The 144,179-nt window shown below is 42.8% G+C and overlaps 3 protein-coding genes across 3 annotated transcripts in view; all 3 read left to right on the top strand.

Annotated features, from left to right (window-relative positions):
* Nucleotides 1–12,524, top strand: part of ndp (norrin cystine knot growth factor NDP) — a 27,004-nt gene extending 14,480 nt beyond the window's left edge. Inside the window, exon 3 of the mRNA XM_055870327.1 lies at nucleotides 9,964–12,524. Coding sequence (XP_055726302.1) covers nucleotides 9,964–10,188 — 225 coding nt within the window. The 3' untranslated portion in view covers nucleotides 10,189–12,524. The remainder of the gene's footprint in view (nucleotides 1–9,963) is intronic.
* Nucleotides 12,525–23,677: 11,153 nt separating this feature from the next.
* mao (monoamine oxidase) lies at nucleotides 23,678–98,942 on the top strand. Its single transcript, XM_055870325.1, has 15 exons — nucleotides 23,678–23,905; nucleotides 56,019–56,113; nucleotides 56,469–56,606; nucleotides 73,519–73,623; nucleotides 73,774–73,865; nucleotides 74,037–74,178; nucleotides 80,202–80,351; nucleotides 81,125–81,284; nucleotides 82,663–82,759; nucleotides 82,848–82,901; nucleotides 83,065–83,122; nucleotides 90,142–90,239; nucleotides 90,465–90,576; nucleotides 97,991–98,053; nucleotides 98,186–98,942. Exons 1-15 carry the CDS (start codon nucleotides 23,854–23,856, stop codon nucleotides 98,339–98,341), a joined length of 1,572 nt encoding a protein of 523 aa, XP_055726300.1. The 5' UTR covers nucleotides 23,678–23,853; the 3' UTR covers nucleotides 98,342–98,942.
* A 25,050-nt stretch (nucleotides 98,943–123,992) lies between these two features.
* LOC129816976 (gamma-crystallin M2-like) lies at nucleotides 123,993–125,256 on the top strand. The gene is made up of 3 exons (XM_055871979.1): nucleotides 123,993–124,041; nucleotides 124,355–124,600; nucleotides 124,915–125,256. Exons 1-3 carry the CDS (start codon nucleotides 124,030–124,032, stop codon nucleotides 125,203–125,205), a joined length of 549 nt encoding a protein of 182 aa, XP_055727954.1. The 5' UTR covers nucleotides 123,993–124,029; the 3' UTR covers nucleotides 125,206–125,256.
* Nucleotides 125,257–144,179: the final 18,923 nt, after the last annotated feature.

Raw genomic sequence — 144,179 nt, 5'->3', positions numbered from 1 at the left:
AGCAGGAAAGGGTGGGCCCAGCAGGAAAGGGTGGCCCCAGCAGGAAAGGGTGGCCCCAGCAGGAAAGGGGGGCCACAGCAGGAAAGGGGGGCCACAGCAGGAAAGGGGGGCCACAGCAGGAAAGGGGGGCCACAGCAGGAAAGGGTGGGCCCAGCAGGAAAGGGGGGCCACAGCAGGAAAGGGTGGCCCCAGCAGGAAGGGTGGGCCCAGCAGGAAAGGGGGGCCACAGCAGGAAAGGGTGGCCCCAGCAGGAAGGGTGGGCCCAGCAGGAAAGGGTGGGCCCAGCAGGAAAGGGTGGGCCTAGCAGGAAAGGGGGGCCACAGCAGGAAAGGGTGGCCCCAGCAGGAAAGGGTGGCCCCAGCAGGAAAGGGTGGCCCCAGCAGGAAAGGGTGGCCCCAGCAGGAAAGGGTGGCCCCAGCAGGAAAGGGTGGCCACAGCAGGAAAGGGAGAGATTGAAAACGTTTATTCCACTTTCCCCAATGCTCTCTCCACACTGCTACCATGAAAAAATAAATGCTCAAAACCAACCTCAAAACCAAATGCTTACCTGGCCCATCACTCCACCCTGGACCTGAACAGCCTTTAAGACCAGGTCCACCTCTACAAAGCAGCAGTCCCTACTTTTGCCAGGACCCTGAAAGACATGGCCCTCAACCGCAGTCCCAGCACCTCACACAGAAGTAACAGACCTACATCCAGACCACAGCAGTGCCAGGCACATGCCAGAATTGGACAAGAACCAGACACAGGGGGACAAGCACCTACCTGGAGGTGACAGCATTCCCTCCCAAATATGCCCCTCTAGACACAACTATGACGAAACAGCCCCCCAAAATTGGTCACAACTCCTACAGCTCTGTTGCACGCTGGGTCTGTACATAGTCAATGGTAGGCTTCGAGGGAACTCCTATGGGACTTCTACAACTCATCCCTTCCCAGTGGTACTGTAGATTACTTTATCACCGACCTCAACCCAGTCTCTCAGAGTGTTCATAATCAGCCTACTGATACCTTTATAAGATCATAGCAAAATCACAGTCTACTTGAAAAGAGCAACACTCAACCAAGAGGCATCAAAGCCCAACAAACTGCAGACTTTTAAGAAATGCTATAGATGAAAGGAAAGTAGTGTAGAAACCTACCAAAAAACATTTTGCCAACAAAATATCCAATCCCTTTTGGCAGTAGAAAGCCTAAACAGTAAATTTGACCTTTCAGCTTCCCTATCAAACCCCCACATTTCCAGCAAACAACCTAAGAAAATTAACAACAATTACAAATGGTTTGATGAATGCAAAACTCTAACAAAGAAATTAAGAAACATTTCCAACCAAAAACCCTTGTAAGAGCTGTCGCTCTCCTCATCCTCAGATGAGGTGAGGAGAGAAGGATCTTCTGACCAAAATGCGGAGTCTGGGAAATATGCCATCTTTATTATAAATTACAATGATGCAGATGGCAACACGAAAACTAAACAAAACACTTTCAAACTACAAAATAACAAAACGACGTAGAACGAAAACCTGAACATAAACTTACATAACTGGAACGTAAACTCACGAACAGGCAACAGACGACATCGAAACAAAACGAACAGCCAAACAGCTCCATATGTGAAAAAACATCGATAACGACACGAAGACATCACAAGAGACAATCACCCACAAACACACAGTGATAATGCCCTACCTAAATATGACTCTTGATTAGAGGAAAATGCAAACCACCTGCCTCTAATCAAGAGCCATACCAGGCACACCGAAACCAACATAGAAACAGATAACATAGACTGCCCACCCAAAACACATGCCCTGACCATAAACACATAAAAAACAACATAAAACAGGTCAGGACTGTTACAGTACCCCCCCCTCAAGATGCGCACGCCGGGCGCACAAGCACAAAGTCCAGGGGAGGGTCCGGGTGGGCAGTTGACCACGGTGGTGGTTCCGGCTCAGGACGCTGTCCCCATACCACCATAGTCACTCCCCTCTTCTTTCTACCCCTTCTAATGCCCACCCTAACACTACCTTCCCCTAAATAAACAGCTAGCACCAGGACAAGGGGCAGCACCGGGACAAGGGGTAGCACCGGGACAAGGGGCAGCACCAGAACAAGGGGCAGCACCAGGATAAGGACCATCACTGGGACAAGGGGCAGCACCGGGACAAGGGGCAGCACCGGGACAAGGGGCAGCACCGGGACAAGGGGCAGCACCGGGACAAGGGGCAGCACCGGGACAAGGGGCAGCACCGGGACAAGGGGCAGCACCGGGACAAGGGGCAACACCGGGACAAGGGGCAGATCCCGGCTGAAGGACTCTGGCAGGTCCTGTTTGGACGGCTCTGGCAGGTCCATGCTGGCTGACGGCTCTCTACGCTCATGGCAGGCTGACGGCTCTTGACGCTCATGGCAGGCTGACGGCTCTCGACGCTCATGGCAGGCTGACGGCTCTCGACGCTCATGGCAGGCTGACGGCTCTCGACGCTCATGGCGCTCTGACGGCTCTGGCTGCTCATGGCTCTCTGACGGCTCTGGCTGCTCATGGCTCACTGACGGCTCTGGCTGCTCATGGCTCTTTGACGGCTCTGGCTGCTCATGGCTCTCTGACGGCTCTGGCTGCTCATGGCTCTCTGACGGCTCTGGCTGCTCATGGCTCGCTGGCGGCTCTGGCAGATCCTGTCTGGTTGGCGGCTCTGGCAGATCCTGTCTGGTTGGCGGCTCTGGCAGATCCTGTCTGGTTGGCGGCTCTGGCAGATCCTGTCTGGTTGGCGGCTCTGGCAGATCCTGTCTGGTTGGCGGCTCTGGCAGATCCTGTCTGGCTGACGGCTCTAGCGGCTCCTGTCTGGCTGACGGCTCTAGCGGCTCCTGTCTGGCGGATGGCTCTGTAGGCTCATGGCAGACGGGCGGCTTTGCAGGCTCATGGCAGACGGGCGGCTTTGCAGGCTCATGGCAGACGGATGGCTCAGACGGCGCTGGGGAGACGGATGGCTCAGATGGCGCTGGAGAGACGGATGGCTCAGATGGCGCTGGGGAGACGGATGGCTCAGATGGCGCTGGGGAGACGGATGGCTCAGATGGCGCTGGGGAGACGGATGGCTCCGATGGCGCTGGGGAGACGGATAGCTCTGTAGGGAGGAGAAGGAGAGACAGCCTGGTGCGTGGTCTAGGCACCGGCTGCGCTGGAGAGGAGGAAACAGCAGGAGAGAGAACCCGGAGAGACAGCCTGGTACGGGGGGCTGCCACCGGAGGACTGGTACATGGAGGTGGCACCGGATATACCGGACCGTGAAGGAGGACACGTGCTCTTGAGCACCGAGCCTCCCCAACCCTACCAGGTTGAATGAACCCCGTAGCCCTGCCAGTGCGGCGAGGTGGAATAGCCCGCACTGGGCTATGCAGGCGAACCGGGGACACCACCTGTAAGGCTGGTGCCATGTACACCGGCCCGAGGAGACGTACTGGAGACCAGCTACGTTGGGCCGGCTTCATGGCACCCGGCTCGATGCCCAACCTAGCCCTCCCAGTGCGGCAAGGTGGAATAGCCCGCACTGGGCTAAGCACGCGTACTGGGGACACCGTGCGCTTTACCGCATAACACGGTGTCTTACCAGTACGACGCCTTCTATCTCCACGGTAAGCACGGGGAGTTGGCTCGGGTATCCTACCCGGCTTTACCACACTCCTCGTGTGCCCCCCCCCAAGAAATTTTTGGGTCTTACTCACGGGCTCCCAACCGCGTCGACGCGCTGCCTCCTCATACCAGCGCTCCTGGGCTGTGGCTGCCCTCTTCTCCTCCTTAGGACGGCGATATTCCCCTGGTTGAGCCCAAGGTCCTCTACCGTCCAATATCTCCTCCCAAGTCCAGAAATCCTTATTGCTCCGTCGAGCATTCCCATACCGCTTGGTCTCTGTATTTTGGTGGGTGATTCTGTAAGAGCTGTCGCTCTCCTCATCCTCAGATGAGGTGAGGAGAGAAGGATCTTCTGACCAAAATGCGGAGTCTGGGAAATATGCCATCTTTATTATAAATTACAATGATGCAGATGGCAACACGAAAACTAAACAAAACACTTTCAAACTACAAAATAACAAAACGACGTAGAACGAAAACCTGAACATAAACTTACATAACTGGAACGTAAACTCACGAACAGGCAACAGACGACATCGAAACAAAACGAACAGCCAAACAGCTCCATATGTGAAAAAACATCGATAACGACACGAAGACATCACAAGAGACAATCACCCACAAACACACAGTGATAATGCCCTACCTAAATATGACTCTTGATTAGAGGAAAATGCAAACCACCTGCCTCTAATCAAGAGCCATACCAGGCACACCGAAACCAACATAGAAACAGATAACATAGACTGCCCACCCAAAACACATGCCCTGACCATAAACACATAAAAAACAACATAAAACAGGTCAGGACTGTTACAACCCTGAGAACCAGAAAACCTGAGCCTACGCCTTCACTGTGGTACAACACTAAAACAACACAGAAATACACCAAGAAAAAAGAAGGAACAGCACGTCAGAAACCAGCTCAATGTAATCGAAGAATCCATAGAATTGAACCACTTCTGGAAAAATTGGAACACACTTCACAAACAACAACACGAAGAGCTAATCAAATCTAATTTTATTTGTCACATGCGCCCAATACAACAGGTGTAGACCTTACAGTGAAATGCTAACTTACAAGCCCTTAACCAACAACGCAGTTAAGAAAATACGTAAAAAAAGTAAGAGATAACAATAACAAATAATTAAAGAGAAGCATTAAGTAACAATATTGTTGATATATTCAGGGGTTACCGGTACAGAGTCAATGTGCAGGGGGCACCGGTGTCGAGGTAATTGAGGTAATATGTACATGTAGGTAGAGTTATTAAAGTGACTATGCATAGATAATAACAGAGAGTAGCAGCAGCGTAGAAGTGGTTTCATGAAATGTGTTTCCATTGCCGAGCAGCCACACACAAGCCTAAGAACACCATGCACAATGCCAAGCATCAGCTGGAGTGGTGTAAAGGTTGCCACCATTGGACTCTGGAGCAGTGAAAACACATTCTATGGAGTGATGAATCATGCTTCACCATCTGGCAGTTGGACGAATCTGGGTTTGGCGGATGCCCGAATGCATTGTGCCAACTGTAAAGTTGGGCGAAGGAGGAATAATGGTCTGCGGCTGTTTTTCATGGTCCGGGCTAGGCCCCTTAGTTCCAGTGAAGGGAAATCTTAATGCTACAGCATACAATGACACTCTAGATGATTCTGTGCCTCCAACTTTGTGGCAACAGTTTGGGGAAGGCCCTTTCCTGTTTCAGAATGACAATTCCCCCGTTCACAAAGCGAGGTCCATACAGAAATGGTTTGTCGAGATCAGTGTGGAAGAACTTGACCACAACCCCAACACCTTTGGGATGAATTAGAACGCCTACTGCCTGCCAGGCCTAATCGCCCAACATCAGTGCCCGACCTCAGTAATGCTCTTGTGGCTGAATGGAAGTAAGTTCCCGCAGCAATGTTCCCGCAGCACCACAGGTAACTTCCCCAAAGCTGTGAACGATCTGAGAGACAGGGCAAGAAGGGCTTTCTACGCCATCAAAAGGAACATAACATTCAACATCCCAAATAGAATCTGGCTAGAAATATTTGAATTGGTTATAGAATCCATTGCCCTCTATAACTGTGAGGTCTGGGGTCCACTCGCCAACCAAGAAGTCACAAAATGGGACAATAACCTAATGCCCTCTATAACTGTGAGGTCTGGGGCCGACATCCAAGCTGAGCTATCACACAGAGATGCGTGTCGACATCTGGGTGTCCGAAGGGGGAATGAGAAAAGTAAGTTGAGTGTCATCTGCATAGCAATGATAAGAGAGACCTTATGAGGATATGACGGAGCCGAGTGACTTGGTGTAAAGAGAAAAGAGGAGAGGGCCTAGAACCGAGCCCTGGGTGACACCAGTGTGAGAGTAACTGGTATGAGTGATAGAAATTGGCTTTAGCAGCGGATACAAAGGAAGAGAAGGTAGAGAGGAGGGAGTGGAAGGATGATAGGTCCTCCGGAAGTTTAGTTTTCCTCCATTTTTGCTTAAACACTCAACCACGGAGCAGAATGGGAGGGCCGAACTTGCCGGGAAGAAATGAGACAGTGCAAGGCATAGGATGTGGAAAGGGAGGAGAGTTGGGTTGAAGAGAGAATCAGGAGACAGGAGGGAGAAGAATTTAGCAGAAGAGAGAGATGATAGGATAGAAGCGGAGAGAGTAGTGTAGGAGAGAGAGAGCAAATATTGCTACGGCACCTGATCATCTGGGTAGAGGCTGAGTGGTTTGGGTTGGAGGAAATGGAGACATAGAAGGAAACTAAGTAGTGATCAGAGACCTGGAGGGGGGTTACAGTGAGATTAGTAGGCGAACAGCCTCTAGTAAAGATGAGGTCAAGAGTATTGCCTGCCTTGTGGGTGGTAGGGGACCGGGAAAGGGTGAAGTCAAAAGGGGCAAGGAGGGGAAAGAGAGAGTTGGTTAGAAATTAACTGAAGGCAGAAGTCGGGAGGTTGAAGTTGCCAAGTACGAAGAGCGGCGAGCCATCATCAGGAAATTAGTTTTTCAAGGTGTCAAGGTCATTGACAAGCTCATAACATTTGAAATGTCTCTATTCTTTTGAAACATTTTTGTGTAATGTTTACTTTCTGATTGGTTATTTAACATTTGTTTATTGTCTATTTCACTTGCTTTGGCAATGTAAACATATGTTTCCCACGCCAGTAAATCCCTTTGAATTGAATTGAAATTGAGAGGGTGATGGGGGAAGGCAGAGATAAAGAGAGAGGGGGAGAGATAGAGACAGAGAGAAGGGAGACAGAGACAGAAAGAGAGAGAGGGAGACAGAGACAAAGTGAGAGGTGAGAGAGAGGTCTAATAGAAACAAAGAATAGAAAGATAGAAAGAAAAGGGGTGGAGAGGGAAAGAGAAAAATTTGTGTGGCAAACAGGCGCTGAGTAACATATGATGGAGTTTTCTGCTCCCTTTCTGAGGTATAAGGCATGTGGACTATGCAACACGCAGTCCATGGTTTGACACTGAGGATCTGTAGTGAGGAGTGAGTGATAGTGACAGTTCCTGCTGTAAAGGAGTGTTAATGAGTGTAAGTGATCCCTTGTTGGGCTTAGGGCCGGGCCCAGAGTGACACAGGGGTTCCTAGGGGACTGTTTGTGGAGGAGGACCTCTCTCTGTCCCACATATACAGTGCATTCAGAAAGTATTCAGACCCCTTGACTTTTTCCACATGTTACGTTACAGCCTTATTCTAAAATTGATTAAAATGTTTTTTTCAATCAATGTACACACAATACACCATAATGACAAAGCAAAAGCCCTGTCCGGCTCAGCCGACCACTGCAGCCGCACCGGTCCCCCCTTCAGCAGTGTGCTTACTTTGTTGAAGAACTTTGGCAGTGATTACAGCCTCGAGTCTTCTTGGGTATGACGCTACAAGCTTGGCACACCTATATTTGGGGAGTTTCTCCCATTCTTCTCTGCAGATCCTCTCAAGTTTTGTCAGGTTGGATGGGGAGCGTCGCTGCACAGCTATTTTCAGTTCTCTTCATAGATGTTCGATCGGGTTCAAGTCCGGGCTCTGGCTGGGCCACTCAGCCACTTGTTCTGAAGCCTCTTCTGTGTTGTCTTGGCTGTGAGGTAATGGGAGCTGCTACCTGACCAAAACCCCGGATAAACCTCCGGTAGTAAGGATCTCTCTGTACTTTGCTCCGTTCATCTTTCCCTCGATCCTGACTAGACTCCCATCTCCACAGAGGAACTCTGGAGCTCTCTCAGAGTGACCATCGGGTTCTTAGTCACCTCCCTGACCAAGGCCATTCTCCCCCGATTGCTCATTTTGGCCGGGCGGATAGTTTCAGGAAGAGTCTTGTGGTTCCAAACTTCTTCCATTCAAGAATGATGAAGGCCACTGTGTTCTTGGGGACCTTCAATGCTGCAGAAATGTTTGGGTACCCTTCCCCAGATCTGTGCAGCAACATAATCCTCTCTCGGAAGTCTACGGACAATTCCTTCGACCTCATGACTTGGTTTTTGCTCTAACATGCACTGTCAACTGTGGGACCTTATATAGACAGGTGTGTGCCTTTCCAAATCATGTCCTATCAATTGAATTTACCACAGGTGGACTCCAATCAAGTTGTAGAAACATCTCACGGATGATCAATGGAAACAGGATGCTCCTGAGCTCAATTTCGAGTCTCATAGCGAAGGGTCTGAATACTTATGTAAATAAGGTATTTCTGTTTTTTATTTTTTATACATTTGCAAACATTTCTAAAAACCTGTTTTTGCTTTGTCATTATTGGGTATTGTGTGTAGATTGATGAGGACAAAAATGAAGTGAATCCATTTTAGAAAAAGGCTGTAACGTAACAAAATGTGGAAAATAGGAAGGGGTCTGAATACTTTCCCAATGCACAGTATGCAACAGTGCCTAAGTAGGTGCATGTGTATCTGTAAGTTTGACTGGGAAGGCGGAAAGTTTTTGCAAGGGGAAGGAGCCTTGATCTGCTGCCCAGCTGTCAACTTGCCATGGTCTTCTGAATCTCAATCCTCCTCTGCCCATTCTCCCCTCTTCTCCCCCCTCCACACACACACAAAGCCTTCCAACCTCTCTCTGTGAAAATACCTAAAACTCTTCCTAGCTGATAGCTCACTGTCTAGTCCTCAGCTATTGTAATGAGGACACGTTCCTAAAGTGGCTGCTAACTCCCTTGCAGTCGTCGCCGGCAAGTGTGTGTGTGTCATATCCCCTATCCCCAGACAGGCTATATCCAGAGGGAGAGAAAGACCGAGAGAGAGAACGAGAGACAGAAAGATATCCAAAACCCTGGCCCCAGATGAGCTATTGTAAGAGAGGGTGACATCGGTGGCGACACGAGGCAGCTGACAGGGAACATGACACAGGAGTCCACTTGCGGACACGACAGCAATGTGTGTGTGTGTGTGTATGTGTGTTTGTGTGTGTACTGGTAAGTGTGTTTGAGTGATGATTCACTGTTGAGGCATCAGAGGGTGTGCATGTGTGTTTGTGTCTGTCTGTGTGTGTGTGTGTGTGTGTGTGTGTGTGTGTGTGTGTGTGTGTGTGTGTGTGTGTGTGTGTGTGTGTGTGTGTGTGCGTGCGTGCGTGCGTGCGTGCGTGCGTGCGTGCGTGCGTGCGTGCGTGCGTGTGTGCGTGCGTGCGTGTGTGCAATAGAAAGTGGTCACATCACAGGCAGGCCATCACGTCTAGATGAGGATCAGTAGAACACAAAGAAAAGGGTCAGCCATGTTCTGCAGCGTGGTGTTCTTCTGACAGACAAACACACAGAAAGGATGGTAATTGTTAGTAATTAACAAGATCACTCATTAGAGCTATGATACTGTGTGTTTGTGTCACTGCTGTTAGTCTGCTGAGAGATCAGGGAGCTAACGCAAGTCTCAGGCGAGGTTACTCATGTGATTTACGTGTGTGTGGTGTGTGTGTGTGTGTGTGTGTGTGTGTGTGTGTGTGTGTGTGTGTGTGTGTGTGTGTGTGTGTGTGTGTGTGTGTGTGTGTGTGTGTGTGTGTGTGTGTGTGTGTGTGTGTGTGTGTGTTTTTGTGTGTGCGTGTGCGTGTGTGTGAGTGTGCGTGTGACTAACCCTGAGCTTTCCAGCCTGACTCCTATCACAGCAGGCGCAAGGCCACAGACTGGGAGTTATACTACAGGCTGTAGATTACAGTAGAGAATACAAAGCCTGACTGTGACATGACCTATAGTATATAGACATCAGCTCCTTGAACAGGATAACATAACTTTATTGTTTTCTAAACTCCCTTTAAGTGTATGTTTTCTCCCCTCTCCCCTCACTCCTCCTATCTTCCCCTTTCCCCTCATCCTCCCCTCTCCTCTCCTCCTCTCCAGATGGTGTTGCTGGCTCGGTGTGAGGGCCACTGCAGCCACACGTCCCGCTCCGACCCTCTCATCTCCTTCAGTTCGGTGTTGAAGCAGCCCTTTAAGAACACCTGTTTCTGCTGCAGGCCCCACACCTCCAAGCTGAAGGCTGTGAGGCTCCGCTGTGCCGGAGGAACACGCATCACCGCCACCTACCGCTACATCCTTGCCTGCAACTGTGAGGAGTGCAGCTGAGCAGAGAAAATAACATTTTAGAACACTTTAGAACTCTAGAAACGCTAGAACCGGCTCTTTGAGAGTTTCTACCCCTGTGAGTCTGCAGCTATAAGGAGTGGAATCCTAGAACTCGAGAATTTGAAGAACCCACACCTTTGTAGAACCCGTGAGTCTAGACCTGACCAATGGAACAAGACAGTGTTTTTGTCCCTGTATGATGATTCAAGTGCCCTAACTTCTCCGCTGGCCTTCATCTGCAAGTAGTGGAACCCTTAGCACCCTATCGAACTCTAAAACCTGTGAGTCTAGGCCCAACCCATGGACGCATATAGAACCATCATGCTTGTTGGCGACAATGACTCCAGTGCCCCAACTGCTATCTGACCATAACTGTAAAAGCCCTGGACTTTTGGAACAGGGATATTGGGGAGGGGGAGTTAAGAATCATTGAGGAACCCCATGTACAATTTCATGGTTCTACTTGTGTTTCTAGGCCTGACTGAGAAGTCAGTCATGAGAACCTTAATTCTCGTTCGTGACTCTTTGTCAAACTGCTTTTTTACAATCCTAAATTCAATACCTATCAATCTGGATCGAACTGCAAGACTCTGAGACCTGAGTTCCTATTCCTCTTCCAGTGGCTCAGTCCCCAACCGATGACCAATTAGGAACCCTGATCCCCAATTCTGTGTGTCTAGAACAAGCAGAACAATCAGTTCCTCAAGGTTCCCTGAAAGAGTAATTTCTGCTAATCCATCCAGGGTAGATGCGATTCCCCCGCATCCCATACAACCCTCCATTCCCTCCCATGAATTTAGACCCTAAACAACGAACTGCTTTTAGGGTTTCAGCCAACCTCTCACCAGTCATTACAGGCAAAAAACAACCCACATCCACACACACATCCCCTCTCTTACTACACACACTCTCTCACCAGTCACCCATCATTACAGGCATCAATAAAGATATGGTGCCAACGTCATAAAAACCCACCAGTGCCCAACAACACAACAACAAATGCTTTAAAGGCCCAAATCAGCCATTTTTATATCAATATCAAATAATTTTTGGGTTAACAATTAAGTACCTTACTGTAACAGATTTACATTAAAATTATCAAAAATAGCTTTTTAGCAAAAAAAAATATTTCTCAAGCAAGAATTTTGCCTGGACTGTCTGGGGGTGGTCTGAGTGGGGAGAGGGAAATTTATTGGCAGAGAGGTTTGGAACTTTCTTTGATGTTGGTCTATTAACCAATTTACCGCAGGGTGATGTCACCATGGAAAGCCCAAACTCCTATCCATGCAAAAATGCTGTTAAGGTTCCGTGTAGATTGTATTTTCAACCAGCAACTATCAGGAAATAACAGTGATTTAAAAAAAAAAAAATCACACTTCTACAGTGTTAGTTTCAACAGCTGTTGTACAATATGATATGAAACACAGGGGAAACTACATTTTGACTGCACTGGGCCTTTAAAAGCAGCATGGGACAGAACAGGCCATGTATCCTACAATATATGCTGTATGTGTATTAACTGTTTTTAACTGCACCGGAGCCCCGTCTCCTAGCCAGACCATAAACATTTAGCACACTCAAACCCAGCCTTTCATCTATCTGTGTAAAACATGACTCTCAGAGGATAGACTCTTACAAAATGACTAGCAGCAGAGAGGCAGCAGAGTGGAGTATCCGGAGGGGCATTCTGTTGATGGGAAGCCATTTTATGGAGTTGCATATACTCTCTAAAGGGAAAGGGTCTGTCAATGCTTATGTTAAATACTCTGTGCAACTGACAATATGGTTGTTGTTGATGTTGAAACTATTAATATTATTTTCATGCCAGAGTTTATGATTACTGACATGTTTTGTTATCAGTAAGTGTTACTACTTTACTAATGATGTAATTTCAATACAAGGGGTTAGATACTTTGAGAAAGGAAACGTGTACGGCTTGTGCTGCTCACCAGTCACAATTCAAAAACATCATTTTGACTTACTCTGGATATGTGCATGTTCTTCTTTAGTGCATTTAAGACAGTCCCAAACCATTGAATGTATCAGGAGTCAACTATTGTATTTAGCAGGTTACATTTGGGGGAGGGTTACATTTTGGAATAGAGTGGAATGGACACAAACACACAGGCGCACACACACACACACACACACTCACTCACTCCTCTGAAATGCCTTTGTTCTTTGCTATGGCCTCAAACTGTACCCTCCCCTATGAAATCATACAATTTACTGGTCTGAGGACTTTTTAATGCAGCTCTCTGCTGACAGCACAACTGGCTGCTTCACACATGAACATAATAAAACACTCTTCCTTTGTTTCTAGAGATTGATCTGTCCCTCACTGGTTGTCTCCTCTCTGTGTGTCTCCTTCATCAGCACACGCACACAGTTCCATGCCGTGAACCTGTGGGTATAATTATGTGGGGATTGAATTGACAGCAAGACAGAGGAGCAACATAATGCTTGTCACACTGACGCTAACAATGTTCTTATGGCTGCCCTAAAAGTGGCATATGAATGAGCTGTTTGGCAATGCAAGCAGCCATGATCACACACACACATACACACACACATTCACACACAGTGCTGCAGTTCTAATAACAGAAACAACACGCTCACATGTCATCATCAAATATAGAATTCATTTTAGCCCCTCCAGGAATTCTTGGGTTGGAATGTTTCCAGGTGGAGACAATAAGGCACATATGGTATTTTCATAACCCTTCAAATCATTGATTTATATTACAATCTTTGACTTTTTCCTCACAACGGTGATAATCATAACCATTCAACGTTCAATAAAAATCATACAAAGGAAATTATCATTCATAGCCATATGTTTCTAATTGGATGATGACTTCACATCACTCTGCTCACTGTGATGCTTTTTAGATGGTCCAAGACACAACAGGATCCATTTGGCCTGTCGCTGCAGGGTTTGGTTGTTGGATCCAATATTTTAGTTTGAATCATATAGCACATTTGGACACAACCAAAGGTCTTTATATTAGACATGAAGATCAAAGGTACTATAGTGGTGAACTATGCCAGGTAAAAAGTGGATGTGGTAAAATGAGTGGATGTGTTGGGTGCTCCCTGCATTCGGAAAGTATTCAGACCCCTTCCCCTTTTCCAAATTTTGTTACGTTACAGCCTTTTTCTAAAATTGATTAACAAAAAATCCTCATCAATCTATACACAATGCCCCATAATGACAAAGCAAAAATTGGTTTTTAGAAAAAAAAATGCAAATGTTTTACTTTTTACTTATTACTTATTTACATGAGTATTCAGACCCTTTGCTATGAGACTCGAAATAGAGCTCAGGTACATCCTATTTCCATTGGGAGAGGGCCCTAGGGGAGAAGGCCCTTAGTCAGGGAGATGCGCTGACACTCAAAACACGGGCACCTCAGGGGTGTGTGCTTTGTCCCCTTCTGTACTCCCTGTTCACAACACAACTGCATTGCCGTGCAAGACTCCAACACTATCATTAAGTTTGCTGACCACACAACAGTGCTAGGCCGGATAACCAACGACAAAAGAGACAGCCTATATGGAGGAGGTCAGAGACCTGACAGTGTGGTGCCAGGACAACAACCTCTCACTCAACGTCAGCAAGACAAAGGAGCTGATCGTGGACTACAGGAAATGGAGGGCCGAGCACGCCATCCACATCGACAGGGATGTAGTGGAGAGGGTCAAGAGCTTCAAGTTCCTCTATGTCCACTTCAGTAAAGATCTAGAATGGTCCACAATACACACACCAAAACAGTAAAGAAGAGGACATGAAAATGCCTCTTCCCCCTCAGGAAGCTGAAAAGATTTGGCATGGGCCCTCTGATCCTCAAAAAGTTCTAAAGCTGCGCCACAGAGAACATATTGACTGGCTGCATCACCACTTGGTATGGCAACTACTTGGCATCCGACTGCAAGGCGCTACAGAGGATACTGCGTACGGTCTAGTACATCACTAGGGTCGAGTTCCCTGCAATCCAGGACCTCTATACCAGGCGATGTCAGAAGGCCCTATACATTTTCAAAGACTCCAGCCATCCAAATCCTAGACTGTTCTTTCTACTATCGCACGCCAAGTGGTACCGATGCAAGCCTGGAACCGACTGGACCCTGAACAGCTTCTACTCCCCAGGTCATAAGACTGATACATTGTTTGTTAAATAGTTAACCAAATAGCTTCCCTCATTATCTGCATTGACCCTTTTTGCACTAACTTTTTTTACTCATCACATATGCTGTTGCTACTGTTTATTATGTATCCTGCTGCCAAGTCACTTCCTTCATAGTTATATGTACCTCAATTACCTTGTACCCCTGCACATCGACTCATTACTGGCACCCTGTGTATATAGCCAAGTTATCATTACTCATTGTGTGTTTATCATTACTTGTATTGTTACGTGTTATTTTATCTCTCTCTGCATTGTGGAGAACGGCCCATAGGTAAGCATTTCACTGTTAGTCTACACCTGTTGTTTATGACGCATGTGACGAATAACATTTGATTTGATATACAGTGGATCAATAGGAAGATAACAGGTGGAATGCTGAACGTGAGAGAGAACATGGATTGAGTGTGTTAATGTTATTAAACTTGAGCAAAATAACCTGCATTTATATTATTTCTCATTTGTATTTCTCGAAGTTACAGAAGATATGGTACAATTCTCTTCATTACAGCATCAACCCATCCATCACCGTCATCTGTCGTTACTGAAAATATACAATCATCTTAAATTGTATTTCCAGTATATAGTCAACAAGAAAAACAAGTTACAACCCACCCTCTATAGCCCAGTCCAGAAACAACCCTTTGCCTCTTTATCTTATGTTGTTGTAGCCCTGAAGGAGATATTAGAGGTGTAAGCGATATGACAAAGCTCTCCTAAATTCATCGGAAGGCTTAGAGTAGCCATCCTCAAACATTTTGCTTACACCTATCTGGTCTTTTCAGAGCTGGTAACACCAAAGCTGTATAGGGATATGGATTATTTTTGGACTGGGTACTTGAATTGAATCCTGTTGTCCAGAGTAAAAGGTATTGTGGGACATCATCGCCCTCTGTTGAACCATTGGAATACACACAACTGTTGAATAAACTCCACTCTTAAACATTGCCTGCAGTTTTGGGCAACTCTGTCCATTAACTAAATCTAAATCTTCATACAATATTTCTGGATCATTTTCTAACCTTACTATGGTCTCACTGGAATTGATCCCCAACTCTGACAGCTACATTCTATCTCCTCTGTCTTTGCATGTCACAATGGTTTGGTATACTCCTATTGTATTTTTACATCAACCCAAACTAAAGACTTCTACTCAACTATCTAACTACAGCCAACCCAGCCGTCCACGGCATAAACTATTAGCACCTCTACACATTCTCAGTAAACAGTGATAGCTCACCTGAAAGGCAATGGTATTGCTCTTTTTACATAATAAATGTCTAATACGTGATGCATTTATCAAAGCAAATTCATAATTTGCATTCTAATAAACAATGATAACACCTCGCAAACGGGAGAAACCAAATGATTTCCATGCATTCACCTAGATATATAGTATCTTCATTTGATTATATTCTCACAGCAGGAAAATAATTCTGCAGCAACAGGACATGTGAATTATTGTGTGGATTATAATAAATGGACATTTTTGTAGGGGTTGATACATTATTTGTTTGGGCAAATCAAGTCTGACATTTTAAAGTGGAAATTATTCATTTTAAAAGCCTTTTTTAACCTTGAATACACTACAAGTTTGAATTTCCTGCTGTCAAGGGTGATCAAAATTACGATCCTACAACTATGCTATTATTTTATCACTAGGCCTAACCCAGAATGAAACAGAATTCTCGGGGGGGGGGGGGGGGGGGGGGGGGGGGTTATATATATAGCTATATGTGTAGTGCTTGACTTGGACTGAAATACTCATGGACGGAAGTATTCATTTTCAGTTCCGGTACTGTTTGTACTGTTTTTAGGTGCAGGAACTCCACAATACCTTTGAGCCAATATTTGATAAGGGGTGCAGGAACTCCACATTACCTTTGAGACAATATTTTATAAGGGGTGCAGGAACTCAAGCAGTAGAACATTTTAGGTGCTGGACATAAAAAGGCAGAAGATGCCCTGTTCAGACTTAGAACCAGTTTTTATGAGGGAGGTGAGAAGACAGGCAGGCTACTAGCAAGACAACTACAAATGCAGATCACTTCTAAAGTAATTCCAGCAATTAAGAAGGGCAATAAGATGGTGACCTCATCCAAAGAGAAAAACAGTGTGTTTCAATGTTTTTATGGAGATTTATATGCATTCTCCTGTTCAGCGAGCCCCATAGATATGGATACTTTTGGTATAGAATTACTTGTATTATCAGATAGCCAGGTAGAGGACCTGGACTGAACTATTTCCATAAGAGGAGGTTAGAAATGCCACTTTATCTATGAAAGCAGGGAAATCACCTGGTCTGGACGGCCTTCCTGTAGAATATTATAGAAAGTATATATTGACATTCCTGAGTTTATAAGGAAGTGCATTGGAGATGTTGTACCCACTATGGCTATTAAAACCTACCCTAACCAGAAACCGTGGATAGATAGCGACATTCGCGCAAAACTGAAAGCGCGAAACACTGCATTCAACCATGGAAAGATGACTGGGAATATGGCCAAAAATAAACAGTTTAGTTATTCCCTCTGCAAGGCAATCAAACAAGCAAAATGTCAGTATAAAGACAAAGTGGAGTCGCAATTCAACGGCTCAGACACGAGACGTATGTGGCAGGGTCTACAGACAATTACGGACTACATAAAGAAAACCAGCCACGTCGTCCGTGACGTCTCGCTACCAGACAAACTAAACCCCTTCTTTGCACGCTTTTAGGATAATACAGTGCCACCAACGCGGCCCGCTACCAAGGACTTCGTCCCCCCTTCTTCTCCATGGCCGACGTGAGTAAGACATTTAAGTGTTAACCCTCGCAAGGCTGCCGGCCCAGAAGGCATCCCTAGCCGCGTCCTCAGAGCATGCGCAGATCAGCCGGCTGGTGTGTTTACGGACATATTCAATCTCTCCCTATCCCAGTCTGCTGTCCCCACATGCTTCAAGATAACCACCATTGTTCCTGTACCCAAGAAGGCAAAGATAACTGAACTAAATGACTATCGCCCCATAGCACTCACTTCTGTCATCATTTGAGAGAATAATCAAGTATAATTTCACCTCCACCTTACCTGCCACCCTGAACCCACTTCAATTTGCATACCGCCCCAATAGGTCCACAGACGATGCAATCGCCATCATACTGCATACTGCCCTATCCCATTTGGACAAGAGGAATATGTAAGAATGCTGTTCAATCGACTACAGCTCAGCTTCAACACCATTGTCACGCCCTGACCATAGAGAGCCTTTTTATTCTCTATTTCGGTTAGGTCGGGGTGTGACTAGGGTGGGTAATCTAGGTTGTTTATTTCTATGTTGGCCTGGTATGGTTCCCAATCAGAGGCGGCTGTTTATCGTTGTCTCTGATTGGGGATCATATTTAGGCAGCCATTTCCCCACTGTGTTTTGTTGGATCTTGTTTATGTGTAGTTGCCTGTGAGCACTTCATTGACATCACATTTCGTTTTGTGCGTTTCACTTCAATAAATATGTGGAACCCATATCACGCTGCGCTTTGGTCCGAATGTTCTTACGACGATCGTGACAACCATAGTACCCTCCAAGCTCATCATTAAGCCCTGGGTCTCAACTCCGCCCTGTGCGATTGGGTCCTGGACTTTCTGAAGTGCCGCCCCCAGATGGTGAAGGTAGGAAACAACATTTCCATTTCGCTGATCCTCAACACTGGGGCCCCACAAGGGTGCGTGCTCAGCCCTCTCCTGTTCTCCCTGTTCACCCATGATTGTGTGGCCATGCACGCCTCCAACTCAATTATCAAGTTTGCAGATGATTGAGTAGTGGGCTTGATTACCAACAACGATGAGACAGCCTACAGGGAGGAGGTGAGGGCACTCGGATTGTGCTGTCAGGAAAGCAACCTCTCACTCAACGTCAACAAAACAAAGGAGATGATCGTGGAATTCAGGAAACCACAGAGGGAGCACCCCACTATACACATCAACGGGACAGCAGTGGAGAAGGTGGAAAGTTGTAAGTTCCTCTGTGTACACATCACGGACAAACTGAAATGGTCCACCCACACAGACAGTGTGGTGAAGAAGGCGCAACAGCGCAACAGCGCAACAGCGCCTCTTCAACCTCAGGAGGCTGAAGAAATGTGTCTTGTCACCTAAAACCCTCACAAACTTTTACAGATGCAGAATTAAGAGCATCCTCTCGGGCTGTATCACCGCCTGGTACGGCAGCTGCACCACGACAAACGCAGGGCTCTCCAGAGGGTGGTACAGTCGGCCCAACGCATTACTAGGGGCACACTGCCTGCCCTCCAGGACACCTACAGCACCCGATGTCACAGGAAGGCCAAAAAGATCATCAAGGACAACAACCACCCGAACCACTGCCTGTTCACCCTGCTACCATCCAGAAGGTGAGGTCAGTACAGGTGCATCAAAGCTGGGACCGAGAGACTGAAAAACAGCTTCTATCTCAAGGCCATCAGACTGTTAAACAGCCATCACTGACACAGAGAGGCTGCTGCCTACATACAGACTCAAAATCATTGGCCACTTTAATAAATGGATCACTAGTCACTTTAATAATGACACTTTAATAATGTTTACATATCTTGCATTACTCATCTCATATGTATATACTGTATTCTATTGCATCTGCCTATGCCAGATATCGCTCATCCATATATTTATATGTACATATTCTTATTCCACCCGTTTACTTAGATGTGTGTGTATTAGGTAGTTGTGGAATTGTTAAATTACTTGTTAGATATTACTGCAATGTCGGAACTAGATTTAGCATCTAGAATTAACATCTTCTAACCATGTGTATGTGACCAATAACATTTTATTTTATTTGACAGTGGTTTACCAGGAGGCATTTAAAAATGGATCCCTTTAATGAGGCTTTGATATCGCTGATTCCTAAAAAGGATTGAAATACTACAGAACCTGGGAATTTTAACTATCAGCCTCCTTAATGTGGATTGTAAGATCCTTACGCTTAGAGAAGGAACTACCTAATATTATACATAGTGACCAAGTAGGATTTATTAAGAACAGGACCTCAACTGATATTATGAGGAGGCTCTTACATCTCATGTGGTTAAACCGCTACCGCTGCTGTCTCCTTAGATGCTGAGAAGGCATTTAATAGGGTAGAGTGGGCTTTTTTCCTTAGAACCCTAGAAAAATGTGGTTTTGGGCCTGACTTTTGTATATGGATAGGGGTCCTCTATTCCAATCCTAAAGCAGCAGTACTTACGATGTCTTCTCTTTTTTTTGTCTTTCTAGAGGCAGAAGGCAGGGTGGCTTGCTCTCCTCTCTCCTGTTTACCATAGTTTAGAGCCTCTTGCAACAATGATAAGAACAGATACAGAAATTAGGGGTGTAAATGGAGGAGGAAAAAAACAGAAGCTGCTTATGTATGCAGATGACATTCTACTGCTGGTCTCTGATTCTCTTCAGTCTGTACCATGATTACTTACTTGTATTGAATCATATTCTAGTATGTCAGGTTACAAAATGCAATGGGATGAGTCGGAAGCAATGCCAAATAATGCTATATGTACTCTGGAAATGTTACCCCATTTATTGTCAAATGGGTTCCCACTGGGATGAAATATTTGGATATTAAGTTGAGCTCAAATTTAGAGGAAGTGATGGGACAACATTTTTAGCCACTACTAGTCAAGATTAAGACCAATTTAGAAAAATGGGAAAATATCAAACTTTCTTTATGGGGAAAGATCAACATGATTAAAATGGTTGTGGTCCCATAATTTAAACATATCTCTGCAATGTTACCTATGAATATTCCTGACAGTTATTTTAAACAATATGACAAATTAACTAAAAACGTTTTGTGGGATAGGGAAAAAACAGGATTAATATGAAGAAGATGTGCTTACCAAGGGATGTAGGAGGCTTGGCTTTACCATATGTTAAATTGTAAAATGTATCATTTGAAATGGCTAAATTGGTGATGCGTTGGGGTAAAGGGTATGCTGGCTTGGATTGGATAACAATAGAACGAGAACCAAGTTATCCTTTCACGCCTGTTGATACTCTGTCACAGTCTTACTGGGGAGAGGTCTGTTGATACTCTGTCACAGTCTTACAGGGGAGAGGTCTGTTGATACTCTGTCACAGTCTTACTGGGGAGAGGTCTGTTGATACTCTGTCACAGTCTTACTGGGGAGAGGTCTGTTGATACTCTGTCACAGTCTTACAGGGGAGAGGTCTGTTGATACTCTGTCACAGTCTTACAGGGGAGAGGTCTGTTGATACTCTGTCACAGTCTTACAGGGGAGAGGTCTGTTGATACTCTGTCACAGTCTTACAGGGGAGAGGTCTGTTGATACTCTGTCACAGTCTTACAGGGGAGAGGTCTGTTGATACTCTGTCACAGTCTTACAGGGGAGAGGTCTGTTGATACTCTGTCACAGTCTTACAGGGGATAGGTCTGTTGATACTCCCAACCCAATTTTGTTACACTCAAAAGAGGTGTGGAGAACAGTACACAAGATATGTGGAATTTCACATCTATAACAAGAATACTCATAATTGTGGCACAATCCTAGGCTAAGGACATGAAAGAAGTCTGTGTACTGGAAACAGTGGCTAATGAAAGGAATTCATACTATAGGTGATCTGTAAAATGAAGATGTTTTAATGCCATACTCAGATTTGGTACAAAAATATGATGTGGGAGAAAAGGAGCATTTCTGGAAATATTTACAATTGAGAGAATGTTCGTTAACAGGCCTTCAACAAAATCCAGGAAAGGACCCAATAGCTGTGTATTTGGAATTACCCAAACATAAAGCAGACATTTTTTACTCAATATTTAGTCATCTGCAGAGTAAAGACTGTAAAAACCAAACTGACCTTCAGTGTGAACTTGAGGATGATACCTGTTTGAAGATCTTATCCAGCTCAGGGAGGAACATAAGGGAAGCCAGGGGGAATCTTACTGAATACAAGATACTACATAGGTTTTATTGGACCCCAACAAGGCTTCATAAGTTATCTGTGTTGGAAATGCCAAAAAGACACTTGGACATTTTTACACGCAATATGGGAATGTACATTACTGCTACCTTTCTAGAAGGATGTTTTCAAATATCTGGAGGAATGGTTTGAGTTAACAATTCCATTTTCACTGAGAATATATGTCTCTTGGGTGATAGAACAGAGTTACCTAATGTAACAAATGAGAAATTTGCACTGATCACTGTTGGTATGGTTATAGCAGCGAGAGTAATCGTTAGAATTTGGTAGGGTCATGCCACTCCTACTCTGAAACAGTGGATAGAATCAATGTTGGTGGTAGCATAGTATGAACACATGCTTGCTAGGATCACTGGTAGAAATTACAATTCTAGAAGCTGGACACGTCTCTAAGACTGGGAGGTGATGACTTATGCTTGTGAACCCATTTATTATGTACTGTAGCTTGTTAGATACTATTTGACTGTGTATGTATGCTATGTTGGAGGATATGTCTTGATGTCATGCTCAATGTTTTTATGCTGTACAATGTTTTATTTTACATTTTTATTAGCTTGTTTGTGAATAAAAATACTAACTATAGTAAAAAATAAAAAATAAGAAAAAGGTATTGAATCAATAAGTATTCAACCCCTTTTTTATGGCAACCCTAAATAAGTTCAGGAGTAAAAATGTGCTTAACAAGTCACATAAGTTTCATGGACTCACTCTGTGTGTAATAATAGTGTTTAACATGATTTTTTTAATGACTAACTCATCTCTGTACCCCGCCATACTGTAAGGCAAGGTCCCTCAGTCGAGCAGTGAATTTCAAAGACAGATGCAGCCACAAAGAGCAGGGAGGTTTTCCAATGCCTCGCAAAGAAAGGCACCTATTGGTAGATGGGTAAAAATACAAAAAAGTGGACATTGAATACCCTTTGAGCATGGTGAAGTTATTAATTACACTTTCGATGGTGTATCAATAGCCCAGTCACTACAAAGATACAGGTGTCCTTCCTAACTCAGATGCCGGAGAGGAAGGAAACTGCTCAGGGATTTAACCATGAGGCCAATGGTGACTTTAAAATAGTTACAGAGTTTAATGGCTGTAAAAGAGAAAAATGAGGATGGATCAACAACATTTTAGTTACTCCACAATACTAACCAAAATTGCAGAGTGTAAAGAAGGAAGCCTGTACATAATAAAAAATAATCCAAAACATGCATCCTGTTTGCAATAAGGCACTAAAGTAATATTGCAAAAAATGTGGTAAAGCAATTAACGTATTATCCTGAATACAAAGTGTTAACACTGGTTCCAGTGTGTATATGGTCCCACTCTTTCAACGTTGATTCTAACACTGGAGAATTTACTGTGCAGCATGGCACTTTACTAGCTTAAACCATATGGGATCTAACTCAGATTATATGATTAACCACAATATACCCATTATGGATCATATAATACACTGTACTGGACACTCGCTAAGACACAGATCTCTGCCTACGCACTCTCTATATTCTACACTACACTGCTCTATACTGCACAACATGCTCATTGTTATCCCCTATGAAAGGCTAGTATAGCGGTAGGTCAAGGTCCACAGACACCTCAACTAGTTACCCCAAAGATCTACTGTCACTGAGGGGCCAGGGCTGGGCCAGGGCTAGAGAAAGGGGCTCAGTTAGCTGGAAGTTGTTTTGGACCCCATGGCAGTGTAAAAGGTTCATAATCAGAGAGTAAAAAGGCAATTTATTCAGTGTTTTGATGACCAAATATTTCCACAAGGGGGCAACATAAATGACTAAATCCAAATTGTAAATACATTTATATGGACAGCTGTAGGCCTATAGAGCCTATGATTTACAGTATGAATAACAACTTATAAATGTATCACACATAACTTAATGGTGTCACTTAGCTCATGCTTTGCTATCTAATTGCTATCATGTCCAGTCATGAAGACTAATGTTCAGTCATTACTTGTCCATGCATAATAACTCATCTATAATGTTAGCCTTTCTATAGTGACCATTGACCAATGACTTTAAACTGACCCTCCATAACCTAGCATACTTGATACTGCAACACATCAACACCTGATACTGTATCATGGATACTGTAACTGTAATCTTGTTTTACAGGATTAGTGGCTACATGTGCAGGATTGCAAAACAACACATTGCTACTAAGCATGCAAGCACACTACCCTATCTCAGTATATAATGTCCAAATTCTATACTACAGTAGGCCTAGCCTATTGGAGCAGGTGTCGTTCTAGGACAAAGAGCATGTATGGTCCCTCTCTCACCCCTGACATCAGAATAAAATCATGCAGAGTAGGCTAGGCTGCAACCCGTAGGCGGAGTCGGCTCAAGTGGGCCTGTCTCTCCGCTTTTAATACAGATGCGATCCTCTGTCCGCCTGGCGTCCAGCACCGAGCGAGGCGAGCGAACAGCAGGCAGCGGACGTACAGAGAGAGAAAGAGAGAGACCGGCAAAACAACACCATGACAGCACCGAACACATACGACGTAATAGTGATCGGAGGAGGAATATCAGGTACGTGCAATTTAAAGGGAAGCTTCCAAACAATTTACTGCAGTTAGTAAATAGACTACTGGGAATATTACAATGGACTGCGAGGAAGGGAATCGATAGGAACTCGGGGTGATATGATATTGTACGAATAGCAGCCACATTGCTTTATGTAAGTGGCCAACTGTTGCAGCACAAATGTGCAACACTGTAGCCCACAAGTCAGACAATAAATGTGCGCTGTTATTGTAGAGGCATATAGCCTACATTGGCCATGATTCAATACGCGTTATTCTTAATCAATATGGACTTACTGTGCAGTTTCAGTTCATCTGCGTTTGCTTTGCTTGTAGATAGTCTCTTCCGTGAAGCTACATCGACTGATAACATGTCGCTTTGTAGTAGGAGTGTCCAAATGCACATGTTGCACCATATTTCTTTAACATTGTAACAACAGTGGTTACAATTTAACAACTGGAGCATCTTTGTTCGTGCTATTCTTTGCTGTCATGCACTTGATATGATGAACATGCAGTATAGGCTATATGACATTTGACTTCCGACTAGGGTTGCTGTAGCCTAATTCTCCACATCACAGTCACAAACTTTAAAAGCCTTATTTTACCTTATACAGGGTTGGTAAGTTACTTTCCAAATGTAATCTATTACAGTTACGTGTTACCTGTCCATAATTGTAATCAGTAACATCACTTTTGGATTACCCCCAAACTCTGTAACGTAATCAGTTTACTTTCAATGCGTTTTGGATTACTTTCCCTTTAAGAGACATAGAATAACACGAAAAGGATTCATCTAACGCATTTATTGTGTTATAGTGGTCTCTGACCTGTGTTTACACTGGCTCAGATGGAGCACATTTTAACTTGACCCTTTTTTCAATGCTGAATTGAATGACATTGAGAAAACTGAAAGGTGGTTTAAAATTACTAAAAGTTAGTAATTTCCATTTTAAAATGTCAGACTTGATTTGCACTAACAAAAAATGCATCAACCCCTATACACATTTCCATTAATTATAATCCATACAATAATGCACATTTCCTTTTGCTGCAGGATACATTTCCTGCTGTGAGAAACTGGTCAAATTAAGATCCTACACCTGTATGCAACAGTTATCTTATTTGTCATGTCAGCATTTCACACAACTAGCAGTCACAGTTTGCCTGATATGTCATTTGAGTTGCTGATCGTGATTTCATCTCATCTCACACATAAAGCTGTGTCCTGATTTGAAAGTCTGACTGTGTGATGACTCTAACCCCACATAATGCATACGGCTAGCTGGTGGTGTTTTGCATTTGCTGTGTGTAAATAGCTGTATGGGTGTAGCCTCATAGAGGGCTGTACAGTCCCAATAAAAATCAAGTCTGCCTTATAAGCATCAATGCTATGAGTAAGCATCCACTTAAATAGGGATTGCATATAGAATACTATAACAGCAATATTAGCAATATTATATATAGCGGACGAGAGTCAGGCTCACGGTTTCATGATGCAGTACCTGCGACTTTATAATCACTGTCACCTTCGGCCCAACAGGGAATTTTCTCTTGGTAAAATGGTTAAGAAGTTGTTTTCTCCTGTGGGAAACCAGGGTTCAGGTACTGCCCGTAACATGAAAATAATATATATTTTTATTGTCACCTAGGTGCAATGAAATGTGTTGTATTACAGGGTCAGCCATAGTATTACGTTGCCCCTGAAGCAAATTATGGTTAAGTGCCTTGCTCAAAGGCACATCGACCGATTTTTCACATTCTCTTTGCACCTGGAGAGAGTATATCACCTCCCACATGGAATATGTTGGATTAGAGCATTCAAATATTGTTGCCAATGAAATTGTGGAAAATAATGCTTACTGTATGCTATGGCTGAATCAATGTCTGTAATCATGTGCCCTCCAGTGGAGGCTCCTCAGAGGAGGAAGGGGATGACCATCCTCCTCAGTGAATTTGATCATTTTTTTATTGTAAAACATTAAAAAAGATATCCTTTTAAGATAAAACTACACTAAATATAACTACACGTCGCCAAATAATTCATTAAAACACGCTGTTTTGCAATGAAGGTCTACAGTAGGCTCAACAGCACTCTGTAGGGTAGCACCATGGTGTAGCCAGAGGACAGCTATCTTCTGTCATCCTCTGAGTACATTGACTTCAATACAAAACGTAGGAGGCTCATGGTTCTCACCCCCTTCCGTAGACTTACACAGTAATTATGACAACTTCCGGAGGATGTCCTCCAACCTATCAGAGCTCTTGCAGCTTGAACTGACATGTTGTCCACCCAATCAAAGGATCAGAGAATGAATCTAGTACTGAAAGCATGTTACCGCTAGCTAGCACTGCAGTGCATGAAATGTGGTGAGTAGTTGACTCAAAGAGAGAGAGAAAGTTGAACAGTTTTGAACAAATGAATTTATTCCAAAATGATGTAGAAGCAAGAGAAGGCTAGATAGGGGCTCACGAGATGCGTAGCGGTCTAAGGCACTGCATCTAAGTGTTAGAGGCGTCACTATAGACCACAGGTGTCAAACTCATTCCACGGAGGGCCGAGTGTCTGCGGGTTTTCGTTCCTCCCTTGTACTTGATTGATGAATTAACATCACTAATTAGTTAGGAACTCCCCACACCTGGTTGTCTAGGGCTTTATTGAAAGGAAAAACCAAAAACCTGCAGACACAAGGCCCTCCGTGGAATGAGTTTGACACCCCTGCTATAGACCCTTACTGACTGAACACTGTAAGGTTACTGCATGATTGTAGCAGGTGACAACAATGTAGGCTGTGTGTAGCGGTTATGATATGGTTTGGCTTAGAAAGTTTTTTTTGCCTGGTCACATACAGCTGATGTGTTGTGCATTGAAGTCTACAAGCGAAGGGAAAAGGTGAGAGGAGGAGAGTGCATAGATGCGAGAAGGAATACAATTTGGCAGCTATGAATGTGAATTGTTTTTACGCGTGATCAGTGATGTATTCATTGAAAAACGTTTCTTAAACAGAAGCAAACGGAACCAAACGGGCATAAACATACCTGAATTTGTCCAATAGAAACTCTCGTTTGCAACTATTGGACTAAGGATTACACACTATATGCAGGCAAGAGTGTGAAAGGCGGTATTGAATGTATCACTGTCTGTCCATGTGTCCCTGTCTGTCACCTCAAATGTTTCTCTCGACCTGTGTGCACCTATGTTGTAAACTTTCATTCATAGGCCAGGTTGTAGCAACCTCATGATGGGTACAGGGAAAATGAGAGTATCATGTAGTAGCCTAAACCAATTGTGTGTTACATTTAACTGGGTGAATGGAATATGAATGACAGTCATCCAAAATGTGGTAATAGAAATAAGGCCATGTTCATGAAAAAAATGTTACGTCCTTCCTCAACTTAAACGGCACTAACCGCCGCTGGTGCCTTCTAAGTCTGAACTCCAGACTTGGCTAGGTTGAACCCATTTTATTTCTACAGTTGTAGAAGCTGAGTGGTGAGTAATAAATAGTAAGTAAACTCTTTCTTTCCTGGAGACAGAACAAGAGCTGTCAAATGTCTTGGTTGAGGAAGTGTCACACAGGGCTATTACAGCTTTCAACAAGTGGAACCTGTGTTGAACCGAGTTTGGAAACATTGATTTAGGTCAGTCAGTGCTGGCAGACAGTCAATAAGAGCTCAACTCCTAATAGGACAGACCATGTTAAATATCTGGATTAAAACCAGTTTATCAGCTGCTACACCAGTGTTCCTGTTAGTGAATCACATACTGTCGTTTCAAATCCAGTATAATCATATTTCCGTACTACAGCCTAATGTATCAGTTACGCTGTTAAATGTTGTTTCGGAGAGGTATTTTGGCCTGTCTGTGAATGACTATGATTAATAAAGGAGAGTTCCGTAGAGAGGGTTCCGTAGAGAGGGTTCTGTAGAGAGGGCTCCATAGAGAGGGTTCCATAGAGAGGGCTCCATAGAGAGGGTTGTCTCAGGGTTGAATTGAAGTGGAATAGAGTTTTCATCACTTTATGTTGAATTTATTTTTTGTATTTAACCTTTGTTTAACTTAGCAAGTCAGCAAAGAACAAATAATTTTTTACAATGACGGCCTGCCCCGGCCAAACCTAATCCGGACGATGCTGGGCCAATTGGGCGCCGCCCTATGGGTCTCCCAATCACGGCCGGTTGTGATACAGCCTGGAAACATAGATAGCATTAAGATATTGCCTGCAAACCCGAACCTTATAGGTAAACTCAGCATCGTCTTAAGCATATCCACCACCTCTGCAATAAATATTCAACAATAGACAGAATAATAGAGAAAAATTATTCTGCAATAGCGAAATACATATTTCTTAATTACTCCTTTGTATTTATAAAAGCATGTCTCTGCAGGTTTACATATGAATCATAGTGTGTCACACTTTGCTCTCTCTCTTTCTTTCTCTTGTTCTATCTCTCTCTCTTTCTCCTACAGTTACACTAGGACAAGGTTTAAATATCTCTGTTTGTCTGTGCTGTTGCCCTTTAGAAGGTGGAAATGAGGCACACTTATTTCAATCACTGTCTCTAATCAAAGGAGAGAGGGATGAAGGAAGGAAAGAAAGAGAGAGAGATGTAGGGAGGGTGAGAGAGGGGGGGGGTAATACCCCCCCCCCCCCCTCCCCCTCTCTCTGCTTCTCCTTATGTACCGAGCAGTGGAGAGCTGTGTTCTCTTCTTGCTGCAAATTGTCCTCTGCAATTCATCATGCAGCCACCAGCCCCTTGGCCCCCAGGGGCGCTAGCAGCAGCACTGGATAGGTGAGGTGAAATGTGTTGTTTTACAGGGTCATGGCACCCCTGGAGCAAATTAGGGCTAAGTGCCTTGTTCAAGGGCACATCATTATATTTGCACCTTGCACCTCAGGTATTTGAACAAGCAACATTTCGGTTTCTGGCCCAATACTCTAACCAGTAGTCTACATGTCACCTGGAAGAACCTTTTGGGTTGCCACATAGGCGGAACCTTTCCAGTTCAAAAGGGCTCATCAAGGAACCCCTCTGAAAATGGTCTCAGAAGAACCCCTGTGATGGGAGGGATTCACATTTTTACCTTTTTGATCATATATTGTAGAGGGGGCAGCCCATCAGACTGGAGGCATGGCTTTCAGATAGTTATTTTTGGCCACCCTTTAGCGTAAATGTAATTCCTGTTCATCATGTTAAGTTCATACACTGCAAATTATTTTATTATTCTAATAATTACAGAGCAGCAAGAGGAATAAAGTAGTAACTATTCCAACTTTGGGATATGCATAGGCTCTTGAAGAGCTCAGACACCTCTGTTAGCCTCATTGTAGCTACAAAACTGTCAGTGTTCAACCTCAATGTTGCTACATTGAACCATTAAAGGTTCCTCCAAGAACCCCTCAACTAAACCGAATGTGCAAATATGAACCATTGACTAGCAATGGTTCCCTGAGGAACTACAGGGGTTCCTTGAGGATCTCCAGGGTTCCTTGAGTCATCACTAATTCCGAGAGTGTAGAGAACATTTAACACAGACTGTTACCAAACCAGAGAGAAAGAGACATTTATAGTGTTGATGCTGGTGTTAAATTAACTCTATAAGTGTTAAATTAACACTCATTGGTGTAAAATAACCCCGGTGTTGGTGTTAGTAACCAGTGTTAAACCAAAACTAGAACCCATCATTATCATATTTCCCAGCATGCTTTATTGCAGGTTGATTTTTAGAATTGTTTCTCATTTATAAGTCAATATTTTAATATGCAATTAATAACATTATTATTTAAATATGATAACAAAGTGGTAACTATTCAAACATTGGGATACACATAGGCACTTGAGGAATTCAACTTGTATACACCTCATTAAGCTACAAAAGTGTCAGTGCTCAACCGTAACATTTGTTGACAATACAACAAAACAGATTAACCGGGGTGACGTTTACTCTCATGGGTGGCCCAAAAAAACTATTTGAAAGCCAAGCCCCTACTAAACCATGCCTCCAGGCCAATAACCTAACTAAGAAATAACCTGTATGTTCTGTCCACTATTTACTAGTGATGGAGAAACAGAGCTTTCTGAAGCATTCGGACTTTCCAGCCAATTGTGTCGAAAATAGGTTCATTACTCAAGGATTTGATCAACACAGTGTACACTAGTGGCACCTGCTGGTGAAAATAATTTAGACCAGCCAAATAATTATAGACGATGTCCCACACGCCGTATCCTTTTTTGTTTTCTACTGAAACCAATACCAAATCAAAAAGGTGGTTGTTTGACAAAATTAAGCTTCGGATGTCATTGATCACATGCTTCTGATAAAGTAATACAGGTATCGGCACACTGCTTTGACATACACTGCTTAGCGATTTGGACGCAGGCTTGGTTTGACTGGGCTGTTGACTGAGGGCCAGATATTTATAGAAAGCAGCTGGATTCCCCTTCTCCTGAACCTTTCCCCTGGAACGTTGGTGTAAAAGTTAAGTGGCTGTGTAATTGCATCACACTCAATAGAAATTCTGGGTCAAGACTCAGTAGATGTTTCCAAAGGCCTTCAGCCAGCCAACTCCAGCTTGCCTTTTGTATTAGTGTTAGCAGAGGCAGAGAGCCCTGCAGTCAATGTGTTGTGGAACACAATATAAAACAGGTGTGGGTTAGGATTATCTACAGTATTGTAGCTACAGTACTGTTTATACAAAGGATTTGCAGAACATCTTCAGGGGCTTCAGGGCGTAAAGAAGGGATCATCAACTAGACAATTTTTTTCTTGAGTGGCTGGTCGGGGGGCCGGAACATAATTACAAATGATTTGTAGACTGCAAATTGACCGCAAGAAGCCCAAACATATTTGACTAAAACATAATTTCAATAATTTGCTTACATTTCTATAAAATCACGTGTCTCTCTATTATGTGTGGGAATAGTTGGGAACAGATTTCCTGAATTAAAATCACTTGGAGCTGATTTCCTGGTGTTACAGTCTTTCATAAAAATGAAAACTTAAATATGTAAAGACACATTCTTTAGTAGTAGGTCAAAGCAAATAAAATAAAATTGTATTTGTCACATGGGCCGAATACAACATCCACGATTCAGTGAAGCATAAAATCTTACAGTTTTGATGTCCCGTTGGTAGGATGTACGTGCTTTCAGTTCGTCACATTTATTTTCTAGCAATTGAACGTTAGCTAGCAGAACGGAGGGCAAGTGCAGAATAGCCACTCGACGCCTGGTCCTCACAAGGCAACCTGATCTTTTGCCTCGGAATCGCCGTTTCCTTCTCCAGTGAATCACAGGGATCGGGGCCTGGTCGGGTGTCAACAGTATATCCCTCGCGTCCGACTCATTGAAGAATACAGCTTATCATAAAATTCTCCAATCCCAGTTCTGATGTTTAGAAGTTCTTTTCGGTCATAGGAGGCAGTAGCAGCAACATTATGTACAAAACAAGTTACGAACAACGCCAAAAAACAAACAAAATAGCATGATTGGTTGAGGGCCAATAAGACGGCAGCCCTACCCACCGGCGCCATCATGAACTTAGTGCTTGTCTTATGTCTATAAATATGGGCGTGGTACACTTCCTGGAGATTATAAGCGCAGGCTCTATGTATTTTATACCTACCTACTAAAGAATGTGTGTTAGATCTCACTTGACTACCTCTCTAAAGAGGGCACAGTGTTCTGTGTGCCAATATACAGTCATTTCAGGTGTTCTCATCACTCTGACAAACATGAGAGAGAGAGAGCGAGAGAGCTATTCAAATCCATAGCTGCCATTGTTTCCAGGGTGAGAGAGACACAGCTGAAGCCTCGAAGAAACATCTCAAACATTAATTTATAGCAGGTAAATAAAGTAGAGCACATACACTACCGATATATCTAATGGTAAAAGTTAATTGATAGCTTTTCTTGTTTGCACAGCTGGAAAGACAGAGGGAATATTATAGATAGGGTGGTTGATGAGTCCACACTGACATATGAGCTCTTTATTGTTAGATAACGGGATGTTAGATAATGGGATGTTAGATAATGGCAGTCAAGCTGTGGGAGAGGTTCAAGTGTACTGCAGGGACTCTAATACAAAGATGATTCATTGTGAATAATTGATAGATAGATTGATCTGATCGATGATCAGGGGCAGGGGAGAAAGTGCACCAATACATCAAGGACCAAACACAGTAAGGTTGAATCCTTTTTCCTGGTTTGGTTTAGTTTAGTTTATTGGGATCCCCATTAGTTACCACACATGCTGCAGCTATTCTTCCTCTTGTCCACATAAAACATACAAATACATGATAAACAAAAAGTACAAAACAGTTATAGACAAGAACAACACATGATATTACATTCAATTCTAAATTAAACATTAAATAAGAGTTATATATTGGAAAGACCAAGAGACAACAAAAATACAATTTACACTCTATTCATACAGCATATATTGTACATATTCATGAACGGTTCTACTAAGAACACTTTTATCTTTGAAGGGTTCTTCCTAGAACTCTCTATGAACAGTTCAGTCAGCCTTATTATCCTTTAAAATTAAACTGTATATTACTTAACAAAGGCAAAACGCAGTAACTACAGTAGCAGTAACGCATCTTTTTGCTAATCAGCCAAATATGTTGTAGGTAGATAAGTGATAATGCACTGATGTATCATCTTATTATGAAGTATTTTTTGTGCATATCAACCATGACCACTGATTTGACCTATGACCCGTAAAATACAGATTCTGTACTCTGCCTTTGTATGACCTTAAACAACTATATGGGTAATGCAAAGGCACAGTGCAGTATCTTCAATCTAAATGTGTTTATCCAACTTTCTTATTGGTTTTCTGTTTGATGTGTGAGTTCTAACTACATTTCAACTGTATTTAATGGTTTTATGTAGTTATATTTTCATGTTTTTAATGTTGTATTGTAGTAACCCTCAAGCATTTTTTTCAACCATAAGGTAAGGACTATTTCATCAAGCAGAATGTTTATACTTACAACTTTGTGCAGTATCTACAATGTAAATGTCTTTCTCCAACTTTCTTGTGTTTTTTTCTGTTTGACTTTGAGTGGTTATTGTTTTTACTTAGGGGGTCACAGGTCAAATCAGTGGTCATGGTTGATATGCATAGACAATAACTTAATAGTAAGATAATACATTATCACGTGTCTACAACATATTTGGATGGACAGCAAATATACTTTAAATCCATTTTTCTCCGTTTCACTGTTTGCGTGGTTACGGCTCTTTGCCTTTGTATGGCAAAGCGGGTAACTGCAGTCACAACAAGGTGGAACAAAGCCAAAGTGCAGTAACTTCAGTTATTGCTGTTTGCCTCAGTTCTTACTTGGATTTTGTAGTTACTGCAAATTTCACACTCCCTTTTCTCTGGAACGGAACATAATTGAACCAGTACACTTTGTCATAAGATAAAACAGATACTACAAAGCCAGATTTCAGTTTTAACTTAATTTTTACCAAAAAGTGTAGTTACTGCGTTTTGCCTTTGTAGGACAGTAAACATTGCATATATCATAAGGCCATTCTTTGACGGGCTAGTTATACCCTAACACAGTGGTGTTAGGAAATACCTGGCCACATCAAGCCTGCAAGTCATATTATGCTTGCAAAGTGATGTGTATTTCCTATTGGGATCCAGCCAGAGTATGGATATCTAACAATTGGAACTCTTAATCACCCACGACCGTTTTCATTCAGAATGACTGCCAGGGTGGGGAAGACTGATTACTTAGACTGCATAAATCATCTAAACTGGAACAACCGTCTCAGTAACGGGGCATACTGTAAGTCCAACTAACAGATTGTATTAGTTTAAAAAAAATGTAGCTATGTTATTTATCTTTGTGTAGAGTGAGAAATGCTGGGGATGGGGGGTTTACTTCTGAATCAATACTTCTTGCCTTCCAACAAATCATTATTTCCTTCCAAAGGATGATTTAAGAACCCTTTCTTCCAAAAATGGTTCTTAGGATGTTAAAGGTTCTAAGTAGAATCCTTTGCCTTTTGAAGAACCTTTGTTCAGATGAATATGGTTCTTGGTAGAACCTTATCCCTCTGCATAGGACCCTTTTGGAACCCTTTTTTCTCAGAATGTAGGGAAAAGAGGCTCATCTGTCTCTCTCTCTCTCTCTCTCTCTCTCTCTCTCTCTCTCTCTCTCTCTCTCTCTCTCGCTGTCTCTCCATCGGTCTCTCTCTGACTCTCCCTATTCTCTCCCTCCCTCTTTCTCTCACACATTCCCTCCCCTTCTTGTCTCTTCCCATCTTCCTCGTTTCTTCCCATCTTCCTCTCTCTCTCTCTCTCTCTCTCTCTCTCTCTCTCTCTCTCTCTCTCTCTCTCTCTCTCTCTCTCTCTGTCTGTCTCCCTCCCACTTTCTCTCTCTCAATCTCTCTCTCACCACCCTGCGGACATGACCTGTTATACATGCAATTTCACACAACTCTCCTCCTTATAATTGCTTTTCGATACAGCTGCTTTGTTTGATAGATCTGAAAAGGCAATCACTGTCTGAGCCCTTACGTCTTGTAAATGTCTCCCCTTTGCCGGATCAATACACAGCATTTTAGGGCCTAAGGACAGTGGCAGAATGTCCTCTTGTTGTGTTCTTGGTATTGGATTTTTGTTTTGTGTCGCTGTTCTGTCTTGGCAGAGCCCAGGGAAAGAACGTTCCACATTATCTGGGAGATAGAATAGTCTCATCTCACTCTTTTGACATGTTTTGAGGTTCACACACACACACACACACACACACACACACACACACACACACACACACACACACACACACACACACACACACACACACACACACACACACACACACACACACACACACACACAGCTGGCTGTCTTTAGTAATCCTGCCAGGTTAAAAGAAAACAAGTGTCAAACTGTAAGCAGTTCCAAGTATACCAGTGTGCAGAAGCTTGTGCATTTGCATGAGTGGCCCTTGTAAGACAATGCCGTAGAAACTCCTATGGTCTTATGTCTTGCCCTGTCTTGGATCTGTTTAGCCAACTCCTCCCTTATTGAAAAACCTTATGAATTTCACATGTGAACACGTGATCGTGTGTGACCTCATGAAATCACATTTGATTTAATGGGAAGTTAATGTGATAACATGTGATAGCATGTGAAGCAACATATGATAACATAACACTACACGTGACGCTATGGAGTGCTCACAGGAAACTACACATAAATAAGATCCCACAAAACAGAGTGGGGAAATGGCTGCCTAAATATGATCCCCAATCAGAGACAACGATAAACAGCTGCCTCTGATTGGGAACCATACCAGGCCAACATAGAAATAAAACAACCTAGATTACCCACCCTAGTCACACCCCGACCTAACCGAAATAGAGAATAAAAAGGCTCTCTATGGTCAGGGCGTGACACATGGTTCCCTGCAGGTTTTGTCTAGTTCCCGGTTTGTTTCAGGGACATCCCCAAGGACATTTTTAGAACGTTCTGTCATGGTCCCCTGGAGGTTTTTGTCTAGTTACGGTGAAAATATGATATATAGAACTAGTTACTGTATAGTTACAGCTAATAACAGGTGTTAGTAGACAGTATGCTGATACTTGGGAATCAACCTCGCTTGGGATTTGATCTCACAACCACCTGGTTGCTAACTACCTGAAGTTCCTACTGCACCACCAGGTCTGCTGGTGTAATGGAAATTGGCAAAAATACATTTCTGCACTTTGCCTAACGTTGTAGTAAAATAAAGTAAATATATACTACTTGTTGTTATTTCTATAAAATGACAGTATGTTGTTGTATTCTGATTTCAATTAGTGTAAATAACCTGTAATTTTGTACTGTAACAACACTTGGGATTTGAAATAAAAACCTCTTGGTCACTAACAACCTGAAACATCCTGCTACAGTGCAGCTATAACACCAGATCTTCGAGCATGAAAAAGATTTGGCCACGGACTTAAAACTTCTTCTGGCTGCAAGCCCGAGGCCGGCCACAATATGACAACAGCCACTTCAAGTGCAGGGCGCGAAATTCAAAATATATTTTTTAGAAATATTTAACTTTCACACATTAACAAGTCCAATACAGCAAATGAAAGGTACACATCTTGTGAATCCAGCCAACATGTCCGACTTTTAAAATGTTTTACAGCGAAAACAGCACGTATATTTATGTTAGCTCACCACCAAATACAAAAAAGGACAGACATTTTTCACAGCACAGGTAGCATGCACAAAGCCAACCTAACTAACCAAGAACCAACCAAACTAACCAACAAATAACTTCATCAGATGACAGTCTTATAACATGTTATTCAATAAATCTATGTTTTGTTCGAAAAATGTGCATATTTCTGGTATAAATCATAGTTTACATTGCAGCTACAATCAGAAATTGCACCGAAAGCAGACAGAATAATTACAGACACCAACGTCAAATACCTAAATACTCATCATAAAACATTTCTGAAAAATACATAGTGTACAGCAAATGAAAGACAGGCATCTTGTGATTCCAGCCAATATTTCCAATTTCTTAAGTGTTTTACAGCGAAAACACAATATAGCGTTATATTAGCTTACTGTCACGCCCTGGCCTTAGTATTCTTTGTTTTCTTTATTATTTTAGTTAGGTCAGGGTGTGACATGGGGAATGTTTGTGTTTTGTTGGTTTTGGGTGTTTTTATGGTAAAGGGGTTGTTGGGTATAGTATATGGGTTTGTGTGGAGTACATGTGTCTAGTGTTGTCTATGTATGTTTAGTTGTCTAGGAGAGTCTATGGTTACCTGAATGAGTTCCCAATTAGAGACAGCTGATTTCGGTTGTCTCTGATTGGGAGCCTTATTTAGGGTAGCCATAGGCTCTCATTGGTGGTGAGTAGTTGTCTATGTAGAACGTTTGTAGCCTGTTGTATGTGCACGACGTTTATTAGCTTCACGATCGTTTGTTGTTTTGTTAGTTTGTATTAAGTGTTTCGTGTTTATTTTTCGTCATCTTTAAAAAATAAAAGAAGATGGCTTATTTTCCTAAAGCTGCGTTTTGGTCCATCAATCATCCACACGATCGTGACACTTACCACAATAGCCAGAAACACAAGCCATTCCCCAGTAGCAAAAGTTAGCGATCGTAACAAACCAGCAAAAGATATATAATTTTTGACTAACCTTGATAAGCTTCATCAGATGACAGTCCTATAACATCAGGTTATACATACACTTATGTTTTGTTCGAAAATGTGCATATTTAGAGCTGAAATCAGTGGTTATACATTGTGCTAACGTAGTATCTTTTTCCCACAACGTCCGGATATTTTTCTGACACTTTTTCTGACACACATATTCTGACCAAATAGCTATTCATAAACATAACTAAAAAATACATGTTGTATAGGAAATGATAGATACACTAGTTCTTAATGCAATCGCCGTGTTAGAATTCTATAAATAACTTCATTACGACATCCAGCTTAGGTATAGCGAGAGAGTACCCAAAAGCTGGGCGCAAACGACTAGCACAACATGTTCGACAGATATATGAAATAGCATCATAAAATGGGTCCTACTTTTGCTGATCTTTCATCAGAATGTTGTACAAGGGGTCCTTTGTCGGGAACAATCGTTGTTTGGATTTAGAACAGCCTTTTTCCCTCTCGATTTAGCAAGCACACTTGCCAAGTGGCGCGAATCTCTCCATGTCAACAAACGGAAGAGAACGGAACACGGCAAAACTCCCGAAAAAATTTAAATAATCTGATTAAACTATATTGAAAAAACATACTTTACGATGATATTGTCACATGTATCAAATAAAATCAAAGCCGGAGATATTAGTCGTCCATAACGACAGCTTATCAGAAGGCAAATCCAGGTCCCTTGACGCGCTCTCCAGAAAACAGGAAACTGGTGACACGTCATACAAAGAGCTATTATACGAGCCCAGATCAAGTTACACACTCAATTTCTTCTCTCACTCCTTGTCGACATCTAGTGGAAGACGTATGAAGTGCATCTAAACAAATAAATATCAAGGACTTTAATAGGCAGCCCCTAGAAGAGAGCATCGATTTCAGATTTTCCACTTCCTGTCAGGAAGTTTGCTGCAAAAGGAGTTCTGTTTTACTCACAGATATAATTCAAACGGTTTTAGAAACTAGAGAGTGTTTTCTATCCAATAGTAATAATAATATGCATATTGTACGAGCATGAATTGAGTACGAGGCCGTTTGAAATGGGCACCTTTTATCCGGCTACTCAATACTGCCCCTGCAGCCCAAACAGGTTAATGCATTTCTACACTTTGCTAAAAGCTGCCCAGAATCCAAGTCAATAATTGTCCAATTATCACCACCAATATAACATCAACATAAAACTAGCAGTGCTCAAGGACACTTGACATAGAGTTCACATCAGGGGTAGGCAACCCTGTTCCTGGAGTGCCGCAGGATTTTGTTCAACTAGGCACCACACCCGATCAGCTGAGCCAGTTGATCAGTTCAGTGATTGCCTAAATTCAACACACCTGGTCATCCAGGTTGGTTAAATCAAAAACATGAGGTGCTTGCGTCACTTCATCCCTGGTATACATTAACACTTTGGGGATTTCAACTTGCTTCTTCTTGGTTAGGAGTGCATCAATGTTTTTGCAGAGCCACCAGGTTCGTACTTATTCATACTATGTTAAAACATTTTTTAAATAATAATAGATTTAATAAATAGAAAAAAACACGAAAAATAAAATAAATATAAGTGGATGGTTAGGGAACAGTGTTGCTACCTGGTGGTACAAAAAGGTCAAAGGTACACTTCACAGGAACACATATGAAATCACACGGTACAGTTCAGTACCTGGTAGGTATAATAGGATATTTTTCTACCCAATATTTTGAATATAATGTATGATCATCACTGTGCTTTGATAGGTGGGGGCAATGTACTGGTGGGGTCATTATCATATTTTGGGGCGTGGTCAAATATATGTGTATTTATGCCAACCGTCAGTCGAAGTGTTGTAGCCATTTAATTGTTTGATGGTTATGCCAATGAAGCAGAGCAATTCCTTTGGCACTGGCTGTTCTTCAGACTTTGTAAGAGAGTGTGTCAGTGATGAGCTGGTCTTTATAGACTAGAGGTTATTGTGGATATTCCATTAACTTAATGGCAAGTTGTTGCTGTGAATTTGTCTTTTTTTACTGGAATTTTATTGTAACTCACTGTGGAAATGTTGCCAGAAACCTACAGATAAATAAACACATTTTCCATACTTGTATTGAGCCAATTAAGAAGGAATATCGACGTAACTTGTAACTACGTTAGAAGCTACATTTGGTTTTCACCAAAATAATAGTTATTGTGAACTATGACATGACTTAATAAACTAATTGGAATATGTTGCAAGAGAAAATATAATTTGCCCTTATTAAAATCGGCAGATAATTTTCCATTAACGGATGTCGATTTAACTCATTTGACTGCTATGATTAAGCATTAAGGCACCCTGTGGGTTTGTGGTATATGGCCAATATACCACGGCTAAGGGCTGTTCTTAAGCTTGACGCAACGTGGAGTGCCTGAATACAGCTGTTTGCCGTGGTATATTGTCCATATACCACAAACCAAAGGGTGCCTAATTGCTATTATAAACTGGTTACCAATGTAAAATATTTTTTTTGTCATACCCATGGTATACTGTCTGATATAGGAAAAAGGAAACCACACACTGCTCTTGATAGTATCGCCGATATTAAATATTAATAAGCTTAAGTATCGGCCTCACGGCCTTCGTCAGAGCTTTTGTGATTTTTTGAAATTTGCACCCATACTGTCTGATATACCACGGCTTTCAGCCAATCACCATTCAGGGCTTGAACCTCGTTTATAATTGTAAATAAATCCCTTGTGCGCATGTGCATAACTATAGATAAATCCGACAGGAGAGTTTGAGTGATGAAAGGTGGACAGAGGATGTCGAAATCTCTGAGCAAGAAACACTAGGACGAACTTAAAAACAATTGTTAGGCTATTTTCTGGCAATTGGGCTCTTATCATGTGCCAGATATTGACTAAAAACCTTTCTAACTGGCCCATTTGCCAGATTGATTTGTAATTTCAATAGGCATAGGCTACAGACGAAAATCTGGGTTTATAATTGTAATTCAACTTTGCTGTGGTTTGCTTGGATAGATGCAGGCAGCCTATAGCCCCTGATAGCCCTATACATCTAGTTTCAGATAGTCTACTGTAGCCTAGGAAAAATGTAGGCAAGATGTAAACTGAACGATTTAGCAGACTAATTTATTAAACATGAATAGTTTGGCGATTTCAAAGTAAAAATTATTTGTTTCCCAATAGCCTGTTGGAATAAGTTACTGAGGATGGGGTCGTAATTTCAATCACTGAATTAAATATTATGTATATATACATGAACTGAATTTGCTTGTCAACAACAGCCATTGTTTTTGTTTTTTTACCTGTAGCCAAATCTGATTGACTGTTACCGTCAGTCTACTGCGTTCCAACAACTGATTGGCAATTGCGATAGAGCTTTGATAACTTCCAATGTATTTAACTAAACATGGCCATAATAATTGCATAATAACACAAGGCTGCAACAACAATACACTGATGTTATATGCTATTTATTAAACCCGTTTGCCAGCTCCAGGTAGGATACACAAGTGGCACAAATTGTTTTGCAATGACTCCAGTGATTTAGTCATTTCAACATATTTATTGTATCAAATGGTAGCCTACAATGGCATATAAATGAATAGGTTACTTGATGGACAACAAATGTAAATGTATCATTCTCCACATTTAATGTCAGTTTGATTGAGTACTTTTCCCCATTACAGAAGCAGGTGAGGGAGTTCCAAAATTCCTATTTCAAATTTCCACTCGCGCATAATGACAAGTTAAATAGCCTACCTACAACTGGTAAAAAGTTGTCACATCTTGCTGCTCTGTCTCCTCTAACTCACATGACTCAGCCAATAGTGGACTAAGCTGCATGCTGCAGTGCTCTCTCAACACACACACATCCCTAAGGCCCTCCTAACCACTCACTCAGTAACATAGTTAGCAGCAGCAGGTCACAGTGAAATATTTTAAAATATATATGTTTTTTAGAGAAATACAATGGCGGCCACAGTGCAATTTAGTAGTAGCTCAAAAACCCGCGACCCGCTACCAATACATTTTCACCCGCGACATTGTTTTGAAAGTAGCCCAAATGCAGGAAAAGGGTAAACATGGCAACCCTGCTGCCGCTAGCAATCTTGCCAGCGACCTATTGTGCCTTCTCTGACTCTTCTGTTGACAACATGCATATCACTTGCTGATTGGCAGCATACTGCATACAGGCTTGGCTTATTCAAAGCATGGCTTTCAGCTAGCTCTTTTTAGTCTTCCAGAAGAGGGGCTGTCATCCCAGTTAATCTGGCCTGTTCATAAATGTTATGCTTTGACACTGTTAGTTCTGCAGGTTTGTTAAAGGCTGACATAAGTGCATGTGCATCCAAAGTGTGCTAACCAATGTTTAGGTCAATTACATTTAAGTTCCAGTCAATTCAGAATGTAAACCAAATTTAAATTCAATTTTTTTTCCCGATATTGCAATTTCTGTGTACTTCCTGAATACAGTTCATTGTTGTATATTTACTGACAAAATACAGTTCAGTTGTAGAATATATACTGAACAGAAATATAAACGCAACATACAACAATTTTACTCAATTGAAATAAATGAATTAGGCCCTAATCGTTGTCCATAGCTTGTGCCTGGCCATACCATAACCCCACTGCCACCATTGTGCACTCTGTTCACAACGCTGACATCAGCATACCACTTGCCATACACGTGGTCTGCAGTTGTGAGGCCAGTTGGACATACTGCCAAATTCTCTAAAATGACATTAAAGTTGGCAACAGCTCTGGTGGACATTCCTGCTGTCAGCATGCCAATTGCACGCTCCATCAAAACTTGAGGCATTGGGTTGTGTGACAAAATGGCACATTTTAGAGTGTCCTTTTATTGTCCCCAGCACAAGGTGCACCTGTGTAATGAGCATGATGTTTTATCAGCTTCTTGATATGCTCCACCTGTTAGGTGGATGGATAATCTTGGCAAAGGAGAAATGCTAACAGGGATGTAAACAAATTTGTTCACAACATTTTGTGCGAATGAATATTTCTGGGATCTTTTATTTCAGCTCATAAAACATGGGACTTTACATGTTGTGTTTATATTTTTGTTTAGTGTATTAAAAGTTGTTTCCATTATTTTCACCACAACTCAGTAGCCAGTAACTTACTGTAAAATTACAGGAAACTTTTTTTTTAACAGTTTGTGCCATAAGCATATCTAAAGTATCCTATAAGTTTAACTGCAATTGCAAGTGAGGCATGCCAAGTTAATTTGCAGGACGGGCCAAAAAGTACCTTAGTGCATTGCAATTGACAGTAAATACACTATATATACAAAAGTATGTGAGCACCCCTTCAAATTAGTGGATTCAGCTATTTCAGCCAAACCCGATGCTGACAGGTATATAAAATTGAGCACACAGCCATGCAATCTCCATAGACAAACATTGGCAGTAGAATGGCCTTACTGACGAGCTCAGTGACTTTCAACGTGGCACCGTCACCTTTCCATCAAGTCAGTTTGTTAAATTTCTGCCCAGCTAGAGCTGCCGGTCAACTGTAAGTGCTGTTATTGTAAAGTGGAAACTGCTAGGAGCAACAATGGCTCAGCTGCAAAGTGGTAGGCCACACAAGCTCACAGAACAAGACTGCCGAGTTTTGAAGCAAGTAGAATACAAAAATTGTCTGTCCTCGGTTGCAACACTCACTACCGAGTTCCAAACTGCCCCTGGAAGCAACGTTAGCACAATAACTGTTTGTCGGGAGCTTCATTAAATGGGTTTCCATGGCCGAGCAGCCGCAGACAAGCCTAGGATCACCATGCGCAATACGTCGGCTAGAGTGGTGTAAAGCTCACTGCCATTGGACTCTGGAGCAGTGAAAACACGTTCTCTAGAGTGATGAATCACGCTTTACTGTCTCACAGTCTGACGGACGAATATGGGTTTGGCGGATGCCAGGAGAACACTACCTGCCCCATTGCATTAGTGCTAACTGTAAAGTTTGGTGGTGGAATAATGGTCTGCGGCTGTTTTTCATGGTTTGGGCTAGGCCCCTTAGTTCCAGTGAAGGGAAATGTTAACGCTACAGCATACGATGACATTGTAGACGATTCTTTGTTTCCAACTTTACAGTTTGGGGAAGGTCCTTTCCTGTTTCAGCATGACAATGCCCCCGTGCACAAAGCGAGGTCCACACAGAAATGGTTTGTCGAGATCGGTGTGGAAGAACTTGACTGGTCTGCGCAAAGCCCTGACCTCAACCCTATCGAACACCTTTGGGATGAATTGGAAAGCCGACTGCAAGCCAGTCCTAATCGCCCAACATCAGTGTCCGCTCTCACTAATGCTCTTGTGGCTGAATGTAAGCCCCGCAGCAATGTTCCAACATTCCAACATAGTGGAAAGCCTTCCCAGAAGCAGCAAAGGGGGGACCAATTCCATATTAATGCCCATGATTTTGGAATGAGGTATTCAATGAGCAGGTGTCCACATACTTTTGGTAATGTAGTGTATATCGCAAAACACTAGTACAGTATCCTATTAATGTAGAAATGTACTGTATAATGACTGTACAATTTACCATAAAATGAACAGCAATGGCTTACAGTGTAGTTTCATGTTATCAAATGTTGAACCCAGAAATGTCACATGTGAAAACATGTTTTTGGAACGCTTTACACCTGACATTTCACATGTGAATAAAACATTTTTGGAACACTTCACGTGATATTTCACATAATTTAACACTCAGTGTTATATTACCAAAATCCACATGTGAAACTTCATGAGAAATATCATCACATGTGAAGTGTTCCAAAAACACATGGTTTCACATGATTTCACATGTGCAAAGCATGTGATTTTCCACTTGTGAAATCATGTGGTTTTTCCGCAAGGGCTATGGTGATTGTTGGCCATATAGCCCTAACAGATCTGGGTTCAGGCTAGTCTGTTGGCTGTCTCAGGCTGAGAGATTCCTGAGGCGTTGAAAAGGAAAGACTCTGAGTTAAAGGTAGATGTCATGTCACCTCCCATCTGCAGCGCTGTCGGTGATAATGTGAAGTGATAATGTGATTTTGCCATTAGAAGAGAGGGGGGGAGGGAGGGAGGGTGAGTGAGTGAGGTTGAGAGAGAGAGAGACCTGAGGGACAGCCAGTGAGAAGTACAGTGTGATTATTCATATACTTTTTGTTGTTGTCATTGCTGTTAAATTGAGTCACAATCATTATTGTTGCTTAATTACAAACAGTCTAGTATATTCTTGTATATGACAATCGTCACTATATGTTTACTTTGACAATGTAAGTGTTTTCGTTCCTTGTCAATAAAGTATACTGAATTTAATTGAATTGAGAGAGGGAGGGAGGGTTCGGCATAGACGAGGGAGATGGGGGAAGAGAGACAGGAGAGCAAAAAGAGGGATCAAAGTTGGTCATATAAGGAGGGATATATGAGGTGACTGATTACATGTCTGGTCTGATTGGGCCTGGGTGAAACGGAGATTAGAACTACTAACAGTGTCACATAGATTACAGCAGGTTAGAGTCTCGTCTATTACAGTGGAAATTTGATTAGATTTATGTAATCATAGACTCCTATTCAAAATCCATCTCAGAGTAAAAGTGTCGTTCTAGGATCAGTGTTCCCTGTCAATAAAATCTTATTCGTTATGATCGGAAAGACCAAACTAATCCTATATCAGCATTCTGAGACTTTGTGAATACTAACTCTGTGGCCTTTGTCTGACTGCTGAGATGGCCATGGTACCTGAAAGTGTTTGCATTCAACAATGGCACTGTCATGACAGCTTGCACTTGTCTTTTGCATACCCTTTTGCGTAGCTGGTGTTTCATAACTTCTTTGTAAGGATACTGAGTAAGCTATTGAACAAATAGTCTTCCAGACCCGTAGTTTGTGTTTGTTTTTTGGACTGGCTGTAAGATGCTGTTTGGCTTCTGAAAAGAGGCAAGGCATTCGAACAACAATGGACACATTTACCCCTGCCAACGCACACACACACACACACACACACACACACACACACACACACACACACACACACACACACACACACACACACACACACACACACACACACACACACACACACACACACACACACACACACACACATACACACTTTACTGTGTTGTCACAGTAACACGGCTGTCCTCTCAATCTTGTTTCCCAGTGAAAAGCTCTGTGTGTTTTGACACTGGCAGAAGCCAGATAAAACAAGTGAATGTTTGCGGTGGGGTGGACAATTTGTAACCCAAGATTTTTCAAATGCACTCCTGTGTTGGACTGTGCACTCCTGTGTTGGTGTCCTTAGGAGGGCATGTACATGTGTGCGCGTTGGTGTTGGTGTGTATTTGAGCGCGCTTGTGTGTATTTATCATACAAACTCTGTAATCCACTGTAGTCCTCTTTGGTTGTTGTTTCTCAGTAGCAGAAAGTTGCGGAGGCTGGGATTTTAAAAGGCTGGCAAACAGTAGCTATGCAGAGAGCAGACAGTGAGAGTAGAAAGAGCTGTCTGGATTTCTCCCTTCACTAACAGTAGAGAGAAACCACCACACAATCAGGTCAGCTACTGCCTGAAGGTGGTTGGTGGAGAGAGGAGTGGCTGGATGGGGAGAGACAGAGAAGGAGATAAGGAGAGAGATAACAACAGATAGAGAATGAGAAAGATGAGAATAAACAGGGGTAGAGATAGGAAGAGAGGGAAGACAGGCTGTGTGCACACTGCCCACAAAAGGAGGTGGAAACTGAGCTGTACTTCCTAACCTCCTGCCAAATGTTTGACCACCTTAGAGATACTTATTTCCCACAGATCACACGGACCCACAAAGAATTTGAAAACAAATCAAACATTGATAAACTCCCATATCTGTTAGGCGAAATACCACAGTGTGCAATCACAGCAGCGAGAGTTGTGGCCCGTTGCCATGAGAAAAGGGCAACCAGTGCAGCACAAACAACAAGATGACAAGATGGCGCCGACGGAGAAGGGCGACATCTTACGAGTTCCAACCCAACTTTGCTATTTAGTGACTTTTATTGTGTTTATCTTTCCATTCTTTGTACAGAAAGACCATACTATTATCACATATGACCGCCAAACACTTCTGGACATCAGATCGACAGTTACTAACCTTGATTTTGACTTAAATACAACGTCAATTCTGACTCAGCTGTTCCACCCTTCATACCACACCCTATTCCTTTGTTCCATGGGCTACCAAAACACAGCAGGCGTAAACGTGGGAGACAAGGTGGAGTCCTAGTGAAATTGAGGCGAAGAGAAACTGAACGGCGCTCCCCTCCGTTCTATTGGCAAATGTCCAGTCACTGGAGAATAAGATGGATGAGCTTCGTTTGAGAGTCTCCTATCAGAGGAAAGCTGCAATATTATGTCTTTCTGAAACGAGGCTGGATGAGCTGACCCCCATTGTCCCTGTTCCCAAGAGCTCCAAGGTAACCTGCCTCAATAAGTATCGACCTGTAGCACTCACATCTGTAATTATGAAGTGCTTTGAAAGGCTGGTCATGATACACATCAACACCATCATCCCAGAAACCTTACTGTAGCCCCACTCCAGTTCACATACCGCCCCAACAGATACACAGATGACGCAATCTCAATTGCACTTCACACTGCCTTCTCCCACCTGGACAAGAGGGGAAATAACTGTGTGAGAATGCTGTTCATAGACCAGCTCAGCATTCAACACCATAGTCCCCTCTAAGCTCATCACCAAGCTAGGGACCCTGGGATAGAACCCCTCCCTCTGCAACTGGATCCTGGACTTCCTGACGGGTCAGCCCCAGGTGGCCGCGCACGACTCCAACACCATCATCAAGTTTGCTGACGACATGGCAGTGGTAGGCCTAATCACCGAAGGCGATGAGTCAGCCGACAGGGAGATCAGAGACTAGCAGTGTGGTGCAGGACAAGAACCTCTCCCTCAATGTCAGTAAGACCAAGGAGCTAATCGTGCAGTACATCGACGAGGCTGTTGTGGAACAGGTCGAGAGCTTTAAGTTCATTGGCGTGTGTGTATGTAGGTTTGTGTCACTAAGGACTTAACATGGTCCACACACACCTGCACAGTCGTGAAGAGGGCACGGCAGCACTTCTTCCCCCTCAGGAGGCTGAAAAGTTTTGGCATGGGCCCTCAGATCCTCAAAAAGTTCTACAGCTGCACCATTGAGAGCATCTTGACTGGCTACATCATCGCTTGGTACAGCAATTGCACTGCCCTTAACTGCAAAGCGGTGCAAAGGGTGGTGCGGACAGCCCAGTACATCACTGGGGCCGAGCTCCCTGCCATCCAGGACCTCTCTATCAGGTGGTGTCAGAGGAAGGCACAAAACATTTCGAAAGACTCCAATCAAACTGTACTGGAGCATCGGCTCTCGGACTAACTGGCTCCGAGACAGCTTCTACCCCCAAGCCATAAGACTGCTAAATAGCCAGACCCTATGCACCCTACGCACACTCACTAGACTTTATATACACACCATATACACACTACCCTGTCACTCCCACACAAATCCCTCACACATTCAAACACTACATATGCACACACGCACACTCACACACACACACACACACACACACACACACCTTTACACTCATCATTTGCTGCTGCTACTCTGTTCTTCATTTTAGTCTTATTATGATCTATCTAGATGCCTAGTCACTTTACCCTGCCTTCATGTACAGTACATATCTACCTCAAGTACCTGGTACCTCTGCACATTGATCTGGTACTGGTACTCCCTGTATGTAGCTCCACATTGATCTGGTACTGGTACTCCCTGTATATAGCTCCACATTGATCTGGTACTGGTACTCCCTTTATATAGCTCCACATTGATCTGGTACTGGTACTCTCTGTATATAGCTCTACATTGATCTGGTACTGGTACTCCCTGTATATAGCTCCATTCTATTTTATTTTATTTTATTCCTCGTGTTACAGTTTTTTACAATCGCTAGGACCCATTTCTCAATACCTAGTTCACTTTTTCAAAACTCTTCACACAGTTCTCCTAACCAACTTTCAGCTTAGCACAGCAGTTCATTTCACATCCAAAATGCATTAAAACTACCAAAACACTTCATATATGTCTCAGATCAACACCTTTTTCCAGAACAAAAAAAAAACAACCCACAAAGGTTGTCACCCAACAAGTATGACACCTCTCTGCTGTTTAGAATTCACTGCAGTATATGTTACAGGAATGAATCAGACATGATGCAATATGCTTCAATATCTTTTATGTCATTTTTTGGCATTGAGTGATTCCAAAATACAACAATTTGTATTAAACACCATCTACCGATACAGATACAGTAGCAATGCTAGTCAACCCTGTCTTCTGCATTTGGCCACAGGTTCTCATCCAAATCACATCTTAGGTCATCTTGGGCAATACACCTAGGAAAGAATCTTTTGGCATGCCTGGTCCATCCCTGGCAATCTTCTGCAGATATGTCCATGTCACGTTCCTGACCTTATTCCCTTTGTTTAGTCTTATTTAGTTGGTCAGGACGTGAGCTGGGTGGGCATTCTATGTTATGTGTTTCTATGTTGGGTTGTCAACTAGCCTGATATGGTTCCCAATCAGGGGCAGGTGTTTTACGTTTCCTCTGATTGAGAACCATATTAAGGTAGGCTGTTCTAACTGTTTGTTGGTGGGTGATTGTTGCTGTGTCTGTTCACCACACGGTACTGTTTCGTTTCGTTCGTTCGTTTGTTCCTGTTCGTGCGTTCATGTTTTATGTGTTCTCAAGTTCAGGTCTGTTAACGTCGTTTATTATTTTGTAGTTTGTTCAAGTGTTTTTTCGTCTTCGTTATTATTATTAAAATTATTATGTATTCAACCCACCCTGCGTTTTGGTCCGATCCTTGCTCCTCTTCAGACGAGGAGGAAGACGAGCGTTACAGAATCACCCACCAACCATGGACCAAGCAGCGTGGTAACGGGCAGTGGCAGCAGGAGCAGCGCAAGGAGGAATGGACATGGGAGCAGAGTCTGGATTACACTACGTGGGAGGAGATCGACAGGTGGGCGATCGACCCAGGGAGAATGCCGGAGCCCGCCTGGGATTCTCTGGAGCAGTGTGAGGAGGGATACCGGCGAATGGAGGCAGCACGACGACGCGGTAGGAAGCCCGTGAGTCAAGCCCAAATATTTATTGGGGGGGGGGCTACAAGGGAGTGTGGCGAAGTCAGGTAGGAGACCTGCGCCAAATCCCCGAGCTTACCGTGGAGAGCGAAAGTACGGGCAGACACCGTGTTATGCGGTAAAGCGCACGGTGTCACCTGTACGTGGGCTTAGCCCGGTGCGGTACATCCCAGCTCCTCGTATCGGCCGGGCTAGATTGGGCATTGAGCCAGGTGCCATGAAGCCGGCTCAACGCGTCTGGTCTCCAGTGTGTCTCCTCGGGCCGGCATACATGGCACCAGCTTTACGCATGGTGTCCCCGGTTCGCCAACACAGCCCAGTGCGGGTTATTCCACCTCCCCGCACTGGTCGGGCTACGGTGAGCATTCAACCAGGTAAGGTTGGGCAGGCTCGGTGCTTAAGGGAGCCAGTACGCCTGCACGGTCCGGTATATCCGGCGCCACCTCCCCGCCCCAGCCCAGTACCACCAGTGCCAACACCACGTACCAGGCTTCCAGTGCGTCTCCAGAGCCCTGTTCCTCCTCCACACAATCGCCCTGTGGTGCGTGTCTCCAGCCCGGTACCACCAGTTCCGGCACCACGCACCAAGCCTCCTGTGCGTCTCCAGAGCCCTGTGCGCCCTGTTGCTGCTCCCCGCACTAGCCTTGAGGTGCATGTCCTTAGCCCGGTACCACCAGTTCCGGCACCACGCACCAGGCCTACTGTGCGCCTCAGCCGGCCAGAGTCTGCCGTCTGTCCAGCGCCGCCTGCACTGCCCGTCTGCCCAGCGCTGTCTGAGCTGTCCGTCTGCCCAGCGCCGTCTGAGCCGCCCGTCTGTCCTGAGCCTTCAAAGCCGCCCGTCTGTCTTGAGCCTTCAAAGCCGCCCCCTTCTGTCCTGAGCCTTCAAAGCCGCCCGTCTGTCCTGAGCCGCCAGAGCCGTCCGTCAGTCAGGAGCCGCCAGAGCCGTCCGTCAGTCAGGAGCCACTAGAGCCGTCCGCCAGACAGGAGCCGCCAGAGCCGTCAGCCAGACAGGAGCCGCCAGAGCCGTCAGCCAGACAGGAGCCGCCAGAGCCGCCCGCCAGACAGGAGCCGCCAGAGCCGCCCGCCAGACAGGAGCCGCCAGAGCCGCCCGCCAGACAGGAGCCGCCAGAGCCGCCCGCCAGACAGGAGCCGCCAGAGCCGCCCGCCAGACAGGAGCCGCCAGAGCCGTCCGCCAGACAGGAGCCGTCAGCCAGCCATGACCTGCCACTGTCACATTCCTGACCTTATTTCCTTTGTTTAGTCTTGTTTAGTTGGTCAGGACGTGAGCTGGGTGGGCATTCTATGTTATGTGTTTCTATGTTGGGTTGTCAACTAGCCTGATATGGTTCTCAATCAGGTGCAGGTGTTTTACGTTTCCTCTGATTGAGAACCATATTAAGGTAGGCTGTTCTCACTGTTTGTTGGTGGGTGATTGTTGCTGTGTCTGTTCACCACACGGTACTGTTTCGTTTCGTTCGTTTGTTCCTGTTCGTGCGTTCATGTTTTATGTGTTCTCAAGTTCAGGTCTGTTAACGTCGTTTATTATTTTGTAGTTTGTTCAAGTGTTTTTTCGTCTTCGTTATTATTATAAAAATTATTATGTATTCAACCCACGCTGCATTTTGGTCCGATCCTTGCTCCTCTTCAGACGAGGAGGAAGACGAGCGTTACAGTCCAGGCATCCAGCATTCATTGCATCTAGGATGGACATTTGATCATGTGGATGGTGGTCATAAACCTTCCAGCTCCATGAGGAAAATAATTCCTCTATGGGGTTGAGGAATGGAGAGTAAGGTGGGAGAAAAAGTGAAGCCATCCTGGGATGGGCTGCAAACCACTCTGTGACGGCACGGGAGTGGTGAAATGCCACATTGTCCCATACAATTACAAACGTTGGCCGATTTTGCCTCACTGCAACCCTTTCCTCACCCGGCACAACAAATATAGGTCACCCAGGAATGAAATGAGACGCTCGGTGTTGTATGGCCCAATTAGCGGTTTATGTAACAGCAATCCATCAGAGGATATTGTTGCACACATTGTGATGTCGGCACCCCTCTGGCCCGGGACATCCACTGTGGCTCTTTTCCCAATCCCATTCCTTCCTAGCCGCCGTGTTTTGGCCAAGTTGAAACCAGCCTCATCCACAAAGGTGTTTGCCTGGCTTCAATCTCCATGACTCTCTAAAATAAATCAAAAAGGCATCATAAGAGTTAGGCTATTACGGTAGTTTACATTATACCTTAAAACATGCCATTTGGGTGCCTGTGCCCTGTTTGGTTTTGTTCAAAACCAGTTCTGTATTTTATAGTCATCTTACCTGGACATATTGGTTCCTGAGTTGCTTGACTCGTTCAGAGTTCCTCTCAAAGGGGACAGTGTACAACTGCTTCATCCTGACTTGATGTTGTTTCAGGACTCTAGAAATAGTTATTATGCTTACATTGTGAATATTTCCAAATGCAATGTTGTCTGCCAACACTCTGTCCCGAATCTCTGAGTTTTATGCCGTTGTTTCTGATGACCATATCAACGATTGCAGTTTCCTCACAGCAGTGAAAATCCTACCTCTCCCGCCTGTGGGAGGTAACCGCTGGGTCCTAAGCAGAAATACAGAAACAATTACACACAAGTGGGTTTGGAGGCTTTGCTCAATTTTCTTCTGTAATGTGCAGTTCAGTCAGATGCCCTTGCAGAATGCACATCTTACCTGTTGTTTTGCTGGAATTTCTCACAATAGATGCCACTGTTGAGCGTTGCAGATTTGGTTGCACTCTCAGATCAGTCTCTCATTGATAGACCATGATTTATTACATGATCAGTTATAGTATCCCTAATCTCATCTGAGACTACAGCTCTTGATCTTCCTCTCAGTCTTCTTCCACCACAAATACTCCTCTCCCTCTCCCAGCCACTATTCTTCCTCTGTCAGCCACTTTTCTATCTCTGGCTGGGTCCATGTTTACATTACAGTACAGCTTTATTCCTAAGATTTCCCCTTTTGTATAGATGGTAATGTAATTGAAAGACTAACACCTGGGTAGGTGCAAATTGGCCTGTAGGTACACCATAGAGTTTTGGTGGTGGTTGTGTCTCCACACCAGCTCTAAACCCCAATCCTAAACCTAACTAACCAGCTCTAAACCCCAATCCTAAACCTAACCAACCAGCTCTATACACCAATCCTAAACCTAACTAACCAGCCCTATACAACAATCCTAAACCTAACTAACCAGCCCTATACACCAATCCTAAACCTAACTAACCAGCCCTATACACCAATCCTAAACCTAACTAACCAGCCCTATACAACAATCCTAAACCTAACTAACCAGCTCTATACACCAATCCTAAACCTAACCAACCAGCTCTATACACCAATCCTAAACCTAACTAACCAGCTCTATACACCAATCCTAAACCTAACTAACCAGCTCTATACACCAATCCTAAACCTAACTAACCAGCTCTATACACCAATCCTTAACCTAACTAACCAGCTCTATACACCAATCCTAAACCTAACTAACCAGCTCTATACACCAATCCTAAACCTAACTAACCAGCCCTATACAACAATCCTAAACCTAACTAACCAGCTCTATACACCAATCCTAAACCTAACCAACCAGCTCTATACACCAATCCTAAACCTAAACCAGCCCTATACACCAATCATATCTCAGGACTTCAAAATAGTGTCTCTTATAGTTTACTTGGGAATTAACTATACCAGCATTAATCACTGCATTGTTGATTTTTTTTGTGGAAAGAAATCAGTGTCTCTACTTCCAAGTAAAAGGCCATATTGCAGGGCAATGTTGATATACCATTTATCACAAAGTTATTTATTTATCACTTCCCTTAATCTTTCAGAGAATCTGCCTCTCTCAGCCTCTTCTCTCTCTCTCTATTCTCTCTTTTCAGCTAGATATAAGGCATCAGTCAAACTGCATGTGTCCATAATATTCTTAGATACTCAGCTGCTCATTTCATTTCATGTATTTCATAACACACTCATTGTTGTCTCGTCCCAGCCAGACAAATGACCTCTATCCAAATGGAACTGAGCAACAAAGAAATCCTCTGACTGGATCCTTATTTTATATTCATAATTTTCTTCTGAAAAAAATAATATACCCCCAAATGGGTTTTTGATCAAAGCAAAACCCCAGGGGTAAAGTTATCTTGTTTTTCCAGAGTGCTGTCGGCATAAACAACAAGGTTAAACAGTCGGAGCTTGTTTTTGTTTTGGACAATTGCGCTTGTCTGACCTTTGGATAGAACACCTAATAGCATCAATTTACTTAAAAGAAGTAGTACCACCCCAGAGCGCTGTGTGTGTGTGTGTGTGTGTGTGTGTGTGTGTGTGCGTGCGCGTGCGCGTGCGTGTGTGTGTGTGTGCGTGCGCGCGTGTGTGTGCGTGTGCGTTCGTGCATGTGGGCAATGGAGAAGTTTGTTAATGCATAACAAGTATGCTTAAACCAATATAAACCCTGGTAGCTTTCCAGGCTGCTCTGGAGAGATAGAGGGATAAACGAAGGGAGGGATGGCGGGATGGAGAGAGAGCCATGAGAACATTTAGACAGATGGGAGCTCCTGTTGAGAGATGGCAACACGGACCGTGGAGATGAATACAGTGTGTCTTTCTTTATCAAGTCTCTCTCCTCTCTCGTTCTCTCTATTTGACTCCTCCATCTCTCCCCTCTCTGCCCCCTTTACGTCCCTCTCCTTTACCCTCACACACTACCTCCCTCTCCTCTAGTTACCTCCTGTTGGCCTCAGCTCATGTTAGATTTTCCATCCAGTATGTAGAGCAGTGTCTTGGGGTGAATATCCACACTTCTCCCAGTAGGAGAGAATGTAATACAGTCTGTATTCACTGGACAAACTAACATCTCCATTGTATCAGAGCATTATAAAGTGCCCTTTGGCACACACACACAGTTTCTGCTTAGGATGTTTGTGCTGTGTTTTACAACCTGCTGCAAAGCACACTTTTCCAGGAATCCTTTTTTTGGTCATATGTGTGTGTACTGAGACATTCTGAATGGATCCTTGGCACTGGGACACTGCTGCCTGTGTCTTCTATTTGAATGCCTGCTCGACTGACAAAGGCCAGAGGCTCCATTGTGCCTAATCCTTCAAGTGTGTGTGTGTGTGTGTGTGTGTGTGTGTGTGTGTGTGTGTGTGTGTGTGTGTGTGTGTGTGTGTGTGTGTGTGTGTGTGTGTGTGTGTGTGTGTGTGTGTGTGTGTGTGTGTGTGTGTGTGTGTGTGTGTGTGTGTGTGTGTGTGTGTGTGTGTGTGTGTGTGTGTGTGATTGCGCCTGTGTGATCTCGCCTAGCTTCAGCTGAAATTACATGTGTGAAATGTAATGTCTTATTGAATCAAGCTCTAGACTGAGATGGCCTTGGGGTCATAATGGTGATGAGAAAGGCCCATACTACCTCTGTAGCTAAGTATCATTCAGTCACACTACAATAACAAACAGGTAGCCATTGACCAAATGATCCTGCTGGTGGTTACAGAGGATTTTATATTGAACCATAAAGGGTTCTACCTGGAACCAAAGAGGGTTCTACCTGGAACCAAAGAGGGTTCTACCTGGAACCAAAAAAGGTTATACAGTACAATGGGGACAACCGTAGAACCATTTTGTAACCCTTTTTTTCTACGAGTGTAGGGGAAACAGCCCATTCTATCTGTGGAGACAAAATGTGTTAACTTTGGACTGATATATATAAAGTACTGTCCTAGGTTGTGTCTCAAATTACCCTACTGTGTCTCAAATTACCCTATTACCCATGTAATGTGCTACTATGAGGGAACACTATAGGGTGTGATTTATTCATTTTTGATGAGATTGATGAGGCATGGAGAAGTGGTTAGGAGTAGAGGCTTGTAGGTCAATTACAGATGAAGTAATTAATTTGACTACCTCCCTCTCTCTCTTTGTGTGTGTGTGTGTGTGTGTGTGTGTGTGTGTGTGTGTGTGTGTGGTGTGTGGTGTGTGGTGTGTGGTGTGTGGTGTGTGGTGCGTGTGCGTGTGCGTGTGCGTGTGCGTGCGTGCGTGCGTGCGTGTGTGTGTATGTGTTGGGGATGTGCGTGTTGGGGATGTGAAAGTCTTCAGCTATTTTCTGCTCTCTACACTTCCTTGATATTGAAATAAGCAGGGGATCAGTTGGTGTGTTTGTTTCTTTCTCATGACATTTTTAAATTGATGATTATTTGTGTACTTGTCTGACATTTTACTGCGTTGTTAGGAGCTAGTAACATGCTAAACTGTGTACACGATCAATACACTTTGATTTGATTTACACAACCAATACAAATTTACGACATTTACAAATACAAAATACAAAATGTTCCATCATCAACTTACAAAACACAATCATAAAAACGAATGCAATTCTTCAGTAAAAAGGTCACCAATTAGCCACCTGAATTGCCCTAGCAGCACAAAAACACAACATTTTAGAGAGATTTCTGGAGTTTATTCCACCTCTGGCCTTCTGTTTTCTCACAGACTCATACTGTATCACAGCCTGCTATATCACTGGACTATCCTCTCCTGTTCTACACAACAGGACAAACACTGGGGGAGGATGAGAGAGGGGATACGGAGAGGAGTGACATACCAAAATTATTTATGTTCAAACTTGGATTGTTTACACAAAATGTTTCTTCATTTCATCAACATTAGATGTTCAGCTGGCATGTTTACACTAACTTCTCCCTCTCTCTCTGTCCACTCTTTGTCTCGTTCAGGGCTGAGTGCAGCTAAGCTGTTGAAGGAGAAAGGGCTGAGTCCTGTGGTTCTGGAAGCTAGAGATCGGGTTGGTGGACGGACCTTCACCGTACGGGTAAGACCTCAGTCACACCACAGGCAAAGTGCCAGTCAAAGTGTAATCCCTATAAGAATCCCGTTTTTTCTCTGATGACCGTACCAGGTCCCTCTCTAGATGCTGTCTAGCAGCTTAACTTGTGTTATAATGTAAAGCATTTTCAAGCAACTGATTTGGTTAAAGATTTAAACTAAATTGATCTCTGGGATTAGGATTGTCCACTTCTTGTCTGATGAACCCTCTCCCTCCCTCCCTCCCTCCCTCCCTCCCTCCCTCCCTCCCTCCCTCCCTCCCTCCCTCCCTCCCTCCCTCCCTCCCTCCCTCCCTCCCTCCCTCCCTCCCTCCCTCCCTCCCTCCCTCCCTCCCTCTCCAGAATGAGCAGACTAAGTATGTTGACCTAGGTGGGGCCTACATCGGGCCTACACAGAATCGGATCCTCCGATTGGCTAAAGAGTACGGAGTCGAGACCTACAAAGTCAACGAGGAGGAGAGGCTGGTGCATTATGTAAAGGTGTGTGCGCGCACTCCCACCGTGTGTGTGTGTGTGTGTGTGTGTGTGTGTGTGTGTGTGTGTGTGTGTGTGTGTGTGTGTGTGTGTGTGTGTGTGTGTGTGTGTGTGTGTGTGTGCGTGCGTGCGTGCGTGCGTGCGTGCGTGCGCGCATGCTGAAACCCAGTGCAGGACCACATAGGCCACGTCTGTCCCTGTCCTACTTAATTGAACAGAACAAACACAGGACAGATCCATGATAAATCCATGGGTTTCTCAGAAACACTGTTAGCAGGGCTTGGGCTGCAGTTAGTATTGACCACTTCCATTAAACCGGGTGTACACAAAATCCTAACATCACTGAGCCTCTCACATTAAACAACCGTTTTTCCTGTAGTTTTGTTTGTCTTGCCAACATAGTGGTGCGCAGACTAAACCATCTGGCACAGACAGGGGGTCACATGCTACATGCATGTACTGAAGTGATTAGATTTAACGCTCAGAGCAGTCTCGGAGCAGCCTCATAAACGTTTTCAGTCAGACACTCACGCTTGCCATACAAAGCTGAAATATCTAGCCAACGTTTTGAATTGCATAACATTGCTTGTGAACTTAAGAGCTGTAACGATTTGACACTTTGGTTTTGGTTAAAGGCCAGTACAAACCCATACTAGTAGCAGTCATTGCTCCTGCTACATGGACGATGTTAAACAACGTCATCATCTCACTGGCTTCTTCTCTGCTCTTATTGGCTATTGCTGATCACCGTTCTCAGAACTTGTCTCACACTAGAAGAGCATTGCTGATTCTCTGCCGATAAATGAAAACATATTTGAAAATATTGGGTCGTTCTGGGACGGCTCAAAGACGAGATCGATAGCCCTCAGATTGTGTCTCTGACTCGCCCACATGAAATGTGACGGCCACGCATCCTGTGTAGGCAACGACATGGGGATTTTGTCTCCGATCTCAAAAACATGTCTGTGACAGCTAAATCGGGGCCAAAATCGTGTAGTGTACACCCGGCTTTAGATAGCCAGAACAGAACAGAATCTGTTTTCTCAAATTCTAATGCAGAGGAAATGCATGTCTCTCTTCCAGTCATGACTATCTGGCCATGCTTGAAAGGACTGAACACTATAGGGCCATGCTAGAGAAGACATGACTCAACCCTTACCCCTAACGCTAGCACTCATGTCCACATTCCGGTTCAACCCTAACCCGCAACCACAACCCTAATCCTAGCTTCATGGCCACATCCTGGTTCAACCCTAACCCGCAACCACAACCCTAATCCTAGCTTCATGTCCACATTCCGGTTCAACCCTAACCCACAACCACAACCCTAATCCTAGCTTCATGTCCACATCCTGGTTCAACCCTAACCCAATGCCTTACCACTACCCTTAACTCTAACACCATGGCTACACGGCCCCGCGTGTGCGTCCTCGTGCGCCATCATGCACATGTGGATTTTGTCTATTCCCACCAGACGTGATTATGACACGCAACTGTGAACCATCTACAGTATATTCATTTGGGGACAGGTATAAAGACACATGGAACATCCATGGATGTGCTGTTGCTAGCAGTTTGTCCTGGGAGATGAACATTGATCCCGTTTTTAGCTGGTTCTTTGTAGAAGTTTGACCCGGATCATACAAAAATGTTATGTTTCTCTACTCCGACGATTAATCCACACATAAAAAGGTAAACCTAGTTAGTTTTTAGTTAATTATCTTTGATTAATATCTCCTCGTTGTCTTTTATACAACTACTGTATGTGAGGTTGTATCTTCGTGAAAACCAATACGGAGATGGGAAATGCGGGACTTGCCGAGCGTCTCAAATAGAACCAAGTTCTACTTTAGCATTTGTCATCGCAGACGCATGCTTAAGCGTGAGATCAGTGTGGATAAAATGATTGAATAACAATGTATGTGTACATTTATTTTGAAACACTCACGCACGTAACGTGACCGGTTTGGTTTCCTTGTAACCCTAGCTTCATCAAATCAAATCAAAATCAAATAAAATGTATTTATAAAGCCCTGTTACAAAGTGCTGTACAGAAACCCAGCCTAAAAACCCAAACAGCAAGCAATGCAGATGAACAAGCACGATGGCTAAGAAAAACTCCCTAGGAAGAAACCTAGAGAGGAACCAGGCTCTGAGGGGTGGCCAGTCCTATTCTGGCTGTGCCGGGTGGAGATTATAACAGAACATGGCCATTAAGGCCAGATCGTTCCTAAAGGGCTTCAAGCGTTTATAGATGACCAGCAGTATTAATTACCTCAGGAGTAAATGTCAGTTGCCTTTTTATAGCCAAGCATTCAGAGGTTGAGACAGCAAGAGCGGTGGAGAGAGGGAGAGAGAGAGGGAGGGAGGGAGAGGGAGAGGGAGAGGGAGAGGGAGGGTCTAGCCCCCCGACAGGCACGAAGTGACGCACCCTTCCTAGGGACGACATGGAAGAGCACTAGTAAGCCAGTGAGGCAGAGAATCCCAGAGCCGGCCAGGCAGAGACAGGACGGATCGTCACTCCTTGCCATTCACCTTCGCACCCCTGGGCCAGACTACACTCAATCATAGAACCTACTAAAGAGATGAGTCTTCAGTAATGACATAAAGGTCGAGACAGAGTCTGCATCTTTCACATGGATAGGCAGACCATTCCATAAAAATGTAGCTCTATGGAAGAAAGCCCTGCCTCGAGCTGTTTGATGTCCACATCCCTGTTCAACCACAACCCTAGCCTCAACCACAACCCTAACTCTAAACCCTACTTCACATAGTTCTGATAACAATATCGTCCTTTCCATCATGGCCATCTAGTGACTACCCGCCCTCTCTGCCTGTGTATCAACCACATGACCCTCAGTGCATCCAGCCTCTCTCCAGCATTAGCGGTGAGCGCTAGCGACTGGAGATGCTAATCTCCGCCTCAAGGAGTTTTCTAATATAGTTTCTCTTCCTCTGAGTGGCCCAGGAGAGAGGGAGGAAGGATACAGAGAGGGAGAGAGAAAGACAGAGCGAAAGAGAGAAAAGAGAGAGAGCTACAGCCACCCCCATTTCTCTTTACCTCTCTCTCTCTCTCTCTCTCTCTCCCTCTCTCTCTCTCCCTCTCTCTCTCTCCCTCTCTCTCTCTCTCTCTCTCTCTCTCCAAAATATTCCTCCATATCTTATTATAGTAGGTACACCACTGTTCTTAACACACAGCATGCTGTACCTCCTTATTAGATTGGTCCCTCTGGTTCCAGCCATATACCCAGGCTAACCTACTCTCGCTACTGTAAATCAATGGGCTCTCTAAACTGGTTAGGATGGCACTTCTCTTCCTGTTTCTACTGTATGGGCCTTTGTTTCATACAGTGGTGTAAAGTACTTAAGTAAAAATACTTTAAAGTACTACTTACGTATATTGTGGGCTATCTGTACTTTACTTTACTATTTATATTTTTGACACCTTTTACTTTTACTTAACTACCTTCATAAAGAAATTATTGTACTTTTCCCTGACACCCAAAAGTACTTGTTAATGGTCCGCTTCACACCCTTATCAAGAGAACATGGTCATCCCTACTGCCTCTGATCTGGCGGACTCACTAAACACAATTGCTTTGTTTGTAAATTATGTCTCAGTGTTGGAATGTGCCTCTGGCTATCCTTAAATAAAAAATATGTAAGAAAATGGTATGCTTTATATAAGGAATTTGAAATGATTTATACTTTTACTTTTGATACTTAAGTATATTTAAAACCAAACACTTTCCGACTTTTACTGAAGTAGTATTTTACTGGGTGACTTTCTATTAATAAGGTATCTTTACTTTTACTCGAGTATGACAATTGGGTACTTTTTCCACCCTTCCTATATATGGAGTCATAGGCTTAAACATGGAGTCATTCACTTTGGAGTCATTGACACACATGAGCAGACACACACACACACACACACACAGTAGTAAGCCCCCCCCCATACACATGCATATACACACACACACACACACATTGGTATGCCCTTCACCCCCCCCACACAGCAGAGAAGGAGATAAGACATGTTTAAAATGCAGCATAGTGGTCATGTGGATGATATCACTGTGTTCAGTGGATCTCGGACTATAGCGGGAGAGCCTTCTGGCACATGACATCACTCAACCCTTCTCTACTGGGCATGCCCAGAACCACCCCTACATCTCAATAGTCTAAGGTGCCTTGCTCTTCACGTCTCCTTCACTACATTTCAATAGTATAAGGGACCTTCCTTTTCACATCTCCTTCTCTACATCTCAATAGTCTAAGGTACTTGTCGTTCTACCCCTGAGCAAGGCAGTTAACCCACTGTTCCCCGGGCGCAGAAGACATGGATGTCGATTAAGGCGCCACCCCCCCCACACCTCTCTGATTCAGAGGGGTTGGGTTAAATGCGGAATACACCTTTCAGTTGAATGCATTCAGTTGTACAATTGACGAGGTATCCCCCTTTCCCTTTCCTTCCTCACCACATCTCCTTCCCTACAAATCAATAGTCTATAGATGTCTTTCTTTTCACATCTCCTTTCCTACACCTCAATAGTCTAAAGTGGATTCCTCTTCACATCCCCTTAACTTAGGGAGAAAACATTGCACCGAGTGATGTTCTGCCATTTATCTGTCATTCATGCGCCGTTCATTTGGCACGATGTGTTTTAGGGACCACCTGCCAGGGGGCGTCTGACTGCCGACATTTTCGGCCATTTGTACATGTAGAATCGGTATGCGCTCGGTTTGCAAATGACGTCCAAATGACATTACTACAAATATGAATAGCTAATTATGGAAAATAAGAAACAGGATTTAAAATATATATATATTTCTTTTGATGGCTATATATAATACAAATCGAGGTGAGAGCGATGCAAATGCATTTGGCGGTTTGTCACGATCGTGTGGCGGATTGATGGACCAAAACGCAGCATTTGGAAAGTAAGCCATCTTCTTTTATTTTAAAAGATGACGAAAAATAAACACGAAACACTTAATACAAACTAACAAAACAACAAACGATCGTGAAGCTAATAAACGTAGTGCACATACAACAGGCTACAAACGTTCTGACATAGACAATTACTCACAACAAATGAGAGCCTATGGCTACCCTAAATAAGGCTCCCAATCAGAGACAACCGAAATCAGCTGTCTCTAATTGGGAACTCATTCAGGTAACCATAGACTCTCCTAGATAACTAAACATACATAGACAACACTAGACACATGTACTCCACACAAACCCATATATTATACCCAACAACCCCTTTACCATAAAAACACCCAAAACCAACAAAACACAAACATTCCCCATGTCACACCCTGACCTAACTAAAATAATAAAGAAAACAAAGAATACTAAGGCCAGGGCGTGACACGGTTGATCTACTTCTGTTCTGTAAATGGCACTGTGTGCTCTTTCCGAAGGATGGATCCCAGTCTTTTCAGGGATAATAAACAGATATGGCTTATTAACCTATACGGTCCAAATAATGATGATCCAAGCTTCTTTGAAAATATATATACGAATTTATCAACTCTGCAAGCAACACTAGACTCTATTATTATGGTGGGAGATTTTAATACGGTCTTAAATACCTCTATGGACCGGAAAGGAAATCACACTACAAACTATCACCCTCAGGCACTTAAGGAAATCATGAATGTCATGGATATATTGGAATTAGTGGATATATGGAGACTTAATTACCCTGACCTAGTGAGATATACATGGCGGAGGCTTAATCAAGCTAGTCATCTTGACTACTTTCTTATGCCATTCTCTCTGGTCCCAAAAGTTTAAAAAGTGTTGATAGGGGACAGAATGCGGTCAGATCATCACATAATTGGCATATATATTACTCTTACAGAATTTCCACGTGGGCGAGGATATTGGACATTTAGTCAAAGCCTACTAGATTTATAGAATTTATAACAGACTTTTTCAGAAATAACATAGGTACTGTAAAGGCGTCTGTGTGTAGGTGGTGAGATGAGTCAATACTTTACTCAAAAATTCAAACATAACACGTACTATACACGGCCACACAATACAGACCACAATATAACAAACAATCACTTACAAATACAACATGTAGAACACGGGGTTAAATAATAAACAAGTAGTTGATTAAGTGAAGCCAGGTGTGATAAGACAAAGACAGAACAAATGGAAAATGAAAAGTGGATCGGCGGTGACTAGAAAGCCGATGAAGTCGACCGCCGAAGGAGAGGGACCGACTTCGGTGGAAATCGTGACAGTACCCCCCCCCCCCTTGACACGCGGCTCCTGCTGCGCACGGACACCAATCTCGCGGACGACCCGGAGGACGAAGCACAGGGCGATCCGGATGGAGATGGTGGAAATCCCGTAGCAAGAAGGGCCCAGGACGTCCTCCACCGATCACCCAGCATCTCTCCTCCGGACCATACCCCTCCCAATCCACGAGGCACTGAAGGCCCATACGCCGGGGCCCCGCTCGATGTTCAGAGGTGGCGGAGGAACCTCCCGCACCTCAGCTTCTTGGAGTGGACCAGCCACCAGCCACCTGAGGAGAGACACATGGAATGAGGGATTAATGCGATAATCTGGGGGAAGCTGTAACCTGTAGCATACCTCGTTCAGTCTCCTCAGGACTTTAAATGGCCCCACAAACCGCGGACCCAGCTTCCGGCAGGACAGGTGGAGGGGCAGGTTCCAGGTCGAGAGCCAGACCCGGTCTCCCAGTGCGAACACCGGGGCCTCGCTGCGGTGGCGGTCGTCGCTCGCTTTTTGCCACCTCACGGCACGTTGTAGGTACACATGGGCGGCGTCCCAGATCTCCTCCAAGCACTGATACCCCAGTACGCACTGGAAAGGAGAGAGGTTAGTGGAGGAGTGGCGGAGTGAGTTTTGGGCCATCTCTGCCCAGGGGATGAACGTCGCCCACTCCCCCGGCCGGTCCTGGCAATATGACCGCAGAAACCTACCCACATCCTGATTTACTCTCTCCACCTGCCCGTTACTCTCAGGGTGAAAACCTGAGGTAAGGCTGACCGAGACCCCCAGACGTTCCATGAACGCTCTCCAGACCCTGGACCTGAACTTGGGACCCCGATCAGAGACTATGTCCTCAAGCACCCCGTAGTGCCGGAAGACATGAGTGAACAGGGCCTCCGCAGTCTGTAGGGCCGTAGGGAGACCGGGAGGAGGGAGGAGACGGCAGAACTTTGAAAACCGATCCACAACGACCAGGATCGTGGTGTTGCCCTGTGAGGGAGGAAGATCCGTTAGGAAGTCCACCGACAGGTGTGACCACAGCCGTTGTGGAACGGCTAGGGGTTGTAATTTCCCTCCGGGCAGGTGCCTGGGAGCCTTGCACTGGGCACACACCGAGCAGGAGGAAACATAAACCCTCACGTCCTTGGCCAAGGTGGGCCACCAGTACTTCCCACTAAGGCAACGAACCGTCTGACCGATGCCAGGATGACCAGAGGAGGGTGATGTATGGGCCCAAACGATCAAACGGTCGCGGACAGCAGACGGAACGTACAGGAGCCCAGCTGGACACTGGGGGGGAGTGGGCTCTGTGCGTAACGCCCGCTCGATGTCCGCGTCCAGCTCCCACACCACCGATGCCACCAGGCAAGAGGCCGGAAGTATGGGAGTGTGATCCATAGACCGCTCCTCTGTGTCATACATCCGGGACAGTGAGTCTGCCTTAGCGTTCTGGGAACCTGGTCTGTAGGATAGAGTGAAAACAAAACGGTAAAGAACATAGCCCACCTTGCCTGGCGAGGGTTCAGTCTCCTCGCCGCCCGGATGTACTCCAGATTGCGGTGGTCAGTCCAGATGAGAAAAGGGTGTTTAGCCCCCTCAAGCTAATGTCTCCACGCCTTCAGAGCCTTAACAACAGCCAACAGCTCCCGGTCCCCCACATCATAGTTTAGCTCCGCCGGGCTGAGCCTCTTCGAAAAGAAAGCACAGGGGCGGAGCTTTGGTGGCGTGACCGAGCACTGAGAGAGCACGGCTCCTATCCCAGCCTCGGACGCGTCCACCTCCACTATGAACGCCAAAGAGGGATCCAGATGAGCCAGCACGGGAGCCGAGGTAAACAGAGCCTTCAGTTGACCAAAGGCCCTGTCCGCCTCAGCCGTGAGGTAATGGGAGCTGCTACCTGACCAAAACCCCGGATAAACCTCCGGTAGTAGTTGGCAAACCCTAGAAACCGCTGCACTTCCTTTACCATGGTGGGAGTCGGCCAATTACGCACGGCTAATATGCGGTCACTCTCCCTCTCCACCCCTGATGTGGAAATGCGGTACCCTAGGAAGGAGACGGACTGTAGGAAGAACAGACATTTCTCAGCCTTGACGTACAGGTCATGCTCCAACAGTCAACCAAGCACCCTGCGCACCAGGGACACATGCTCGGCGCGTGTAGTGGAGTATATCAAAATGTCGTCGATATACACCACTACACCCTGCCCGTGCAGGTCCCGGAAAATCTTGTCAACAAAGGCCTGGAAAACTGATGGAGCATTCATCAACCCGTACGGCATGACGAGGTACTCATAGTGCCCTGAGGTGGTACTAAATGCCGTCTTTCACTCGTCCCCTTCCCGGATACGCACCAGGTTGTAAGCGCTCCTGAGATCCAATTTTGTAAAGAAGTACGCCCCGTGCATTGACTCGATCGCACTGGCAATGAGAGGCAGCGGGTAGCTGTACCTCACAGTAATCTGATTGATCCCTCGATAGTCAATACACGGGCGCAGACCCCCATCCTTCTTCTTCACAAAAAATAAACTTGAGGAGGCAGGTGAAGTGGAGGGCCGAATGTATCCCTGCCCCAGGGATCCGGAGACATATGTTTCCATAGCCACCGTCTCCTCCTGTGACAGAGGATACACGTGACTCATGGGAAGTGCTGCGTCTACCAGGAGATTTATCGCACAATCCCCCCGTCGATGAGGTGGTAATTTAATCGCCCTCCTCTTACAGAAGGCGAGAGCCAAATTGGCATATTCTGAGGGGATGCGCACGGTGGAGACCTGGTGATTAAGTGAAGCCAGGTGTGATAAGACAAAGACAGAACAAATGGAAAATGAAAAGTGGATTGGCGGTGGCTAGAAAGCCGGTGACGTCGACCGCCGAATGCCGCACGAACAAGGAGAGGGACCGAATTCGGCGGAAGTCGTGACAGGTACAGCAGATCCCCTTATTGTATGGGACACTTTTAAATGTGCCTTTAGAGGCCATGCAGTTCAGTACTCATCTATAAAACAAATGCAATTTAGATCAAAAGAGTCCATATCAACGAAGGAAATTGAAGGACTAACATTACAGTTAGACAGCAATAAAAATTGTACCATAGAGGCACAGAATAAGTTAGAGGAAAAACAAAAAGAAATGGAGGAACTTATTCAAGAAAGATCCAATGTAATATATTATAAAAAATAAAGTGAACTGGATGGAATATGGGGAAAAATCAGTCACGCATTACTAACCAAATCATATTTTGAAAGAGGAAGTAAAGTACTTTAAGAATATGTTTTCGTTTCAGTCTCCTCCATCTCCACTAACTGAAACTAATTGTATGGATTTTTTCCTCATAATAATGTAAAATTAACATCTGTACAGAAAGACTCATGTGAAGGCCAAATTACAGAGGAGGAACTTCTTGATGCAATTGGGGCCTTTAAGGCTGGGAAAACTCCAGGGCTGGATAGCATACCAGTGGAAGTATACCAATTTTTTTTGATTTTTTTGGATGTACTCAGAGGACCATTATTAGCATGTTTTAACCACTCCTATATAAATGGTAGATTATCAGACATGTGACAAGAAGGTCTGATATCATTATTACTGAAACAGGACCCAAGTGGTATATATAAAGATCCAGTCCATTTAAAAAATTGGAGACCTCTTACACTTCAGTGTTGTGATGCAAAGTCCAAGCAAAATGCTTGGCGCATAAAATAAAAAAAGTATTGTCAGATATTACTCATCCTAATCAGACAGGTTTTTTACATGGACGATACATTGGAGATAATATAAAACTGGACACAATAGAATACTATGAAATATCGGGGACATCAGGCCTGGTTTTCATAGCTGATTTTGAAAAGGCTTTTGATAAAGTACAACTGGAGTTTATATATAAATGCCTAGAATATTTCAATTTTGGGGAATCTCTTATAAAATGGGTTAAAGTTATGTATAGTAACCCTAGGTGTAAAATAGTAAATAATGGCTACATCTCAGAAAGTTTTAAACTATCTAGAGGAGGAAAACAAGGTTGTCCACTATTGGCATATATATTTATTATTGCCATCAAAATGTTAGCTGTTAAATTTAGATCAAACAATAATATTAAGGTATTAGAAATCCGTGGCTTAAAAACGAAGGTGTCATTGTACGTTGATGATTCATTGTTTTCTTTTAAAACCACAATTAGAATCTCTCTACGGCCTCATAGAGGATCTAGATACTTTTGCAATCCTCTCTGGATTAAAACCAAATTATGTGTGTAGCATACTGCTTCTGTAAATATCTGGCACATTAACATATTTTGAAGCATGCCTTGTAAGAGGCTATATTTGTTGCACCCATTAGTGAGAATGCTGCACCCCACAGAATACAGTACCATACTGTATTTGTTATATTTGTCCTATAAATATACAGTAATTTACTGGCTACTGTGCTGCCAGTAATTTACTGTAATTCAGTACCACCCCACAGAATACAGTACCATAATGTATTTTTTTGATCTAAAAACCTTTTCCTGTAAATCTACAATTATTTACTGGCTACTGTGCTGCCAGATGTGGCATTATAATAATAACTAATCAAAAGGGGACCATTGCACTCTCCCAGAAGCTTGGTTGGTGCTTGCCTTGCAATGGTTAATTTTTACATTTACGTTTGGTCATTTAGCAGACACTCTTATCCAGAGCGTCTTACAGTCAGTGTATTAAACTAAGGTTAACAAGAATATACAACAGTCATAGCAAGTAAAGAGATTATGTTACCGTTACAGAGAATGTTGTAGTTGTGAGTGTGCTACTTGCAAGTATATATTTGTATTAGAAAATTCTAATTAAATTATTACAAAATAGGCCATATGAAATGTAGTGCAAACCAGTGAAATACAAATGACAAAATAGGTATTGAAAGTATTGAAATGCTTATATCAAATACATGAAACGGAAATACTGCCCGTCGTTGGCACTAGCAACCTGCACTACTATAAAACATTATATTTTCGCATACCCCAAATTATTACTATCTAGAAAGCAAGTACAGGTATTCAGACGTGGCAGTAGTTTTTAGGGACAGTACCCTAACCGTAGCTTCAGGTCCACATCCCGGATCAACCCTAACGCTCAACCACAACCCTAATCCTAGCTTCATGTCCACATACCAGTTCAATCTTAACCACAACCTTAACCCTAGTTTAATGTCCACATCCTGGTTAAACCCTAACCCTAACCATAGCCTTAACCACAACCCCAACCCTAGCTTCATGTCCATATCCCAGTTCAACCCTAACCCTAGCTTCATGTCCATATCCCAGTTCAACCCTAACCCTAGCTTCATGTCCATATCCCAGTTCAACCCTAACCCTAGCTTCATGTCCATATCCCAGTTCAACCCTAACCCTAGCTTCATGTCCATATCCCAGTTCAACCCTAACCCTTTCTTCATGTCCATATCCCAGTTCAACCCTAACCCTAGCTTCATGTCCATATCCCAGTTCAACCCTAACCCTAGCTTCATGTCCATATCCCAGTTCAACCCTAACCCTAGCTTCATGTCCATATCCCAGTTCAACCCTAACCCTAACCCGTCTAGCTTCTGTAGACACAGACCACTAAGAACTGGACGTGGTCTTTTTACGTCACTATAGTCCACATGCTTCTGAGGAGCTCTCATTCGTAGAGTAACCAAATGCTCTGATTGGCTACAGGGAAGTAGACATAAATCAATGTGAGTGTTAGTTCAGTCCAGTCACTCTAGTCACACTGTTGTTTTATTGACATAATCTATTTCAGCCTGCCTGACATGCCACAAGCATGTGGAATAACGTAGATAGCAGTTACGGATGTGTGCTGCAGGGTCACACGTCAAATTTGGCAAGAGACTCCACTGACTTATGGGCTCTAAATACAGTGTGTCTCTCCGTGTGAAATCACATGTTTCCAGCTGATTTTCTGCAATTAAAGGTTTCCTTTCTGAAAAGGATATGTGTTCCTCATTTAAGATGTTGTAAGGCAGCTAGACTCTGAGTTCTGACGTTACCAGCAGCTCACTGGAACCCCTGTGTGACTGTGTTTTCTTAGCTACTATCTCTATGTCTGGGATCTGCATGTACACTCACTCTGGTACCTTCCTGGCTGGTTGCCATGGTAGTGCACCTCATCAAAAGGCGCTCACCCTCAAATCAAATTTTATTGGTCCCATACACATGGTTAGCAGATGTTATTGCGAGTGTAGCGAAGTACTTGCGCTTCTAGTTCCGACAGTGCAGCAGTATCTAACATGTAATCTAACAATTCCACCACAACTACCTAATACAAACAAAGGGATGGAATAAGTGTACATATAAATATATGGATGAGCAAGCGGCATAGAATACAGTATATACATACAGGATTAGTAATTTTTTTATTTAACTAGGCAACAAATTCTTATTTACAATGACGGCCTAGGAACAGTGGGTTAACTGCCTTGTTCGGGGGCAGAACGACAGATTTTTACCTTGTCAGCTCAGGGATTCGATCTAGCAACATATCGGTTACTGGCCCAACGCTCTAACCACTAGGCTACCTGCTGCCCCAGTAATGCAAGATATGTAAACATCATTATTAAAGTGGCATTAATAAAGTGACTAGTGATCAATTTATTAAAGTGGCAATGATTTCAAGTCTGTATGTAGGCAGCAGCCTCTCTGTGTTATTGATGGCTGTTTAACAGTCTGATGGCCTTGAGATGGAAGCTATTTTTCCTCGGTCCCAGCTTTGATGCACCTGTACTAACCTCGCCTTCTGGATGGTAGCGGGGTGAACAGGCAGTTGCTCGGGTGGTTGTTGTCCTTGATGATCTTTTTGGCAATCATAACCTGTACCACAGAGTGAGTATGTGTGTTTGTTCGTGTGTATTTCCATCCCTTCCACCATTAAAATGCAACACCTCCCCAGAGAGTGAATTATCTTAGGACTGTACTGTACTGTAATGTCATGTGGATAACTCAGGTGCGATATCGGTTGTAACTGATAAGGACACATTACAACCATAGCTCTTTTCATCAAGACTTGGACTTTCCATTGATAGTAACTAGGACAAATGCCATACTGTAGAATATATCATAATAATCATTAGTTAATCACTAACTATATACTGAGTATACCAAACATAAGGAACACCTAATAAAAGTGAGAGAGAAAGAGGGCAGAAAGTTTGATATATCTTTTTGTTTGTTGCACATGTACTTCTTGCATGTCCTGAGAGCAGGCCCTAAGAAGCTTTGGATAAGTAGACGTTGATGTTGTGACCAAAATGTAATTAAAATAAATTAGGCTCAGATTGGGTTTAGCGTGCCAAGAGGAACTGTGAAACAACTTTTTAGTTGTCAGAGTGCAGTTCTAGAAAAGCATGTACAAAGAATGTCTTTCATAAAACTTGTACTTGAATAGCCAAGGTCAAGTCTTTTGACTGTTACAAAATTATATGAATTATACATGAAATTGTCTGAGTGTCATGAAATACAGACATTAATTTACTTTTTCAAGGAACAATATATAGTGCATCGCAGAGATGCTTTCATATTCAGGGTCAATCAACTTGTATTTTCTAAGGTCCTATATCAAACACTTCAGGACTAAGGACTATAGTACAGTATAGGACTATAGTACAGTATAGGACTAGTAAGGACTATAGTACAGTATAGGACTATAGTACAGTATAAGGACTATGGTACTGTATAGGACTATAGTACAGTATAGGACTACAGTACAGTATAGGACTATAGTACAGTATAGGACTAGTGTAGAGTATAGGACTATAGTACAGTATAGGACTATAGTACAGTTTAGGGACTATAGTACAGTATAAGAACTATAGTACAGTATAGGACTATAGTACAGTATAGGACTATAGTACAGTATAGGACTAGTAAGGACTATAGTACAGTATAGGACTATAGTACAGTATAGGACTATTGTACAGTATAGGACTATAGTACAGTATAGGACTATAGTACAGTTTAGGGACTATAGTACAGTATACGGACTATAGTACAGTATAGGACTATAGTACAGTATAGGGCTATTGTACAGTATAAGGACTATAGTCCAGTATAGGACTATTGTACAGTATAGGACTATTGTACAGTATAGGACTATAGTACAGTATAGGACTATAGTACAGTTTAGGGACTATAGTACAGTATACGGACTATAGTACAGTATAGGACTATAGTACAGTATAGGGCTATTGTACAGTATAAGGACTATAGTCCAGTACAAGAACTATAGGTCCACAGCTTCCTCACCATTGTTTATGTACTGTATTTCAGACACTGTCTCTCCTTCCCTCCTTCTCTCTCTGGTAGTTATATGTTTAATGGGCCTTCAGGTAGACCCATTTAATTGTCAACCTAAGTGATTAATACCAGTTATGTAAGAGTAACACAGACAGAAACACACAAACGCACACTGTTGAATGAACTGATATGGCTTTCCCAGTCTATTTTCTAAAGCCCCACGTTCAAAGGAAATGTCTAGAAATCACAAATAAATGAACTCTACACTACTTTACAAACCTGTAGGTGTTGAGAAATAGTCTGAGCGTGAGATCGAGATAAACTTATCTGCCTTGCTGAATGTGCAATTAGCTGCTATCTTTGATCTGGAGTGAAATATGAAGCAAGCTGCCTTATCGTATTCTGCCCCCAATGGAGCTAGCTGTGGGGTAAGGATTTCCTCACAGCTCCCTCTGTCAGGGAGAAGGCAGAAGATCAGTGTGTATAGGGAAGGGCATTCAACATGCATGGCACTTACACAAATGACTGATGATTGGCTGAGAGACATTGATAATAAAAAGATTGTGGGAGCTGTTTTGTTAGACTTCAGTGCGGCTTTTGACATTTACGATCATAGTATGCTGCTGGAAAAACTTACAGTATATCTTATGTCTTTACACACCCTGCTATATTGTGGATTGAGAGTTACCTGTCTAAGAGAACACAGAGGGTGTCACGTTCTGACCTTAGTTCCTTTTTTATGTCTCCTTTTTAGTTTGGTCAGGGCGTGAGTTGGGGTGGGCATTCTATGTTTTGTATTTTTGTGTTTGGCCTGGTATGGTTCCCAATCAGAGGCAGCTGTCAATCGTTGTCTCTGATTGAGAACCATACTTAGGTAGCCTGTTCCCACCTGTGTTTGTGGGTAGTTTCCTGTTTTGTGTCACCTGATAGGACTGTTTCGTTTTTTCGTGTTTTCTCCTTTGTTATTTTTGTGTTCAGTTTAATAAATTTAACATGGACACGTACCACACTGCATTTTGGTCCGATCCTTCATACCCCTCGTCAGAAGAAGAAGAAAATCGTTACAGAGGGTGTTCTTTAATGTTAACCTCTCCAACATAATCCAGGTAGAATCAGGCATTCCCCAGGGCAGCTGTCTAGGCCCCTTACTTTTTTCAATCTTTGCTAATGACATGCCATTGGCTCTGAGTAAAGCCTGTGTGTCTATGTATGCTGATGACTCAACACTATACACGTCAGCTACTACAGCAAGTGAAATCACTGCAACACTTAACAAAGAGCTGCAGTCAGTTTCAGAATGGGTGGCAAGGAATAAGTTAGTCCTAAATATTTCAAAAACTAAAAGCATTGTATTTGGGACAGATAATTCACTAAACCCTAAACCTCAACTAAATATTGCAATGAATAATGTGAAGTTGGGGAGATTGAACTGCTTGGAGTAACCCTGGATTGTAAACTGTTATGGTCAAAACATTTTGATGCAACAGTAGCTAAGGTGGGGAGACGTCTGTCCATAATAAAGTGTTGTTCGGCTTTCTTAACTACAATATCAACAAGGCAGGTTCTACAGGTCGTAGTTGTATTGCACCACAAAGAGCGACTTAAGAAAATTACAACTGGTCCAGAACAGGACAGCAAGGCTGGGCCTTAAATGTAGACGTAGAGATGTCTGTTTAAACTACTAGCACACAGGTCGGAAACTATGCATACCCCACAAGACATTCCACCAAGTCCAGAACAGACTATGGGAGGCGCACAGTACTACATAGAGTCATGGCTACATGGAACTCTATTCCACATCAAGTAACTGATGCAAGCAGTAAAATCGGATTTAAAAAAACAGATAAAAATAAATCTTATGGAACAGTGAGGACTGTGAAGAGTCACACACACAGGTACAAATACACAGATACAAACACACATAACATACACACTATACACACACGTACATCTGGATAGTGTTGTACTAGAGTAGTGGCCTGAGGGCACACATTTAAGGTATTGTGAAATCTGTTGTAAAATGTATTTTAATGTTATTTTTTTGTTATAATGTCGTTACTGCTGTATTTAGCTGCCTTGGCAGCAGCTAATGGGGATTCATAATAGATACAAATACAAATGTGTAGTTCAGTTCAGAATCTCAGTAGAACCGAAACATTTGCAAAATATTGCTTTTTCAGATCACTATTAGTCTATAGTGATGATGATGATGCGGATGATGAAGATAATGCTGTTACTGCTGATGATGAGGAGGAGGATGATGAATACGAAGACTAAGATGATGATGAAGATTAATATTACGATGAGGCGGAGGATGATGAAGATGATGACGATGTTGAAGATAACTAACCCTTCCATGTCTTCTCCCATGCATGTTGTGTCCTACAGGGAAAGTCCTACCCATTCAGAGGCTCCTTCCCCCCCATGTGGAATCCATTTGCCCTGATGGACTACAACAACCTGTGGAGGAAGATGGATGAGATGGGCAGCGAGGTAAACACACACGTCATCCTTTTCTGTCTAGTGCAGCCATCCCCTCCACATCTCAGGCCCAATCCCAAACCAACCCCTACTCCCTAGTCTCTAGCCATTGATACTTCTTGATGGTTCCACCCTCATAGTGTGTTTGTGTGTGTGTTAAAGATCCCCAGAGAGGCTCCATGGAGCGCTCCCCATGCTGAGGAGTGGGACAAGATGACCATGAAGCAGCTCTTTGACAAGATCTGCTGGACCAGGTACTGTACTACACCTATTTCACAATACACACAGGACCATTCAACCTCATGGAGCATCATTCAATAATATTACACTTTTTATAGTCTTTGTGATTGAGTGATTACATGTGTGTGTGTGTTGTGTGTTGTCTGTGTGTGCGCGCATGTGCATGCTCCTCCCTCTCCTCACAGTTCTGCGAGGCGGTTTGCCACTCTGTTTGTGAACGTGAACGTGACCTCTGAACCCCACGAGGTGTCGGCCCTGTGGTTCCTCTGGTACGTCAAGCAGTGTGGAGGGACCATGAGGATCTTCTCCACCACCAACGGAGGACAGGTACTGTACACAACTGGCTGGCTTCCTGTCTGTCTGTCTGTCTGTCTGTCTGTCTATCTCTCTGACCAAGTGGACTGGCTCTTCCATATCCATACAGGGTTCTACACACTTAGAAAAAGACAAATGTTCTTTGTAAGGCTAAGGGTTCTACCTAGAACATTTAACATCCTAAGAACCATTTAACCAAGAAAGGGTTCTTTGATGATTCTTTGGCAAGAAGGATTATGGTTCTTTGGAAGGCAATAAGGTTTCTACATAGAAACATATATTATATTTCCCAGCAAGCTCTATTGCAGGGAGATTTTCAGAATTGTTTGTTTTCTAAACTAATCCAATCTGTTAGTAGTTGGACTAATTGCACCCGTTACTGGGATGGTTGTTCCAGTTTAGATGATCAGGTAGTAATCTTCCCTACCCTGGCAGTCATTCTGAATGCAGGTGATAAAAAAATCCACTTGTAGGATATCCTAACTCTGGCTAGATTACAATAGGAATTGCATATCACTTTGCAAGCCAACATTATGTGATTTGCAGGCCTGTTGTGGCCTGTAAACCAGGAGTTTCCTAACACCGCTGTGTTAGGGTAGATAGAACTTCAAAGAAAGGTTGTATGATATATGTAATTATTTGAAAGTCTAATAATGCTGGTGGAACCTTTCATTGATGGTTCTAAGAAAAACCCTCCAAAGAGAAAAGTGTTCTTTGTAGAACCCTTCATAGAGGGTTCCCGGAATAACTTTTAGATGCTAAAATGGTTATTGGTTGAACCGTTCATAGAGGGTTTTATGCTGAACCCTTCATAGAAGGTTTTAGGTACAACCATATACAGGGGGTTCTATGAGAACCCTACATAGAATAAGGAGAAGTTTGGGTTCTAGGTTTGCTGAGCTGAGCCTCTCACACAGGAGCCTTTGAACTGAGCTCAGAAAACGATCCTCCATGTTAGCACAAAACATTCCACAACAACAACATTCTCATTTGGATTCTACTTAGATTGTCACTAACGTGAAACCTCTGGTGGCAAAATTAGCCACTCTAAATCTTACCATTCCCTGGCCCTGTAGAGCCGTCCTTCAACCAACCCCCCCCCCTCCAATTAACCTAGTTCATTCCATGCTCTCTAATTTACAGGAATAATCCCTCCCTCGAGAATTGCTGTTCTTCAGAGCCCAGGGAGAACCCATTATTCTGGTTTACTTTGAAAAGCTGAGTGGCTCCATTGCCTAGGTGACGGTTGAAGGGGGTGTGTTGGACTAATTAGAGAATGTTGTTGTGAGGTCATCCACTTTCATTTCCTGTTTGGTCCGCCCCGCTCTCTGACTCCAAATGTTTTTATTCAGTGTGTTTATTTTCCAGGTAGAGCAATAGAGAAACCTAAGTTTGTCATGAGTTGATATAGCATTCGCTCTCCTTTTGAGGTCAATTGCATTTGCTCCTAAATCAAATCAAATGTATTTATATAGCCCTTCTTACATCAGCTGATATCTCAAAGTGCTGTACAGAAACCGAGCCTAAAACCCCAAACAGCAAGCAATGAAGGTGTAGAAGCACGGTGGCTAGGAAAAACTCCCTAGAAAGGCCAAAACCTAGGAAGAAACCTAGAGAGGAAACAGGCTATGAGGGGTAACCAGTCCTCTTCTGGCTGTGCCGGGTGGAGATTATAACAGAACATGGCCAAGATGTTCAAATGTTCATAAATGACCAGCATGGTCAAATAATAATAATCACAGTAGTTGTCGAGGAGGCAGCAAGTCAGCACCTCAGGAGTAAATGTCAGTTGGCTTTTCATAGCCGATCATTAAGAGTATCTCTACCGCTCCTGCAGTCTCTAGAGAGTTGAAAACAGCAGGTTTGGGACAGGTAGCACGTCCGGTGAACAGGTCAGGGTTCCATAGCCGCAGGCAGAACAGTTAAAACTGAAGCAGCAGCACGGCCAGGTGGAGTCATCATGCCTGGTAGTCCTGAGCATGGTCCTAGAGCTCAGGTCCTCCGAGAGAGAGAAAGAAAGAGAGAAAGAGAGAATTAGAGAGAGCATACTTAAATTCACACAGGACACCGGATAAGACAGGAGAAGCACTCCAGATATAACAGACTGACCCTAGCCCCCTGACACATAAACTACTGCAGCATAAATACTGGAGGCTGAGACAGGAGGGGTCAGGAGACACTGTGGCCCCATCCGATGATACCCCCGGACAGGGCCAAACAGGAACGATATAACCCCACCCACTTTGCCAAAGCACAGCCCCCAAAACACTAGAGGGATAGCTTCAACCACCAACTTACCATCCTGAGACAAGGCCGAGTATAGCCCACAAAGATCTCCGCCACGGCACAACCCAAGGGGGGTGCGCCAACCCAGACAGGAAGACCACGTCAGTGACTCAACCCATTCAAGTGACACACCCCTCCTAGGGACGGCATGAAAGAGCACCAGTAAGCCAGTGACTCAGCCCCTGTAATAGTGTTAGAGGCAGAGAATCCCAGTGGAGAGAGGGGAACCGGCCAGGCAGAGACAGCAAGGGCGGTTCGTTGCTCCAGAGCCTTTCCGTTCACCTTCACACTCCTGGGCCAGACTACACTCAATCATATGACCCACTGAAGAGATGAGTCTTCAGTAAAGACTTAAAAGTTGAGACCGAGTCTGCGTCTCTCACATGGGTAGGCAGACCATTCCATAAAAATTGAGTTCTATAGGAGAAAGCCCTGCCTCCAGCTGTTTGCTTAGAAATTCTAGGGACAATTAGGAGCCCTGCGTCTTGTGACCGTAGCGTACGTGTAGGTATGTACGGCAGGACCAAATCGGAAAGATAGGAGCAAGCCCATGTAATGATTTGTAGGTTAGCAGTAAAACCTTGAAATCAGCCCTTGCCTTAACAGGAAGCCAGTGTAGGGAGGCTAGCACTGGAGTAATATGATAAAAAATGTTTGTTCTAGTCAGGATTCTAGCAGCCGTATTTAGCACTAACCAAAGTTTATTTTGTGCTTTATCCGGGTAGCCGGAAAGTAGAGCATTGCAGTAGTCTAACCTGGAAGTAACAAAAGCATGGATTAATTTTTCTGCATCATTTTTGGACAGAAAGTTTCTGATTTTTGCAATGTTACGTAGATGGAAAAAAGCTGTCCTTGAAACAGTCAGGGTCCAGAGAGATCAGGGTCCAGAGTAACACCGAGGTCCTTCACAGTTTTATTTGAGACAACTTTACAACCATCAAGATTAATTGTCAGATTCAACAGAAGATCTCTTTGTTTCTTGGGACCTAGAACAAGCATCTCTGTTTTGTCCGAGTTTAAAAGTAGAACGTTTTCAGCTATCCACTTCCTTATGTCTGAAACACAGGCTTCTAGCGAGGGCCATTTTGGGGCTTCACCATGTTTCATTGAAATGTACAGCTGTGTGTCATCCGCATAGCAGTGAAAGTTAACATTATGTTTTCGAATGACATCCCCAAGAGGTAAAATATATAGTGAAAACAATAGTGGTCCTAAAACGAAACCTTGAGGAACACCGAAATGTACAGTTGATTTGTCAGAGGACAAACCATTCACAGAGACCAACTGATATCTTTCCGACAGATAAGATCTAAACCAGGCCAGAACTTGTCCGTGTAGACCAATTTGGGTTTTCAGTCTCTCCAAAAGAATGTGGTGATCGATGGTGTCAAAGGCAGCACTAAGGTCTAGTAGCACGAGGACAGATGCAGAGCCTCGGTCTGACGCCATTAAAAGGTCATTTACCACCTCCACAAGTGCAGTCTCAGTGCTTTGATGGGGTCTAAAACCAGACTGAAGCATTTCGTATACATTGTTTGTCTTCAGGAAGGCAGTGAGTTGCTGCGCAACAGCTTTTTCTAAAAATTTTGAGAGGAATGGAAGATTCGATATAGGCCGCTAGATTTTTTATATTATCCGGGTCAAAGTTTGGCTTTTTCTAGAGGCTTTATTACTGCCACTTTTAGTGAGTTTGGTACACATCCGGTTGATAGAGAGCAGTTTATTATGTTCAACATAGGAGGGCCAAGCACATGAAGCAGCTCTTTCAGTAGTTTAGTTGGAATAGGATCCAGTATGCAGCTTGAAGGTTTAGAGGCCATGATTATTTTCATCATTGTGTCAAGAGATATAGTACTAAAACACTTAAGTGTCTCTCCCGATCCCAGGCCCTGGCAGAGCTGTGCAGCTCCAGGACAGCTAAGCCCTGGAGGAATACGCAGATTTAAAGAGGAGTCCGTAATTTGCTTTCTAATGATCAGGATCTTTTCCTCAAAGAAGTTCATGAATTTATTACTGCTGAAGTGAAAGCCATCCTCTCTTGGGGAATGCTGCTTTTTAGTTAGCTTTGCAACAGTATCAAAAATAAATTTTGGGTTGTTCTTATTTTCCTCAATTAAGTTGGAAAAGTAGGATGATCGAGCAGCAGTGAGGGCTCTTCGATACTGCACGGTACTGTCTTTCCAAGCTAGTCGGAAGACTTCCAGTTTGGTTTGGCGCCATTTCCGTTCCAATTTTCTGGAAGCTTGCTTCAGAGCTCGGGTATTTTCTGTATACCAGGGAGCTAGTTTCTTATGACAAATGTTTTTAGTTTTTAGGGGTGCAACTGCATCTAGGGTATTGCGCAAGGTTAAATTGAGTTCCTCAGTTAGGTGGTTAACTGATTTTTGTCCTCTGACGTCCTTGGGTAGGTAGAGGGAGTCTGGAAGGGCATCAAGGAATCTTTGTGTTGTCTGAGAATTTAGAGCACGACTTTTGATGCTCCTTGGTTGGGGTCTGAGCAGATTATTTGTTGCGATTGCAAACGTAATAAAATGGTGGTCCGATAGTCCAGGATTATGAGGAAAAACATTAAGATCTACAACATTTATTCTATGGGACAAAACTAGGTCCAGAGAATGATTGTGACAGTGAGTAGGTCCAGAGACATGTTGGACAAAACCCACTGAGTTGATGATGGCTCCGAAAGCCTTTTGGAGTGGGTCTGTGGACTTTTCCATGTGAATATTAAAAGCACCAAAAATTTGAAAATTATCTGCTATGACTACAAGGTCCGATAGGAATTCAGGGAACTCAGTGAGGAACGCTGTATTTGGCCCAGGAGGCCTGTAAACAGTAGCTATAAAAGTGATTGAGTAGGCTGCATAGATTTCATGACAAGAAGCTCAAAAGAGCTTTTTTTGTACATTGAAATTTGCTATCGGAAATGTTAGCAACACCTCCACCTTTGCGGGATGCACAGGGGATATGGTCACTAGTGTAACCAGGAGGTGAAGCCTCATTTAACAGAGTAAATTCATCAGGCTTAAGCCATGTTTCAGTCAGGCCAATCACATCAAGATTATGATCAGTGATTAGTTCATTGACTATAACTGCCTTTGAAGTGAGGGATCTAACATTAAGTAGCCCTATTTTGAGATGTGAGGTATCACAATCTCTTTCAATAATGGCAGGAATGGAGGAGGTCTTTATCCTAGTGAGATTGCTAAGGCGAACACCGCCATGTTTAGTTTTGCCCAACCTAGGTCGAGGCACAGACACGGTCTCAATGGGGATTGCTGAGCTGACTACACTGACTGTGCTAGTGGCAGACTCCACTAAGCTGGCAGGCTGGCTAACAGCCTGCTGCCTGGGCTGCATCCTATGTTGAAGTCAATTGCCATGCATGCCAAGCATAGTTGCATATTCTCTGCAGATAAATTGTCCTCAGTCTGAGTGTCTTAGGTATAATTAGGGATGCAGAAGAATGAACAGAACAACAATTTCATGTCTCATAGGGTGTAAATCTGGCACTGATGTCATTAGGATTAGGATAGTGCGTGTTCTGGCGTTAGGATTCAGCCTATAGAGAATACTATATCTAACTTTGTCAAAAGTAATGCACTTCAGTAATAGTCCACTGTAAAATAAAGGTGCCTTTCCCTAGCTTATGTTTTTCCCAACCCTCTGAACATTACACAAAGCAGGTTAGGCCTTATTACCATTGCGTGTATTTGATTCATATGACTGATGATACAGTATTTACATTTCAGGAGAGGAAGTTTGTGGGCGGTTCCAGCCAGATCAGTGAGTGTATGGCCAAGGAGCTGGGTGAGTGTGTCAAGATGGAATCTCCCGTCTACAGGATCGACCAGACAGGGGACATGGTCGAGGTTGAGACTCTCAACAAGGAAACATACAAGGTGGGTGAGAGAGGAGTCGTCTCCAATCCATCAACCTATTGATGATGTCAGCCCACACTGTAAAAAATGCAACTTGTTTTTGTGGTAACTTACTGGCACCCAGGTACCTTTTAGTTATTGTAAAAAAAAGTAACAGTATGCTACCGTAACTTCCCAGAAAACTTTAATTTAACCAAAGTTTCTTTGCAGTTGACAGGAACATATTGTACCTGTTTTTTTACAGTAACTTACAGGTAACTTGTTGCTGTAAGTTAGCGGTTTATAAAGTGCACATTCCACTCTGTTGTAACCTACTGATTTCAGGTTGTGCCTCTGCTTCCATCTAGAGCTTGTATGTTCATAATACATGACACCTCATAAGGTCCATGTTGTGACTACTGTAAACCTGCATTCTAGAACTCCTGGAACATTCTAGGAATCCTTCATTTATCCATACAACTCTGTACTTACAGGACCCCTTAGTTTGTGTGTGCGTGCGTGCCTATGTGCCGTGCATGCCTGCATGCGTGCGTATGTTTGTCTGCATTTGTGTGTGTGCAGGCGGGTGGGCGGGAGTGCATGTGTGTGTGTCTGTGTGTGTGTGTAAGCCTGAGGACATTGTTGTCAGTAAGCTGGTCTTCATCTCTCTATCCAGACCACATCCTCTTTCCCTGTTAAAACCCATTAAGCAGAAGTGCCCTAGAGCTGCTTAGTCACCCGGGAAGAACTGGGGAGGTACACACTACACACCACGTAGGCCTCAACTCTTCTCTGGTGTGTTTTGTTTCTCCCAGGCCAAGTATGTGATTGTGGCAACCGCCCCTGGTCTGAACCTGAAGATGCACTTTAACCCCGAGCTGCCCCCGCTCAGAAACCAGCTGATCCACAGGGTCCCCATGGGCTCTGTCATTAAGTGTATGGTCTACTACAGAGATAACTTCTGGAGGAAGAAAGGTAAGGAGAGAGGGAGTGAGGGAGGGAGAGAGGGAGGGTCCGTGGGCTCTGTCATCAAATATGTGGTATACTAGAGAGATAACTTGGAGAAATAAATGAAGGACTGAGGGATAGATGTCCTCTCCTCCTTCCCTCCTTATCCATGTCTATTGATCCCTTCTCTCTCTTCTCTTCCTTCCCTCCTTATTCCTGTCTATTGATCCCTTCTCTCTCTTCTCTTCCTTCCCTCCTTATTCCTGTCTATTGATCCCTTCTCTCTCCTATCTTCCTTCCCTCCTTATCCATGTCTATTGATCCCTTCTCTCTCCTCTCTTCCTTCCCTCCTTATTCCTGTCTATTGACCCCTTCTCTCTCCTCTCCTCCTTCCCTCCTTATCCATGTCTATTGATCCCTTCTCTCTCCTCTCTTCCTTCCCTCCTTATCCATGTCTATTGATCCCTTCTCTCTCCTCTCTTCCTTTCCTCCTTATTCCTGTCTATTGATCCCTTCTCTCTCTTCTCTTCCTTCCCTCCTTATTCCTGTCTATTGATCCCTTCTCTCTCCTATCTTCCTTCCCTCCTTATTCCTGTCTATTGATCCCTTCTCTCTCCTATCTTCCTTCCCTCCTTATTCCTGTCTATTGATCCCTTCTCTCTCCTATCTTCCTTTCCTCCTTATCCATGTCTATTGATCCCTTCTCTCTCCTATCTTCCTTCCCTCCTTATTCCTGTCTATTGATCCCTTCTCTCTCCTATCCTCCTTCCCTCCTTATCCATGTCTATTGATCCCTTCTCTCTCCTATCTTCCTTCCCTCCTTATCCATGTCTATTGATCCCTTCTCTCTCCTCTCTTCCCTCCTTATTCCTGTCTATTGATCCCTTCTCTCTCCTCTCTTCCTTTCCTCCTTATCCATGTCTATTGATCACTTCTCTCTCCTCTCTTCCTTTCCTCCTTATCCATGTCTATTGATCCCTTCTCTCTCCTATCTTCCTTCCCTCCTTATTCCTGTCTATTGATCCCTTCTCTCTCCTCTCTTCCTTTCCTCCTTATCCATGTCTATTGATCACTTCTCTCTCCTCTCTTCCTTTCCTCCTTATCCATGTCTATTGATCCCTTCTCTCTCCTATCTTCCTTCCCTCCTTATTCCTGTCTATTGATCCCTTCTCTCTCCTCTCTTCCCTCCTTATTCCTGTCTATTGATCCCTTCTCTCTCCTATCTTCCTTTCCTCCTTATTCCTGTCTATTGATCCCTTCTCTCTCCTATCTTCCTTCCCTCCTTATTCCTGTCTATTGATCCCTTCTCTCTCCTCTCTTCCTTCCCTCCTTATTCCTGTCTATTGATCCCTTCTCTCTTCCTGTCCTCCTTCTCTCCTGTATCTCACTCCTCCCCCTCTCTCAGGGTACTGTGGTACTATGGTGATCGAGGAGGAAGAGGCCCCCATCAGCTTGACTCTGGATGACACAAAGCCTGATGGGACTGTGCCTGCCATTATGGGGTAAACACAGATATTTAGTTTCCTGCATCCCATTATGATTACCCATAGAGAACAAGAAACTGTGGTAATAACTGTATTTCTGTCACAGCTTCATCCTGGCCCGCAAGTGTAGGAAGCTATGTGAACTGTCCAGAGAGGAGAGGTAAACATCTGTCTGACTGTTTAACGTGTTCAGTACCTACAGTGCGTTTTACTTCACTTCCTCATGTGTATACTATGCTAGTAGGAATGTCCATGTGCACTAGCATTGAGAGTTTAACCCTATCCCTTCCTTAACCCTTAAAAATGGTTGTTGTCCCCTGTAGGAAGAAGAGGATCTGTGAGATCTACTCCAGAGTGCTGGGCTCAGAGGAGGCTCTGCATGTGAGTGGAACCATTACTACGACGACTACAACGACTACTACTACTATTACTATTACATTTACGTCATTTAGCAGACGCTCTTATCCAGAGCGACTTACAAATTGGAAAGTTCATACATATTCATCCTGGTCCCCCCATGGGAATTGAACCCACAACCCTGGCGTTGCAAGCGCCATGCTCTACCAACTGAGCCACACGGGACCATTTCTACTACTATGACTACTATTACTACTACTATGACTACTACTACTATGACTACTATTACTACTACTATGACTACTATGACTACTATTACTACTACTATGACTACTACTACTATGACTACTATTACTACTACTATGACTACTATTACTACTACTATGACTACTATTACTACTACTATGACTACTATTACTACTACTATGACTACTACTACTATGACTACTATTACTACTACTATGACTACTATTACTACTACTATTACTACTACTATGACTACTACTACTATGACTACTATTACTACTACTATGACTACTATTACTACTATGACTACTATTACTACTACTATGACTACTATTACTACTACTATGACTACTATTACTACTACTATGACTACTACTACTATGACTACTATTACTACTACTATGACTACTATTACTACTACTATGACTACTGCTACTATGACTACTATTACTACTACTATGACTACTATTACTACTACTATGACTACTACTATGACTACGACTACTACTACTATGACTACTATTACTACTACTATGACTACTATTACTACTACTATTACTACTACTATGACTACTACTACTATGACTACTATTACTATGACTACTACTACTATGACTACTATTACTACTACTATGACTACTATTACTACTACTATGACTACAATTACTACTACTATGACTACTACTACTATGACTACTATTACTACTACTATGACTACTATTACTACTACTATGACTACTGCTACTATGACTACTATTACTACTACTATGACTACTATTACTACTACTATGACTACTACTACTATGACTACTATTACTACTACTATGACTACTACTACTATGACTACTATTACTACTACTATGACTACTACTACTATGACTACTATTACTACTATGACTACTACTACTACTATGACTACTACTACTATGACTACTACTACTACTATGACTACTACTACTATGACTACTACTACTATGACTACTACTACTATGACTACTATTACTACTACTATGACTACTATTACTACTACTATGACTACTATTACTACTACTATGACTACTATTACTACTACTATGACTACTATTACTACTACTATGACTACTATTACTACTACTATGACTACTATTACTACTACTATGACTACTATTACTACTACTATGACTACTATTACTACTACTATGACTACTATTACTACTACTATGACTACTATTACTACTATGACTACTATTACTACTACTATGACTACTATTACTACTACTATGACTACTATTACTACTACTATGACTACTACTACTATGACTACTATTACTACTACTATGACTACTATTGCTACTACTATGACTACTGCTACTATGACTACTATTACTACTACTATGACTACTGTTACTACTACTATGACTACTACTACTATGACTACTATTACTACTACTATGACTACTACTATGACTACGACTACTACTACTATGACTACTATTACTACTACTATGACTACTATTACTACTACTATTACTACTACTATGACTACTACTACTATGACTACTATTACTATGACTACTACTACTATGACTACTATTACTACTACTATGACTACTATTACTACTACTATGACTACTATTACTACTACTATGACTACTACTACTATGACTACTATTACTACTACTATGACTACTATTACTACTACTATGACTACTGCTACTATGACTACTATTACTACTACTATGACTACTATTACTACTACTATGACTACTACTACTATGACTACTATTACTACTATGACTACTACTACTACTATGACTACTACTACTATGACTACTACTACTACTATGACTACTACTACTATGACTACTACTACTATGACTACTACTACTATGACTACTATTACTACTACTATGACTACTATTACTACTACTATGACTACTATTACTACTACTATGACTACTATTACTACTACTATGACTACTATTACTACTACTATGACTACTATTACTACTACTATGACTACTATTACTACTACTATGACTACTATTACTACTACTATGACTACTATTACTACTACTATGACTACTATTACTATGACTACTACTACTATGACTACTATTACTACTACTATGACTACTATTACTACTACTATGACTACTATTACTACTACTATGACTACTATTACTACTACTACGACTACTATTACTACTACTATGACTACTACTACTATGACTACTATTACTATGACTACTACTACTATGACTACTATTACTACTACTATGACTACTATTACTACTACTATGACTACTACTACTATGACTATGACTACTACTACTATGACTACTACTACTACTATGACTACTACTACTATGACTACTATTACTACTATGACTACTACTACTATGACTACTATTACTACTATGACTACTACTACTACTATGACTACTACTACTACTATGACTACTACTACTATGACTACTATTACTACTACTATGACTACTATTACTACTACTATGACTACTATTACTACTACTATGACTACTATTACTACTACTATGACTACTACTACTATGACTACTATTACTACTACTATGACTACTATTACTACTACTATGACTACTATTACTACTACTATGACTACTATTACTACTACTATGACTACTATTACTTCTACTATGACTACTACTACTATGACTATGACTACTACTACTATGACTACTACTACTACTATGACTACTACTACTATGACTACTACTACTACTATGACTACTACTACTATGACTACTACTACTATGACTACTATTACTATGACTACTATTACTACTACTATGACTACTATTACTACTACTATGACTACTATTACTACTACTATGACTACTATTACTACTACTATGACTACTATTACTACTACTATGACTACTATTACTACTACTATGACTACTATTACTACTACTATGACTACTATTACTACTACTATGACTACTACTACTATGACTACTATTACTATGACTACTATTACTACTACTATGACTACTACTACTATGACTACTATTACTACTACTATGACTACTATTACTACTACTATGACTACTATTACTACTACTATGACTACTATTACTACTACTATGACTACTATTACTACTACTATGACTACTACTACTATGACTATGACTACTACTACTATGACTACTACTACTACTATGACTACTACTACTATGACTACTATTACTACTATGACTACTACTACTATGACTACTATTACTACTATGACTACTACTACTACTATGACTACTACTACTACTATGACTACTACTACTATGACTACTATTACTACTACTATGACTACTATTACTACTACTATGACTACTATTACTACTACTATGACTACTATTACTACTACTATGACTACTATTACTACTACTATGACTACTACTACTATGACTACTATTACTACTACTATGACTACTATTACTACTACTATGACTACTATTACTACTACTATGACTACTATTACTACTACTATGACTACTACTACTATGACTACTATTACTACTACTATGACTACTATTACTACTACTATGACTACTATTACTACTACTATGACTACTACTACTATGACTACTATTACTACTACTATGACTACTATTACTACTACTATGACTACTATTACTACTACTATGACTACTATTACTACTACTATGACTACTATTACTACTACTATGACTATGACTACTACTACTATGACTACTACTACTACTATGACTACTACTACTATGACTACTACTACTACCATGACTACTACTACTATGACTACTACTACTATGACTACTACTACTACTATGACTACTATTACTACTACTATGACTACTATTACTACTACTATGACTACTATTACTACTATGACTACTATTACTACTACTATGACTACTATTACTACTACTATGACTACTATTACTACTACTATGACTACTACTACTATGACTACTATTACTACTACTATGACTACTATTGCTACTACTATGACTACTGCTACTATGACTACTATTACTACTACTATGACTACTGTTACTACTACTATGACTACTACTACTATGACTACTATTACTACTACTATGACTACTACTATGACTACGACTACTACTACTATGACTACTATTACTACTACTATGACTACTATTACTACTACTATTACTACTACTATGACTACTACTACTATGACTACTATTACTATGACTACTACTACTATGACTACTATTACTACTACTATGACTACTATTACTACTACTATGACTACTATTACTACTACTATGACTACTACTACTATGACTACTATTACTACTACTATGACTACTATTACTACTACTATGACTACTGCTACTATGACTACTATTACTACTACTATGACTACTATTACTACTACTATGACTACTACTACTATGACTACTATTACTACTATGACTACTACTACTACTATGACTACTACTACTATGACTACTACTACTACTATGACTACTACTACTATGACTACTACTACTATGACTACTACTACTATGACTACTATTACTACTACTATGACTACTATTACTACTACTATGACTACTATTACTACTACTATGACTACTATTACTACTACTATGACTACTATTACTACTACTATGACTACTATTACTACTACTATGACTACTATTACTACTACTATGACTACTATTACTACTACTATGACTACTATTACTACTACTATGACTACTATTACTATGACTACTACTACTATGACTACTATTACTACTACTATGACTACTATTACTACTACTATGACTACTATTACTACTACTATGACTACTATTACTACTACTACGACTACTATTACTACTACTATGACTACTACTACTATGACTACTATTACTATGACTACTACTACTATGACTACTATTACTACTACTATGACTACTATTACTACTACTATGACTACTACTACTATGACTATGACTACTACTACTATGACTACTACTACTACTATGACTACTACTACTATGACTACTATTACTACTATGACTACTACTACTATGACTACTATTACTACTATGACTACTACTACTACTATGACTACTACTACTACTACTATGACTACTACTACTATGACTACTATTACTACTACTATGACTACTATTACTACTACTATGACTACTATTACTACTACTATGACTACTATTACTACTACTATGACTACTATTACTACTACTATGACTACTACTACTATGACTACTATTACTACTACTATGACTACTATTACTACTACTATGACTACTATTACTACTACTATGACTACTATTACTACTACTATGACTACTATTACTTCTACTATGACTACTACTACTATGACTATGACTACTACTACTATGACTACTACTACTACTATGACTACTACTACTATGACTACTACTACTACTATGACTACTACTACTATGACTACTACTACTATGACTACTATTACTATGACTACTATTACTACTACTATGACTACTATTACTACTACTATGACTACTATTACTACTACTATGACTACTATTACTACTACTATGACTACTATTACTACTACTATGACTACTATTACTACTACTATGACTACTATTACTACTACTATGACTACTATTACTACTACTATGACTACTACTACTATGACTACTATTACTACTACTATGACTACTATTACTACTACTATGACTACTATTACTACTACTATGACTACTATTACTACTACTATGACTACTACTACTATGACTACTATTACTACTACTATGACTACTATTACTACTACTATGACTACTATTACTACTACTATGACTACTATTACTACTACTATGACTACTATTACTACTACTATGACTATGACTACTACTACTATGACTACTACTACTACTATGACTACTACTACTATGACTACTACTACTACTATGACTACTACTACTATGACTACTACTACTATGACTACTACTACTACTATGACTACTATTACTACTATGACTACTACTACTACTATGACTACTACTACTACTATGACTACTACTACTACTATGACTACTACTACTATGACTACTATTACTACTACTATGACTACTATTACTACTACTATGACTACTATTACTACTACTATGACTACTATTACTACTACTATGACTACTATTACTACTACTATGACTACTACTACTATGACTACTATTACTACTACTATGACTACTATTACTACTACTATGACTACTATTACTACTACTATGACTACTATTACTACTACTATGACTCCTATTACTACTACTATGACTACTACTACTATGACTACTACTACTACTACTTCTATGGATGCAAGCACTGACCATCAATTATAGTTTTAACCATGTTTTGCGACTGTACAGTATTTGTTTATATTTAATTTGTTTGCAAACATTATAGTAAAACAAAGCTTATATTTTGGGTTCTGACGGGGTACATCATGACTATGTCATTAGAGATCAGATCAGTCAGCACCTAAAATCAGCAGAGGTAATTAACACACACACACACACACACACACACACACACACACACACACACACACACACACACACACACACACACACACACACACACACACACACACACACACACACACACACACACACACACACACACACACACACAAAGCTCATCAGGCCTTTCTATGTTTTATTCTTAAACAATCAATGGGTATTTATCATAAATGTATAGGTCCAAGGATGGATGTAGCAACTAAGGATTGTAGCTTTAAGTTTGATATGAGTACTAACCCCCAGTCCTCTCTCGCCCAGCCTGTGCACTACGAGGAGAAGAACTGGTGTGAGGAGGAGTATTCTGGAGGCTGCTACACTGCTTACTTCCCCCCTGGTATACTCACCCAGTACGGCAAGTAAGTAGCAGACACGCGCACACACACACACACACACACACACACACACACACACACACACACACACACACACACACACACACACACACACACACACACACACACACACACACACACACACACACACACACACACTGTGACGTTATCTAACCTTTTATTTAACCTTTATACCTCCCCTCCTCCCTCTCACCTTCCGCTCCCTCTTCTCCTCCCTTCTCTTTTTAGGGTTCTCAGGAAGCCAGTAGGCAGACTGTACTTTGCAGGCACAGAGACAGCTACTGAGTGGAGTGGCTACATGGAGGGGGCTGTTCAGGCAGGGGAGAGGGCCGCCAGAGAGGTGAGAGCCTTCACAATGCAGTAATACACTCCCCTATACTCTTAGAAAAAAGGGTTCCAGAAGGGTTCTTCGGCTGTCCCCATAGGAGAAACCTTTTTGGTTCCATGTTGAACCCTCTGTGGAAAGGGTCCTTCATGGAACACAAAAGGGTTTTACCTGGAACCAAAAGGCTTCTAAATGGAACCTAAAAGGGTTCTTCAAAGGGTTATCTTATGGGGACAGCTGAAGAATCCTTTTAGGTTCTAGATAGCTAATTTTGTTCTAAAAGTGTACATATTTATTTGGACAGTGAAGCTAAAACTTTTCATTTGACTCTATACGCTAACATTTTGGATTTGAGATCAAATGTTTTATATGAGGTGACAGTACAGAATGTCACCTTTAATTTCAGGGTACTTTCATACAGTACATACCTGTTTTACCGTTTCCAAATGAATGCACTTTATATCTAGTCCTCCCATTTTAAGATATCATAGGTATTTGGACAAATTCACTTATAGTGTACTACATTTAGTCAAAAGTTTAGTATTTGGTCCAATATTTCTAGCACACAATGACTACATCAAGCTTGTGACTCTAGAAACTTGTTAGATGCATTTGCAGTTTGTTTTGGTTGTGTTTCGAATTATGTTGTGCCCAATAGAAATGGTAAATAATGTTTTGTGTCATTTTTCAGTAATTTTTATTGGAAATAAGAAAATAATATGTTTCTGAACACTTCTACATTAATGTGAATGCTACCATGATTATGGATAATCATGAATGAATCGTGAATAATGATGAGTGAGAAAGTTACAGACGCACAAAATTATGCCCCCAAAACATGCTAATCTCTCACCATTAGTAATAACAGGGGAGGTTAGCAGGTAGCGGGTAGGAGCATTAGGCCAGTAACTGAAAGGTTGCTGGATTGAATCCTGGATTGAGCAAGACTGTTAACCCACTGTTCCCCGGGCGCTGTGGATGTCGATTAAGGCAGCCCCCTGCACCTCTCTCTTTCAGAGGGGTTGGGTTAAATGTGGAAGATACATTTCAGTTGAATGCATTCAGTTGTACAACTAACTAGGTATCTCCCTTTGTCTTCAATTTTTTTTGGTCCTGACAAGAAAAAAACTGTCAGGGGAGGTTCCCTTCTGCACTGTTCAACCAATCCAGTAAATGTGGAGGAGAAGTGAAGACGGAGTTTGTCCAAATACTTATGACACCTTCAAATGGGGGGACTAGATATATAAGGTGCCCTGAATTCTAAATGGTAAAACAGATACGGCAGGTAGTTTAGTGGTTAGAGCGTTGCACTAGTAAGCGAAAGGTTGCGAGATCGAATCCCTGAGCCGACAAGGATAAAATCTGTTGTTCTGCCCCTGAACAAGGCAGTTAACCCACTGTTCCTAGGCCGTCATTGAAAATAAGAATTTGTTCTTAACTGACTTGCCTAGTTTGGTAAAAAAAAATACACTCTCTTTGGAAAAGTATTCAGACCCCTTGACATTTTGTTACGTCACGGGATTTTTCTAAAATGTATTAAATTGTTTGTTTTCCTCATCAATCAACCCATAATACCCCATAATGACAAAGCTAAAAAAATAAATGTGTTTTTTGGTGCTAATTTATAAAAAATAAAAAACTGAAATATCACATTTACATAAGTATTCAGACCCTTTACTCAGTACTTTGTTGAAGCACCTTTGGCAGGAATTACAGCCTCGAGTCTTCTTAGGTATGACACTACAAGCTTGACACACCTTTATTTGGGGAGTTCCTCCCATTCTTCTCTGCAGATCCTCTCAAGCTCTGTCAGGTTGGATGGGGAGCTTTGCTGCACAGCTATATTCAGATCTCTCCAGAGGTGTTCAATCGGGTTCAAGTCTGGGCTCTGGCTGTGCCACTCAAGGACATTTAGAGACTTGTCCATGAAGCCACTCCTGTGTTGTCTTGGCCGTGTGCTTAGGGTCGTTGTCCTGTTGGAAAGTGAACCGTCGCCCCAGTCTGAGGTCCTAAGCACTCTGGAGCAGGTTTTCATCAAGGATCTCTGTACTTTGCTCCATTCATTTTTCCCTCGATCCTGACTAATCCCTACCGCTGAAAAACATCCCCAGAGCATGATGCTGCCACCCCCATGCTTCACCGTAGGGATGGTGCCAGGTTTCGTCCAGACGTTACACTTGGTATACAGGCCAAAGAGTTCAATCTTGGTTTCATCAGACCAGAGAATCTTGTTTTTGTAAAACTCCCAGCGGCCTGTCATGTGCCTTTTACTGAGGAGTGGCTTCCGTCTGGCCACTCTACCATAAAGGCCTGATTGGTGGAGTGCTGGTTGTCCTTCTGGAAGGTTCTCCCATCTCCACAGAGGAACTCTAGAGCTCTGTCAGAGTGACCATCAGGTTCTTGGTCACCTCCCTGACCAAGGCCCTTCTCCCCAGATTGCTCAGTTTGGCCGGGCGGCCAGCTCTAGGAAGTGTCTTGGTTGTTCCAAACTTCTTCCATTCAAGAATGATGGAGACCACTGTGTTCTTGGGGACCTTCAATGCTGCAGAAATGTTTTGGTACCCTTCCCCAGATTTGTACCTCGACACAATCCTGTCTCAGAGCTCTATGGACAATTCCTTCAACCTTATGGCTTAGGTTTTGCTCTGACATGCACTGTCAACTGTGGGACCTTATATATACAGGTGTGTGCCTTTCCAAATCAGATCCAATCATTTGAATTTACCACAGGTGGACTCCAATCAAGTTGTAGATACATCTCAAGGATGATCAATGGAAACAGGATGCACCTGAGCTCAATTTCGAGTCTCATAGCGAAGGTTCTGAATACTTATGTAAGTAAGGTATTTCTATTTTTAATACATTTGCAAAAAAGTGTTTAACCTGTTTTCGCTTTGGTATTGTGTGTAGATTGCTGCATTTTTTTCTTTATTTAATCGATTTTAGAATAAGGCTGTAACGTAACAAAATGTGGAAAAAGTGTAGGGATCTGAATACTTTCAGTGATGTGTACGCCGAGGAACTTGAAGCTTTCCACCTTCTCCACTGCGGTCCCATCGATGTGGATAGGGGCATGCTCCCTCTGCTGTTTCCTGAAGTCCACGATCAGCTCCTTTGTTTTGTTGACGTTGAGGGAGAGGTTATTTTCCTGGCACCACTCTCCCAGGGCCCTCACCTCCTCCGTGTAGGCTGTCTCGTCATTGTTGGTAATCAGGCCTACTACTGCTATGCTGTCTGCAAACTTGATGATTGGTTGGAGGCATGCATTGCCACGCAGTCATGGGTGAACAGAGAGTACAGGAGGGGGCTGAGCATGCACCCTTGTGAGGCCCCTGTGTTAAGGATAAGCAAAGTGGAGGTGTTGTGTCCTACCTTCACCACCTGGGGGCGACCCGTCAGGAAGTCCAGGACCCATTTGCACAGTGCGGGGTTCAAACCCATGGCCCCGAGCTTCATGATGAGCTTGAAGGGTACTGTGGTGTTAAAGGCTGAGCTATAGTCAATGAACAGCATTCTTACGTAGGTATTCTTCTTGTCCAGATGGGATAGGGCAGTGTGCAGTGCTATGGTGATTGCATCGTCTGTGGATCTATTGGGGCGGTAAGCAAATTGAAGTGGGTCTAGGTTGTCAGGTAAAGTAGAGGTGATATGATCCTTAACTAGACTCTCAAAGCACTTAATGATGACAGAAGTGAGTGCTATGGGACGATAGTAATTTAATTCAGTTACCTTTGCTTTCTTGGGTACAGGAACAATGTGGATATCTTGAAGCAAGAGGGGACAGCAGACTGGGATAGGGAGAGATTGAATATGTCCGTAAACACTCCAGCTAGCTGGTCTGCGCATTATCTGAAGACACGGCTAGGGATGACGTCTGGACCAGCAGCCTTGCGAGGGTTAACACGCTTACATCTTATGTCTGAGCCATTGAATTGCGACTCCACTTTGTCTCTGTACTGACTTGATTGACTTACGGAGGGAATAACTACACTGTTTGTATTCAACCATATTCTCAGTCACCTTGCCATGCTTAAATGTGGCAGTTCTGAGCGAATGCTACCATATATTCACAGTTTCTGGTTTGGGTAGATTTTAATAGTCACAGTGGGAACAACATCCCCTATACACTTCCTGATGAACTCAGTCACTGTATCCGTGTATACGTCAGTGTTATTAGAGGCACCCCAGAGCATATCCCAGTCCACGTGATAAAAACAATCTTGAAGCATGGATTCCGATTGGTCAGACCAGCGTTGAATAGACCTTAGCACGGCTACTTCCTGTTTGAGATTCTGCCAATAGGAAGGGAGGAGCAAAATGTAGTCGTGATCTGATTTGCCGAAGGGAGGGCGAGGAAGGGTCTTTTAGGCATTTCGAAAGGGGGAGTAGCAGTAGTTGAGTGTTTTCCCAGCGCGAGTACTACAGTCAACTACAATCAATGTGTTGATAGAACTTCGGTAGCAATTTCCTTAAATTTGCTTTGTTAAAATCCCCAGCTAAAATAAATGCGGCCTCAGATATGTGGTTTCTAGTTTGCATAAAGTCCAGTGTAATTCCTTGAGGGTAGTCGTGGAATCGTCTTGAGAGGGAATATACACGGCTGTTACTATAACCGAAGATAATTATTTTGGGAGGTAATATGGTTGGCATTTGATTGTGAGGTATTTTAGGTCGGGTAAACAAAAGGACTTGAGTTTCTGTGTATTATCACTATCACACCATGAGTAGCTAATCATGAAACATACACCACCTGTCACGGCCGTTAAAAGAAGAAGACCAAGGTGCAGCGTGGTGAGCGTACATTTTCCTTTATTTAATAAAAATGACGCCGAACAAAACAATAAACACTACAAAAACAAACCGTGAAGCTAAAGGCTATGTGCCCTAAATAAAGTCAACTTCCCACCAAAGACAGGTGGAAAAAAGGGCTTCTCAATCAGAGACAACGATAGACAGCTGTTCCTGATTGAGAACCCTACCCGGCCAAAACATAGAAATACAAATCATAGAACATAGAATACCCACCAAACCAAAATAGAGACATAAAAAGGATCTCTAAGGTCAGGGCGTGACAGTAACCCCCCCCCCCCCAAAGGTGCGGACTCCGGCCGCAAAACCTAAACCTATAGGGGAGGGTCTGGGTGGGCATCTATCCACGGTGGCGGCTCAGGTGCGGGACGCAGACCCCGCTCCACCACTGGCTCACCACACTTTGGTGGCACCTCTGGTGCGGGGACCCTCGTCGCCGACCACGGACTGGGCACCCTCGTTGCGGGCCCCGGACTGAGCACCCTCGTTGCGGGCCCCGGACTGGGCACCCTCGCTGCGGGCCCCGGACTGGGCACCCTCGCTGGGGGCTCCGGACTGGAGACCGTCGCTGGAGGCTCCGGACTGGAGAACGTCACTGGAGGCCGTCGCTGGAGACTCCGGACTGGAGGCTGTCGCTTGAGGCTCCGGACTGGAGAACGTCGCTGGAGGCTCCGGACTTGAGAACGTCGCTGGAGGCTCCGGACTGGAGAACGTAGCTGGAGGCTCCGGACTGGAGGCCGTCGCTGGAGGCTCTGGACTGGAGGCGTCGCTGGAGGCTCCGGACTGGAGGCCTTCGTTGGAGGCTTCGTGCCATGACTCCTCACTGGAGGCTTCGTGCCATGGATCATCACTGGAGGCCTCTTGCCATGGAACATCACTGGAGGCTTCGTGCCATGGATCATCACTGGAGGCTTCTTGCCATGGATCATCACTGGAGGCTTCGTGCCATGGATCATCACTGAAGGCTTCTTGCTATGAATCATCCCTGGAGGCATGGTGCCATGGATCATCACTGAAGGCTTCGTGCCATGGATCATCACTGGAGGCTTCTTGCCATGGATCATCACTGGAGGCTTCTTGCCATGGATCATCACTGGAGGCTTCGTGCCATGGATCATCACTGGAGGCTTCTTGCCATGGATCCTCACTGGAGGCTTCGTGCCATGGATCATCACTGGAGGGCGGAGACGTATGGGCAGTCTGGTACGTGGAGCTGCCACAGGGCTCACCAGGCTGGGGAGACACACAGGAGGATTAGTTCTGGGCGCAGGCACAGGACTCACCAGGCTGGAGAGACATACAGGAGGCCCTATCCTTGGCCGAGGCACCGGATACACTGGGACGTGGAGGCGCACTGGAGGTCTGGAGAGCAGGGCTGGCACAACCCGTTCTGGCTGGATGCTCACCCTAGCCTGGCAGATGCGGGGAGCTGGAATGTGGCCACCGGGCTAAGAACGCGTACTGGAGACACCGTGCGCTCCACCGCATAACATGGTGCCTGTACGACGCTCGCCACGGTAAGCACGGGGAGTTGGCTCAAAACCTGACTCAGCCAAACTCCCCGTGGTTACCTCTCAGGCTTCCTTGCCAGCCGTGTTCCCTCGTAACGCTGCCGCTCTGCTTTCGTCGCTGCCTCCGCCTTCCTCAATGCTTCCACCTGTTCCCATGGAAGGCGATCCCTTCCTGGCCAGGATCTCCTCCCATGTCCAGGAACCCTTGCCATCCAGGATGTCATCCCATGTCCATTTCTCCTTTTTTCCACGCTGCTTGGTCCGTTTAGAACACAGAATACCCACCCCAACTCACGCCCTGACCAAACCAAAATAGAGACATAAAAAGGATCTCTAAGTTCAGGGCACGACAACTCCCCCCTTCTTTTTCCCGGAGAGTTTTTTATTCCTGTCTGCGCGATGTACTGAGAACCTAGCTGGCTGTATGGATGGGGACAGTATATCCCGAGAGAGCCATGATTCTGTTAAACGGAGTATGCTACAGTCCCGGATGTCTCTCTGGAAGAAGATCCCCGCCCTGAGCTCATCTACTTTATTGTCCAGAGACTGAACATTAGCGAGTAATATACTCGGAAGCGGTGGATGGTGTGCACACCTCCTGAGTTGGACTACAAGTCCACTCCTGAATACCTGTTCTCCAAGGAGGCGTCTTGGAGCAGCCTCTGGGATAATTTAAAATGCCCTGGGTGTTACGAACAAAGCATCCAATTTGGGAAAGTTGTATTCCTGGTCGAAATGCTGGTGAGTTACCGCCGCTCTGATATCCAAAAGTTATTTCCGGCTTTATGTAATAACACACAAAACGTTATGAGCTAATAATGTAAGAAATAACACACAAAAAACATTATACTGCAAAGTTGCTTAGGAGCTAGAAGCAGAGCTGCCATGTCTGTCGGCGCCACCTTACAACTTGATCTTAAATCCCAATGCTGGAGTATTTAGCCAAATTGAAAGGTTTAGCTTCACTGTCCAAATAAATACGCAGGGGAGTGTATATTTATTTCATATAACCCCCAAAAAAGAAAAATGTAAATTTATTACAAAGAAATTGTGGTACACATGGTCTTGTGTATTGTTTTGTATTGTAAAGGAATTAATTGTTGTTCCAGATCATGTATATGATGGGCAGGATTCCTCAGAATCAGATCTGGCAAACAGAGCCTGAGTCAATGGTAAGGATTTCAATACTTTATAAGTCACATATAAAACTAATTTAAATCTAAATGTAAAGTATCTAAAGGACATTAGCGAATGTAGACCTAACTTTGTGCCCCCATCTCTCTCTTGCTCTCTCTCACACACAGGAAGTCCCACCACTGCCATTCGTTACCACCTTCTGGCAGCGGAACCTCCCGTCGGTGGGTGGGTTCATCAACTTCCTGGGCGTAGCCTCTGTCCTGTCTGTTGCCACGGCAGCAGGCCTTTTGGCCTATAAGAAGGGGCTTCTCACCCGGAGTTAAACCTAAACCCCTCCCACTTTCCTCCTTCTTCTCTCCTGCATCTCTACAGAGCAATTCTCCAATGGCACCCTATTCCCTTTACAGTGCACTTCTTTTGACCAGAACAAGAGTAGTGCACTACTTTTGACCATATATGGCTATGATTCTAAAGTAATGCACTATATAGAGAACAGGATGCCATGTTAGACATAGCCACTGTGTGTTATAGGCCTTGGTAAAGACTGTTTAACCCTGTCATTCACTACTGTACCATCGCCCCCATCCATTGTTCTAAAACTAGTGTAAACAGTCTCCCAACAGACCATCTCTCAAGACCAACTCACAATAATGTTGTCTGTTCTGCTAAGATTTGTGTCTTTGACACCTCAGATTTGCAATGGAAGATGTGAGTGGATAGAGAGAAAGAGTGTGTGTGTGAGAGAGAGAGAGGGGGGAGTGAGAAAGAGAGCAAAATAAACCAAAATAAGTCTGATTCAGACTCTTTAACCAATGAAGGATGACAACTAAATCAGAGTTATTGAAAAAGAAAACAGTAGCTTTTCTGATGACCATTATCATTCCAGAAATTGCCAATAAATTCACAAACCTGCGTTGACTGTTTGAGGATAGTGAAGACTAATTTATCTGTGTGTGTGTGTGTGTGTGTGTGTGTGTGTGTGTGTGTGTGTGTGTGTGTGTGTGTGTGTGTGTGTGTGTGTGTGTGTGTGTGTGTGTGTGTGTGTGTGTGTGTGTGTGTGTGTGTTACCTCCGTGTTAATTACCGCTGCTGATTTTAGGTGCTGACTGATCTGATCTCTAATGGCATAGAAGCTGTAACCAGCTCTAAGATGACGTTTAGTAAAGTCATAATAACAGTTTAGTAACGTTATAATAGTGTCCGAATACCTGTGTTATTAATGTAACCAGAATCCTGCATCTAGAGTTGTGTCTCCATCAAGCTGCTCTTAATAGTCATGGTATGCCTTTATAGAGAATCTAAGTATTTTAATGTATTTCCTCCATATATCATGATTTCTGTCATTGTTGTTTCCATTCTAATCTCCTATGAGCAAATTTGAAATATCATCACTTTATATTTGCCATAGTTTACAATGAGGCTCAATCCTCGATGATAATCATAAACTGTATGTTGAAGATGCCCATTATACTTGGAAGTCATTTTAGAGACAATCCTTTTATTGTCTGGGTCCTTAACCATTTAAAAAAATACCAAACTAAACAAAATACTAAGAATATTACTACAGTACTACAAACATGTGATATTCTGCCCTTATCAAAAGCTAGAGCTCCATCCATTATGTCACTACCTAACCCTGTGTGTTTGTGCGTGCATGTGTTTGTGCATGCATGCATGCGTTTGTGCGTGCATGCGTTTGTGCGTGCGTACGTGCGTGTGTGAGTACACTTATTGTGTCTGTCTCTCCATGCATTATTGTGTGTGTGTGCGTGAGTGTGTAATTATGGAAAGACCTTATTTGTAACCATTCTATTTTAATGCTCTCGTTGCTACATGTTGAGATGCTGTATTAGATTTATCACAAAAATATATTAGGCAGTATTTATTGAGCAGGCTAACCATTAGCCAGGGAATTATACACCGACTATTTAACCTTATGAAATTGCTTCTCCCATCAATTTCTGCTGAAGCCAGAGCATTGAGTTTCCTTATAGCTATATTAAATTTCCCCATGGTACTGAATAAATAGTTTCACCGTTTTTTCAGCAGATATAGAATTTTTTTCCCCCCAACAAAAATATGTTTTGAAAAGATTTCTATCCAATCAGATATATCCCTCTATTTTTTATTTTGATTATTTTTTACAAAACAACAGTGGAATTAAAAGATACTGCTCCTCAGAAAATGTGAGGGAATTAAAAGATAAATAAATAGTTTAAATAGATTAACCAAATTATAGCTCTAAGTAGATAAGAGTATCAACCTGTAAACCCATCTGTTCTGAAGCGTACTGTACATTTGTACATTGAGTGGTGGATTAACGTGGTGTCGTCCCGAAGACGTGTGCGTACGTCGTGAGTATAGTCTGTCGTGCCTTATTACAAGTCGTGGTGGTGTGTTGTCATTTATCAAGTGCCTGTGTAACTATGAAACTCTTTTCCCGTCCCCTCCTCCCACTTTCTCCCTCCTCCCACTTTCTCCCTCCTCCCCCATTTGGCATTAACTAGAGCTGCAACCTCATTGGCCATTCTTGGATTGAGTGTCACCCTCCTACAGTAGAACAATGACTGAGCTCTGTTTCCTACAGGATTAGCTTAGCCTCTGGCTAAACAAACAATCAAGCTAACTTCCATGATACTACAGTTAGCTTTCTACCACCAGTGTGTATGCGTGAGCCTTAAAATGGCAGACTGTGAACTGTGTAAATTCGCCCATCCGTCTCCAGTGAAGCTATTTAGGTGTTCTGTAATGTTGTTGTTGATGTACTCCTCTGATAAGCTATCTATCCCTTACTTTAGCTTAGCTTACATCCTACCTTGGCACTAGACTTTAACTGCTTACCCCAGGCCCCAAGCATTGCATCTTTTTGCACTTGATTCGCCTCAACATAACTTTTGCGACCTGGTTGTAACTAGAATCTGACGAAGAGGGATTGGACAACAATGTCAAGAAAGATTTCAACATTCTCTAAGAAGTATAGTAGAAGTATAGTCTTTATATAATCTACATTATAAAGTTGGTGGTTCGAGCCCTGAATTCTGATTGGCTGAAATCCTTGGTATATGAGACCGTATACCACGGGCATGACAAAAACATATACTTTTACTGTTCTGATTATGTTTGTAACCAGTTTATAATAGCAATAAGGCACCTCTGGGGTTTGTGGTATATGGTCAATATACCACAGCTAAGGGCTGTATCCAGGCACTCCGCGTCGTGTCGTGCTTAAGAACAGCTCTTAGCCGTGGTATATTGGCCATATACCACACCCCCTCGGGTCTTATTGCTTAAGTATATAATGATTCTGAAAAGTGAATGGAACTACAGGAACCAACTGGAACCTTTAGAACTACAGCTCCCAGCTGCTCCCCTGATTCCCTATATGACATCATCAGTGTCCAATAGATGCAGTAAAGAGGTACATGGAACGCACACTGTGGGGGATAGAAGAAGGATGCCAGATTGGCGCACATTCAACAAATCTGATCTAACAAAATGGATATTCGTCAAAACTGTCATGTGGTTACTAAAGTCTGATTTGGATATATTTGGCTGTTTTTGCTGCATAACATGTAGAAGTTGTGACTGCTAAATGCTAACTCCTGTTCGTATAAGCTGGTAGCATAGCTAGCATATAGAAATCGGTGGTGCTAGTCAAAGTTGTTTTTAACTGTAATGCAGTTGATTGGTGACGACATGAACATGTATTGTGGTTGAAATCCATATAAGATTTTATACTCAACATACAGTAGTGTGGAATACACATATAAACAATAGCCCAAATTTAGTTGGGCGGGGGCAATGAGGAGATTGAGGATCTTTACCCTACTGCCCCCCCCGCCACATTTCCATGGAGTTCCATTGACCTCTTTAACACTTCTATTCCTATCTGTGTCTGGTTGTTGAGCTGAGATTGTTCTAATCTATTCCATCCCTCTCCCACTGGCTGTGTGTATGAAGTCTCCAACTTTCTAGTCGTGTAATTGCATTCTTTAATGTCTTTGTATGATTTCTCTACAAAGCTGATGATAAATTATTTGAAATGTACCTCCTACTGGTCTCGGAGTCATTTATCCTTTATGTGTGCGTGTGTGTAGGACTGCAGGGCAGGATTGTGAACTAGACAGATCAACGCATGCGAGTGAGTAAATTAATGAGTTAGATACAGTGCATTTGGAAAATATTCAGACCCCTTGACTTGTTCCAAATTTTGTTACATTATAGCCTTATTCTAAAATGGATTAAAAAAAAATTCTCCCCTACATCAATGTACACTCAAAACCCCATAATGTGCAGATCCTCTCAAGCTCTGTCAGGTTGGATGGAAGCGTCGCTGCACAGCTATTTTCAGCTCTCCAGAGATGTTCGATCGGGTTCAGAGACTTGTCCCGAAGCCACTCCTGCGTTGTCTTGGCTGTGTGCTTAGGATCGTTGTCCTGTTGGAAGGTGAACCTTTGCCCATGTCTGAGGTCCTGAGCGCTCTGGAGCAGGTTTTCATCAAGGGTCTCTGTACTTTGCTCCGTTCATCTTTCCCTCGATCCTGACTAGTCGCCCAGTCCCTGTTACTGAAAAACTTCCCCGCAGCATGATGCTGCCACCACTATGTTTCACCGTAGGAATGGTACCAGGTTTTCTCCAGACGTGACGCTTGGCATTCAGGTCAAAGAGTTCAATCTTGCTTTCATCAGACCAGAGAATCTTGTTTCTCATTGTCTGAGAGTCCTTTAGGTGACTTTTGGCAAACTCCAAGCGGCTGTCATGTGTACTTTTACTGGGGAGTGGCTTCAGTCTGGACACTCTACCATAAAGGCCTGATTGGTGGAGTGCTGCATCGATGGTTGTCCCATCTCCACAGAGGAACTCTGGAGCTCTGTGAGAGTGACAATTGGGTTCTTGGTCACCAACCTGAACAAGGCCCTTCTCTGCAGTTTGGCCGGGCAGCCAGCTCTAGGAAGAGTCTTGGTGGTTCCAAACTTCTTCCATTTAAGAATGATGGATGCTACAGAAATGTTTTGGTACCCTTCCCCAGATCTGTGCCTCGGCACAATCTTGTCTCGGAGCTCTATGGACAATTTCTTCAACCTCATGCCTTGGTTATTGCTCTGACATGCAGTGTCAACTGTGGGACCTTATATAGACAGGTGTGTGCCTTTCCAAATCATGTCCAATCAATCTCAAGGATGATCAATGGAAACAGGATGCACTTAATTTCGAGTCTCATAGCAAAGGGTCTGGATACTAATGTATATAAAGTCTTTCTGTTTTTAAAAACCTGTTTTCGCTTTGTCAGTAGGGTGTATTGTGTATAGTTTGATGAGAAAAATATATAATTTAATACATTTTAGAATACGGCTGTAACGTAACAAAATGTGGAAAAAAGGAAGGGGTCTGAAGACTTTCCGAAGCTAGTAACCTTGAACTGTAGTCTGTGGTCTCCAGATGTTGACCTATAGCCCTGTTTATACCTGTAGCTAACGTGCATCCTTTGTCCTGATCTTGCCCAATTTCTGATTGTGCTCACATGTTTAGACTGGTGTAGATGATTAAAAGACGCATTGTGATATGATTGTGATCAGATCTTTCTGACCACCTCTGGAGGTAGTTAGGGACCCATTGTATCTGGATATTAATCAAGTGTAAACAGATCTGGGCTTCAAACTCTTTAAATCATTATAATGGCCTTTAAAATCAATGACAGGTAGCACAATTGACTTATGGCATCAACAATTGTCTTAAAATAAATACATTCCTATTATTTTGAAAGAATATCTGTAAAATAATTTGGGCACCAGGAAATTTGGTCTCAGTGCGGACACAGTAGACGGATAAGAGATACATTTTAATGTGTGTAGATGCGACAAACCACGAAACCCACATGTTAATGCAAGGTGTAAACAAGGTCTTAGTCTGAGTCCAGTGTTAAGGGGTGTCCTTTAAGCCCACTGCACACAACTAACTGTCTGGCTGGAAGGCTGGCTCGGATCTAATGGGTGGGCAATGTCAGGCATACACAACAGGCTGCAGTACCTCTAGCCTCCACATAGTGGCAGTAGCCAGTCACAAATTAGGCTCTCTCCAAGGGGAGAACGACTGCCCCCTCTCATGTGAACAGAATATTGCTCCTTTAAGTTCATATGGGTTAGATGGAATACTAACTGAAATACGGACACTGACTGTAGGCCTATGACCTCTCACATGTAGCATAATATAATATTAACTCCTGCTAAATTATGAATTTCTTGCAGTAAAGTGATACAATACATTTTAATTTTGTCTCTGGAACAAGAGTGGAGGTATATGATTAATTTTTTCATCATCTCTTGATAAAATGTGAATGTGTGTGTAATGTATTATCTTTGACACTGTTATGCAAGCAAACAGTATTTCAACCACATAAAATATGCACCCTAGACAAACTGATTGTCTTATCAGCCCAGTCCAAGCTCTTCTCTGTCCTGGTACCCCAATAGTGGAACCAGCTTCCCCCTGAAGCTAGGACAGCAGAGTCCCGGCCCATCTTCCAAAAACATCTGAAACTCCACCTCTTCAAAGAGTAACCCCCCCCCCCCCCCCCCCCCCCCCAGGCAAAAATGTCAAATAAAGCCTTTCATGATCTAACACTCACACTTTGTTTTTCTTACTAGCTCTGACTTTGCTGATAGCTACTTTATTGAAGGGAAATGTACTTACTATGACTGAGATATGTGGTTGTCCCACCTAGCTATCTTAAAATGAATGTACTGGATAGATTACTAATGCACTGGATAGATTACTAATGTACTGGATAGATTACTAATGCACTGGATAGACTACTAATGTACTGGATAGATTACTAATGCACTGGATAGATTACTAATGCACTGGATAGATTACTAATGCACTGGATAGATTACTAATGTACTGGATAGACTACTAATGCACTGGATAGATTACTACTGCACTGGATAGATTACTAATGCACTTCATAGATTACTAATGCACTGGATAGATTACTAATGCACTGGATAGATTAATAATGCACTGGATAGATTACTAATGCACTGGATAGATTACTACTGCACTGGATAGATTACTAATGTACTGGATAGATTACTAATGCACTGCATAGATTACTACTGCACTGGATAGATTAATAATGCACTGGATAGATTACTAATGTACTGGATAGATAACTAATGCACTGGATAGATTGCTAATGCACTGGATAGATTACTAATGTACTGGATAGATTAATAATGTATGCACTGGATAGATTACTAATGAACTGGATAGATTACTAATGCACTGGATAGATTACTAATGCACTGGATAAATTACTAATGCACTGGATAGATTACTAATGCACTGGATAGATTACTAATGCACTGGATAGACTACTAATGTACTGGATAGATTACTAATGCACTGGATAGATTACTACTGCACTGGATAGATTACTAATGTACTGGATAGATTACTAATGTACTGGATAGATTACTAATGCACTGCATAGATTACTAATGCACTGGATAGATTAATAATGCACAGGATAGATTACTAATGCACTGGATAGATTACTAATGCACTGGATAGATTACTAATGCACTGGATAGATTACTAATGTACTGGATAGATTACTAATGTACTGGATAGATTACTAATGCATTTATTCTAAGACATGATTCTGGTGAGCACTACTTTATTTAGTCTTCAATGACAACAAGTTATGACAGAAAAGAAGCTGCATGTATCTAACTATAGTTGACAAACAAATGACCTACCAAATGTCCAAAATTATAATATGGCCTACCAAATGTTGGAAATTATAAACAGAAACTTGTCTAAATTAAGGGTGAAAGTAGACAGTATCCTATATGGTCCAGTACAGAGTCTCAGCTAAATAAATTATTATGGTGGATCAAAATGTGCAGGTAGTGATTTGTTTGACAATCTTGGCCAGGACGCTCTTGAAAAATAGATTTCAAATCTCAATGAGCTCTTCCTGGTTAGATAAAGGTTAAATAAAATAAAAAAGCTGAAAACCAATCACACGCACCCATGATATGCGACACAGCCTGCGCAGACCATGAAAAACCACAGTAAATGAGATAAGATGTTTACATGCCACAGTATCCCGTCTAAGATAAGCATATCCCAGGCATCTTATCCAGGTTTCTCATAACTGGAATAGAAGCTTTTTTGGGTTATTGTAAACGGGATATGATGTTTATATGCGCAACTCAAGAACAGAATACTTGAGTATCTCAAATAATAAGGAGATATGGGTGTGCATGTAAACATGGTCATTGAGGATTTCAAGTTCAAAGCCTACCGGGGTACTGCAGGCAATGTTTTCAGGAAGCAGAATCCCCCCATTATAGTCAATTGGAGTATAGCGATCTTCATGGTTAATATTTGTGGGTATACAAGTTTACCAAACACAATCATGGGACCAATACTTTATTTTATTTCACCAGATGTATGTCCTTGAACCAATTATTTTAAAACCGCACACAGAAGTCAGAAACACAATGTGCAGCCTGCAGTACCCAAGACTGCCTTCAACTTGAGATACACAATGAGAGGGGGCAGCACTGAGCTAGCCTGCAATGTCACTTCCTAGAGTAGCTCAAATTGCGCATGCAATGTTCCCAAAAAGTCCTCCATGAAGCAAGATGGCGAAGCGCTAAAATGACACTTCTTGATCTTCAAATGCGCCACTGAGTCTTCACATAGGGAACAATGGGGTGATGTCATTAATGGCTTTGTCCATTATTTTTACAGTCTATGCTAGTGCTGAGCGATTAACCAAAAATGTGGTTAATTTTCGTCTTTAAAAAACTAATTGACCAAGGAGTCGGGTCAATAATTTGAATTCCATTTTTTTTTTCTGTGACCTTGATGTGCAATATCAGATCAAGCCTGAACTGTGCGATGTAGTAGGGAGTCGTAGTTTACAACAGGCCCATATTCTACATAGTTTAATACAGAAAACGTGGTAATTGACTACAATGACTATAATCCATGGCGTGCCCGCTTAAACTTTCCAGTCTGTGCAGAGCAAACATGGAGACTGAGAGAGGAGTGAACTCAAGATCAAGAGGGATGGTAAGAAGTTCCTTTGCGAGCAAGAAATTGCTAAATCTAACTGATTGATAGTTGGCACTCAGCAGTCATAAAAGTATGCCTTACTTACTTTGAAGAACTACGAAAATTGTGATTTTGTCAGACTGCATAGGCAGCAGCTCTGTGGAGACAGTGCCCACAAAGCTAAGGACCCTGGGACTAAACACCTCCCTCTGCATCCTGGACTTCCTGACGGGCCGCCTCCAGGTGGTAAGGGTTGGCAACAATACATCTTCCACCCTGATCCTCATCACTGTGGCCCCTCAGGGGTGCATGCTTAGTCCTCTCCTGCACTCCCTGTTCACCCACGACTGCGTAGCTTAACACGATTCCAACACCATCATTAACTTTGCTGACGACACAACAGTGATACGCCTGATCACCAACAACGATGAGACAGCCTCTAGGGAGGAGGCAGAGACCTGGCAGTGTAAGGACAACAACCCCTCTCTCAATGTGAGCAAGACAAAGGAGCTGATTGTGGACTATAGGAAAAGGAAGGCCGAACAGACCCCCATTAACATCGACGGGACTGAAGTGGAGCAGGTCGAGAGTTTCAAGTTTCTTGGTGTCCACGTCACCAAAAAACTATCATGGTCCAAACACGCCAAGACAATTGTGTGGAGGGCACGACAACACCTTTCCCCACTAAGGAGACTGACAAGATTTGGCATGGGTCCCCAGATCCTCAAAAAGTTCTACAGCTGCTCCATCGAGAGCATACTGACCGGTTGCATTGCATGGTATGGCAACTGCTCGGCATCTGACCATATGGCGCTACAGAGGGTAGTGCGTACTGCACAGTACATCACTGGGGCCAAGCTTCCTGACATCCAGGACCTATATACTAGGCGGTGTCAGAGGAAGGCCCAATAAATTGTCAAAGACTCGTCACCCAAGTCATAGATTGTTCTCTCTGCTACCGCACGGCAAACGGTACCTGAGCACCAAGTCTAGGACCAAAGGCTCCTTAACAGCTTCTACCCCCGAGCTATAAGACTGCTGAATAACAAATCAAATGGCCACCCGGACTATTTACATTGAACCCCACCTTTTATTTTTTACACTGCTGCTACTCGCTGTTTATTAAAAGTCTATGCATAGTCACTTTACAAATGACCTCGATTAACCTGTACCCCCCCGCACATTGACTCGGTGCCGGTACCCCCTGTATATAGCCTTTTTATTGTTATGTACATTTCTTGTGTTACCTTTTGATTGATTTGATAATTTTTTTTAACTTTTATTTTATTTTATTTAGTAAATATTTAGTAAACTCTATTTCTTGAACTGCATTGTTGGTTAAGGGCTTGTAAGTAAGCATTTTACGGTTAGGTCTACATCTGTTGTATTCGGTGCATGTGACACATGAAATGTCATTTGATTTCAATTGATGACTAGGAATTAAATAATAAAGCCATCAATTAAAACAAATATTTTTCTTATAGTAATGTGAATACATGATAAGTGATAAGAAGTAATGGGCAGTCACTACTATCATGGGACTTGTATTAATTGTTTTATTCTGTGTTAGAGTATTCAACACACATAATGCATAGTTCATTTAATGTCTAAAACAATTATCAAAATCACAAAAAACGTGATAATTTTTTAAATAATCAATCCGAAACAACCTCAAAAGCACTAATCGCTCAGCACTAGTCTATGCTCTATCCCTGGGCATGTGGCAGAGGGATATCATTCAGCACACACTTTTTCCAGTTCATCATACCAAACATTGGAAACACCTTCCTAATATTGAGTTGCATGGAGGCTGAATACTGACTTGTATCACGGGTGACCTGTCTGGAAAAACCCAGCAGCGTGTCAGTTCTTGAAACAAACCAGTGCAACTGGCATCTACTACCATACCCCATTCAAAGGCACTTAAATATTTTGTCTTTCCCATTTAAGTCATTTAGCAGACGCTCTTATCCAGAGCGACTTACAAATTGGTGCATTCACTTTATGATATCCAGTGGAACAACCATTTACAATAGTGCATCTAAATATTTTAAGGGGGGGGTTAGAAGGATTACTTTATCCTATCCTAGGTATTCCTTAAAGAGGTGGGGTTTCAGGTGTCTCCGGAAGGTGGTGATTGACTCCGCTGACCTGGCGTCGTGAGGGAGTTTGTTCCACCATTGGGGTGCCAGAGCAGCGAACAGTTTTGACTGGGCTGAGCGGGAACTGTACTTCCTCAGAGGTAGGGAGGCGAGCAGGCCAGAGGTGGATGAACGCAGTGCCCTTGTTTGGGTGTAGGGCCTGATCAGAGCCTGAAGGTACAGAGGTGCCGTTCCCCTCACAGCTCCGTAGGCAAGCACCATGGTCTTGTAGCGGATGCGAGCTTCAACTGGAAACCAGTGGAGAGAGCGGAGGAGCGGGGTGACGTGAGAGAACTTGGGAAGGTTGAACACCAGACGGGCTGCGGCGTTCTGGATGAGTTGTAGGGGTTTAATGGCACAGGCAGGGAGGACAGCCAACAGCGAGTTGCAGTAATCCAGACGGGAGATGACAAGTGCCTGGATTAGGACCTGCGCCGCTTCCTGTGTGAGGCAGGGTCATACTCTGCGAAGGGTCATACTCCATTCACCTTCTGAATGGCAGTAGGTGCCATCCTTCTTTAACCTTCTTTAACCTGTCTCCTCCCCTTCATCTACACTGATTGAAGTGGATTTAACCTCTACAGGATTGGTAGGCTAATGCGATTAGCATGAGGGTGTAAGTAACAAGCACATTTCCCAGGACATAGACATATCTGAAATTGGCAGAAAGCTTACATTCTTGTTAATCTAACTGCACTGTCCAATTTATAGTTGCTATTACAATGAAAGAATACCATGCTATTGTTTGAGGAGAGTGCACAGTTATGAACTTGAAAACTTATTAATAAACCAATTAGGCACATTTGGGCAGTCTTGATACAAAATGTTGAACAGAAATGCAACGGTTCATTGGATCAGTCTAAAACATTGCACATACAGTGCTGCCATCTAGTGGCCAAAATGTGCCTGGGCTGGAATAATACATTGTGGCTTTTCTCTTGCATTTCAAAGATGATGGTACAAAAAAATACAAAAGAACGTATGGTTTTTTCTTTGTATTATCTTTTACCAGAGCTAATGTGTTATATTCTCTTTCATTCATTTCACATTTTCACAAACTTCAAAGTGTTTCCTTTCAAATGGTATCAAGAATATGCATATCCTTGCTTCAGTTCCTGAGCTACAGGCAGTTAGATTTGGGTATGTCATTTCGGGCGAAAATTGAAAAAAAGGGTCCGATCCTTAAGAGGTTGACAAGGGATCATAGCTTTCACCTGAATTCACCTGGTCAGTCTATGTCATGGAAACAGTGAACTCCCAAAAGGGTACAGTCAACCCAATTCATGTCTCAATTGTGACAAGGCTTAAAAATCCTTCTTTAACCTGTCTCCTCCCCTTCATCTATACTGATTGAAGTGGATTTAAGATTTAACAGGTGACAAGGGATCATAGCTTTCACCTGAATTCACCTGGTCAGTCTGTCATGGAAACAGCGTTCTCAATGTTTTGTACACTCAGTGTATATCTTCAGTTCAACATCCCACTGACATGTTGAAAAACAAACTACACCTCTTATAAACCCTTCCTTTTAAACCCTTCTTTTATCCTGTTATGCACTGGAGAGTTCTGCTTATCTCTGTGGCTCCAGTCTCCAGTTCAGTGTGTGAATGTGCGTGTCTGTCTGTCTGTCTGTCTGTCTTTCACCCAGAACCCCAGTTCAAAAGAGCCATCAGTGTTCTGCAGAGATAAGTAGCAGCACAGGATAACACACCTTTGTATAAAAACAACCACTGGCAAAACCACTGGCAAAACTAAACTTCACGTACTAACCTCTCATTTAAGAAGGATTGTAGACAATGGGTTATTGAAAGACCCTAATGTGAAAGATGTAATCCGCAGTAGGGGGAAACAGTGCCATTGGCCGCCCCACTACCGTTGTTATTGTTTTTAGGTCATTCAATTAAACATTGAACATCTAATAGTCAAATCATAGGTGAGCTGGTTTTACTATTTTTTGCAATCTTCTGGTGTTTTGCAAACTGAGGGGGTCGGACATAACACCTCAACCTTATTACCCATAGATAAACAGGCTACAAATCTTCCAACAATTTAAATGTTTTAGTGAAGCTTGCATTCATTTGCCCCTCCCTGTTGCACACAATATTTAAGATGAAGTCATCAACTCTGTTACGGTCAACCCTGTTAATTTATTTGGCTCTCAAAATTACTATCGTCATTTTTTTATTTAACCACTTGAGATGGGAAAAGGTGTTTTTTATTAAGCTGTACATGTGCTCTTTGTGACATAATATAAAAATGAGGTAAAATATATGCAGTAATTTTTTTTTTACCAAGTTATACTACTCAAAAGACACTTAATTGGTGGAATGACCCTTTCGTTGCCGAGCTGAGGAGCGTTAAGCTGCATGGTAAAAAAATGTGCAGGGAGAAAACTGTGTTTGTTATTTGCAGTAACTTATTTGTTATTGTAATATCGCAAATGGATGTTTCACCACTAAGGATTTCAGCGTTAATCATAAGAAACTATTGTTTTTGTCAGCCAAGGGAAAGTCACTGATGCTGAACAGAACTCCCAAAAGTGTATGCACAAGAAACATCTGGTTTATAGGAAATAAAACCAGTATTGCATTATTCAACAATAACCCTATTCACACGAATTGTCTTTTTACATACGTTGCCTTTTTCAGCATGGTTCCAGCAACTATAGTCACTACACTGTAAAGGGGTTACCATGAATTTGACAGTAGCTTACAGGCAGCTCGTGGCAAGTAAAAGTCTGTATTTCATATTACAGTACATCTACAGTAATATAAATACAGTATCAAAGCAAGTACAATACTGTAAAATGTACTGTATTACGCTGTAAAAAAAGTAAAAGCTACCGTAATCGGAACGAATGAATGAAATTCGTTGAGGGTAGGTGATTGCATTTTACTGTAATTACAAGGGATTGGTGCAAGCAGGTTGGCTGCTAGGTAAAGTGTTCACAAACATTACAGCACGTTAATGAATATTTTGTATTTTATATCATTTGCACTTCTAGAGGCCTTAACAAAGGCTTCCAAACTGGCAACAACTACAGGTCAAAACAGACCAAAAGGACATGGCAAAAAGCACAACCATTTAAGATTGAAGACTTGCTGCCACTCCAATCTGTCCCATATACATTTTAAATTGTAGGGGCACTATAACCACATAGAAGTTAAATTGGTACAGCATTCTCACTCACAGGTACAACAAATATAGCCTCTTACAAGGCACGCCTCAATATAATTATTCGATTTATTGCCTACCTCATGCCTTTTGCACACATTGTATATAGATTCTCTTTTTTCTACCATGTTATTGACTTGTCTATTGTTTACTCCATGTGTAACTCTGTGTTGTTGTCTGTTCACACTGCTATGCTTTATCTTGGCCAGGTCGCAGTTGCAAATGAGAACTTGTTCTCAACTAGCCTACCTGGTTAAATAAAGGTGAAATAAAAAAAATAAAAAAATATATATATATGTTAATGAGCCAGAAACAACAATACCATGCACCCACTAATGGTCAAAAAGTTTTTGGCGCTCCAAAAATACGGTAAGGCACTGTAATCTGTGGGGTATAATTACAGTACCATTCGAAATACAGCAATTCTTTCCCACAATGCACCATAATTTACAGTATGCTGCAGTAAAACATATTTTACTGCTGATAATACAAAAAGTTAACGTATAATAAAACATTTTCCATTACAGTGTATGTATCCAGGCCAGCTCAGGAAGCTCAGGAAGCTCAAAAGTGTGAAAATACCCTGTGTTTCCTTGTTTTTAGGAGGGTGATGTTTGGAGAATAAAACCCCTATACTGCTCAGTGTAATCTAGCAATACCTCTTCAGGGGATCTCAGGGATGGTTCTTCTCACCCCTGCAGTTCACAGAGACCCCAGGGAAACCCTGTAAACCGGCAGGATATTGGAGAGGATCTCTGCATCTGAGTGAAGCATAGGGAAGGCAGGGGGAGACATGGGGGAGGCAGGGGGGACAGGGGTGAGACAGAGGGGAGTCAAGGAGGAGAATGGGTGCTTAAGACTGGAGGTGGGGCCCTGAGGCTCTAAGGCCTTACTAAACACTGCTTTATGAATCTGCTCCAGTGGCTGACGAATTGGGAGGCAAATTGGCTGTGTCAGATTTCATATCACAGCTGGAGCCATGGAGCTGGGCTATAGTCTAATAAGGTGGGGATGGTGGTGTGTGTGTGCACGTGTACGTGTGTTACTATAAGCTTGTGTTTTCACATGCATTTGTTGTTGTTGCCTTTACAACTGATACGAATGCAGAAAATATTTGAACATGTGTAAACACCATCTCCTTCTCATGATCCATCACAAAGACAATACAAAGAACATGTTAACAGTGTTGTCAGTCTTGCCACAGCCAGGTTCCTGATAGGCCATATGGCAGTCAGAGTCTTCTCTGTTACATAAACCCACTGCAGTTTCACAAACATATGCCCAGAGCGTGTTAAAGCTCTTTGCCGGAAACCTAAATCTCAGAAACTAAGCCAGATTACACACATATACATACACAGCACCCCAAGCAGTGATTACACAACCTTCTAGCTGTCAAAGATTAGACTGAAGTGTTGTGATCTAGCAGAATGTGACATCAGTGCAGTGTGTTGTATATCCATATCACCCAGGACATTTACTCAGACACACCATGACTGATCTAAATCATGTGTTTATGGTTTAGAAGACAGAGAGCAGGCCATTAACTCAGAAATACCATGACTGATCAAAAACCAGTCTTTATGGTTTAGACACTAGGTGTGGCACTGGAGTAGGCAAACCCTATTGCCGCACCTTTCTGGCGCCTTCCCTGTTGGGTGGCTAATGGAGCCCAGCTGAGTTTAATAAGTCAATCAAGTATGTGATTGGCTAGACAATCAGCCCCAACAGTTGATTAGGCTGCTGCTGTTCATGTTTGAGGGAGAGGGCTGGAGATGGCAGTTGGCAGGTTAGGGCTGAAAGACGATCTGGTTATGATAAAGTTTGTTATTTGAAGTTACACTTTAAGGTTCTTATTTGTAAGTGTTTCTGTTGGTCAATTATGAAATAAAATTTAGTTTGAGCTGTTTACTCTGCCTCACTCAGTCTCTGTACCCTGAGACCAGTGGTGTAAAGTACTTAGGTAAAAAATACTTTTGAAATTGTGTGTGTGTGAGAGAGTGTGTGCATGTTAGTGCACACATGATTTGGTGTGTGTGTGTTTTGGTAACTTCGGTATTAATGCTAGCATTCCTCTTTTCTGTCTCTTCCACCTCGCAGTGCAGCGCCGAGGGGAGCCAACGCCCAAAGAGCGGTTTAGGGGGTTAAAGGGAAACTTTGGGATTTTGGCAAATCTACTTCCCCAGAGTAAGATGAGCTCATGGATGACATTTGTATGTTTTTGTGTACACTATGGAAGTTAAGAGGTAGTTTTGCAAGCTAATGTAATATCTTCTAGCATGCGAGCAGATACCATAGACTTCCAGTATTCGTGCTACACTAGTTAGCAATTATGCTAGCACTAGTTAGCAACTTCCTTCAAACTAGAAGCAGAGACATAAAAGTTGTATCCACGAGTTCATCTGATTCTTGCTCAAAGGAACATCGGCGATAGGTGGCACCTGAGATATTGATGCCAGCAACCCTCCGGGGGGTGTACTTTGGCAGCATTAGAATCGTCATGGTTATGGTAAAGCCAATGGGGGTCCAGGAGCCCCTTATGAAAAAGTAATTTATGGCAAAATATGTACATTACTTATATGTTTTATATGGGCATACAGTATATGGTGGAAAAAACTTTGCTTGTATATTGCTTATACACCTGAAGTCAATATTAAATTAATCATTCTTTATTATCATCAAGCTGGAGAGGTTCTAACAAACTTAATGCAACATAGAACACGTTGGTCAGGAGCTCTGCCGGGGCAGTCCTGTTAGTTCTCTTGTATACTGTTTACACAGACAAATTATTTTTGCATGATTTAGCTAATTCATCATTAACGTTTGGTTCATGCATGTGACTGACCAATACCTCATGGGGCTCCTTCTCTCCAAGCTGAGACCTTGAAACTGAGATACCCCTTTCGTCTTCAAAACAATGTTCTGGGCGTACTGCCAAATTGCTTAAACTGATAGTGAGGATAACTCCCATGCATGATCAATCAGTCACTTGCATGAACCCAGTCAAATTGTTTTTTAGAAAAGCAGAAACATAAAATGTTCCTTCACAATATGTATTGTGGCCGACGGTAGGGAGAGGTGAGGGGAGTGGTTATTGAGGGGAGATATCTGGCAGCCTGTTGGCTTCACCCCCGGGCCTTATATGGACTTCCTGCCCCAACGAGGCAAGGCTGTTGTTCGTTAAGCCAGGGAGTGCTTGGGGATAAAGGAGGAGGCAGTGTGTACGAAGGGGCAGAGTAGAAGAGAACCAAGAGTGTTATGAAGAGTATTTGCATGGCGACCAACCATATGAGAGCACACGTTGTGGCCTGGACTGTCCGACTACCCTAGATTCCCACAATAAGTTGGGTGAATTTTGGCCCATTCCTCCGGACAGAGCTGGTGTAACTGAGTCAGGTTTGTAGGCCTCTTTGCTCGCACATGCTTTTTCAGTTCTACGCACAAATGTTCTATGGTATTGAGGTCAGGGCTTTGTGATGGCCACTCCAATACCTTGACTTTGTTGTCCTAAAGCCATTTTGCCACAACTTTGGAAGTATGCTTGGGGTCATTGTCCATTTGAAAGACCCATTTGCGACCAAGCGTTAACTTCCTGATTGATGTCTTGAGATCTTGCTTCAATAGATCCACTTAATTTTACCTCCTTATAATGCCATCTATTTTGTGAAGTGCACCAGTCCTTCCTGCAGCAAAGTACACCCATAACATGATTCTGCCACCCCTGTGCTTCACGGTTGGGATGGTGTTCTTCGGTTTGCAAGCCTCCCCCTTTTTCCTCCAAACATAATCATGGGCATTATGGCCAAAGAGTTCTATTTTTGATTCATCAGACCAGAGGATATTTCTCCAAAAAGTATGATCTTTGTCCCCATGTGCAGTTGCAAACTATAGTCTGCCTTTTTTAGGATTAAATGTCAGCAATTGTGGAAAAACTGAGTTTAAATGTATTTGGCTATGGTGTATGTAAATTGTGACTTCAACTGTATCTTAACCGCATGTACTATGTTTCAATAAAAAATTCCTTTAAATAGCTAAATAAATCATAAACCAGTACAGCCATCTCAATACTGAGCCAGCTAACGGTAGCCGCTAAGCTAATAGCAACCCTTTAGTGTTGACAGGCTAGCATTAGCACAGTTTTATTAACTTTAGTGTACACAGTAGAAAATGAAATACAACTCTGTAATATATAACACTTGGGTGGGGAGATGTCAGGGCCTAGACCATATAAACAGAGTAGAAAAGAAACCACAATATTACCTCAGAGGAGCTATAAATCAATAAATTCAAACCAGAACATTATTTAGTGCCATTGTGTTATTCTATGAGCTAGTCTTGCTTAGCCTCAAACCCAGTCATCTCTATGTCAAGATCGCTAACAGTTTCACTCGATCAATTTACAAATTCAAACTTCACAATTTCAACGTAAAAGGTAGGTATCAATCAGATAACTATTTAGACAGGAGAAATGGTATAGTCCAAGATTTGTATAACTAAATCAAGATAAACCACAGCCTGTTTCAAATTAGTCATAGTGGCCGGAGCCAAGCACGAGCTAGAGAGATCATATTGCGCGTTCTAGCTTTAATTTCCATATTTCAGTTAGGGAGTGGCTTCTTTGTGAAGTGCGCATGTGCAATAATTAAATTTGCCTTTGCAATTTTTTAAAAGTTTGACAAAGGGTAAAGTCTACAAAACTTAGTCCACTGTTCACTCGTAACAGATTCTAGTTTTGGGAACAGAAAACTGTATTGAGATCAAATGTTACATCGACGAGAACATTTGCAGAATGTCGGACAAAATCCATCTTCTCCCACTGCCGGCCACTGGGCTTCCTCTCACTAGCATATTTGGTAGTCATTGATTACAACAATATCTAAACCATGTTTTATACATTTATTGTGATTCCACAAATGTTATGTACAAAAATAAACATTCATACTGAGATGGGTTTCTGTAGTAGTTACAGTCTTGTCTCATCGCTGCAACTCCCATACAGACTCGGGAGAGGCATCCTCCGAAGCACAACCCAACTTAGCCGCACTACTTCTTGACACAATGCACATCCAACCCAGAAACCAATGTGTCAGAGGAAACACCGTACACCTGGCAACCTGGTCAGCATGCACTGCACCCAGCCCACCACAGGACCACAGTGCATGATGAGACAAGGATATCCCTGCCGGCCAAACCCTGGACCTCCCAGTCGCGGCCGGCTGCAACAGAGCCTGGGTTCGAACCCAGAATCTCTTGTGGCACAGATGGTGGCGCAGTGCCTTAGACCAGGCTTCCCTGCATTGAAAGAAAAAAATTATAATAATGTTTTGAGTACATTTTTCATGATGAAAATACATATATCATAATTTTTGTATGGGGGGTGTGAGAGTTATATATGTTATTAAAATATATGATCATGTATTTTAAAATTTCACATTTATATATGGGTTTTAAATATATGATCATATATTTTAAATATATGTCATGTTCTTTGATACTGTATATATGGCCATATGTTACTTTTCCGTTTGGGGCACAGTTTGTGATGAAAGGAGGGAATCACAAAGGAATGAAAGACAGGTGGAGAGACCGAAAAGAGGAATGCTAGCATTAACACCGCAGTCATCCAAACACGCACTACACATACACACCAAACATACGTACGCACACTCGTGCACAGACAGACACATACACACAAAAACCTCCAGAGTTTGGCTCATCTTCAAAAGGTTATGTTCTCACCAAAACTTAACCGGAGTAGGAGATTGCGTTTAAGTGAAATGAAAGTAGAATAGACCTGTTTATCTATCTAAAGCAGGGATGGGCAACTTTGATGGGGGTGGGAGCCACAAAAAATCTGAACTCATGAGGGGACGCAGTTCCTCGTGGATCTGCATACCCAGATCCGTACCCACACATGCAGTCAGCCTTTTGGGGGCCCTAAGCAAAATTTTGTTCCTGTTCTCAAGTTTTGTTTTTGTGTCTTTTATTTCCGGTTTTGTACACCACCATCAAACAGTTGAAGATTATTGAAAAGGTATTTAACATCAATTTAGATGGTAGGGCTTCTCTACATAGCTTGTTTTGTCACATAAAATGAAATTACAGTAGGTGAACTATTAGAAATTTAGCAACCAGGAAATGGTGGAAACATTTCTGCATATTGCACCGTTAAAGCAAGTTTTAGATTTAGAAGATTTAGCAATTTTATAACAAATTGTATGCAATTCTACTCATTTTGCCATGGGGCGGAGAGAATAATTCGACCATGATTACTACAAGTTTAGATAGCTGGACACCAGACAAACTTATCAATCTAAAACATTTTATTTGACATGGGCTAGTTACATAACAAGTTACATAACAAGATAAAAACTGCTGGTGCACAACCATTTAAAAAAAATGTATTCTACTATTCTACTCTCAATAGTAAGGGGAATGCTAAATGTTGTTGGTTTTCATAGTAACGAAGTATGCCTCCATAAATTTTCCTTTTCTTTCAAGAGTGTCTGAATAAGAAATAGATGGCAATTACAGATTTTGACAGATAACATTTTTCTTCACGTATGTAGGCCTACAGAATCACTGAGAGTCCAGAGAATGAGAGAGAGAGGGCAGGGATGCAGAAAAAATGAGAGATACTAGGGATATAAGGTCATAACTTTCTTCCCATGCTCTCCCTCCCCCCTTTCTCTCTCAGGGTTTAAGACTAGAGAGAGAGAGCTTCAGTAGACATATATCCCTCGGTGAGAAGCCAATCTTTTTGACTTTACCGCAGTAATTTCCCCACCCAGGGGATTCAACTCTGGGACTCACTCACTTCACTCTCCATCCAGCATCAGATTTACTCCCTCCATCTATTGATTTACTGCTCTGTCTCCGACAAAAAGATGAAGGGATGGAGAGAGTGACAAAGTGCCAGGCTGAAATTAAAACTCAGAGCCTGGTGTAATTCACTCTAATTACTTTTCTCATTCTGCCGGGAAGGGAGGAAACCCTTCTCTTCTTCTCTCCAAGTGCTTAGCTGACTGACTCCCTGCTCTCTTAGACGAGAAGAAAGATGTTAGAAGCCAGATAGATGGTCTGTAGACCAAAGAGACACAGCTGCTTGTCTTCCAAGAGCATGCTGTCTGTCTGCTTTTGTTTCATTTGGTCCTCTCCAGTCCCCATTTCACTAACTACTACATAGTTACTGTTCAGCTGATGTTTAGCCATCTTGCTGTCTCGCAATTTAATGTTGATTGCCACAAACAGGACATTCCTTCTGACATGACACAGCCTCAGCTCCTTCAAACAGCTGCATGTCCTCTGGGGTCTCCAAAGGTGAAACAAAGGGGCCATGGCCGTAAGAGAGGCCTATCTCTGTCTGTCTCTGACACATCCCTCAGTATAATTTAAATAATCTCTCTCTTTGCTTTTCTCCTTCTTTTGTTTATTCTCCCTCGTATCTTTCCTCTCAGCATAATGCACCTCTCTCCTAGTCTCCTTGACCTTCCTTCTTTTCTCTCTATCTCCCTCTCTCTTTCTAACTCTCTCCCCTCTCTTACACTCTCTTTTATCTGTCTGGAGCATGTGTCAGTGTGAGTAATGTGGATCGTTAAGCAGCTGTGATCAGAATAGATCCTCTCTATGCTTTATCAGTGACACCACATAGCCCCCTATAGCTAATGAACCAGACAAACTACCCATCTCACTGGTAAAACCGGCTAGCACATATAGTAGGGGGTGACAGGTAGCCTCAAGGTTAGAGCATTGACCCAGTAACCAAAAGGCACTGTGTCCTTGAGCAAGGTACTTAACCCCAATTGCGCTGGACAATGGTGACCTTGGCCGTGACACCACTCCCTGCGGTTGTCTTAGGGGGAGTACAAGTGTATAGCAGTATAAGTATAAGCACCCCCAAAGTTATTAATTACATACTGTATTTTCATACTTTATTTCTAGATACAGTATGACAGTCCTGTATGGACTCACAAAAATTGATATAGTTTCACACCTCGAAAATGGTCTTAGGTCAAGCTGGATATAAACTGTATTATTACAAGTTCAGTCCTAAGTAGGTTCTAAGTAAGCGGTTCACTGTTAGTCTACACCTTTATGAAGCATGTGACAAATAAAATTTGATTTGATTTGAGTCTCATTCTGCCTACCCCTCTGATTTACTACATTACTATATTCCCTTGGTTCGCACAGTGAGGAAGTCATTTTAATTAAAAGAATACAGTTGAGCTGAGATTATGGTTGGATTACTCCGAGAAGGCATCTAACGAATCTAGACATTCTAATTAATTTGACCGCTAACGGAAAATCCTTTGGAGATCCCAGCAGTGCTGTGCAATAAGGCAGCAACCTGACTCGCTGAGCACCTTTCTGGGCACAGTTGACTCTCGGTAGCCTCCTGCCACTCGTGTGTGTGTGTTTGTGTGTGTTTTGACAGGGGCAGAAGATCAGACAGTGAATAGTCATGCCCAGGAGAAATAATGGTCCCTAATAATAATGATATGTGTATGTGTTGCCATAGTAATGTTTGACATGACAACTAAGGGATGCTGCGGTAATTATCACCTCCTGCGTAACTCACATTGTAAATTTGTCTATTGAACTAGGGAACTAAAACTTACAAGGATCATTCCTCTATATAAAAAAGGGAATAAAATGTATTAAGTATCGGCCTGTCTCAATCCTGTGCATTTTATCGAAGGTCATGGTAAAAGATTATGTTCGAACAAATTGATAGTTATATTTCCTTACATAACCTACTATATGAGCTCCAATCTGGCTTTAGGAAACCCCATTCCACCTACACTTGCGTACTAACTGACCACATCAGGAATCAAGCAGACGGGGAGAAATTTTGTAGTATGGTTATGTTTGATTTCCAAAAGGCACTTGATACAGTGGATAATGAGATTCTGTTAAACTAAAAATAATTAGCTTTAACTTCTTCGGCAGTGTTCGGAATTCCGGATGACTGACGTGCCCAAAGTAAACTGCCTGTTACTCAAGCCCAGAAGCTAGGATATGCATATAATTGGTTGCATTGTATAGAAAACACTCTGAAGTTTTGAGGTCACAGGCCATTTCAATGCTAGCCTATGGGATATACAAATAGATAGGACCCAGATTGCAGTTCCTATGGCTTCCACTAGATGTCAACAGTCTTTAGACAGGGTTTCAGGCTTGTTTCTTGAAAAATGAACAAGTAGTTGTATTTTTTCCAAGGTGTCTCTCATTAGAAAAGTAGTCTTGTTGGCGCGTGAATGAGGTGTGCGCTCTTCGATATTTATCTTCCTTATTGAACATACTATTGTCCGTCTTAAATATTATTATTTATTTAGATATTAGAGTACCTGAGGATTAATCAGAAACATCGTTTGACTTGTTTGGACGAACTTTACCGGTAACTTTTTGGATTTGTTTGTATGCATGTTGAATGAGTGGATTACTGAGATCATTGGCACCAACTAAACAGACTTTTTTGGATATGAAGAAGGACTTTATCGAACAAAACGACCATTCATTGTGTAGCTGGGACCCTTGGGATTGCAAACAGAGGAAGATCTTCAAAGGTAAGTGATTTATTTAATCACTATTTGTGATTTTGTGGCGCCTGTGCTGGTTGAAAAAGTATTTTAATGTGTGGCGCTGTCCTCAGATAATCGCATGGTATGCTTTCGCCGTAAAGCCTTTTTGAAATCTGACAACGCGGTTGGATTAACAAGAAGCTTAAGCTTTTAAATGATGTATGACACTTGTATTTCCATGAATGTTTAATATTACGATTTTTGTATTTTGAATTTCGCGCTCTGCAATTTCACCGGATGTTGTCGTAGGTGTCCCGCTAGCGGTTCATGTGCCCTATTAATAACTTAGCCATAAAATGGGTTAGCTCTTATCTGCAAGGAAGAAAACAGTGGATGATGGATAGGACCCTGTCTAAACCCAAAACCTTGAACTGTGGGGTACCCCAAGAATGCCCTCAGTGCTGATCTTCTGAATGTCAGTATATGGCTGTATGACAATAAGCTGTCACTCCACCTTGGAAAAACAGAGTCCATCTTTTACAGGTCCAAAGTGAAACTGAGGAAATGCCCTGTCCTTAAGGTGGTAGTAGGTGACATAGTAGTCACAGCAAAAGACTCAGTTAATTATCTTGGATGTATGTTGATAACCATCTGACAGGGGAGAACGTGGCACAAAAAGTTATCTCCAAAGTGAACCATAGAATTAGGTTTCTGGCAAGAACCTCTACATTTCTGGATAAGAATGCAATGGTGGCATTGGTAGGAGCTCTTATTCAGTGCCACTTTAACTATGTGTGCTCTTCCTGGTACAAAAGTGCCTCCAAGATAATTAAAAACAAACTGCAGACATCTCAGAACAAATTAGTCAGGATTATTCTTAAACTTCCGGCACGTACTCATCTTGACCGTTCCCACTTTGAAAGCCTCAGATGACTCAAAGTGGAGGAGGGAGTCTCTCAGATTAAATTGTGTCTTGTACATAAGATTGTACATATTATGGTCCCCAGGTACCTATGTAACTACTTTAACTTTGTCCTGGATAATCCACTGGAAGCAGTGAAACTGATGTTGATCTTTTTAGATTTAATAGTGGTATGGGGAAAGAAACTTTTTGTACTCAGCTGCCATTCTTTGGAATAGTCTTCCAAAAGAATTGAAAAGTATAACCTCCATAGGCAGTTTCAAGTTCCCAGTGAAAAAATGGCTAAATAGCAGCATGTCTCAAGAGTGAGTTGTAAGACTACAGTACGTGGGTGAGAAGGACATGCCTGGGATAGCATATGGTCTGCCTTTTGGTGCCTATTGTGTATTATATTGTGATTTTCTTGTGTATATATAAGATCATTAATGCTGTATATATTAGGGGTATATGAGACAAGGGAGATGTACCTGTCCAGAGTTGTTTATTAGGAAATGGATCTGTACTAATTACAGTAGCTCATTTATGAAACAAACAACACTTTTGTCTGTCATTGTTTGTTGCTTCTACAATGGAAATAAGCGTTCAACCTTTATTGTGTTACCCTTGATGATTTTCTTAAGTTCTTTGTGGAGGCGTCACCGGCTGGAGCGCCCTTATGAATGTTTTTTAATGTTTTATTGTCTAATAAATTCAATCAATCAATCAGCTTACTATTTATTGCTTCTAATTGCTAAACTGGACTCCCAAAAGAATATAACAATCTGGATAACACTTTACTTGGTCCTAACACATTATTAAACCTGAATATGTAGTCACCAAACATGAATCCAAAATAACAGCAGTTGGTATAGACTTATGATGTGATCGTGGCTATCACATTCAAACAAACTAAAGCAATAGAGCACATTTACTGTACACTGAACACTACTGGGTGTGATTTGAACCATGTCAAAGAGACCATTGTATACTTGTTCAAAAAGCTCAGTTGCATTGACTTCTCAATGGAAAAATCTATTCTAAAGTCTTCTAGCACTCTGCAGGCCTCTATACCATATGTTGCTGGGTCAGGGTTTTATACAATGGGAGGCCACAGGCTCTTTGGGTTTAGTCAGGTATAAAGGTAAGGGCTAAAACAGACAGGACGTCAGTGTAGCAGCAGCAGCACAGCTCTCAGGAACAACTGCAATCATGATGGGCAAAGTAAGCTACTGTTTTATCCCACACTCTAAGTGTTTTAATTCACCAATGTCTGAATAATGGCTGCTTAAGTGAATCACCATTTTAAAGTGATAGTTACCTTTTTTCACGTGAGGCTTCTTTTCGACATCCATACAATGTTGTTGTTTCCTCCAAACAGTTTTTACATTTGTTCGCTGGTTATTTTGCAAAACCTGTAATGATTTAACATTTGGGAGCATGTAGCACTGCTAGTTATAAAGCAGCTCGTATCTGCGGATTCATATATTTTTATTTATGTTGCCATAATATTGTAAATATTTTTTGGTGCTTCCAGATCACCTTCTACGAGGACAGGAACTTCCAGGGCCGTTCCTATGAGACCAGCCAGGACTGCTCTGACATGTCCTCCTTCCTGAGCAGGTGTCACTCCTGCAGGGTTGACAGCGGTTGCTTCATGGTCTACGATCGTAACAACTACATGGGGAACCAGTACTTCATGAGGAGAGGCGAGTACCCTGACTACCAGCGCATGGGAATGGGAATGAACGACTGCATCCGGTCCTGCCGCATGATCCCCATGGTAGGTGGAAAGAAGAGTGGGTGCTATTCCATAGTGGAAGCTAACAATGATGCTTTATATAGAATTCACAAAGCATATATGAACAATGCAATATTTTCCCCATTCCACAAGAGGCCCTGTTGCCCCCAAAGAGGCCCTATGGCCAGAGCCATGGATGGCGCTGCCTATGGCTATTGGCTTCCCGATGGCTGTTGTAATAGCCATTAAATTACAGTAGGGTGAAGCAAAACAGGTTTTAATAGTTGTACTCTCATATTATAGACATGTATGTACCATTTCCCTGATCCATGAAACCTTTGCTTTCCTCCTAACAGCACATAGGAAACTTCAGGATGAAGATCTACGAGAGGGAGAACTTTGAAGGTCAGATGCACGAGATGATGGACGACTGTGACTCCATCCAGGATCGTTACCGTATGTCCGACTGCCAGTCCTGCAACGTTATGGAGGGCCACTGGCTGATGTACGAGCAGCCCCACTACAGAGGCAGACAGATGTACATGAGGCCTGGAGAGTACAGAAGCTTCAGTCAGATGGGCATGGGAGGCATGGGAGGCATGAGGTTCATGAGCATGAGGCGTATCATGGATAACATGTCTATGTAACATGCTCAGATGTTGTATGAAAAAAGTTGAATAAAATATGTTCCCAATTTATATTTCTTGCATAATTGTCTTGTTTTTGTGATGTGTTTACTGAGAACACTACCTAATATAATGGGTATTTCACTATTTCACCCTCACAACTTTAACATTTAAAAGTTTAGGATATTTCTTTTTAAATATGGAGGGAAGTGTAGTAGGCCACAGCAAGCCAGTACTTCCACTATACACATCCCAACCCTAGGGGGCAGCAGCAACCTGGCCAAATGCTGAGTGTGCTAGTAGGCTTGATAAGTGAATGATTGCTCACAAGTTTGGGGGATTGGTGAACATAGACATTTTGGTAGTCTGAATAGTTGGCTTCATAACAATATGTATGTGTGCTGGATATACAGTAATATCCACTGATATCTCAGTTCTTCAAGTTAGGAAAGAATACTTGATCTTGCCATGCGATTTTGCTGTGCTATTGATATGCACGATTTCAAGGACTAACAGTCATACAGGTAATACATTTCTACTATGTAACAATAGCCTATGTACTTATGTTGCAAAATGACACTGTACGTCAAAGGAAGCTAGTGAGGGGAGAGTGGATCATGGTAATGGCTGGGATGGAATTAATGGAATGGTATCAAACATATTCCATTCCAGCCATTACAATGAGCCCTTCCTCCCATTTAAAGTGACACCATCCAATACTGCTGTAAATGTCCATGTAACTACATGTTAATACTGTAACATTAGATGGCTCTGCCAGGAATGCTTTTATACGGCAGCTTCTAAAATAGTGACTGGAGTCATCAACACTGTGTAGCTCTGTATTGAATTAGCTACAGCTGTCATGTCTATGAGGCTGGGTAAGTGTTTCCTTCAACACTGAAAGCCTTACAGGGAAGATGGAGCTAATCACAACTAGTTCCAAATTACTTTTCTGATTCAGAACCTGCAATGATTACATCGGAAAGGTAACTGTGTAGAATGTGATTTGATTATTCCGCCTCGACGAAGCCCTGGCGTGTGGTTTCTCCCCGAGAGAGCCAGTCAGTGTGTGTGTGTGTGTGTGTGCGTGTGCGTGTGTGCGTGTGCGTGTGCGTGTGTGTGTGTGTGTGTGTGTGTGTGTGTGTGTGTGTGTGTGTGTGTGTGTGTGTGTGTGTGTGTGTGTGTGTGTGTGTGTGTGTGTGCGTAATGTGTGTGTGTGTATATGTGTGTGTGCGTAATGTGTGTGTGAGTGTGTGCGTGTGTGCGTGTATCCAATCACTGTCTCTCTGACTGTCTGTATGAAATAGGACTCTAAGCTGTTTTAACAATTGCCCTGTGGAAGTGGCCATCTTCTCTGATGTGGTCACACATGAACAGACATGCCAGCCAGAGCTAAGGGAGACAGAGTAGTAGTAGTAATTCTGTCAGTTAACACCATTCATCTCAATCCAAAAGTCTCATCATAGGTAAATACAATCCACCTCAAACACACACAGCCTCTTGATTGGGTCTTGAGCCATACTTGATCCGTACTTAATTCCCACTTTCAGCCTTCCAACTTCTGCTAAGTTATCGTACCTTTATTTTATTCAGTGTAATTCAGAACACAGGCAAAGCAACACATCAGCAGCAATGCTACGATTAAGGGAGTCGAGGACATACTTGACGGATCTTCCTCTAGGCTTGATCAGAACTGAGAAAACAGGAAATCAGGAATCTCCTCTAGAAGAAATTGCACACATCAAAGAGGACCTGTCAATCACAAGCCTTAGGGTGCGTATCCCAGAACATCAATTTCCCTTCTTAGATTACGTTAAAACAATGTTCTCTGATGTGCTACAATTATACATATTCCAATATTACTATTAGTGTGGTAATGGTCATTCATCTTAAAGCTCTCTGTTGTTATATGATAACCACACACCCTGTGGACTCGAATGGCTTTTTCGAAGCCACTGTTAACACTAAACTGGACAGACTGTATGTTCTCTCTCACAGAATGAACAGGAACCATTATACTTAGTACAAGAAAGCCCATCAATGTGTATTGTGTAATATAGTAAAATCTCACCATCTCAAAGGCTATGTGAATGAGTATGATTAATACTTATCATAGCACATACTAGCTCATAAAGCTACATTCTCAGAAAAAAAGGTGCTATCTGGAACATTGAAGGGTTCTTCAGCTGTCCACATAGGAGAACCCTTTGAAGAACCCTTTTGGATCCAGGAAGAACCCTTTTGTGTCCATGTAGAACCCTTTCTACAGAGGGTTCTACATGGAACCAAAAAGGGTTCTACCTGGAATCAAAAAGTGTTCTACTATGGGGATAGCCGAAGAACCATTTTTGAACCCTTTTTCTAACAGTGTAGATCTCTCTCTCTCAATGTATAAAATATAGCCAACCCTCACCATACAGCTAGCTGTATGTGCACAGGCATCAATCTCTCTTATTGTAGCCTGAATGACGCTCTATCCTTCGAGAGCTGAAGTGGACTATAAGAAAGGCTAAATCTACCATAAATATGTTTCCCAGAGTAACAGGCTTGTACACGTTGGCACTTTCAATTTGGTCCTCCAAATGGGTCGATTTAGATCTTGACATAAATCCTTGTATTTTCGATCTGTTTGAATTTGATTTTTTTGTTGCCTGGGTTTCATGCTTCATGGAATCATATGTTTAGCCAACACAGCACAATCCACTAAGAACTATTCTGGATAGAAACATGTGAGTGTGAGTGTGTGTATGTGCATGAGGGTGTTTGTCTGAGCTGTCTGTTTCATTCAGAGACAGACAGACATACACACACACACACCTTCTCCAATAAGACACCCCTAGAGATAGTCCTGACACACCCCTCCCTCCCAGGCACAACAAAGTAATTTGTATTCAATTATAAAAGCCAAATGTGGAGCTTGACAGCATTCATGGCAACACTAATTCAATTGATGTAATAGAAGACAGGGTGGTGAATAGGGAGACTGAGAGACTGGTACAGTACATATCTTGTTAGCAACACATTTCTCTCTGACACAATGATAATGTAGCGTGGTTCCAGATCTGTTGGTGCCGTCTTGCCAACTCCTATGGTCATTATCATGACTTCCTTCCCTCTCTCTTCACGTCCCTCACAAAATGTATTCTCTGCCTCCCACTCCATGTACATATTCCTCTACAACATCAAAGCTGAATTCACTTGTGGGCAGAAGCGACTACAGGTTGACTGTGGGAGAAAAGCCAAAGTGCATGCTTGTGTGCTTTTGTGTATTTGCACATGTATATGTGTAAACTACACACTATAGTGACGATACATCCAAGAGACAACCAGAGGTCAATGTTCAAACTCCAACCTTTCTATGGGGTGTGGGAGCACAAACGGAGGCATGAACGTAAAACCATCTAAATTATATCATCTGATATCATGTTTTAATCAAGGGCAGCATAGGAGAGGGAGATGATGCAGAGAAACCCAGGAAGAAGGGAGGTGGGAAGAAAAGGGGAGGTATGCTCTGCTGTGCTACTGTGTTGAGAGTGGGAGCTGCAGGTGACAATTATAGCTACGGAGCATCGAACACACAGAACTTGTGAAACATAAGGGCACCCCCCCCCCCCCCCCCCCCCCCCCCCCCACACACACACACACACACACACACACACACACACACACACACACACACACACACACACACACACACACACACACACACTAGAGAGGCAGAGCACTAGAACTAACATTTTTCTGCAGGTGTGACACGACGGTTAAAGTAAGAGAAGAGCTGGCAGCTGCTCTCGCTCTCGTTTTAGCATCAGTTGGAGCTGCTTCAGTGGAAAATCTATCTGACCAGTACTACCCCCCCCCCCCCCCCTCATCCCCCTGTCTCGCCCCAGTCTCTCTAACCCTCTCTTTCTCTATGCGTGCTAAAACCTGACATTTGGTGTCATGCTGGAAGCAGCAGGATAGAGAGAGGGGTAAAGCGGAGGAGAGCTGGGGAAGAAGAGAGAGAGAGGGAGGAGTAAGAGAGAGTAGAAGGGGTAGAAAAGTGAAGGGATGTGAGTGAAAGAAAGAAAAAGGGAAAGAAGGCAGAAGAGTGTGTATGTGAAAAGAGTAACAGAGAGAGGAAGACGGGAAGATGATGTGAGAAGCAAACCAAGAGAGAGGGCGCGAGAGAGGGAGGGTGAGAGAGACAGAGAGAAGGGGAGCAGTTTCCATAGTAACCCGTGGGTCGGGTGGGTCCAGGGTGCCAGCAGAGAGCGGGAGAGAGAGGGGTAGAGACAGAGAGTGAGGAAGAGAGAGAGAGAGAAAGCGAGGGAGATAGAGGGAGAAAGATGGTTGTATTCAGGTTTAATTGCTGTTCCTTCCAGCTCTCCAGCCTAATCTCTTCTCAGCCCAGTGAATCATGTAGCGGTGCTGTTGAGGGATAAATAAAGAAATAAAAACAAATACAAAGTTGAACATCGGCTGCTGCAGTGAAACAGCTTCACCTGAAAACGTAATGCTTTGACTATAACTACTGTTCCCTGAAGGAGGGAAACGAGGTACAACGCAACTATGGGGAGTCGCATTCTTGCGACTTTGACTGAAGAACAAAAATCCCACCTGACAAGGCCAATGAAATCAGCGCCTTGCTGGAAGCCCCCCTTCAATTCGGCACCTCTATTCACCAAACCCAGGAACAGGCGATGCGGGGCCAAATAGGTACTGTACCTCATTTTCCCTCCTTCAGGGAACAGTAGTTATGTTTATAATGTTACATTGCCTTTCAGTAGCTACTCTCAGTACAACACAACTATGGGAAACCAGAATCCCGCCCAAAGCCGGCCCCAATGGATACCAAATTTAATGGCCCGCAAGATACGGGAATCCTAACCAACTGTGGTATTTTGTGGATTTTTTCGCAATGTTTGTAACTAATTTATACATAATGTTGCTGCTACCGTCTCTTATGACCGAAAAGAGCTTCTGGACATCAGAACAGCGATTACTCACCTCGAACTGGACAAAGATGATTTTTTCTATAATGAGTCTGACGCAAATAATATACTGCTTTGTCAAGACCAGACCCAAATCCCCATCATCAGTGTGAAGAAAAGACGGAGGAAAAGAAGGCGGGGTGCCTTGTAAGAATTAGCTGACGAGTAGGTCAACCACCTCGTCCCTCCATATTATTGGCCAACATGCAATCATTGGAAAACAAACTGGAGAATTTACGATTAAGACTATCCTACCAACGGGACATTAAAAACTGCAATATCTTATGTTTCACTGAGACGTGGCTGAACGACGACATGGATAATATAGAGCTGGCTGGCTTCTCCGTGCATCAGCAGGACAGAGCAGCTACGTCTGATAAGACGAGGGGTGGGGGGTGTGTCTATTTGTCAATAACTCAATAACTGCTGGTGCATGATGTCTAAAAATAAAGAAGTCTCGAGGTATTGAATACCTCATGATAAGCTGTAGACCACACTATCTACCAAGAGAGTTCTCATCTATATTATTCATAGCTGTCTATTTACCACCACAAACTGATGTTGGCACTAAGACCGAACTCAACGAGCTGTATAAGGCCATAAGAAAACAAGAAAATGTTCATCCAGAAGCGGCGCTCCTAGTGGCCGGGGACTTTAATGCAGGAAAACTTAATTCCGTTTTACCTCATTTCTACCAGCATGTCACATGTGCAACCAAAGGAAAACAAAACTCTAGACCACCTTTACTCCACACACAGAGACACATACAAAGCTCTCTCTCGCCCTCCATTTGGCAAATCTGACCACAATTCTATCCTCCTGATTCTTACTTACAAGCAAAAACTAAAGCAGGAAGTACCAGTGACTCGCTCATTACGGAAGTGGTCAAAGGACGTGGATGCTTTGCTACAGGACGGTTTTGCTAGCACAGACTGGAATATGTTCTGGTATTAATACAATGGCATTGACGGGTAGACCACCTCAGCCACCAGCTTCATCAATAAGTGCATTGACGACATCATCCCCACGGTGACTGTAAGTACATTTCCCAACCAGAAGCCATGGATTACAGGCAACATCCGCACTGAGCTAAAGGCTAGAGCTACCGTTTTCAAGGAGCGGGATACTAATCCGGACACTTATAAGAAATGTCGCTATGTCCACAGACGAACAATCAAATAGGCAAAGCGTCAATACAGGACTAAGATTGAATCCTACTACTCCGGCTCTGATGCTTGTTGGATGTGGCAGGGCTTGAAAAATATTACGGACTACAAAGGGAGCGAGCTGCCAAGTCATGCGAGCCTACCAGACAAGCTAAATGCCTGCATGCATGAGAGCACCAGCTGTTCCGGATGACTGTGTGATCACGCTCTCCGTAGCCGATGTGGGCAAGACCTTTAAACAGGCCAGACGGATTACCGGGACGTGTACTCAAAGCATGCGCAGACCAACTGGCAAGTGTCATCACTGACATTTTCAACCTATCCCTAACCGAGTCTGTAATACCTATATGTTTCAAACAGACCACCATACTCCCTGTGCCCAAAAAAGCAAAGGTAAATGATAACCACCCCGTAGCACTCACGTAGCCTTGAAGTGCTTTGAAAGGCTGGTCATGACTCACATCAACACCCTCATGCCAGAAACCCTAGACCCACTCCAATTCACATATCATCCCAACAGATCCACAGATGACTCAATCTCAATCGCACTCCACACTGCCATTTTCCACCTGGACAAAAGGAACACCTATATGAGAATGCTGTTCATTGACTACAGCTCAGCATTCAACACCATAGTGAACCCAAAGCTAATCACTAAGCTAAGGACCCTGGGACTAAACACCTCCCTCTGCAACTGGATCTTAGACTTACTGATGAGCCGCCCCCAGGTGGTAAGGTTCGGCAACAACCCGTCTGCCACTCTGATCCTAAACACTGGTGTCCCTCAGGGGTGCGTGCTCAGACCCCTCATGTACTCCCTGTTCACCCATGACTGCGTGGCCAAGCACGATTCCAACACCATCATTAAGTTTGCTGACGACACAACAGTGATAGGCCTGATCACCGACATGGATGGGACAGCCTATAGGGAGAAGGTCAGAGACCTGGCAGTGTGGTGCTAGGACAACAACCTCTCCTTCAATGTGAGAAAGACAAAGGAGCTGATCATGCACCATAGGAAAAGGAGGGCCAAACAGGCCCCCATTAACATCGACAGGGCTGAAGTGGAGTGGGTCGAGAGTTTCCACATCGCCATGGTCCAAACACACTAAGACAGTTGTGAAGAGGGCAAGACAACACCTTATCCCCCTCGAGAGACTGAAAGGATTTGGCATGGGTCCCCAGATCCTCAAAAGTTCTACAGCTGCACCATTGAGAGCATCCTGACCGATTGCATCACCGCCTGGTATGGCAACTGCTCAGCATTTGAGCTTAAGGCGCTACAGAGGGTAGTGCGTAGGGTCCAGTACATCACGAGGCCAAGCTTCCTAACATCCAGGACCTCTATACTAGGTCAGAGGAAGGCCCAATAAATTGTCAAGGACTCCAGTCACCCAAGTCATATACTGTTCTTTCTGCTACCGCACGGCAAGAGCTCCAAGTCTAGGACCAAAAGGATCTTTAACAGCTTCTACCCCCAAGCCATAAGACTGCTGAACAATTAATCAAATAGCCACCCGGACTATTTACATTGACCCCCCCCCCCCTTTGGTTTTACACTGCTGCTACTCGCTGTTTATTATCTATGCATATACACTTTACAAATTATCTCAACTAACCTGTACCCCCGCACATTGACTCGGTACTGGTACCCCCTGTATATAGCCTCGTTATTGTTACATACTTTTTGTGTGTTACTTTTTGATTTAAAACAAAATTCACTTTAGTTTCTTTAGTATGAATGACCTTGCTCAAAAAGCTCTGTTGGAACATTAAAATGTCCCCCAGGGAACTCTGAAATGGAACAATTAATTTATTTTGGCACCGAAGCTCAAATGACTGCCACTTATGTGCATTCAGTCCTCTCATGGAGAGGTGCCCTTGCGGACTAAATAGTAGCAATCAAGTTCAGAGGTAATCCTCTATCTGTCAGATTGGGCCCAACAGGCGAATGGTCTTTGTGAACCAAAACGGGGCCACAAGAATCGACGACAAGCCCTCCAGCTCTTGCTTTCCAATGTGGGCTGAATCAGCCCCATGGGGGGAAATACGTGAAGGAGGATCCAATTCAACTGGCACACCGGTACATCTGTTCCCAAAGGAACGCTCCTCATCAAGAAAACAGACGACAATACACGTTTTCTTGCAATGCGTAAAGATCTAAGTAGGCCCTGCAGAACATTTCCTATATCTGGGAGACCACCCAGGGGAGTAGCCTCAACTCCTGAGAGAGAGGGCGGCACCTGGATAAAAGAACTGCACCCAAGTTGAGGCAACTGGGGACAGCATGCGCTCTGCACCACTGTCCGTACCTCCAAATGGAGTTGCTTAATTTTTATTTTTTTATTTTTTTATTTAACCTTTACTTAACTAGGTAAGTCAGTTAAGAACTAACTCTTATTTGCAATGACGGCCTTCACCAGCTAAACCAGGACGACGCTGGACCAATTGTGCGCCGCCCTATGGGACTCCCAATCACGGCCGGTTGTGATACAGCCAGGATTCAAAGCAGGGTGTCTGTAGTGACGCCTCTAGAACTGAGATGTAGTACCTTAGACCATTGCGCACTAAACCCTCGGCGTGATACATCTGTCGTGATCGCAGGATACAACTCAGCCCATCAGAGCCCAATGACAATAGCAGAGGGTCTCACCATTGGGCCAGTGCCTGTAGGTCTGTCAGGGACACCTGAAGCGACCGGCTTAGGCTGTGAGATGCGTCCAGGTGAGTGGCTAGCACTCAGTGCTGGAAGGCGTGCATAGCCCCAAGTGAGCGACTTCCATCACAGAAGCCATCGTTCCAAGTAGGCGTAGGCAAAATTTGGCGGAGCAGAGCCGGAACCTGGGTATAGAAAAGGGCGATAGGAGTGCTCGATACCCAGAAACAGAATGCGCTGAGATGGATGGAGTTAGACAACTCTTTTTCTGGTTTCTTCAGCCTAGAGACTGAATACGGGACAGTAGCATGGATATGTGTAACACTGCTTGCTCCCTCGACTCTGCCGCCACCAGCCAATTTGCCGGCGGCTCGTGAGCATTCTGAATTTGTAGACTCTGAGGTGCTTGTTGAGGGCACGTAGGTCTAGGCTAGGTCTAGAATGGGAGGCATAAGTAGGGGCATGGCTTTCAGAAAGTTCTTTTTGGCCACCCGTGAGAGTAAATGTAATTCCGGTTCATTTTCAGTTTTATTGTCATCACATGTTAAGGTTGAGCACTGACACTTTTGTAGCTTTAATGAGGCTTACACAAGTTCCTGAACTGCCTATGCATATACCAATGTTGGGATACCTATCACTTTGTTATTATACTTAAATAAGGTTATTAAATGTGTATTAAAATCTGTAATGTACAAATATGATTATTAACAAGAATTACAATTACTGTCACGGGTGGCCAAATATAACTACATGAATGCCACGCACCCAATAGGCCACGCCTCCTGAAAATAACCTATAGATTACATTTAAAAAACGGAATAAAAACCCAACTACTGGTTAAATTAACCAATGTTTGGGTAATCGGCGTGGTTTTAGATAGTTTTTTGGGGCCATCCATGAGTGTAAATGCCATTCCTGTTTATGTTAAGTTTTCACACTGCAAATAACAATGTCCTTAAATGTTTTAATGACATTTTCTCTTACGAGTGGCCAAATAGTACTATTTGAAAGCCACGCCCCTACTAAACCATGGCTCCAGTCTTCTGATTTGACCCAGGTCATAGCTCAATAACCCAGCATCATAAACCCAACAGCCCAAATTACCCAACTGGCTAGGACAAAATAACCCAACGCGTGTTCTGTACAATATTTACCAAATTGGGGTGCGTCGAATACCGGAGCTCCGAGGCATGCGTCGAAATTGCTAAGCAGCTAACTTCAACGCAGTGTGCCAATGTGTGTGCCACTTTATCAGAAGTACGTCATCAATGACGTCCGAAGCTTTGTTTGATCACATACTCTTTCAAACAGTGTTGCAAAATGCGAGTTTTCACTGATTTCACCGTGGTTCCTATGCTTTCTTCAATTCCAAGCTGCTTTAAAAAACAACCTCTACTTGACACCGTACTTACAAAATATAGTTAGGATTTTGTACAGAGAGTTTCACCTGACTAGTGCTTAGCAGGTAGAGCGGGAACTATGGAACAGTCAAGGATGTGAGGATATGAGGTTGAAACCCATTGAAGGCACATTATTTTGAATTTTGTTTTTATGTGAAACCACCCTTTCTGCACTGTTGTTCAAATAATTTGTTTTATTTAGTATAGTATACGCTTCTGTCTTAAGCATTCTAAATATTGCCATAGATTCAATTTTTTAAAATATAGTAAACTTGAAGTGAACCTGATATTCCAACTGATTATAGGCTAGTAAAGCCAGCGATTTACTGCTGCGCCACAGTGTTTAACAGAAGAAAAGTGGAGAAAATAAACTTCTATCTCAGGGCTCTCCAACCCGGTTCCTGGAGAGCTACCGTCCTGTAGGTTTTCAGTCCAACCCTAATCTAGCACACCTGATTCTAATAATTAGCTGATTGATAATCTGATTCAGGTTAGTTACAACTGGGATTGGAGCGAAAACCTACTGGAGTAGCTCTCCAGGAACAGGTTTGGAGAACCCTGGGATAATCACACACTGTGCTTTTCATTGCTGACCAGCAGATGTCACTAATGTACATTGTGAACCAATAATGAAGCTCTGAGTAATGAACCGTTTTTAAGCACAATTTGGTGAAAGTACCAAAGCCTAGATAAAAGCATGTTCGTGTCCAACTCTGCTTGTTCCCTCGACTCCGCTACCAACCACCAACAGAGCCCATAACCTGTATCACTAGACACCTCATAGGGACTAGTGAACTACAGGCAGGAATCAGAAATTAATCCCATTAATGAGCCACCTATGGGGAGGAGTGCCCCCTTGTGGACAGATGGTGAATCGCCCAACTTATTACTCTTACCCTGGGGATGTTGATATACCCCTGGAACTCCGTGAACACCATGGAACTCGGGGTAACAGAAGGGGCATTAAACATTGATGAGCATCCAACATACATTGTGCTTCAGTGAGAATGTATAGCACGTGTCAAACTCATTCCACGGAGGGTCGAGTGTTAGTGGGTTTTCGCTCCACCCATTAATGAATTAAGGTCACTAACTAGTAAGGAACGCCCCACACCTGGTTGTCTAGGGCTTAATTGAAAAGAAAAAACAAAAACCTACAGACACTAGGCCCTCCACTGGGTGAGTCTGACACCCCAGCCGCAAGGGTGCAGGCTATACAGCATGGGTGTTAAACTCAAGGGTGTATCAAAAACCCGCAGACACTCAGCCCTATGTGAAATTAGTTTGACACATTAGCTTTATGGGCACAGGGGGATCTGACAATGGCTGGGACTAGTACCCTGTTTGGACAGTAACCAAATGTGGGGGCACTGTTGTCACAGTAATATTTTTGTGGAAGGGCACACTGGTCTCTCAGACCCATGCTAAGGGCCCTAAAGTGCTTGGGGGATGCTTCCTTATCGGAGCTGCATGCAAGCGCCCGCTTCCTCCACTCGCTCCAACTCCAGGAATTGGAAATTAGAATGGGGTTGCCATAACGCCTGGGGAAAGCTAGTGAGCTTTATTTACCAAAAGGCATGCATGCTAGCCGATGTTAGCGAGGAGGCTTTTTAGTCCAAGCTTGGCTAGCTAACCTCTTTGACCACAGCATGGTCTGTTTAGGATAACCAAGCGACTTAACGCTACATACACTAAACAGCTACCCAAGCAACTCCACCGTAGGGAGGAAGGACTAACTGGTAGTGGCTTGCCTCGGCGAGTTAGCTAACCTGGCTAGAACGCTATGCAGTGCTTGTTTAGCTAGCCTCGTCTCAAAAGTCTACATCGGACCAGATCACCAAGATGGGACCGGACCCTTCATCAACAACTCTGGGAAGAGAGGCAAGCGGTGCTTGACCAAGGCAGACACAGGCGGCAGGGGAGGTAACCATCAAACCTGTCCGACTCTCTCTTCAAGTAGCCTCCCGTAATTGGCGACAGAGCGCACAGGAGCTGGGTTGAGTGTGGGCAGCTTCAGCATACACCATGCTCAGGCAGACAAGACATTTGCTCAAACCAAAGTCCCAAACTATCTCTGCGTCCTGCAACTCAGACTCCGCTGAGGTATGGGTACTCGGGAGAGGGAATCACTATCAGAAACACCAAGTCCCCTCAAGAATGCTACACGATTGTCAAGAGAACCTGCACCGTGGACGATGGGAACAGTGCCATAGTTCACTGACACCTTCCCCCAGTGCCGCACACTAACTGATTCGAGCGAGGGCAGACAGAATATGTGCCAAGACAAACAAGCCAACAAACCTGAGTATCCTCTATTCATTTGGGCACGGTCACGAACCTGGCTTGTAAGCCTTCGTTATTTTGGTCATATTAGCCATCTTACTCATTCCTACAACCAGGCCAAGCAACCCGAAAAATAACTAATTGGTTTGTGGTCGGAAACTAGGAGAACAAATACAAACTCCAGAACACAACGTCCAGAGGGTGAGCACGCTCTACCACAAAGGGACAGATTAGTTGACGGCAACTTAGATAGTCTCACTTTCCAATTTTTTCTGTTTTTAGCGTGAATCGTTCCTGCTCACATCGAGGTAAAGAGCGGAAGAATTGAAGGAATGAATCCGAGCCTCAAGCTTATCACCTGTGGAAGGCAGGGATTCCAGCGAGGTGCGGATATCATTGTCCTTGTCAGGCGTGATTTTAGTTTTTCAATCTAAGTTGCGAGAGTGTGACTCCCCATAGTTGTATTGTACCGAGAGTACCGACTGAAAGGGAACCTAAAGACAGGAACTGTCTTGTCCAAAACAAAAGCTTTGGCTTTAGCTCAAAGGGTTACTGCTGTCTTCCTTCGCAATGGACCATATCCATTTTGGGATACCCTCACTTTCATACCTCACCTCCTTAAGCCAATCCTTAACCCCTTTCAGGTTCCTAAAATGGACACTGTATGCTGTCATGGTGAGGTGAGTGATGTCTTGCTAGCTGTGGCTGTGTGAAGTTGCCTCTATCTCTCTCCACTCTGGTGATGAGAGATTGACTCAGAGTTTCAGTTCAGGTGAGAACAGTCAACACTCAGACAGCGGCCATTTAAGATAAGGGAGAGAGATAGCCAAGGTGGCTGGAGAAGACTTTCTAATACTTTTACTCTCTTTCTCTCTCACACACACATACATAGGCCTACACAAACCACCATACGCATATACCGTACACGCACACACGCAAGGACATGACCCTGTCATTGATTTGTGGTGGAAATCCTGGTCTGCAGTACCATGCTTTAGCAGCAGAATTCTCTACACCCAAACTACTTTTGGACATGTAATAAAGTTTATCTTATCTTCTCTTACGTCAGTGGACCTTAAATTAACAGATATTTTCCGATTTCAGTTATATCCTAGAAATCAATAAATCAAAGCATGTTTTTGAGATCATTCAGTAGTTTTAAGTGATTAAGTAGATTCCTGTTGAAAATAATGATAAAAGTAGAATTTATATTCCTAAAACAAAAGTTGAAAATTATACTGTTGCTGCTTCCTGTTGTCATCGATTTTTGATTTATAGCCCAGTGAACTTAGATATACCATATACAGCAGTGGAGGGTGATGGAATGATCTATAGGAGGACGGGCTCATTGGAAGGGCTGGAATGCAGTGGCGGTCAGTGCCTTTTAAGATGAGGGAGAACAATTTACAGCATATTGGATGACTCTCATTCATATTCCATTCACTCAGTTCAGTATAACAGCGATAGGTTTAGGCTACTACATGATACTAGATTTGTCCCTATACACATAATGAGGTTGCTGCAATCTAGCCTATGAATGAAAGTTTACAAAGTAGGTGCACATAGGTCGAGAGACAAATTCGAGGTGACACGGACAGACAGTGACATTCAATACCGCCTTGCACACTCTTGCCTGTTGAAGTCAGAAGTTTACATACACCTTAGCCAAATACATTTAAACTCCGTTTTTCACAATACCTGACATTTAATCCAAGTAAAAATTCCCTGTATTAGGTCTGTTAGGATCACCACTTTATTTTAAGAATGTGAAATAGTAGAGAGAATTATTTATTTCAGCTTTTATTTCTTTCATCACATTCCCAGTGGGTCAGAAGTTTACATACACTTAATTAGTATTTGGTAGCATTGACTTTAAATTGTTTAACTTGGGTCAAACGTTTCGGGTAGCCTTCCACAAGCTTCCCACAATAAGTTGGGTGAATTCTGGCCCATTCCTCCTGACAGAGCTGGTGTAACTGAGTCAGGTTTGTAGGTCTCCTTGCCTCCACGCTTTTTCAGTTCTGCCCACAAATGTTCTATAGGATTGAGGTCAGGACCTTGTAATGGCCACTCCAATACCTTGACTTTGTTGTCCTTAAGCCATTTCGCAAGTATGCTTGGGGTCGTTGTCCATTTGGAAGACCCATTTGCGACCAAGTTTTAACTTCCTGACTGATGTCTTGAGATGTTGCTTCTATATAGCCACATACTTTTCTTTCCTCATGATGACATCTTTTGTGAAGTGCACCACTCCCTCCTGCAGCAAAGCACCCCCACAACATGATGCTGCCACCCCTGTGCTTCACGGTTGGGATGGTGTTCTTCGGGTTGCAAGCCTCCCCCTTTTTCCTCCAAACATAAGATTGGTCATTATGGCCAAACAGTTCTATTTTTGTTTCATCAGAGCAGAGGACATTTCTCCAAAAAGTACGATCTTTGTCCCCATGTGCAGTTGCAAACCGTAGTCTGGCTTTTTTATGGCTGTTTTGGAGCAGTGGCTTCTTCCTTGCTGAGCGGCCTTTCAGGTTATGTCGATATAGGACTTGTTTTACTGTGGATATAGATACTTTTGTACCTGTTTCCTCCAGCATCTTCACAAGGTCCTTTGCTGTTGAAAAATGTTTCTTAAATGGAAGCAAACGGAACAAAACGAGGATAGGTATACCTGAATTTGTCCAATAGAAACTCTATTTTGCAACTATTGGACAAATGATTACACCCTATATAAGCAAGATGCAGGCAAGAGTGTGCAAGGCGGTATTGAATGACACTGTCTGTCCGTGTCACCTCAAATTTGTCTCTCGAGCTGTGTGCACCTACGTTGTAAACTTTAATTCATAAGGTTGTAGCAACCTTATGATGGGTATAGGGAAAATTAGAGTATCGTGTAGTATGTTAAACCTATCGCTGTTACATTGAAATGGGATAATGGAGTATGAATGAGGGTCATCCAATATGCTGTAATAGAAATAAAGCCATGCTCATGAAAAAAAAATCTTAAATGGCACTGACCGCCACTGAATACCCAATAATGTTCAAATGGAATTATGTTTTTAGAAATGTTTACAAATTAATAAAAAATGAAAAGCTGAGTCAATAACTATTCAACCCCTTTGTTGTGGCAAGCCTAAATAAGTTCATGAGTAAAAATGTGCTTAACAAGTCACATAAAAAGTTGCATGGACTCATTCTGTGTGTAATAATAATGTTTAATATGATTTCTGAATTACTACCTCATCTCTGTACCCCACACATACAGTTAGTTTTCTGTAAGGTCCCTCAGTCGAGCAGTGAATTTCAAACACAGATTCAACCACATCAACAAGGGACCTATTGGTAGATGGGTAAAACAAAACAAAAAGCAGACATTGAATATCCGTTGGAGTATGTTGAAGTTATTCATTACAATTCGGATATCCTCTATCTCTGTGGCCTGTTGTTTGGATGCCTAACTGCCCTCTCGTTGGCTAGAATGGTCCCACCTCCTCCCGCCTGCCTTTCATCTTTGAGGACATGTATTTCCATTGTTAGAGCTGTCACTTGAATATCTTGTCAATATAATATACATTCTTTGGTTCTACATAGTGGCAGGGGTAGGTTGACTGTCAAAACTGTGTATTTTCTTGTGGCCAGAAACTTTTATAACGAGAGCGCTCCGATTTGTCCTTGCCATTAGAGTTGAAAATGTCCTACGACGGACAGGCGTGTATGATAAAATCAATGGTACCAAACCAAGATATTAATCTGTTTAAAGCAATCGATTTAGTATATTCTACATGGAACTCATAAGGGTTCCACTGGGAACCAAAAAGAATTCACCTATGGGGACAGCCAAAAAAACAATTTAGGTTCTAGATAGCACCTTTTTTCCTAAGAGTGTAGTAACACATACTGTAGGGCAGGGGTGTCAAACTCATTCCACGGAGGGCCTAGTGTCTGCAGGTTTTTGGTTTTTCCCTTTCAATAAAGCCCTAGACAACCAGGTGTGGGGAGTTCCTAACTAATTAGTGATGTTAATTCATCAATCAAGTACAAGGGAGGAGCGAAAACCCGCAGACACTCGGCCCTCCGTGGAATGAGTTTGACACCTGTGCTGTAGGGAAATTAGCTCAATATATAATAATGTAATATGACCTAATAATTCAACATGTCAATTTAGGATGACATGCTCACTCCAACCTACTGCAACGAATGCTCATATTTTTCACTAATTTAACCATTTAGAGAGTATAAAAATATTCTCAAACACAATTTAACCGGCCCCTCTAGATTAGAGCCATACTGTCTGTGCAGCAGCTTGAACGTTCGAAGTCCCTACTGTAGTTGTTCATGTACGGCAGTTTTCATTTCATTCAGAAGAACAAAGAAGAATCCAAATGATTTGGACCACATTACCACAATCTCTCTGTTGTAATCGGGCCAAACACTAGATGGTCACAGTAGCGAAAGGCTTTCTTTTGTGATTCAAGGTTAACACTTTTCTCTGGCTGTTCCTACATGCAGAGGAGAACCATTTATATTGATTGGGAGCAAATGCACTGCAGCTCCCATGGATTTTAGCATTATTCTCCCGTAAGGCATCTCAGCTCCTAAACGAGCCTCGCACTCCTCATTTCCACAAACTAACATGACTGTTTATCTGTCTGTCTGTGTGTGTGTGTGCGTGTGTGTGTGTGTGTGGCAGCCAGCCTCCCACTCTGAACCAGATAACCTAATAAACCTGGGTTGCAATAAGCAAAACTCCTTCTATGATTATTATCACTAACCACACACTGTGTGTGTGTGTGTGTGTGTGTGTGTGTGTGTGTGTGTGTATGTGTGTGTGTGTGTGTGTGTGTGTGTGTGTGTGTGTGTGTGTGTGTGTGTGTGTGTGTGTGTGTGTGTGTGTGTGTGTGTGTGTGTGTGTGTGTGTGTGTGTGTGTGTGTGTGTGTGTGTGTAACATTCTCCTCGGGGTGAAGTAAGAAAGCCAGAGACCACCCAAGGGAACCCTAGGAGATAAGGTAAGGTACTGTATGGTAAGGCATTCAGTTGTAGCTCTGAGGAGTTTTCACAGCAATACAGACCAATGGGACCCAAATCCAATTCATACTGCTTTCCTCCCTTCGAACCCCCAACGGAATTCATTAAAATATTCAGCAATGTTCTGTTGAGAGAATCTCCCCTGCTTCTCAATATCACATGTGGTGTCCTGTATCCCCAAATTGTTATTTTACCCAAAAACTACCAGAAAATGGTGTGTTGAGGATTTCAAGGGGCCATCTGCATTCAGCTCAGCACACTGTTTTTTTAATGTGTGTGTGTGTGTGTGTGTGTGTGTGTGTGTGTGTGTGTGTGTGTGTGTGTGTGTGTGTGTGTGTGTGTGTGTGTGTGTGTGTGTGTGTGTGTGTGTGTGTGTGTGTGTGTGTGTGTGTGTGTGTGTGTGTGTGTGTGTGTGTGTGTGAATTCACATTACAAAGATGTGTTTGTTTTCAGATGTATTATATACTGAACAAAGACATAAACGCAACATGTAACAATTTCAAAGATTTTACTGAGTTTCAGTTCATATGTGGAGATCAGTCAATTGAAATAAATGAATGAAGCCCTAGTCTATGGATTTCACATGACTTGAAATACAGATATGCATCTGTTGGTCACAGATACCTTAAAAAAATGGGCCTCACAATGGCCCTCAGGATCTTGTCAAATGTGTTTCTGTGCATTCAAATGCCATCGATAAAATGCAATTGTGTTCGTTGTCCGTAGCTTATGTCTGCCCATACCATAACCCCACCGCCACCATGGGGCACTCTGTTCACAATGTTGACATCAGCAAACTGCTCGCCCACAAGACGCCATACACGTGGTCTGCGGTTTTGATGCCGGTTGAACGTCCTGCCAAATTCTCTAAAGCGACGTTAGAGGCGGCTTATGGTAGAGAAATTAACATTAAATTATTTGGCAACAGCTCTGGTGGACATTCCTTCAGTCAGCATGCCAATTGCATGCTCCCTCAAAACTTGAGACATCTCTGGCATTGATAAACTACACATTTTAGATTGGCCTTTAATTGTCCCCAGCACAAGGCGGACCTGTGTAGTGATCATGCTGTTTAATCAGCTTCTTGATATGCCACACCTGTCAGGTGGATAGATTAATGTTCACTAACAGGGATGTAAACAAATTTGTACACAACATTTTAGAAAAATAAGCTTTTTGTGTGTATGGAAGATTTCTGGGATCTTTTATTTTAGCTCATGAAACATGAGACCAACACTTTACATGTTGTGTTTATATTTTTGTTCAGTGAAGAATGCATCATTTATTTTCTCTACCTTTCAACTCTTGATACAAGGGAATAAAAACAACATTTAAAGCCTTTCACCTGGTGTATGATCACAAGTCTGCTGTAATTGATTCGTCAATATAACAGACACACACATAAACACAGACACACATCACATACGTAATTTAAACAGTGCCCTACTGTACTGTACTGTGCCTTGCTGTGTAGTATCAGCAGGGGAAATGCAGCTG

This window comes from Salvelinus fontinalis, chromosome 19 (genome assembly GCF_029448725.1).
Source record: "Salvelinus fontinalis isolate EN_2023a chromosome 19, ASM2944872v1, whole genome shotgun sequence".
NCBI lineage: Eukaryota > Metazoa > Chordata > Actinopteri > Salmoniformes > Salmonidae > Salvelinus > Salvelinus fontinalis.
The sequence above is the reverse complement of the archived record's forward strand: the minus strand, read 5'-3'. Positions and strand labels throughout refer to the sequence as shown.

Coding starts and splice junctions, on each gene's coding strand:
- mao (XM_055870325.1), top strand. CDS start 23,854: ATGACAGCACCGAACACATACGACGTAATAGTGATCGGAGGAGGAATA. Junction 23,906..56,018: donor GATCGGAGGAGGAATATCAG/GTACGTGCAATT, acceptor TGTCTCGTTCAG/GGCTGAGTGCAGCTAAGCTG. Junction 90,240..90,464: donor ATACTCACCCAGTACGGCAA/GTAAGTAGCAGA, acceptor TTCTCTTTTTAG/GGTTCTCAGGAAGCCAGTAG.
- LOC129816976 (XM_055871979.1), top strand. Junction 124,601..124,914: donor CCTGCCGCATGATCCCCATG/GTAGGTGGAAAG, acceptor TCCTCCTAACAG/CACATAGGAAACTTCAGGAT.